The sequence below is a fragment of the Ovis canadensis genome, chromosome 14 (assembly GCF_042477335.2).
Source record: "Ovis canadensis isolate MfBH-ARS-UI-01 breed Bighorn chromosome 14, ARS-UI_OviCan_v2, whole genome shotgun sequence".
Lineage (NCBI taxonomy): Eukaryota > Metazoa > Chordata > Mammalia > Artiodactyla > Bovidae > Ovis > Ovis canadensis.
The window spans coordinates 31,833,456-31,975,355 of NC_091258.1; the positions used below are offsets into that span (position 1 = coordinate 31,833,456).

At 48.7% G+C, this 141,900-nt stretch overlaps 2 protein-coding genes and 1 non-coding gene across 16 annotated transcripts; 2 read left to right on the plus strand and 1 right to left on the minus strand.

Moving 5' to 3' along the window:
* Window positions 1–4,735: 4,735 nt before the first annotated feature.
* ADCY7 (adenylate cyclase 7) lies at window positions 4,736–66,922 on the plus strand. Of its 13 annotated transcripts, none has more exons than XM_069549821.1 (26): window positions 4,736–4,810; window positions 38,020–38,456; window positions 40,469–40,678; window positions 41,706–41,867; window positions 42,613–42,762; window positions 43,027–43,175; window positions 44,776–44,887; window positions 48,183–48,310; window positions 49,613–49,771; window positions 49,998–50,130; window positions 53,206–53,397; window positions 53,764–53,798; window positions 54,307–54,390; window positions 54,592–54,664; window positions 56,014–56,111; window positions 57,006–57,090; window positions 57,432–57,557; window positions 58,369–58,467; window positions 59,397–59,590; window positions 60,445–60,535; window positions 60,878–61,033; window positions 61,720–61,866; window positions 62,645–62,749; window positions 63,124–63,238; window positions 64,113–64,237; window positions 64,411–66,922. In XM_069549821.1, exons 2-26 carry the CDS (start codon window positions 38,286–38,288, stop codon window positions 64,555–64,557), a joined length of 3,246 nt encoding a protein of 1,081 aa, XP_069405922.1. In that variant the 5' UTR covers window positions 4,736–4,810; window positions 38,020–38,285; the 3' UTR covers window positions 64,558–66,922. The 13 variants fall into 13 exon arrangements, with proteins under 13 accessions (XP_069405922.1, XP_069405919.1, XP_069405909.1 ...); XM_069549818.1 differs by having other exon boundaries at window positions 60,448–60,535; XM_069549808.1 differs by lacking the exon at window positions 4,736–4,810 and adding an exon at window positions 5,292–5,313.
* Window positions 10,422–10,493, plus strand: TRNAC-ACA (transfer RNA cysteine (anticodon ACA)). Its single transcript has one exon. It is a non-coding gene; the product is annotated as a tRNA-Cys (tRNA).
* Window positions 66,923–68,180: 1,258 nt separating the features above from the next.
* BRD7 (bromodomain containing 7) lies at window positions 68,181–117,887 on the minus strand. Of its 2 annotated transcripts, none has more exons than XM_069549823.1 (17): window positions 117,380–117,887; window positions 116,738–116,946; window positions 95,970–96,099; window positions 95,584–95,641; window positions 92,809–92,953; window positions 89,235–89,345; window positions 80,390–80,574; window positions 78,990–79,113; window positions 77,998–78,073; window positions 75,251–75,358; window positions 74,733–74,868; window positions 73,025–73,136; window positions 71,682–71,738; window positions 69,661–69,772; window positions 69,224–69,367; window positions 68,724–68,867; window positions 68,181–68,413 (listed from the first exon to the last, which is right to left on the minus strand). In XM_069549823.1, exons 1-17 carry the CDS (start codon window positions 117,426–117,428, stop codon window positions 68,358–68,360), a joined length of 1,956 nt encoding a protein of 651 aa, XP_069405924.1. In that variant the 5' UTR covers window positions 117,429–117,887; the 3' UTR covers window positions 68,181–68,357. The 2 variants fall into 2 exon arrangements, with proteins under 2 accessions (XP_069405924.1, XP_069405923.1); XM_069549822.1 differs by having other exon boundaries at window positions 69,661–69,775; window positions 117,380–117,731.
* Window positions 117,888–141,900: the final 24,013 nt, after the last annotated feature.

The following is a 141,900-nucleotide window of genomic DNA, read 5'->3' on the forward strand; positions in this document are numbered from 1 at the left end:
CTCTGTGAACTTTTTCCTCCCTCCTGTTGTCGTGGACTCTGTTTCTCAGGGTTAGAGGCTTTCTTCGGATTCCTGGTATTTTCTTGTGGCCTACATGTGTGTAAAGAATGGGGCCTAACAAGTTCGTGGGACACTCTGGACCCAGTGTGGCAGCCAGCTGTGTGCTTCTCTCAGGGTGATCAGGCTTGATGGGGGTCAGGGGAGGGTCTCCAGGGGCTCCCCACAGAATCCCTTCAGCCTGGGAGGAAGAGTCTGGCTGCCAACATCCTGGGAGCTAGCTGAGTGAGTGGGGAAGAGGGCTGGCTTGGGGCAGGGTGGGGTGGGGGGCGGCGGTCAAGGCTGGCTGTGTCTCAGTTTTCCATATAAATTTGCCTTTAAAATTTCTCTTTTGTGACAGCTGGACTTGGTGTAGTCCATTCCAGAGACTTTTTTTCTTTTTTTAGCTTTTCCAGAGAAAATCCCTGCAGACTTCTGTGTGAATGAGGAGGGGTACTCAGCTGGGGGTGGGCGAGGGGCGGGGCAGTTGGTGGTCAGGGTCGGGGAGAGGCTGGCAGTCTTCACTGCTCCTGAGGTTTTCAAACTACCTTCTTTACTTGAGCTCTGTCATGCTTCCTGAGATACTTGGCACTTCCACTTTTCAAGACTTTGGAGCTTATCCCAGTATAACTGGGACTGAGTCTTCGTTTCCCCAACTGCCAGGGGAAGATTCCATTTCTCATGTCTGCAGAGTCAGCACCACTGGTCTGCCTGCTTTTCACCTTCCAAATCCGTACTCTCCACCTCCCCTCTCATTTTCTTCATTCTTACGGGACTTAAAAAATGCTTTCATTGCTGTTTTAGTAGGTTTAAGGGGGCAGCAGTAAACAATGGGTTCAGTCTACCATCTTTTCTGACCAGTCTTTTGCCTTCAATGTTATTGAGATACAACTGACATACAGCACTGTGAAAGTCTAAAGAAAGGGTACAGCGTAATGATTCGACCTGGCGAGGTTTCTAATGTAAAATTGGGTTGCCAAGAAGGGTGTAGGAGACTATATCCCAAACCTTGAGAATGAGTTATCTCAGGGAATGGCATTTCAATCCTTCTTATCCTTGGATTGTTTCATTTTTCTACTGTGAAGTACATTTCCCCTTTGTAATTAAAAATTGATATCCACCAGCCCATACACAGGTACTCACAGGGCGTCTGTCCTTGGCAAGACTGCTAAAGGGAGTGAGGAAAGGAAGAAAGCTCCTTCTTCCTTAGGGGTAAGTAACAAGGACCATCTGGCTGGGAAGGTGGATGCTGCTCCACACAGTAATGAGTGAGTAAGTTGGACCAGGTCTGGAATGACAAGCACCAACCTCAGGAAACTTGTGTGCTGTCCTGCCCAGCCTGATAAGGACAAGGGTTGAGTTTGCTGAGATAAGGCAAATCATAACTTCTCCTGTCATGATTTATTTTAGGTTTTTGAATCTTCTTCTCCTTACACAAGTGAAACAAGGCCCCTGAACTATCGTCTACCATAGAAATTCATTCAGGCAACAAACGTTGATGGTTTTCTAGCAGCAGACGCTGGCCCTGTGGAGGGGGGTGGGGTACACTGCCCCTGGGGCAGTTAGAGGGACTCTTCAGACAGATGTGTTTTCAACACTGTGGATAATTAAAATCACAAACTTACTTGATGTGGGCATTTGGAGACCCACTCACCTGGACAGAGACGTGCACCTTTTAACCGCAGCCCTTCAGTGTGGATTTGACTTCCTATGCAGGCTTCTCCAATCCAAAATTACTAATGTACCTTCTTTTGTAAGTTTTGTTTTCATGCACAAAGATCTTGAGTCTATTGGTGACTATTGTTGTTACTACTCTTTTAGTATGGTGTGAGTCCCATTTATCCTTACAATTTAGAATATACTATATTGCCTTTTGGGCTTCCCAGGTGGCTCAGTGGTAAAGAATCCACTTTACCTACCACGTAGGAAGTATAGGTTCGACCCCTGGGTTGGAAAGATCCCCTGGAGAAGGAAATGGCAACCCATTCCAGTATTCTTGCCTGGAGAATCCCCATGGACAGAGGAGCCTGGTGAGCTACACTCCATGGGGTCTCAGAGTTGGATACAACTTAGCAACTAGACAACAATAATAAGAGGTGCTATTTATCAATAATAATTCTGCCTCAGTAGTAGCCAATTCATCCAATACTATATTGATGAAGCCGTTCCTTCCCTTTCTGATTTCAAGTGCCATCCTTGACACGAACTAAACTCATGCGGAGGTTTTTACTAATGCATGTTCACAGACCCACCCCAAGACCAGAATCTCTGGGAATAGGATCCACCCATATTTGGGTACCAGTGCCTTAGAGCCTTACTACACAGGCTGGCCGGAGGACCAGCAGCGTCGTCATCACCCAGGAGCTGTGCTCAGTCAAGTCTGGCTCTGGGGCCCCGGGAAACACAGCCCACCAGGCTCCTCTGTCCATGGGATTTTTCTGGCAAGAATACTGGAGTGGGTTGCCATTACCTTCTCCAGGAGACTTTCCCGAGCCAGGGATGGAGCCCTCATCTCCTTCTTTCTGAGAGGATTCTTCACTGCTGAGCTTCCAGAGAAGCCCCAGGGTAAAGGGTGGAAGGTAAAACTCTTGGTGGCCACACCAGAACCGCTGCATCCGAAACTCAAAGCTGGGCCCTGCAGTGTGTGTTTTCACCAGGCCTCTGGGTGATTCTCATGCTGGCCAGTTAGAGAATCACTGACTGAGGACTTAGGATGCAAGAAGGCAGCCACTGAGGGGACCACAGCACTGATGGGGTGATGGAACTATCCTGGCAGTTCTTGGTGAGCACTGAGGCAGGCGTCATGGTTAACTCACTTTCTCCAGCTCTGCTTTCGTGTTTGCTGTCAAGAGAATTGGTCATAGAGTTGCATAAAGATGATACACACACGAAAAGGTGGGAGGTCGTAGAATCGCTCCCTGCCCTTCCCCCACCCCATCACCCACCCCCCCCCCCCACACACACCGCGGGGGGCTGAAGGCTTCCAGCTGAAGGCCTGCAGAGAGATTGCGGAACACAAGCCCCAGCTGGGTCATCCGATGCCCAGGGCCCCGCCTCTCTCTCTAGGGAACACACTGCCCCAGGGCAGAGGCACTCACTGTTCTTGAGGCCTTGGAGCAAACAGGTGGGTCCTCTCTCTTCCTGAGTGGTGGCGGGGGAGGGGCTGCAGGAGGTGGCAGCATGGATTCTGAGCTGGCTCTGCTCAGTTCTGCTGAGGATTAGGTCTGCCTGCCCCAGCTTCCCATTTCCTGTGGAGGGAAGTCCCAGCCGCTAGGAAGACCTTCCCCTGTGAGCCCTGGGGAAGCAGCAGTGACCTGTCAGGGCTCCAGCCCAGAAGACCAGGGGCCACCTTCTGGACACCCAGAGGCTGTGGGAGCCCAAGGCAGTGCCCGGCCTGTCTCTGGGGAACAAGGCAGGGCTTGCTGCTGACGGACAGAGGGCTCAGCTGGGATCTTCCCACCCGCCACCTGAAATGGACATCACCTTCCAGCGTCCCATCATCTGATTCCTCATAATAGTTCCAAAGTAGGTGGCCTCTGGGCTGGGTTTTAAGTCCACTGTGGGGTCAAGGCTGTGACACACGCTCAGGGTTTCTTCCCCATGGGGTTACCTCTGGGTACCTGACTCCAGGATTCCATCACACGGTCCCAAGTAGACCACAGTTCATCAACCAGCTTTTCACAGGATCACCTGGGGTTCGTTCAGTTGCAGACTCCTAGGCATCTTTCCTGTGGGGCTCTGGCCTCTGAGGTTGGACCTGAGATATGGGTATAACAGGGGCTCACTTGATTCCTCTCAGCAAAACGGGAGCCCCCAGGTTCCACGGTGAGCATAAGGGCGCTTTGGACAAGTGGGAAGAGAGAAACTCACGCAGGTCTGTGAGCTTAAATGCCCTCCTCATCTTGATTACCCCCTTCAGTCAGTCTCCTCTGTCCCTCCCAGCGGTGACTCAAGAGGAGGGTTTTCTTGCTCTTCCAGCCTTGGTGCTTCGGAAACAGGACACAGTGGTGGCTTTTGTATTTGTTTTTTTGCTGCCAGTTCTTGGGCCCCACCCTGGGTTGTCGACAGCGGTGAGTGGGGTCATGACGAGGTTACGACACCTACTTTCTGAGGACAGCTACTTTCTGAGGCAGGCTTGGTCTTCCTGGTGCCAGAGAAGAAAGTCAGTAAGGGCCAGACTCGCGCGGGCGTTGGGGCGGCTCGGACCTCCAGACCTCCTAGGAGCTGAGGCCCGAATGAAACAGTAGATTACGACTCGTTTCCCGCATCTTGGCAGGAGGGTACCAGACCAGTCTATGGATCCTTTAGAAACGGGCGTTGCTAGTGGGGGTGGGGTGGGAAATCGGAGCAGAAACAGCTGAAAGAGTTTGCTAGAAAGTGTTTCCCTCTGGTGGGGTGGGGCTGCACCTGGCGCGTCCAGACACGTGCGTGACTTTGAGGAAGAAATGAGTCTGGAGAAGGTTTTATTTCCTGCCCACGTTCCCAGGGCGCCTGGCCGCTGGCTCCCACACCCGTGTGGGCAGGCGGGCGCCGGCCGTGGGGTGTCTGCGCGATTTCAGCCTTTCTGGGGGCAACCGAGCAGGGCGGCGGCACGCGGCGCTCCCTCCCGGCCGCGACGTCGCGGGCTCGGGGCTGGGCCGGGCGGCCAGCGGGGGGCGCCTGCGGCCGCTCCGCCGCCCCCGCCCGCCCCGCGCGATCCGGCCCGCGGCGGCGCGGCCACTCGGGCGGCGGAGCGGCCGGAGCGGGAGCCGCGCGGATCGGAGCGGGCCGGCAGGTGAGCGCGCGCCGGCGCCGGCGGGGAGAGGCGCGGCCGGCCGGGCCGAGGGGGCGCGCGGCCGCCAGTCGGGTCCTCGGACCCCCGCGCGGCGGGGCGTGGGCGTGGGGGGCGCGTCTGCGGCTTCCTCGCCTCCCGCCCGCCCGGGCCGCACCCAGACGGAGGGGTGGGTGTGGGCCGGGGCGGCTGCAGCCGGGCCCCGCGCTCGGCCCGCCTTTTCCCCCGTCTCAGGAGCCGGGAGAGGCGCGACTCCCACCCCCCTGCCAGCAGCTTGCCCGCGGAGCCGCTGTCTCCAGCCCGAGCTTGGGGTGGGTCTTCTCAGATGTCCCCCTCCGTCAGGTACTGCGGGGAAGACCCTGGCCCAGACAGGACCCCAGCGCAGGAACTGGGGCCCAATCCACTCTCCGGATGGCCGACTGCGACCTCACTGAGGGGCATGGCTCTGTGCCCCCGGCTCCGGCACCCTCCAATCACTCTGTTGGAATGCCCATTGGCTTATGATGGTAAAGAGGGGCTGGTTTGTCGGGTTTCTTAGGCTCTGACAAGGCAGGGGCCCTGGAAGATCAATGTACTCTGCTTAAAGTAAGAAATAACTCAGAGAGAAAACTCAGGTAAGGACAAGACTAAGGGCTGGCTTGGAAGCCATCCAGCTACAGCCAGCAGTGAGCAGGAACCCCATGCCTGTCCGGGGCCAGGGCGGTGTATAGAGGGAGAGCTGGCAAGACAGAAACCTAACCTTTCACATGAAAGGGAAGCGAACCATCCCTGGCTGGGGTGAAATGCTGGAGGCTTTCTCAGTGTGGGCTCTAGTTGTTCTCTCTCCTGGTTTATATCTTGGATCCCCTTTCCCAAAGGCCAAGAACACTTTTTCTTTCTGTGGCCAAGAGCCAAAGCTGGAAAATGAGAGTTGGGGCCGTTTCATTACAAGTAGAGCCTTTAAGGTGAGAGCCACAGGTGCCCTTAGGGGCTGGGCTGTGTCTGGAATGGCCAGATCTGGACTGGCCTTAGGTGCAGGGCCCTCATGGCTTGCTGAAGCCTCAGACCTGGTCCAACAGAAACATGAATGAATGAATGAGCAGCAGGACTGCAGTGGTCTCAGGATGTGAAGCTGAGGGGACTTGACAAGCTGGGGCTCTGGGCCCTGAGAGGAGGGCCTCTGGCATTCAGTCACTGCTTTTCCACATGGGCAGGTACCCTCCTAGGAGAGGGGAGAGTGTCCCCCTGTGGACCTGGAGCTGTGGGGGCAGATCCCTGGTGGAGTGAGGAGGCCTCATGGGAGTGGCGAGCTGGGTCTACAGGGGGCCTTTTGGATCTGCCTCCCCCTGTACTGAATGTTTAGGGTTCTCAGTGGCTGGATCTTCCTCAGCCCTTGATGCCCTCCGGCTTATAAGCGTGGTTGTTCTTGGGCCTTTTATGGAGGAAGGCGAGAAGAGGTGAGAGAATTCTAATTTCTGAGGCCGGATGGCTTACAGAGCTGTGGGGTGTTTCTTGTACCGTTTGATCCTGTGAGTTAGGACAGAAATGATCAACACCATTTACGAGTGGGAAAGCTGAAGTCTTCAAAGGGCTTGTAGCAAGTTAGGCCTGGAGTGGGGACTAGGGCCTGGCCTTCTGGTCTTCCTGTCCAGTTTTGGCCCGGTTCTGGTGGAGTCTCAGTACCCAGTAGGAGCCTGATCACATCCCCTAGGCAGTCTCAAGTGGGCCTGTTAAATCCCCTTCAAGAGTGAAACATATTGCCTGTCCACCTACCTGCCCAACTCATCCTTCTTCCTGTTCCTACTACCCCCCACTGAGGGATGCTCTGGGGTTTTGCTACTGATCCTACCTTTTGGAACCCCTGCTTTTGTAACTGGGCTCAGAGGGACTGCTAATATGGGGATAAAGACTTACATAGCCTCCATGGCAACTCCAGCAAGGGAGCCTTGAATGGCCTGCCTGGGCAGGAGGCAGAAAAGCGAGTTAGACGTGGTCCCTGCAGTCGGAAGCCTGCTGGCTAATAGGGGTGACAGAGTGGTTACAGTTTAGTCCCAAACACCTCTGTAGAGAGAGGCTCACAGAGTAGCAGGCCATCTGTCTAGAAGGATAGATGGAGGAGTCTTCACTGCGATATCTTTTTTGAGGGGGGCTCTGTTAATAGGTCCTTTTCTTGTTTATTCATGCTTTCTGTATTTTCAACATTGTCTACAGTGAAGAAGAAAAGCAAAACTTGCTTGTTTGTTCTGGAAGTGTTTCAAGAGCTATTCTAGCTTCTGAAACTTTAAATTGGGCTTGCAGGTGAGGTCTGTAAACTTCCACATTTAATAGCGTGTGCAAAAGGAAGGTGCCAGGATTTTGAGATATTTCAGCACAAATTAGCCTCTAGAGTGGCCTGGAACTCAGGCAGTAGACGACACTTGGATCTGTTGCAAAGCTGCTTATTGGCGGCGTCACCTCTCCTGCTGCGAGTCTGCTGGTATTTGTGGCTAACGACTGACCGTTGAAGAGCTGTCTGATGGGGCCTGGCTGGCGGGTGGACAGGAGCCAGAGGTGATGGAGGCAAGGTTGGTGGCAGTTTCCAGCCCTGAGCCACACCCATCCAGAAGTCAAAGAGAGTGGTTTCCTAAGCTGATGCCGCCTGGTCTGGGTTGGAATTGGGGGCAGGCGCTTTGGCCAGAGAAGAGTGGATGAGTCCACATCTCTGGGGGTCCTCACTGAGGAAGCTGAGTTTTACTTCCTGAGCGTGATCAGCCCACAGCCTCCTGCTCCTCTCTGCATGTAACACAGGCTGGGTGATGCCCTGGAGTCCTGAGTCCTCTCTGCTTCTTGCGGTGAGAACTCCACTCCCACCCCCAGCCCTTGCTCCTCCTCCTTCCTATAAACCCTTTTCTCCAGTCAACTCTGTTATGTATGTTAGGACATGCTCAATCCCCTCTTGGACAAGGGACCCCAGGGATGGTGTGGGCCAGGGGCATGGCTTGGGGGCCCTTTTGATTTCAGGCTCTGCCCCCTTGGGTGTTTGTTTTCCTGAGATTTTTGGACATGGGCATTTGAACCTTGACTGTCACTTTAAGAGGGGAACTAGAAAGGCAGGAGCCGTGGTCCTCCCAGCTCTCCACTGCTCAGCTTGTATAGAGGGAGCTAAATGGGGCCTCTCTGGTTAGGGTGGGCATTGGGCCAGGGCCATTGCCAAGTGTGGGGAGCTGGCAGTGGGAGGTCCAGCCAGTGTGTGCACAGGAGGCCACCCCTTCAGTTAATGACCACCTGCTGAGTGAGGTGGCTGTGAGCAGCTATCCACCTGTTTGCAGAGAGAGGCACTGTTTTCAGTTGTTAACAACAAAGGCTAGTATTTGCAAGCTTTTATTCCTGGAGGACAAGAACACATGCTCTGGAGGGCATCTCTTAGGCTTGAGTCCAGCCTTAACGTTTCCTAGCTGTGTGACTTTGGGCAGGTGCTTCAACCTCTCTGAACTTCAGTTTCTTATCAATGAAAAGGAGATGGAATAAGAATACTTATCTCAAAAGCCAGGAACAGCTTCTGATTAAAAGAGGCCAAAGTGACATGACAACCAAATGCAAATATGGGTCTGTGCTGAAACACATTGCATGAAGAGCATCATTAGGACAGCTGACGGAATTAGGTATGGACTGTAGATTAGACCCGGACTGTAAAGAAGCCGCCTGCAGTGCAGGAGACCTGAGTTCGATCCCTGGGTCAGAAAGATCCCCTGGAGAAGGAAATGGCAACTCACTCCAGTATTCTTGCCTAGAGAATTCCATGGACAGAGGAGCCTGGTGGGCTACAGTCCATGGGGTTGCAAAGACACGTGACTGAGTGACTCACACTTTAGATTAGAGTGTATTAATATTAAATGACCAAATTAATATTAAAGACCAAATATAGGGCCTTGATCTTAGGAAATATGCACTGAAGTATTTAGAAGCTCACTGTATAAGCAGCCCACTCTCAATATTAAAGAGAAACATATGTATAAGCATAATAAAAGTGAGGCAAAAATGATACAAATAGGCAAATCTGAATTAAGGTATAGGAGAATTCTTTGTAGTTTTCATGTAACTTTTCTAAAAGTTTGAACTATTTCAAAACACAAAGTTAAAAGAATGCCTATCTAATAGCTTGAATGAAACCACATTAACTCATGTTACTTAGTGCCTGGCACTCATTGAATTTAACTGCTGTTGTTACTGTTGCCTTTTATTATCATTAATATGGACAAAGTGTATCTTGTCTCCTTGTTACAATACCATGGGCTATTTTTCCACTTTACAGATGACAGTTGAATCCCAGAGATGTTAAGTGGTTTGCTCAGGGCCACACAGCATTAAGTCCAGAGAACCTATAGGAGAACTGCTTGAAATTTATTTTGGATTAATCGCCAGCATCTGAAACCATGAGATTTTATGTAAAAACCCAGATTTCTTTTTTTTTTTTTTAGTTATATATATTAACATATTTGTAGTTATATATATATAAATTATTTATTTTTTAGATTCTTTTCCATTATAGATTATTACTAGGTATTGAATATAGTTCCCCATGCTATGCAGAAAATCCTTGTTTATCTATTTTACATATAGCAGTGTGTATCTGTTAATCCTAAAACAAACCAAAAAAATGAAGCTGCTAATTCATGTCCAACTCTTTGCAATCCCAAGGACTGCAGCCCGCCAGGCTCCTCAGTCCAAGGGATTCTCCAGGCGAGACTACTGGAGTGGGTTGTCATTTCCTTCTCCAGAGGATCTTCCTGACCCAGGGATTGAACCCAAGCCTCCTAAATTGCAGGTGGTCTCCTGCATTGCAGGCAGATTCTTTTACTGACTGAGCCAGCAGGGAAGCCCCCTGTTAATCTGATACCCCTAATTTACCCCCTGCCTCTTCTCTTTGGGAATTGTAAGTTTGTTTTCCAGGCCTGTGAGTCTGTTCCTGTAAAAACCCAGACTTCTGATTTCCTTTGATAACTCAGAAGGCTTGCAGCATTGGCCACACTCCTTTGTGACAGCTGCTAGGTGAAGCTTGGCAGCAGAGCGTCCTCACACAGAGCTTCCAGTTTGCCGTGGTGCCCAGACAGCCAGCCCGCCTGACTGTCCCCTCTGGCCTCTGGGGGCTCTGAGCTTGCTGTCTGAGGGGAGTGTCAGTGCACACCCGATCCCAGGGTGCCAGGCCCGGAGGCCGGGGCTCTCCCCTGCCCCACCCACTCCCGCTTGCAGTGGGTGCACCTGCTTGGCCCAGCCTGCACGTGAGCACCTGCCAGGTGTGTGGGGAGAGGCCGGGGGCTGCAGGCCCGCGGAGCAGGAGCCCGAAGGTGTATAGCTCCCGCCCGCTCTGTCCTGCCAAGTTCCTGTCTCCCCTCATCCTGCCTGCAGCCTCAGCAGTGCTCCTGGCTCTGCAGAAGGGGTAAAGGGTGGTTTGCTGATACCCCATGAGGAACTGCCCGAACGGCCCCCAGCGTGCACTCTTCGTCTTGGGTTGGTGTATGTAGGTGGGTGATTATTTCTCTTCTCTGAGTCTCTGGTCTTCCTCTGTAAAATGAGGCTGTACTGCCTCCATGAAGGGTGGTCAGAAGGTTGGAGGCTGGCACATCAGGTGGGGGTCTCGAGATATGGTCGTAGGACTTCCCTGGTGGCTCAGATGGTAAAGCATCTGCCTACAATGCAGGAGACCCGGGTTCGATCCCTGGGTTGGGAAGATCCTCTAGAGAAGGAAATGGCAACCCACTCCAGTACTCTTGCTTAAGAGAATCCCATGGACAGAGGAGCCTTGTGGGCTACAGTCCATGGGGTCGCAAGGAGTTGGACAGGACTGAGTGACTTCACTTTCTTCTTCTGTCACTGTTTCACTCTACGCTTGGCCTCTGATGCCCCTGGTTCCCAAGAGGCAGCAGAATGAGCAAAGGCTGGGAGAGAGGGCACTGGTCCAGAGGAGTGGGGCAGGGAGGCTGGGAAGGTGGTGTTCCTGTGGCCTTGTGGGTGTGCTTCATTGCCCTCAGTCTCACAGAGGAGGGCACAGGCCCCATGGCCAGGTGGGAGGGGCTCGCCTGGTGGGTTTGGTGTCTGACAGATGGGGAAACTGAGGCTCAGAGAGGCAGGGTGACCTTGAAGGGGAGTCCCACACAGCCAGGCAGCTTCTGCCTCCTGGGCCAAGACCCTGAGCTGCGTTCCTGGGGAGGAGGAGAGGATCAGCTCATTTCTTATTTTCAGATGGCTTGGATTTTGTGTTAATTACAGAAATAATTCTCATTTATTATTAAAAAGCAGAAAACCTAAGCAGTTAAGTGGGGGAGATAAAACAGAATCTGTGCTCATTAATGTAACCCAATAGTGCCTTGATGTAGTCTTTCCAGATGATTTCTTGTGTGTTGTTTTTTTTTTCAACATGTGACAAGAAGAAAAAAATGAATATCACATTTCTTATTCTGTCCCGCTTACTCCCAGACTTTGGGAGTAGAGGTGCTGGGTTTCCAAGACATGTATTGGGCTCACCCCAGCATTTCGTACGCTAGGAACCCGGACTGATTTTCTCAGCCCTGCTCTTGCTGGACACTTAGGTTTTCTCCAGTAGTTCTGCAGTTAGATCTCTGTGCTAAGGAGCCCATAGCTAAGTCTTCGTACACACTTGGGATTCTTTTCTGTAGGGTGAATTAAGACAGGTCCACTTTGCACCTTGAAGGCTGGATGCAGGTTTGTGGTAGGGCTGTGTCTGGGGGCGTGGAGGTCTTGGGCGCCGAGAGCAACCCCCTCCTCCATAAACTGCTTTGCGGTCAGAGGATGAGACAGGGAGGGGTGCCCACTGGAGGGCTTTGCCAGGAGAGGGGTTAAGGTGCCGCCATCCAGGCTGGTACTGGAAGCCTTTAAGCTCCTGTGGGGGAGGTGGGTGGAGGCGAAGGAGAAGGTGGCCTGCACTCCAGGCTGGCCCATGGTGGTGGCGCCTGCAACCCCGCAGCCTGTTCTGCTTCCGCAGAGGGGCCTGGGGTCGTCCGTGCCCATGCTCGGGGGTCAGGCCAGGAGCGCATCCTTGTGATTTGGGGGACAGGGTAGTGAACTCTCCCCCACCCCTTCCAGGGAGCCGGGCTGAGACCGATTCTGTGCTTCCAGCTCTGAGACTCCCTGGGGGTGGGGGACATCTTTCATCTCTAGGAAGGGGGCTGGGAATGATACCGGCATCGAGTGACACCCAGATGAGAGAGCAGATGCCAGAGCCCTGACAGTGACTGTTTCAGCGTTTCGTTATGGAGAAACTACACACCCACGAAGGAAGACAGAATGGCATGCCTGCCCACACATACTCAGCCCCTAGGTGCCGCGGCTTCCAGCCCTGGGCCACCCTGGAGTCATCTCTGCTCCCACACACTTCCCCCTTCCGGGCCTCATGGCACTTCATCTGTGGAGATGGTAGTACAGCCATGCCTCCTTTTATTGTGCTTTGCAGGTAAATTCTGTGTGTGTGTTTTTCTTTCTTTTTTTTTTAAACAAATTGAGGGCTTGTGGCCACCTTGTCTTGTCAGATGATGGCTTGCATTTTTTAGCAGTAACGTATTTTAAAATTAAGGTACGTACGTTTCTTAGATATAATGCTGTTTCACTCGTAACAGGCTACCGTCTAGTGTAAACATAACATTTATATGCACTGGGAAACCAAAAAATGTGTGTGACTCACCTTGTTGACATATTTGTTTATTGTGGTGATCTGGAACTGAGCCTGCAATTCTGGGGAAGTATTCTTGTTTATATTCCTGAGAGAGAAGGCGTGAAAAAAAGAAAAAAAAAAGAATTATCTCCACATCTAAAACTTAGCAGTATTCTTTAAAATTATAGCTATCCAGTCAGTGTGTTGTGTTCAGGTTTCAATTGTTTCATACAGGTCAAAAATAAAATTTAAAAAAATTTTTAGTTTTTAAAATCAGAATTCAAATGAGGTCTACGTAATGGGATGTCTTTAATGGGTTGATGTCTTTCTCAAGTCTTCTTTAGTCGGTAGTATTGATGTTCATTCATTGTCTCTCGGGCCAGATGTTGTGCTTCTTTGAGCTCTCTATAATGATCAACACATTTTTTAAATTGGTAGTTGTGTCTCTAGCCTTGATCTACTTTAGCTTCAACTACCCCCACCCCTGGAGTAGGAAATGGCAACCCACTCCAATGTTCTTGCCTGGAGAATCCCATGGATGGAGGAACCTGGAGGGCTACAGTCCACGGGGGTCGTGAAGAGTCCGAAAGGACTGAGCGACTTCGCACAGCACACGCCCACCCCGCCCTGCTGCCACCGCAAAAGCACTTTGGAGAGGAGGTTGGAAACTTCTGCTGGGAAGCTTGCATTGTCTGGGACAATCTCTTTCTGCTATCTTCAGTGGCTTTGAGATAGCAGGACTTCTCATCATAAAAACCTTTCATTTTCACCTGGTTACAAGTGGTGCTGAGTGAGTGAAGAACTTCCAGTCTCAGGCCGTTGTTTTTCCTTATTCCTGGTTTTTGTCCATAGTAGTTGCTTTTCCCTATTAATCTTTTAATTACATGGGTAGTATACTTTTATTAGAGAAAATTAGAAAACAGGCATAAACAAGAAAAGTATGAAATTAAGACTGCTGAATTTTATCACCTAATGATAACTCCTAAGATTTGGAGTATATCCTTTCAGACTTTCTTGTGTGTGGGGGGGAAAAAAATATATATATATATCTATACACACACACACACACACACGTACACGTGTATGTACATCTGTGCTACTGTTAAATGAAAGGTGGAACTTTACACATGGGTCTGTTTTCGCCTTGTGGAATCTCCATAACTTCCTTCCCAGGATCTGTAGGGAGGGACGTGGTCTTTCTCTCTGTCCCTCAGGGGTTCATACCAGGCAGGGTGTGGGGAAGGACAGGCGGCCGCGGGTATAGCCCAGCTGCCGAGTTTTTCAAAGGAAATAAGGACTTTTGGTTGGCAGGGCAGTTGCTTTCACATCTGTTCTTTTAGGAGTCTCTGCAGTTGCTCAACACCCTGTGACCGGGCCTACCCCTTTCCTTGTCCAAAGTCCTGTCCCAGAGGCCTGGCAGAGGCTGGGGCCGGAGGTGGTCATGGGAGCCAGCCCCCTGCCTTCTGGTAGGCTGTGCCACCCACAGGATGCACGGTTGTTCATCTTTCCTTGTCTGGTATTGGACCTGGGACAAGCAGCAGCTGTTTAGATCTCTACACAGGCGGGACAGTGGCTAAGGGAGCTGACTTTGGGAACAAAGATGCTGTTTACTTCTTAGCACATGTGTTTTTTTTGGAGTGGTTTGGTAGTTCACCCCAAGTCGCCCCTTAGGACCACCACTGATTAGGAGTGAAGGCCCTTGTTCCATCTTGTAACTTGGAGGATATAAGTGAAGGAGTGAGCCAGAGCATCTCCATGTTTCCCGCCTGAGCAGGGAAGGGATCTTAGCACATCTCTGAGCCTGCAGTCAACCCAGAAGAGATGAAGGCAGAGGCGCCGGAGGTGAGTCGCTGCACTGGAATGCAACCCCCTCGGGCCCCAACTCATCAGTGTGAAGAGTCCATCTCGGAGGAGGGTGAGTGACACAAGCTTGTGCCTGCCTCAGCGAGGCTGTCTCCTTGGGGATCTCACTTTGGTCCCCCTGGCCCAGAGCGTGGAAGAGCTGAGGGCCTGAAGGAGGGGCAGCCCGGAGGCCTGATGCCAGTACTGGGCCAGACTGCTCTGTCCTCCAGGCCGGGTGAGTGCTGCTGTCTGCACGGAGAGTGGGCTCTGTTTCTCTGCTCTGCATTCTTGTTAGAAGACTCTGGGGGCAGATCAGATTGGCAGAAATGTACAAAGGGCTCTTGAGTGCCTGGTGCTTGGAGGGGGATGGTCTGCTGGAAGAGAAGAGGTGACCCCTCCCCCTGTCACTCCCGATCAGTAGGGACGCTGCAGTGACAGCGCGTCAGTGCAGTCTTGACGGGGGCTGGAGGGTGCGCTTCCGAGGTGGCTCAGACGTGTGGGTGGCAGGTCGATGGTGGCTGTGGGCAGGAGGCCTCAGTTCTCACCGCAGGACTGCTCGAGTGTCCTCATGACATGCTGGCTGGTTTCCCCTAGAGTGAGTAATCCAAGGGGGAGCAAGGTGGAAGCCGCAGTATCTTTCATAACTTTGGAAGATAAGCATGTGATGTCTACGGCATTTTGTTGGTCACCCAGGTGATGTGGGAGGGCACCATACAAGGGCATGGACACCAGGAGGCAAGGGTCACTGGGGCTGCCTACCGCTGTGGCCCCAGCAGCTTCCAGCTCTTATTCTCCCAGCCTAGTGAAATGAGAGCATCATTTTTTTTTTCCATTGAGTTCCTACAAAAGTCCTAGAATTGAGCATTTAGAGTCACCTGCCCATTCCCCAGTGGACACTGACCAGGAGCCCCCCCACCCCCTCGCCAAAGGGCTGACTACCCGTAGGAACAGGGAGCTGTTACTGGAAGTGGAAGCTATGGAAGGAATATGGCAGTGTGTATCCTCTAAGGAGACCCCTGTGGTCCAGAGGAGGTGACGATGGGACATTGCTTCCGGAAAGGTGGCATTTGTCCTTGTCTTGGCAGGATGAGTAGCATTTTAACCATCCCAAGTGGCCGGAAGGCCTGAGCCAGGGCACGGCGGGGTGAGGCAGCTGGATCGTGGGGTCGCGGGAGATCAGGCCGCAGAGATGACTTGGGCCAGGCGTGGGGGTGGGTCAAGTGGAGGAGCCAGGATTTGACTCAGGAGACACCGAGAAGCCGTGGAAGGTCTCTGACCAGGGCAGGCATGCAGTAGAGCCAGGATCGGGAGAACACCCTCTGTCTGGCCTTCCTTATCTTCGGCTATCATTGAGCACTTGCTGTGTGCCCTACACACCTTTCTCACTTAACCCTCACAGCCTCCCAAGGCACTGGATGATGTCACCCTGCCTTTACGATGGGCCAAGGTAATGCAACGGGGCCAAGGTCACTCGATGGGGACTCTGATTGCAGAGCTCTCGGCCTCTTGATCCCATATTCATGGGACAAAGGACTGTATTGAGAGTGAATCACCAGCCTGATTGCTTGGACCCTTCTCAGGGCTCCTCTGGGGTGTGGTAGCTCTCGTACGGATGGTTTCCTTGTCCACACTCCCTCCCAGACATCTGCCTGGGGTGCTGTGGGGTTTCTTCCCTAGGGGGAAGGGCTTGACATCTGGGTTTGTCAACTGGGGCCAAACTATTTGCTCAGCGCTCGGCGTTATTTGTCTCTTGGCCGACTGCCAACCGTGTCTGCCTTGTTTTTGCTGCAGTTCTATTCTGTCTTGCCCACCGTTTCACGGCTTGGCCACTCTCTTGTGTGTGGACTGGTGGCTCCCACGCAGCAGCCAGGCACTGAGTGGGCCATCTCCCTGGCCTGAGACACCCTTTTGTGGGCCTCTTCCTCCTCTAGGTGGGTGAGGTCTCTGTCCCCTGAGCTCTGGACCGTGTATCTCACCTTCAAGGATGCCCCTCCCAGATCTTAGTGCCTTGTCACAAAGTGGGCCTGGCAGGGGGTGTGTCCAAGTCACGCTTGTGTCCCCAGCACCCTAGAGGGGTCCTGCCCACAGGGAGGAGGGGGGATGTTGCGGAGTGAGAGGGGAGGGGTGGGTTGTGCTGAGCGCCTGGCACCTTGAGTGAAGGAAAGCCAGCCTTCCCTGCCTGAGGCTGAGGAAGCCCACAGCTGCTGCTCCCTGGGGGGAGTTTCTCCAGCAGGAGCAGCCTGTCTCCAGGGAAGCCGTTTGTTCATTGCCCCTGGGGAGGGTCACGATGTCAGTGATTGAAAGCACCAGCTATAGAGTCAGACAGACCTGAGGTTCAGTTCTGGCTCTTCCCGTTCTTTTTTTTTTCCAGCTGTGTGTGCTTGAGCAAGTGAGTAGCCTCTCTGAGTCTCAGTTTTCTCTCTACAGAATGGGCATGATAGCAGGACCTCCTCCTGAGGCTGGGCGTGGTGCCCAGCACACTGTTTAAATGCTGACCCCAGGTCCTGCCTGCTGGGACCTCGCAGTTGGTGTGAGGGTGGGGTGCCAAGTGCCCAGTGACTGGGGCTCAGGGTGCCGCAGGCTGGCAGGGAAGAGTGCCTCCTCTGAGGAAGGAGCTGGAGGGGAGACCTGGGGAGGGCAAAGGCTGGGAAAACTGGGCTCCATTCTCTTGTCTGGAGGAGCCCACTCCAGTATTCTTGCCCAGAGAATCCCCTGGACAGGGGAACCTGGCGGGCTACAGTCCATGAGGTTGCAAAGAGTCAGACACGACTGACGGATTTAGCACACCCTTCTTTGTTATTGAACAATACGGCTTACTGTCAGGATACAAGGTAGAAAATGACCCCAGGTCCCCATATCACATGTTCAGGGGACTCCCTGCGGACCAGGAGGTGCTTCCCCCTCCATCTGGGGCCGTCTGTGCACCCTGCTCCCTTCCTATCTCCCACCTCACCGCTGAGCATCCCACCATTCCAGAAGGGAAGCTGAGGCCTGAAGTGGAAGGGGAAACTGGAGCCTGATGCATGGCTTCCAGGGATGCAGGGGTGCTGGGGTTGTCTGGGGGCTCTTTGGAATAGGGATTCCAACCCGGGGCCTTAACCTTGGCCCCTGGCCTGGCCCCAGCACAGGGCGGGGTGCAGCTGTGAGATGGAGAGGTGGCAAGCCAGACTGGAGACCTTTGACCTCTCAGAGAGGGATGAGGCCCCCTCACTGTGTGGGTGAGGAAACTGAGGCTCAGGGCCCTGTCTGAGAGGCGGAGCCAGGAAGAGGCTCCCTGGCAGGCTTCTGTCGCCTCTTAATTGCTCATTAAGGTGTTGCTCGCCCCCTGCCTCCAGCCAGCATCACCAGGCTTCTAATGCAGGCTTTGGGTGCTTGTTTTATTTTTACTTTATGAAAATTGTTCCAGTTTAAAGCTTCCAATTTCCATGAGGTCATTGGAGCTGAGAGCCTGGCCTGACGGCTCCCCCCGACTTCTGTCGAGGGCTCTTGCTGTGGCTGGGAGAGGGGCTGAGCTGAGGGCTCAACGTTAGCCTTTCTGCTGCTCCCACCACCAGAGCAGGAAGTTGTGGGTCCAGATGTGAGTCACTCTCATTAGGTAGCCGGTGGAAGGAGCCTTCACGTGTGTGAGTCTGGATGCTGGCCAAGGAGAGGCAGGCGACGGTCAACTCTGAGCGGGCTCTGACCCTGGCCCAGCTGCTGGGGGGCCCTGGAAGAAAGCCAGGTAAAGAGGGCAGAGGGGATGGGGCGCCATCTGTCCTAGAAGCCTGGGGCCCCTGGGCAGCACCCCTCCCCACGATGCAGGCCTGGCCGGGGCATGGGTGGACACGATCTGGACTGGCGGTAGGGGAGGCCTTGGATGGCCAGGTGTGGGGGCTCCTGGACAAGGTCACTGACGTGTCTCAGCCTGACAAGAAGCTGCTGTTACGGCTGTGGTGGGGGTCATTTGGCTCGGCCCACCTAGACTGCCGTGACCCACAGACTCTCAGGTGTCCACCTTTCTTTTCAAGGTTGTAGCTGTACATTTACAAGTACACTTTACTTTTCTCAGTGAAAGTAAAAGTGAATGAGGGAAGAGCAATTGAATTTATTTTGTTAGATTGAAAAAAAGAACAGAAAAAAACCAAAGCCACACTCTGAAAGTGACGCATGCCCGAGAGACAACCAAGACGCCTCAAGAAAGTGGACGGAGCAGCCTCTCCTTCCCTCCAAGTCCTCTCAGCCCAAAGCTCTGGGGCGAGCAATAGGGACCATGGGGAGTGGGTCCTCCTGGATCTTTCTGCCCATTCATCCAGACACAGACACAGGGCAAAGCAAGCCCTCTTGTCCATGTCATCACATGGGGGTCAGGACAGCGGGCCCAGCGGGCTTCCGCCGCCTGGCCAGCCCCTGAGGGAGAGGATAGGGAGGGGGAGAGAAAGCGGAGGGCTGGGCTTGACCTCCAGGAGACAGACCCCCTGGCCCCAAGGCCTGGATGGACGGCCGCAGCCCAGACTGGCTTTGCCTGCAATAGCTGTGTGACCGTGGGCTGTCACCGGCTCTCTCCACCACGGACATGTGAGGGGTGACTAGACCACCGTTCCTAAGGTTAGGGAGGGAACTGCTCCTCAGCTGCTTTTAGCCATGTGGATGAACGTGCTTAAAATGTAGGTATTCGTTTTAATGTGTTTCAGGAAAAAAAAAAATCTGTAAATAGGACCTGTTACTTCATGCATGTATTTTTGGCTTGGACAGGGCTAAAGAAGACACAGAAATGAAACGGGGAGACTTAAGAGGAAGTGCAGCGGGGTCGGCTGCACAGGAAGTGTGGGCGTCCAGGGGTGCGGGGTCTGGAAGGCTCATCTGAGAGCCCTGGTTTCTGACCCGGCCGCGGGCCTCCCCCTCCAGACGGGCCCTGGGCTTCCTGGAGTTTTCCTGTGGCTCCGGGTGTGGGGGAGGAGGACTCTCAGGTTGTGCCGTGTCTGCCCTCAGCGGGGAAGGTGTGAACTTCGTGGGGGAGTCTCCAGGGGTAATTCGCTGAAAACAAGTGACTGTTTGCTGGCGACCATTTTCCCAGGGGTGAGGTAGGGGGTGAAGGAAGGGCAGTTGTGGGGCCTCGTTGCCAGAAGTGGGTATGGGGACAGGCAGGCTTCCTGTGGGCCCTTTGGGGATGGGGGCTGGTGCAGTGGGGGTGGGGGTTGGGGGCAAAAATGGGGCTTCCAAAAAGCCAAAGGTGCTTTTCCAGAGGAGACAGAGGCCCGACTTGATGTTGCTTTGAGGACGGGCACCCCTTTTACAGTTTGTAATTATTGGTTTAACCCATTCCCTGACTACCCACCCCCTCCAACCCCCACCGCCCGGTGTGGTAGTGTCATCTGCCCCCTGTTTGTGGAGGGCAAGCCCGAGGTCTTGTCCTGAGTCACACAGGGAGTCAGTCCTCGGGGCTTCCATTGGCGTGCGCTGCCTTCAGGGCGAGCCGCCACGTTTGAGGCCTGGTGTGGGGGTCGGGACGCTGTGCCTCGTCTTTGGAGGGGCTGGTGGGGGAGCGCGGCCAAACAGGCTCTGGGTGGCTTTGGAGGGCCGGTGGGGCGAGCCTTTCCTGGCAGAGGGTCTTGTCTGCCCCCAGCTCGGGGTGCCCGGGGCTGAGTCAGGGCTCTCGCCTCGGCGGGGCCTGCGTTCCTGGACGCGCGCCGGCGTCCTGCCTCCGTGGGGAGGTGCGTGACCCAGCCCTTGGCATTTTCCGTGACTTGCCATCCCGGCATTGCTGGGTCACCAAGGGGGGGCCGGGCCTGTCCCTCACCTCTCTCCTCCTGCCGTGGGCACGTTCATAGTGAGCTAAAGGCAGGCATCCACATCTCATTGCCTAGGCTGAGGTCAGTGCTTAACTCGGCCGGGAAAGTTCAGGGTCTCTGAGGAAGCCGGCAGAGGGGGTCCCCCCTTCTGAGTCAGTGTGGCCACGTCCAGCCTTTGGTGGGGTCAGGTCTTGGGGATGAGTAGGAAGTGCCAACGGCGTTTCCTTTCCTTTGAAAGGCCTCAGTCGCCGAGAGCTGGGAGGTAGTCTGGCTCGGTGAGTGAGGCCTCGGTATCGGGTCCAGACCCCTGCCTCCAGGCAGAGCTGGATGAAGGCTTGGCTTCAGTACCCCTCCGCCTTCTCCTGGCAGTGTACAAGATGAGCAGGGGATTGAGCTAGTTTCCTGCATCTGTGAAATGGGTCACGCGTGGTACCCAACGTGCTGGGTAGCTGTAGAAGTAAAGGAAGGGGCGTGCATGGCGTGGCCGGCATGGAGAGGCCGCTGCCCGTGCAGAAGTGTTTGCCGTTGTTACTGGCGTGCAGCTGTGTTTGGGGCTCTCTCCCCCGTCCTGCCTTGGGTGGGAGGGTGGGCATCCTTGGAGCAGGGAACCCGGGAGGGGAGGGGGCTCTGGGCAGGGCCGGCTGAAGGGTATTGCTGAGGGGCCTCCCTGTAGCCCTCGGGGTAGTCACAGTCTCTGGGTTCTCGGTTTTCTCCTCTGTAAAGTGGCAGCCCCCAGGCAGGTTGCTGGTAATCTTAAAGGCCTGAAAAATGCTTCCCAGGCATCCGAGACCAGCAGACTCAGGCCTCGATGTTCCCGGCAGTGGCGAGCCCCCCTTCCTCTGCCCGAGGGGCCCAGCAGCTCTGCCCCCGCCCTCCCAGCCCAGGCTCACTTGTGGAGTCTTCACTCGCCCGCCTGTGGTTCCTCCTGCCATCACCTTCCAAAGAGGGTGGCCCGGTGCCCACCTGACAGCCATCGGCATCCAGCGCAGCCTGCCATAGCCCACGGATTTCGCAAGGGGCTCCGTCACGGCCGGGGCCTTGCCCAGTGCCCGCGCAGGCCTGCGGGGCCGCGGCACCTCTGCTCCCCACACACCCCTTTCCCCACGTCCCCACCCACTGCGCCTCTAGAAGAACAGGGCCTCGGGGTTGGGGGGGCGGGCTGAATGAGCCCCCTTTGTGAAAAGTCACCTTTTCACCGAAAGATGGCTGAAAGTCGCCTCTCTGGCGACCTTCTCCCCGTGACGCCCAGGGTCGCCCTTTCTCCGTCCGTCTGCTGATCTCTTTGATGGTCTTGCTCCATCGGTGTTTTCTGAGCAGAGTGCTGTGCTGGGGGCTAGACTGAGCCCACCCTGGGTGAAGGGGGGCCGGGACAGCTGACCTTGGGCCTGGAGACGAGGCCCGTGGGGTTCCTGCATTCCCCTAACACACAGATGGATCAATTCCTCCTGTCCCGTTTGCGTTCAAACCCCTTCTCCTGGCTTTCGCCCTTCCCCGCCCCCCAATCCTTGCCCCCACCTCTGGTTCTGTCTGCTAAACTCTGGGCCTGCCCCTGACCTGAGCAGCAGCTGCAGCCTCCTCTGCGCAGAGTGCTTCCCCACTTCAGCCCCCTTCTCATGCCTTGAGTCACCTCTTCCCGCTTCAGGAGTCCTTGAGGTCAGGAGAAGACGCGGGCACCGGGAGCCCCCACCCCCTTGCTCCCTGCTCCTCTTTGTGCCTCTGTCCGCCCACCCCCCTGGACCACGAAGGAAGTTACCTGCAGCCGTGACTGATGGAAAAAAACAAACTGAGGCCTTTGTTGCGGGTACCCTGGTCCTCAGACGGGATCCTGGCCCCCAGGCCCGCCTCCTCTCGCTTTCTGCTGAGCTGGGCTGGGGGAGTGATGGAGGCAGGGTGCCTGTGACCCAGGGGGAACTCGTGCCACTTGTGGGTGGGGAGCAGCGAAGCGGGCCTGGCTTTCAGGCATCAGGAGGCCCCCAGGGGAGATGCAGGCAGTGGTGCCACCCCCCATCTTTGGGACCCAGAGTACTGGGTGAAGGGCTCTGTCTTCAGGATCCGAGCCTCCTTGCCCTTGAAAGTGGCTTAGCTCACCACCTCAGGTGCAGCCGACTTGGGTCCGGGGCTCCTGCCATCACTGGCTGGCCAAGTGGGGGGAGGGCCAGGATCCTGGGGTGTGGCCCCCTCCCTACACCGGTGGGGAAACAGGCCCAGACGCTGGTGTGCTTCCCCGGTCAGAGCTGTGCTGGAGGCGTTTCCCCTGGCCGCACTCAGCGGGGAGCTGTGGCTTTGGGCTGGCCAGCCCATCTTCCTGCCTCAGTCTCCCCATCTCTGCAGTAGGCAGATTGACTCTGCCTCCCACCCACCTCCCTGCCGTGCGGGTCAGGGAACCCACGGGTCTGCCCATTCCTGCTCCCCGAGCCCTACTCCTTGGCATCTCCTTCAAGCCCCCATCTGGCTCTGGGAGGAGGAGCTCTTTGAAGTTGGCTGGAGGCATTACTTTAATGGGGCCCTGGCCTAATGGGGAAGCATCTTGTTTTGAAACACCCAGACTCCCTGGAGCCGCTGCCCAGGTTCCCTGGGGAAGGGGTGCCTCTGCGCCTCCCAGGCAGGCCTGGGTCAGGGGCTGGCACCCTGGGATCTCTCTGCCAGTCTGCTTTCTGGCAGGGGAGTGAGAGAAGACAGGAGCTGCCTTTCGGGGGCTGACAGCAAGTGAGGTTTTGTTGTGGGGTCTTTGTTGCAGGCACCCTGGTCCTCAGCTGTGTTCCTGCCCCCCAAGGCCCACCTCTCTCTCTCTCTCTCTCTCTCTCTTCTGGGCTGGATGATGGAGTGGGAGTGACATCAGTCTCTCCAGCCCACCCCTTGTGTGTGGAGCTGTCTGGGGTGGCCCCAAGCAATGGCACTCCCTGGGTGCCAGCCTCTTGGGTCAGGCCCCTGGGCCTTAGGTACCATCACATGTCCATCCTGCAGATGAGGAAACAGAGGCCCAGAGAGGTTAATGAATGTGCCTCAGGTCACCCAGCCCCTCTGATGTGGAGCTGGGGTTCTAGCTTGTTGGGTCTCAGAGCTTGTGCTCTCGACCACTAGGCTTTCCTGGGCTCACAATTGCCCTCGCCCACCCTGGCATTTCTCCGCCTCGAGGGGCTTATGTGGCCCGCGTCTAGTCTCTCCCCTCCCCCAGCAGGGGCTCACAGGGACCTGGCACCCATCGTGTTTGTTGTAGCTCCAGCAAGCACCTCACGTGGTACCTGGTGTGAGCAGGAGCCCAGTGAGCACCCGTTGGGTGGCAGCACACGGGCCTTGGGCTGAGGTAGAAACAGCACCGCAAGGTCAGCCCCCTTCCCCGTGAGAAGTTTCTAGATATTATAAGGAGTTTTCATAGCCATTAGGTCATTTCACTGCCAGAACAGGCCGGGGAGCCAGGGAATGTATTTGTTCCATTGCTCAGGTGAGAATCGGGAGACCTGAGAGGCAGGTGACCTGCCAAAGCTCATGCAGACAGGACTAGTGACACCAGGCTTGGGGCCCAGGCTCTGCAGTTCAGGGCAGGCTGTTTTTGACTCAGTTCGTGAGTTTGGGGTATGAGTGTCCTCTGTGTGCCAGGCAGTGTTGGGTCCTGAGAGCGGGGCAGTGTGTGGCCAGACACCGGCCGACAGGCCAGGATTTCTGTGCTGTGGTGGGACACACAGGCTCTGAGTCCAGATTGGGCAGCCCTCCTGGAGGAGGTGGCCGCTCAGCCTGGCTCTGTGGGGCATGCAGGAGTTTGCCAGGCAGAGGGAGCTAGGGGGTGGAGAGGTAGGCAGCTCTCTTAGGCTGCCTGAGCCTGGAGACAGAAGGGTGGGGCTTGTATGGGGAACCGAAAAAAGTCAAATCTCACAGCCACAAAGAGGGCCTCAGGAAGCACTGGAGGACCGTGTTGGGCAGGGGTGAGTAGGACGGAGCTCATTGTCCGTGGGGCGAGGTGAGGGGAGGACTTGGGGAAGATCCCAGGGGAGGCTTGGGTTTGGCGGGGCATGTGGCTGCCGTGGACTTAGGCTCCATCACGGCAACTGCCAGTGCCCAGGGGAGCCTGGCTCTGGAAGACCAGTCTGTGAAGGGAAGGGGTGGGCTAGGAATGGGGGCGCTTGGACTCGGGGGAGAGCCGTGGGGAGGGGCTCCTGAGCCCCTGTGTTTGCGGCTCCGGAAGCCGGGCTGTGGTTTCAGGGGGTGTGGAGGAGGTCGGCTATAGCTGCTTCCCTTGCAAAAGGGCTCTTCCGGGCTCCGGGCTGGGCTTTCACCAGGCAGCCCTCCCCCTTCTCCCCCCTGATGTGCCCCCTTGACCTTACACCGTTCTCAGGAAGCTTCGAGGAAGGGGGGTCTCGGCACCTTGGGTGAGGGCTGGGCTCTCTGGTGGGGGTCTCTGGGCAGTGGCTTCGGGAGCCGGACTCAGCAATGATGCCTCGCTGGGCTCCGTGGGTGCAAGGGGAGGCTGCAAGCCCCGCAGGGCCTGCTGATTCTGTGTGGGGGTGCCTATCCCTCTGCCTGTCCCGCTCACCTCTCTGCAGCTAACTTTTCTGGTCACCTGAGCGAGGAGGGACCTCGCAGGCCCTGGGGGCCTTTCCTGCCCTGGGAGGAATCAGGCCCAGAGAGGGCTTAGAGGCAGAGCTCCTTAGGTCTGTGTCCCTTGCACTGCTTTGCTTGCAGCAGGTGGGGAGACTGAGGCAGGGGCACTTTGAAGCAAGACATGGGAGAGGCAGGGAGTAGGACAGGAGGGTCTCTCCTGGTTGGTTAGTGTTCTCTTCCACTTTCTCTTCCCCAGGGCGGATTGTTTCCCCAGCTGGAGACTGCCTGAGCGCAGGGTCTCCTCCCGTCTTCCCTGTACCCTACCCTGAAGGTCAGACTCAGGGCTGGTCCCCGTGTGCCCATCCAACCCAGCCCAGGGTCAGGTGGTGGTGGGGGAGCTGGGCCCCAGCCTCAGGGAGCTCCCAGGCTGTCAGGAAAGGGGCAGACAGTGACCTCTGTTCATGATGCTTCTTGGGGGAAGGTCCCTGAGTTGAGATGTTGGAGTCAGCATTTCCCAAAGAGGATTCATTAGAGATTTAATGAGAAAAGAGCCTCATGAACCAAGAAGACTGGCAAGTGTTTAGCCGTGTTTATTAATTCAGCAGCTTTGCTTTCTTACAGGGCTTCTCAGAATCTGTAATCCACTAATGTGTACAGTGTATCTTTGAAAGTGAAAGTGGTGGTTGCTCAGTCATGTCCGACTCTTTGCGACCCCATGGACTGTAGCCCACCAAGCTCTTCTGTTCATGGAATTTTCCAGGCAAGCATGCTGAAGTGGGTAGCCATGCCCTTCTCCAGGGCATCTTCCTGACCCAGGGATCGAAACTGGGTCTCCCACATTGCAGGCAGATTCTGGGTTTTCCCTGGTGGCTCAGTTGGCAAAGAGTCTGCCGGCAATGTGGGAGACCCAGGTTTGATCCCTGGGTCGGGAAGATACCCTGGAGAAGGAAGGGCATGGCAACCCACTCCAGTATTCCTGCCTGGGAAATCCTGTGGGCAGAGGAGCCTGGTGGGCTACAGTCCATAGGATCGCAAGAGTCAGACATGACTGAGCAACTAAGTCTTGGGTATCTTTAGAGAAAGAAGAAGAGAATGGTAAGGCCAGTGCTGCCTGTGACTAGGGACTGGGCTGTATGAGGCCCTGCGTGCACGGCTCCGTGTGCATGGCTCTGTGTGTGTGTCTTTCACGGCCTTGTGGTTGGACAGAGCACACATCAGGAGATGCCCATGTGGGGCTTGGAAGGAGCCTGGGCCTTGGAGCGGGCAGCTCAGAGTTCGCATCCCAGCTAGGAGGCTTTGGACAAGTAGCTTGCGATCGCAGAGTTGGTTCCCCTGGCTGAAAGTAGAGTGAGAGCACCCCTAACCCGCCCCGGGGGCCAGGAGGCAGGGACTTTGCCTGTTTGCAGCAGGTGCTCAGAGGCTGACGGGTCAGGGACGCCCATGGGCTGGTTTCCTGCCCTCTGTCTCCCCGTCGGGTTCGGGGTGTGCAGAGCATGCCTTGAGGGAGGGGTATTGTGCTTTCACTCCTCTCCGCAGCCCTAGAGGCCTTGGGGGTGAGGACCCGGTGCTGCCTGGAGGCTCTCTCCAGCTCGGGCCTACCTTCCTTGATCCAGTGGACAGGTGCTCTCTCGAGCCCAGCAAGGCACCAGTTAGAGAGTCAGGTTATTCCCCCATTTTTTTTCAAATGAGGAAACTGCAGCTCAAAAAGGATAGGTGACTTTTCAGGGTCGTGACGAACCTGGGGTTTGTTTTTATGTTTTTCTTATTTTGTTTGTGTGTGTGTATACTGAGTCACTCGCTCGTTGTATCCATTTCTTTGAAACTTCATGAAATGTACCAGCCAGGCTCCTCTGTCCATGGGATTTCCCAGGCAAGAATACTGGTGGGGGTTGCCATTTCCTATTCCAGGGGATCTTCCTGACCCAAGGATTGAACCTGCATCTCTCCGTCTTCTGCATTGGCAGGTGGATTCTTTACCACTGAGCCACCTGGGAAGCTCTTTGATTTATACACTCTATTGAATGTTTGGAAAATCACATGGACAGAGGAGCCTGGCAGGCAACACCCCATGGGGTCGCAAAGAGTCGGACATGACTGAGCGACTAACACATACATTTATGTTTGGGGTATTCACATACGTGTTTATATATCTGTGCACACACACATATACACCCACTCTGACAAACCTGCCAGGAACACATCTATGTTAATATATTTAGAGTATCACTTCAGTTATCAATCGCTTTATAGTGCCCTTTGAGTTTCTCCTTGATTTTTTACTTTATGTATTTATGGAAAACCTCTTTTTTGAGGTATGAGTGACATACAAAAAGCTGTGCATTTTAATTGTGTACTACTCGATAAGTTTGGAGATATGTATACACCCACGAAACCATCACTACAATCTTTGTTGTGTGCCTGTCCCTCACAGCCCAAAGTTTCCTCCCCACTTTTAATTTATCATTATTATTTTTATGCTGCTGCTGCTACTGCTAAGTCGCTTCAGTTGTGTCCGACTCTGTGTGACCCCACAGACAGCAGCCCATCAGGCTCCCCCGTCCCTGGGATTCTCCAGGCAAGAACACTGGAGTGGGTTGCCATTTCCTTCTCCAATGCATGAAAGTGAAAAGTGAAAGTGAAGTCGCTCAGTCATGTCCGACTCTTAGCGACCCCACGGACTGCAGCCCACCAGGCTTCTCCGCCCATTGGAGTTTCCAGGCAAGAGCACTGGAGTGGGCTGCCATTTCCTTCTCCAATGCATGAAAGTGGAAAGTGAAAGTGAAGTCGCTCAGTCGTGTCCGACTCCCAGCAACCCCATGGACTGCAGCCCACCAGGCTCCTCCGCCTGTTGGAGTTTCCAGGCAAGAGTGCTGGAGTGGGGTGGACACAAAATCTACATGTTGAAAACTAAGTATCCAGTGCAGTATTGTTAACGATAGGTACTGTGTATACGATAGATCTTGTTTTTTTCTATTGAAAACTTTAAAAATTGCACAAGCTGTATTATAACCATAGAAATAGAAGCTGAAAATGAGAAAGTTTGTTCACTCTGTTAAAGCAGCAGTTTTGGTGTTTCTGTGTCCTGGTTCAGTCCTAATCCATTCCAGGCGTGACCTTCCCCGTGTGGATTTTTCACAGGATGCCCTGCCATGGTACAGTTCAAGCTGCTGTATCTTTTTGACAGCTGCATAGTATTCTACCATAAGAACGTATTGTGATTTATCTTCTCCAGACTGATACATTGTTTTCAGTCTCTCCTACTAAAAAATAATGCTGCAATGAATAATCTTGTGTATAAGTCAAATTTTACACATGTGAAAGTGTTTGTAGGATAAATTACTTGAAATAGGTTTGCCAGGTCAACAGCTGTGTGTGTACATTAGTCACTTGGTGAGGTATGAGTAAAATGCCCACCCCAGAGGTGGTGCTGAATCTGATGCCTGCCAGGGTGAAGTCTGCTTCCCCCCAGGCTGGCCAACACGGATTTGTGAAATGCTTTGATCTTTGCCAAATAGATATATAAAAATGGTTTTCCATAGTATTTTAAATTTTCATTTCTCTTATTATGGGTGAAGTCAGTTTCTTTCCAAATGTTTGAAAGATTTAGATTGTCCTTCTGTGAATTTTCTGTTCATACCCTCCTCCCATTTTTCTGTTAGGTTACTGTTCTTTTTGATTTGTAGGAACTCTTTACATATGAGGGAAATTAGCTCCTTGGGATAAAAATTGCAAATGTCTCCATAATCTTTTGCTCATCTTTTGATTTTGCTTTTGATAGCTTTTACTATATAGAAAAAAAATTTTAATTGTAATGAATTTATCAGTCTTTTCATTATGACTTTTAGGTTTCATGTCGGGTTAGAAAGGACTTAGTCACTGCAGCCTTATTTGAGAATTCTCTCATTGCTTCTTGCTCTTTGGAAATCATCCTAGTATAAATTATGACTCAAGCTTTCTCTCCCTCCTCTGGGTTTTGCTAACTTTTTCAACAGGCAACTAGCAGTGCTGGAGTTAAGACTTAAACCTAAATCTTTCTTGCCGTCTCCAGGACAGTGGCTACTCTGGGTTAAATCCACCATTACCAGTGGACCCACTGGGTGGGTCATGGGAAGCACACTGTTCTGACTCCTTGGGCAGGACTAGCACCACATGAGGTCTCTGAAGGCCAGCTAGACTTCCCCTTTCTGTTCTTCCTTATCAAGGGGAAAGGGAACAGGAATGAAACATGGGCATGAAAGTGTTTTAGTCTAAAGGGGGAGCCTAGTAAAGGTAGGGCTTAAAGGAATGAATCACTAACGGTGGAATTTCAGGCAAGAGTGCGGAGAAAATATAGCTGTTCTTTCCGATATGAGAGCCTGGTTGAGTAGTCAGTCAATCAACACTGCTGCCTGAACACCCACTATGTGCAGAGCCCTTTGCACACCTGGGGGGAGGGGGCACTGAAGTCTCTGCCTTCTGAAAACTTGGGCCTGGAGCCCAGTCTGCTCTTGGCCTCTGGCCTGGGTGCTGGCACGCAGAAGGTGTTGGTGCACATCTGCTGAAGCCCTGAGTGCGTGAATCTCTGTCAAGATGAGTGAATGAATAGATGGACTCTTTCCAGGCAGTCCCTACCCCTCATTAGAATTGGTGCAGGAGATGGCAGGCCAGATTTATTATCCCTGGCGGCTGGAACCTTGGGGCTGTTTGTGTTTTAGAGATTGGCTAGGTCATGCCTAATCCATGGAGAAGCAGAAGGGCAGATTTCAGGAACAAAGAACAATTCCCAACCCCACCCCTAGGATTAGCCCTCTGGGGCCAAGTGACAACACTTCTTTTTGTTGGGCCTCTGAGATCTGACTTAAGTACTTCCTTTGCAAGAGGGAGAACCATGGCCCAGATCGGGTAAGGGTCACAGAGCATGTTGGCAGAGCCGGGGGGCTGGGACTCAGGTGTCTGGACCCCAGGACTGAGTGGCCGCCTGCGCTCCCTGGAGGCTGGGTTGGAGTCCGCCTGCGGGTCTTGGGGGGCAGGGCTGGCTGGGGACTTGCGTTGTTGGGGCTTTTGGCTTCTGCTGCTGCCTGGTGGCACTCTGGCGGTCACCGGGAGGTGGGGAGGTCAGGTAGAGGGTTGTTAGGGACTCTGCCCCTTTGCACCTCGGTCTCTCTTGTGGGGACTAATGGCTGGGCTTTCTCAGCTCTAGGACCTGAGCTTGCTTCTGGGCACATGTGCTGTTCTGTCCTCGCTAACTTGGCCTGTTGGCCATGAGGACCCGTGCCTCACTCTCCCCTACCTTGGCCATCAGCTTGCTGGTGAGAACACAGTGTGGAGCCTGAGAGCCTCTGCCGCTCACATGGGCAAAGGCACAGAGCTGGGACTCGAACCCAGGCCCCCTCCCTCCCGGGCGCAGATCACCTGGCGAAGGGGTGCCGCGGCAGGTGCTGCCTGTCCTGCGGGAGGCCTTCTTGCCTGCTTTCACCGTCTTATGCCTTAGTGCCAACCCCCACCGAAGCCGCCCTGCCTGCTTTCTGCCAGCTTTCTGCCAGCTTTCTGCCAGCTTTCTGCCAGGCTCAGTTTGGCTCATCCGTTTGTTTGCCGCACAAGCACCCGCCAGGGTCCAGCTGCAGGACATGGACTCAAATCCCACATCAGTTTGGTGAGGCAGTGCGGGGATGTTTGAGAGGCGTCTTGGAAGAACTCTACAGGGACAAGCGCCGGGAGAGAATGGTAGGCAGAGGGAGGTTGGGCTCCTGCACGAGCTATGGCTTGGAGAGGGTGCCTCTTTGTGCTGGGCCTGGCAGAGTGGCTACTGGCTTCCCCTCACAGAGCTCAGGGTCTCCTGAGGGAGGTGACATTAACATGATCAGAAAGCCTGCCAATCACCTGGCGCTGGGCTGGGGGGCACTGGGCTGGGGGGCTCCTGCCTGCCACAGTATGGTCACGTGGGCAGAGCGTGGGCGCAGGGACGGGTCCAAGAGGCCCAAGTGGGGCCTCTCCTCTCCTTAGGCCTGCCTGCCTGCCCCGCTTCACACCCCGAGGCCCCACTTCCCCTTTCTGGGGCCACCAGGCCCTGCGCAGCAATGGGGCCTACCAGGGCAGGGCCAGAGGAAGCCGGGCTGGGTTCCTGCCAGTGCTGCTTGGGTGAGGAAGTGGGTATCCTGTCTGTGTCTGTGAAAGCTGGGGTGGGCTAGCACTCCCCCAGGGGTGTGGTAGGGCTGGGAGGGGGCTGCAAGATCAGCCCGTTCTGCTGGGGAAGGGTTTCCTGAGCACCCGGAGGGCCAGTTCCTGCAGTCATAATTTGAGGTCCTAGCGCCCTCCTTCCAGCTCCTCTAGCTGAGGAATGTGGACCCCTGCCCATCAGTATTTGACAGGAAGACCCCAGTCCTGTTTTGGTTGCAGGGAAGGGAGAAGACAGTGTGTGAGGGTAGCTCAGAGGGCTTCCTGGAGGATGAGGCCCTCCTGATCTTGCTGGCTATGAGGACGCTCCCTGGCATGGTTGCCTGATCTTGCCCCTGGAAGGCAGAGGGAGGGACTTTGACAGAGTCCACTTTGCCCCCCACCCTCTCTCTGGAGCCTTGAAAACGGGGAGGGCTGGAAGGGGTTGGCATTTGGAGATGTTCTGGGTTCTGCGGATATCAGTACTGCGAGGGAGATGGGCAGGACCCTGGATGGCCTGTATTCAAATCCTGGCTCTCTTTTACTAGCTGTGTGACCTCAGGCAAGTAACTGAATCTCTCTGTGCTCAGTTCCCACATCCATAAAAGAGACACAGGAGTCTCACCTACAGGGCAGGCATGCGGATTCAGACAGCGCTGGGCACACAGTGAGCACCCAGTAGATTCCCTGATGGTCTGTTCCGCTCAGTCACAGGCCCTGGGGATGCAGGGAGTGCGGAGCCCACCAGGGCCGCTTGGGGGAGCAAGTTTGATTCCCCGGCTGCCACTTTCTGCCTAAGCATATCCCTTGGCTCCCTAACTCCTCTTGCACAGGAGTCTCTGGAGGGCACTGGAGAAGAAGCAGGGAGCACCCGGCCTCTTGCAGCCTGGGGCGCCCTGCTGCTCCGGCCAGTCAGGGACCTGGTGGCCAAGGTATAAGACCCAGGGTGGGGTGGGGAGGGTTCCCCGGAGGAGGTCTCAGCCGGGACTGGTTGTGTCTCAGGGGCTTCCTCCCACCTCTGAACCAACTTTTCTTGGCTTGGATCCTCAAGGGGCCATGAGGGCTTTCCAGACACAGCACACTGGGGCAGGAGGCCTAGCATGGACCTTGGGACTCTTGGTTGCAAGTGCCTGAAGCTCACTCTGGCTTCAGCTGTAGCGGGGCGTTGATTGTCCCTTGTGAGTCAGCCTCTTGGGGTTGCTTGCGCCTCTGACAGAGCTGGATCCGGGGGCCCCGGAGCTATGCGCAGGGCTCCGTCTCTCTCCAGCTCTCCATGTGGGCTTCCTTGCCACATCTGTCACTGTCTGGCTCCCTTGGCTGCCAGCTCAGGCCACTGGCAAAGCGAGCATCTTTCCCTCGTGGGCCAGCAGAAGTCCCGACGAGGACTCGCACTGGGTTTGGTCCCACGTCCGTCCCAGGTGGCGCTAGTGGTAAAGAACCCACCTGTCAATGCAGGAGACGTAAGAGACGCAGGTTTGAGCCCTGGCTCGGGAAGATCCCCTGGAGGGGGCATGGCAACCCACTCCAGTATTCATGCCTGGAGACTCCCACGGACAGAGGAGCCTAGAGCAGTCCATGGGGTCACACAGAGTCAGACATGACTGAAATGACTTAGCACGCATGCACACACCATCCTTAAACCAGTTGCTGGGGCTTGGGAGAGACTGTGCTGATGAGCCAGACCTGGGTCACGTGCCCCCTGGACTGAGGGCTGGGGGAGGGGGAGAGGAGCGCACCTAGCAGGAGCAGGAAACACCTTCCCACTGGACCCTTGGGGCCTCCCCCTCCTTTGTGAGAAGTGGCCATTCCCCCACCAGCGTTGCTGTGAGGTGGGAGTGACAGCGAGGGGAGCCTGGGACTCCAGCGCCTCCAGGTAACGGGGCCTCAAGGTCTCTGCTCCGGGTGTCCATGGAGTTCACACAGGCTCCGGGGGACGGGGGTGAGGGAGTGCGGAGGCGAGTGGGCTGGGCCTGGCTTGACCTAAGGTCAGACTTACAGCCCAAGTAGCGCCGGTGCTGGAGAAACTGCCCCGAGAGGGGATGAGCTTCCTGTCACAAGGCCTGCGAGCTGAGGCTGCAGAAATGCTTGTTGGAGACGCGGCAGGAGTTCATCCAGGGGCTCAGAGGGGCCTCCGAATTGCCAACTGAGCTGGCACTGGCAGAAGAGCCTTGAAACCTGCCCCGACAGAGAGGCCTCTGGGTCTCATTTTGGGGAGGAGCTGGCCTGTGGAGCCCCTGGAAGAGGGCATGCCAACCCACTCCAGTGTTCTTGCCTGGAGAATCCCATGGACAGAGGAGCCTGGCGGGCTACAGTCCATGGGGTCTCAAAGAGTCAGACACAGCTTAAGTGACTTAGCATGCACGCATGGCCTATAGAGATACCCATCGGTGCTGGCTTGTCTGTGGGAGGTAGTACCATAGCCCTTCCTCCCAGCCTGGCCTTGCACTGCTCCGTTTGTGCCAGAAGCTGGATGGCATCCCTGGGTGGGTCCAGTCCCCATGCCGTCCATTGTCCACCTTCTCGCCCGCCTGCTGTTGCCAAGGAGGTGGCCTAATTAGATCCCCAAAAGAAGTGTTTACCGGGCCTGAGTTTCTGAGGATTCTTTCAGCTAATCCCTCCCTCTCCCTGCCTGGCTCAGCCAGGCTTTGTGTGCCTGGAAGGGCAGGTTGGCGTTGAGGGTGAAAGGCCCTGTGGGGTGTGTGTGTGTGTGTGTGTGTGTGCGTGTGTGCGTGCGCGTGTGCGCATGTCTGTATGTATGAGTACACACACATGTGGGTAGGGGTGCACTTGTGCACATCCTGGCCACCCGCAGTCTGTTCTGGGGCTGCACCAGGGGGATGGAGCAGTGGTGGAGAGCTGCCTTGGCCCCTTGGAGTTTGGGTTTCTTAGGCTGGCAGTCCTGGTGCCCTGGGGTTGGCACCCATCCACAGAGACAGTCCGTGTTGTGAATAGTTTTGGCAGCTGGTTCAGTCCCTGGGAGCTGCTGCTTCTGGAAGGAGCTCTGTAGGGAAGCCTTTCCCTGTTGACTGAAACCATGAGGCCGGGCCAAGGGGTCCTGGTTTGGGAGCTGGCAGCCCCGGGCTTGAGTCCCAGCCCTTCTGCCCACCAGCTCCAGCTGTGTGATTTTAGGCACCGCTCAGCCTCTCTGGGCTCGGTTTTGCCTGACAGGTTAAGAGGGTGAGAGTGGAGATGTGCCTGCGGGCGCCTGGTGTGGCGCTGTTGCAGCTGTTTCACGTGCCCTGGAGAGGGGGCTTCTCGGGGCAAGCACCCCATCTTGCTTAGTGACTCCTTCGGCGCAGGGCTGGTTAGTACTCAAACATGCCTGTGCTGGAACAAAGACTAGTGAGTGTCGATTTAGAGGTGGCAAACGCATAGGCTGTGCTGCGTGAATTTTAGAATTATTTTTTTTTACTGAACTGCAGTTGATTTACAGTGTTGTGCCAACCTCTGCTGTATACCAGAGTGACTCGGTTATACACATATAGACATTCTTTTTAAAATATTATTTTTTGTTATGGTTTATCCCAGGAGATATAGCTCCCTGTGCTGTCCAGCAGGACCTTGTTGTTTGTTCATTCTAAATATGATAGCTTGCATCTAGTAACCCCAGACTCCCAGTGCCCCCTCTCCCTCCCCCTGCCTCCTGGGCAGCCACAGCTGTGTTCTCCATGTCTCTGAGTCTGTTGTGTAGATAAGTTTGTTTGCGTCATATTTTAGATTCCACGTGTAAGTGACATCATATGGCATTTGTCTTCCTCTTTCTGACTTCACTCAGTGGAATCATCTCTAGTTGCATCTGCATCTGCAAATGATATTATTTCATTCCTTTTTTTTTTTTTGGCTGAGTAGTGTCCATTATGTATCTGTACAGCATCTTCTTTATTCATCTGGTGATGCATATTTAGGTTGTTTCCAAGTTTGGGTTGTTTTGTCACTTTTGGCTGTTGATACCACACAAATTTTAAAAATTAGCTATCAACATTTGAAGACAGGTATTTCATGTAGAACTCAGATTTGTAGCTTGTCCAGGCACTTTGAACACTTTGGCAGCCCTGGCTCAACCCCCTCAGGGTTGCCTGGGTTAAAGAGGTGGTTGCCAAGGCTTGTGGACACCTGTCTGGGCCCAGGAGGAGCGCAGGGGCCTGGACCTCTGGCAAAGAGCCCCTTCCTCTGCCTCCAAGTATGTGGTTTTTCTGTTTTGTACCTAGGATTTGAGGAACAGGAGCTCCCAGATGGAATGATGCCTCAAGTGGGTCCTGATTCAAGGTGGCCCCGGGTTACTCAAGGCAGCTGGTGCTCACTGGGGGTCTTCACTTAGCCGCTGAGATTCTGGGTGCCCTGCTGTTCTATCTTTGGAGTCCCTGGACTGACGTTCCTTTGCAGCTTGCCCCAGTGGCCATCTGCAGCTCTTGTGACTGCCCTGAGCCTTCCCGCGTCTGACTGCCTCCCTGCCCCCTGCCCCCTGCCACCCGCCTTGCCCTGGCTCCTGTCCCTGAGGCAGGCCAGGATGATATTGGGGGCCTGGACTCCCGGTCCGCTCCCTTGACCCAAGATTCCTATTGAGAGCGTGGCAGCCACCCCAGGCTCCAGTGGCTGCATCTAGGGATTGCAGATTTTTGGGTAACTTTCTCTCCCTGGAGACTGGGAGCCCTAGGTGAGAGAAGTGGGCCTGGTGTGCCATAGGCATGATTAGCAAGCCTTTTGGGAATGAACTAATGAGTAAATATATGAATGGTGCTGGAGAGAGAGGGAGACCCTCTGGGCTGAGCATTGCAAGCCTGGGGTCTGCTCTCAACTTTGTCACTAAGGGGCCGCTGTGTTCTTCTCTGAGGTTCAGTTTTCTTTTCTATGAAGTGGAACTTGCTAGCTTGTCAGTGGGTCCTTTTAGAAAAGTTCAGTCTTAGGTGGAAACTTAACGTAATATTAATGCGAGGGCGGTGCTCTGAGGGAAGCTGGTGTTCGGGGCTAAGACTCACTGAAAAGCTCCAGTAATCGAGTGAGTGAGGTCTTCACACAAGAACCACTGGGGCAGAAGAAATCCTGCAGACAGACTTCACGCGTGTGGCCACCTGACTTAGGACAAACGTGGCTCCATGACACTTTTGAGGGAAGAATGTGGTTTCGCTTAAGGCCAGTAGGGTAATCAGATGCCCATTCAGAAAAAGGAGCTTGACCCCCCCATCATACTGTACCCCAAAATTCCGTGAGATGGAACAGAGGCCTACATGTAGTAGAGCAGTGCTTTCCAGGAGAAGTTTCCAGATGATAGCGGGGCTCCATACCTGCACTGGCCTATGTGATAACCACTAGCTGTGTGTGGCTGTTGAGCACTTGAAGTGTGACTGGTATGACTGAGGGACTGGCTTTGTTTACCTTTAAAGATGTTTGTGTAATCATCATGCTGTTGTGTTGCTGTTCTTAGTCGTTCAGTTGCGTTTGACTCTGCGACCCCAGGGACTGTAGCCCACCAAGCTCCTCTGTCCATGGGGATTCTCCAGGCAAGAACCTTGGAGTGGGTTGCCATGCCCTCCTCTCACGCTATTATTATGCTCAAAAAGTCAAGTGTAATTTACTAACCTAGTCCCACCTTCGGTTCACACGTATTTATCTGGGCGCTGCGTCTTCCCTGCTGCACGGGCTGTCTCCAGTTGCGGCGAGCAGAAGCTTCTCCCTAGTTGCGGTGCTCAGGCTTCTCATTGCGGTGGCTCCTCTTGCTGTGGAGCAGGGCCTCTAGGGCTCTCAGGCTCAGTAGTTGTGGTGCTTGGGCTTAGTTGCTCTGTGGCATGTGGGATATTCCCAGACTAAGCATCGAATCCGTGTCCCCTACCTTGGCGGGTGGATTCTTAACCACTGGACCACCAGGGAAGTCTCAGTTCCCGTTTAGATTTTACCACTTGTTTCAAAACAACTTTTTGTAGTTGTGCATTTTTAAAAACTTTTATTTATTTGGCTGTGTCAGGTCTTAGTTGCAGCATGTGGGATCTTGTTCCCTGACCCGGGAACAAACCTGGACCCCCCGCATTGGGAGTGTGCAGTCTTGGCCACTGGACCACCAGGGAAGTCCCTGTAGCTGCAGGTTTTTAAAAATCAAGGTCTAGAGAATGTCCACTATATTGGGTTTGTAAGACTTTTGGGCTTCTCTGGTGGCTTAGTTGGTAAAGAATCTGCCTGCAGGGTAGGCAGGTTCGATCCCTGGGTCGGGAAGATCCCCTGGAAAAGGGAATGGCAACCCACTCCAGTATTCTTGCCTGGAGAATTCCGTGGACAGAGGAGCCTGGCAGGTCCATGGGGTCGCAAAGGGTCAGACATGACTGGGCAAGTAACACCTTTTTTTGTTTTTTTGGAAGATTTTAAAATTTGTTTTCTCATGTAACATCCCCACTGTCTCTCATGTCACTGACTGGTTAATAGTGGGTTATTTGTTCTGTAGGTCAGTAGTTTTCAAAGTGTGGACCAGCAGCTTCAGCATCTCCTGGGAACATGTGAGAAATGCCCATTTCTTCTCAGGCCCCATGTAGTCCCGCTGAAGCAGCACTGGGACTGCAGCCCAGCGATGCGTGTTTTCGCCCGTCCCCGGGGTCTCACCTGGGTGCCACTGCTGCTGTGACTAGCCCGCTTCATAGATTTGGCTGATGGCGACCTCCTGTTGCCATTCACCTTCTCCAGTTGGCCTCTATATGGGACTGAATTTTTCATTTCATTAAAAATTTTAGAAATCTATTTATTTTTGGCTGCATTGGGCCTTCGTTGCTGCACGTGGGCTTTCTCTAGCTGGGGAAGGGATCACTCCTCATCGCAGAGCGCGGGCTCTAAATGCACCACCTCAGTGGCCGCGGCACTGGGCTCAGCAGTTGTCCCCACAGGCTCAGTGGCCGCGGCGCCTGGGCTCAGCGGTTGTGTCTCCCGGGCTCCAGAGCACTGGCTCAGTGGCTGTGGTTCATGGGCTTGGCTGCTCTGTGGCACATGGAAGCTTCCCAGACCAAGAGTTGAACCCGAGTCCCCTGCACTGGCAGGTGGATTCTTTACCAGTGGACCACCAGGGAAGTCCTAATTTCACTTTTAATCAATTTAAATTTAACTTTTGACAGTGATGTGTGGCGAGTGGCTACTGTGTCAGACGGTGCGGTCCTAAGAAATATAGGAAACTAGCTTTATGACCTTGGGGTGGGCCAGACTTTAAACAAGACCTGAAAGTTAGGTTTGGGCCAAGGTCGCTAATCACACCTGGGCGTGAGTCCTGACCTTGCTCTCCCCCGATGCCCAGCCTTTCCAGTCCAGGTCAGATCTCGGTCTTCTTTGTGTCTCTGCAGAGCTGAGGACCCCGAGTGGCCATTCACTTGGACCTGAATGCAGAGGCGGATGCTGGCAGTGCAGTGAGCCAGGCCTGGCAGCGGGAACAGTGCAGGCCCCGTGTGCCCATGGAGCTGCCAGCCGAGGGGGTACCTTCCCAGCCCCACCTGCCAAGCTGGAAGAGGCCAGAGGCCTAGGCTCGCAGCCGTGGGTGTCAGCAGACAAATGCTCCCCAGGCCGTGGGGTTTCCTGCGTGGACTGCTGGGTGGGTGTGCCAAGGTGGAGGATGCCAGCCAAGGGGCGCTACTTCCTCAACGAGGGCGAGGAGGGCCCCGACCAGGATGCGCTCTACGAGAAGTACCGCCTCACCAGCCAGCATGGGCCGCTCCTGCTGATGCTCCTGTTGGTGGCCATCGCTGCCTGCATCACGCTGATCGTCATCACCTTCAGCTATGGGGTGAGTCGGGGCAGCCCGTGGGTGCTGGGGCTTCCCTGGGGTCCAGGTCTCAGCTCTGACGCTCTGTACTTGTGAGGCCTTGGGCACGTCATTATTTTCTTTAAGCCTGAGTTTCTACATCTGTAAAGTGTTGTGGAGCATATTTAGGCTGGTTCAGTTCAGTCGCTCAGTCGTGTCCAACTCTTTGGGACCCCATGAACTGCAGCCTGCCAGGCCTCCCTGTCCATCACCAACTGCCGGAGTTTACCCAAACCCATGTCCATCGAGTCGGTGATGCCATCCAACCATCTCATCCTCTGTCGTCCCCTTCTCCTCCTGCCCTCAATCTTTCCCAGTATCAAGGTCTTTTCAAATGAGTCAGCTTTTCGCATCAGGTGGCCAAAGTATTGGAGTTTCAGCTTCAACATCAGTCCTTCCAATGAACACCCAGGACTGATCTCCTTTAGAATGGACTGGCTGAGTCTCCTTGCAGTCCAAGGGGCTCTCAAGAGTCTTCTTCAACACCACAGTTCAAAAGCATCAATTCTTTGGCACTCAGGTTTCTTTATAGTCCAACTCTCAGATCCATTCATGACTACTGGAAAAACCACAGCCTTGACTAGATGGACCTTTGTTGACAAAGTAGTATCTCTGCTTTTTAATATGCTATCTAGGTTGGTCATAACTTTCCTTCCAAGGAGTAAGTATCCTTTAATTTCATGGCTGCAGTCACCATCTGCAGTGATTTAGGCTGGAGGAAGACACTTTTTTTTTAATTTATTTTTAGGTCTGGGGTGGTTTTAGATGGTACGTTAATTTGGGCAAATAAATGACCATCACTTTTCTCTACAATGGACTTTGATTCTGTTGAAGGTCTAAGTCAGGGAGGGCCGCTGTGTCCCTGCTCCCACTTCTGGTACCAAGGCAGACACCATGAATCAATCCCAGCACTTGTGCTCAGGGAGCCTGGGCATGGTCTCAGAGTCCTTCTCAGCACAATTGTCCAGGCAGACACCACAGCCATGACCTGTTTGTGGCTGCTGAGCACTTGAAATCGGGCTAATATGTCTGAAGAACTGAATTTTCTGTTTCATTTCATTTTTATTTATTTCCATGCTTTGGTTGCGGCGTGTGGGATCTTAGTGCCCAACCAGGGATCGAATCCCCACTCCCTGCAGTGGCAGTGCGTAATCTTAGCCACTGGACAACCAGGGAAGCCCTTAAGTTTACTTTTAAATTAGTGGGAATTTAACTTTGAATAGCCACACATGGCTAGTGGTTGCTGTACAGGACAGTAAGGTTCTAGGAGAAAACAGCAGAGACTAAAGGGTATTAACGGAGCGGTATGAATAAGGTAGGGTGGCCAGTGCCTGGTAGGTGCTCCATCGGTGCTGTCTGTGTCTCTGTGGGTGTACATTCAGGGACGTTTGGTCACTTGGCAGCTGGTGTACCGCTGTGGGCCTGCCCCAGATCAGTCTCTGTGCTCGTCTTGCTTAGGGGCTCCTGGGGGAACCAGGTGCCGGCCCACTGTGCATGGTCTGCCCTGTTACCCTCCTCCCTGCAGGGCGCACGTCTGCGCCTCTCCTTCACGCCTCCCCCGTCTCGGATGCCCTTGGTCATCATTTCCCCTTAAAGGTCCTTTCGTTCCTGTAAGTTAGGAGCAGTGGCCCCTCCCCCTTCTGTGTGCTTATACCTGTGCCCTGCAGTTGTGCACAGAGCCCCTGGGCCCCCTAGGGGGCATTGCTGGGGGAGAGGGAGTGGGCAGTGAGACCATCCCAGGGCCGGGCCGGGGAGGGTGCTGAGGGCAACTGGGGAGAGGTGGCGGTACAGGCACCCCCAGCCGAGGCAACGGCGCCAAGCCTGAGGGGACACAGACCCTGATGTCTAGAGGGAGGAAGGGCACCGCCCACGAGGAGGGAGCCGCTGGTGACCTCGCTTAGGCAAGCTGGCCAGGCTAACCTGGCAGGCTTCCTGGAGGAAGTGACACCCTGCTGGATAGCGATGGCATTTCTGTCTGTGTCTGCCCCACCCAGGACCCCTCCAGACACCGGGCCGTCCTGGGGACGGCGTTCTTCACGCTTGCTGTGTTTGTGGTCCTCTACGCGCTGGTGTACGCTGAGTGCCTCCACCTGCGGGGGCTCAGGGTTTCAGCGCTGCTCATCTGGGCCTGCCTCGTGACACTGGGCTACGTGCTGGTGTTTGATTTCGACTCGCCGAGGAAGGACACCTGTGCCCGGGAGCAGGTAAGAGGGCGGGGGACCCTGGCGCCCCTCGGGGTTGGGTGCGCTTGGCAGCTCCTGCACTCCCTGGGCCTCAGGTCCGTCTTGGAGGCTGATCAGCATTGGGTGTCCCGGCCACAGGCCCTCCCCTCTGTCCGGGCTGTGGTTCTATGACTGAGAATGGGCCCTGGGCTGGTCTTGTTCGCCCCACTCTGCACTGATAAGATGGGGGCAAGGTGGGAGGAGGGTCCACCTGAATGTCTGGCCGTGGCGTTTCTGGAAATGACACATCCCCAATCAAAGAGGCAAAGAGGCCCGAGCTGGCTCAGGTGGCAGGAAAGGCCCGGGGTCAGTCTGGGGCTTCAGCAGGCTGGCCAGATCCTGTTTCCTTCCAGCTCTGCTTTCCTGTCCGGCCATCCCCAGCTCAGCACACAGATGGCTGCAGCGCCTCCATGCTGCCGTCTACCAGCCTGCCCCGGCCGGCTAAGAGCGGGAGCCCTTTCTCAGCCAGCTTGAGTCACACTGGCTGGCCCGGGTCATGCACCTAGCCCTGGATGGTCATTGTCATCAGGGGCTGGCCCCAATCTGACCATCGGGGCTGGGGTCATGGAAGCCATGCATGCAAGCGTGGGGATGGGCACTGCTCCCCAAAGGGCGCGAGCAGGCAGGCCAGCTCTGAGAGTGGACGGGGCAGGTGAACGGGCCCTGCCCAGCCTGCCAGTAGTTACCATTTTTGCAGAGGAAGAGCTGGGGGAAGCCAGCACCAGGCAAGGGCTCCCTGGGCCCCGAGCGCAGTGGAGGCTCAGGCTGGGTAGGCTCAGCCTTGGCCCCAGACCCTGAATCAGCTCATAGGACATGATGCTGGCTGGGTAGGTTTTTGACTTTTTCCCGTTCTCCCATGTGTCTGCTGCCGCTTCTCACCACACAAGGTGGGGGAAGGGGCCAGCCTGAGGGCAGAGGGCACCAGGGTCCTGGACGGGCTGCTGACGATTCAGTGGGCGACACTGGGTGGGGGTGGTGGGGCGGCCGTGTCATGACGTGCTCTGTGCAGGTGCCCTTCTTCCTGTTCGTGGTCTTCGTGGTGTACACGCTGCTGCCCTTCAGCATGTGGGAGGCCGTCACGGCCGGACTCGTCTCCAGCGCCTCCCACCTCCTGGTGCTTGCCATTCTGGCGGAAGCCTTCACCAACCCCAATGTCCACCTGGGGCTGCAGGTGAGGGGCACGGGGCCGGCTAAGCCTCGGGTGGGGCTGTGGTTCGGGCTGAGGGCAGCTGAGGCTGGTGTGGGAGAGTTGGAGGCCTTGGGGACAGAGGTTTGCTGACAGGCAGCCTTCAGGCCAGTCTTTATCCCAGTCGGCAGGTGCCCCGCCCTGCAGCCTTTGCTTTGCCAGCCTGGGGTATCCCAGGGTTCAGCCTCTCCCTCCAGCCCTGACCTTCGGGGTCCTTCCTGGGTCCAGTGAGCTGTGCTAGGTGAGACCCTGTTCAGAGGTTTCCCCTGCTCACGTCAGAGCCCCGCTGGACAGGGTTGGACACCCTGTCTTCTCTTCGTGTTGAGGGATTATGAATGGTCAGTGGGGATGGTCGGTTGTGTGTTCAGTCGGGGAGGTGAAGGCCAGAGCTCCGGGCAGCCAACCAGGCACTGTGCCTTCCGTGACTGTCCTTGGCGGCCCCCTGGGCTCTGTGAGGAGACATGCTCCTGCCACTGTTCTAGTGGCTCTGGGTCCTGAGCCCTTCGCGCTAGGGGATGCCTGGAGGATGCAGACACAGGCCTGAGTCCCGTCCTGCGGTCACAGCGACTTACTTGGGGACCAACCCCTGTCTGGGCCTCAGTTTCCCTACCTGCACCCCCTGGGAGGCCAGGGATCGGGGAGAGGGTCCCAGCATCAGCCCGCCAAGGGGGCCAGTGTCCTGGGGGCATGGGCCAGGCCTGATGCCAAGCCCGCTGTGGCCTACCCACAGCTGCTGGCCACTGCGGTGGTCTTCCTGTGCGGGAACCTCATGGGCGCCTTCCACAAGCACCACATGCAGGACGCCTCCCACGACCTTTTTACCTACACCGTGAAGTGCATCCAGATTCGGCGGAAGCTGCGCATTGAGAAGCGCCAGCAGGTGAGGATCTGCCGCCCCCTGGAGCTGCCGCCCCTCATCCCCCTGCCGTCCCCCAGGCCCCAGGCCCTGTGTCCTTTCTCTGACAATAAGTGTGTACACGGGGCACCTGACCAGACACCTGTGCCGGCGTCCCCTGGGGGGCTGCCGGGCCACGGGAGGTGTGTGCCTGTGGGTTGGTGCAGGACATGCACCAGCTGCTGGGAGGTGCACAGGGCGCAGAGAGGACGGGGGCCTGATGCCATCCCACCTGTGCCTGCGTGCCAGGAGAACCTGCTGCTGTCCGTGCTGCCCGCCCACATTTCCATGGGCATGAAGCTGGCCATCATTGAGCGGCTCAAGGAGCGCGGGGACCGCCGTTACCTGCCCGACAACAACTTCCACAACCTCTATGTCAAGAGGCACCAGAATGTCAGGTGGGTGGCTGGCAGGCCCGCGTGCCCCAGTATCTCCCAGGGAGCCCCCTACCCTCCTACCTGGAGGCCCAGGAGACTCCCCCAGGCTGGGGAGAGGTAAATCCAGGCCCCTCCCTGGGCCTCAGTCTCCCCCCTTGCTCCCCCAGAGAGTGAGGTTGGATTACATGGGTACTGGAGGAAATCCTCTCCCCACTAAAATGGTCAGACTCTGTGCACGGACGTGACTGCAGGGAAGGAAGGGGTCATTTGCAGGTGATTCTCCATGGGGCACAGGATCCCCTCCAAGGAGGCGAAGCCCCCCTCAGGTGACCGCTCGTGGCCCCCCAGTCCTGACACCTGATCTTGACTTGAAGACTTGAAGGGCCTGCAGAATCTTACTCGATGGCGCTGCCCTGAGTGAAGTGTAGATGCGGGTGCCATGAGCTCCACTCCGGCCCTCTGCCTGTAGCTCAGCCTCACCCCTGAGGCTGCCCGTGGCCTCTGTCTGGGCTGCAGATGGTCCAGAACCACAGGCTCAGGAGCCGGGAGATCTGGTGCAAAATGCAGCTCTGGCTTCCCAGCGTGTCTTCACCTCCCTGGGCCTCAGTTTGCTCATCTGCGGAATGGGGGTTCTACAAGGGCAGTGTGAGGATGAGAGGTGTGAAGGCACTGGGTGTGGAGCTCGCCTGGAGGGAGCGTCCAGTCACTTCTTTGTTGTTGTTCAGTCACTCAGTCATGTCCAACTCTTTGAGACTCCATGGGCTGCAGCACACCAGGCTTCCCTGTCCTTCACTATCTTCCGGAGCTTGCTCAAACTCATGTCCATTGAGTCAGCAATGCCGACCAACCATCTCATCCTCTGTAGCCCCTTTCTCCTCCTGCCCTCAGTCTTTCCCAGCATCAGGGTCTTTTCCAATAAGTCGGGTCTTTTCCAATAAGTCTGCTCTTTGCATCAGGTGGCCAAAGTATTGGAGCTTCAGCTTCAGCATAATTCCTTCCAATGACTAGTCAGGGTTCATTTCCTATAGGATTGACTGGTTTGATCTCCTTGCTCTCCAAGGGACTCTTAAGAGTAGCTGAGATTCCCTGGTGGCTCAGACGGTAAAGCGTCTGCCTACATGTAGTGTGGGAGACCTGGGTTCGATCCCTGGGTCAGGAATATCCTCTGGAGAAGGAAATGGCAACCCACTCCCAGTACTGTTGCCTGGAAAATCCCATGGATGGAGGAGCGTAGTAGGCTACAGTCCATGGGGTCTCAAAGAGTCAGACACGACTGAGCGACTTCACTTCACTTCACCAAGGTTTTAGTTCCGAAGTCTGGTGAAATCAGGTGTGGGGAGGGTGAGAAGTTCCCAGGGGCCCAAGAATCCACCCGTGATGGCACAGTTGAGTCATCTATGGTGAGGGCTCTAAAGGGGCCAGGGGTTCCAGAGGGCCTTGCAGACCAGGGCTTGCTCCGTTTGGCTCTGATGTGAAGCCTCTGGAACTTTAATTTGTCTTTATGACAGGGAGCTTCTCTGCCATCCCTGTGGAGGTGGAGGGCTTGCAGGTGTGACTGAGTGCAGGGCTGGCAGATATTTGGGCGCTTTTGGCCCTGATCCTTCTCCCACCCCACCCCCAGCATCCTCTACGCTGACATCGTGGGCTTCACGCGACTGGCCAGTGACTGCTCCCCCAAAGAGCTGGTGGTGGTGCTGAACGAGCTCTTCGGCAAGTTTGACCAGATCGCCAAGGTGAGCGTGTTGCCGCCGTTCTTCCAGTAGTGAAGTCAGGAACGCCTCCCGCTGCACCCACAGGGTGTCCTGTGTCCAGTGCTGTTTGGAGACGGGCACAGGGAGGCCTGGGTTGAATTTCAGCATCCAGTCAGCAAATGCTTCCAAGTGCCCCGTGTCGGAGTGGAGGCTGAGCCAGGACCCTGTCCCCCAGAGTGTGTCAGTGCACGCTGGGGAAGGCAATGGGCTTCCTGAGCTCAGAGGAGGCTGCCTGGAGGAGCAGGTGGCTCCGTTCTCACTACACGAGGGCGACAGCCTCTGCCTCACTTGGGAGCCTCACTTGGGAGCCTTACCCAGAATCTGCCTTTTGACAGTATCCTGGGTGAAGAGCCTGCACATTAAAGTCTAAGAAACCTGAAGAGGAAAGGGAACAGTGTTATGGGCAGAGGGAACCAAATGTGCAAAAGCCTAGAGTAGAAAGAGAGCTCTGTGTGCCCACATGTGGAAAGTGGCTCCGTGTCAATGGGACAATGTGTGTTCATGGGGGCGCATGGTCACAGGGTCAGACATGCAGAGACTTGACAACTGAGGTGAGGAGTGGGCCTTGACTGGAGGACCCCTGAGGACCCTTAGCAGGTGCCACACCTGGAGAGTGTTGGACAAGGGGAGTCTCCAGGATATAGACAAGGCAGGAGGGGTCTGGAGACTGAACAGGGCTGAGCCGGGACCTCACTGTCTTCACACACACAGCTCCCAGTGTGTGTGTCCGGGGGAGAGGGGTTGTGAGGGAGTCTCAGTTCTTCATTAATTTAGCACATGGTCTAAGATCAGCCGAGGGTCAGCCCTGGCCTCACATGGGGCCTCAGGCTGCCCTCAAGTAGCTCCCAGTCTGCATGTTGCCTGGTTGGAAGAGGGGCACAGAGGGTGGGACTGGGGAGTGCCTAGCCCAGCCTCAGGTGGTCAGGAAGGCTTCCTGGAAGTGGTGGCCACTGAGTAGAGACTCAAGTGTAAGATTTAGGGCAGTAGCTCTCCATTCTGGCCACCTGTTTGAATCACCTGAAAAGTTTAAATGAAGCACCAATACCCATGGCCCACACCCTTGGGAGTTTTTAAGAGCCTCCTGGGTGACTCCATGGGCAGAGAATCAGTGGTTTAGAGTTTGATGGGAGGCAAGTTCTGGACCCACACTAGGAAGAACTGCTCATTCTTGGGAGAGATTGCCTTACCAGGAGTGGGCAGTAGGTGCCATCTTGGGGGATCAGCTTCCCATCACAGGAGGTAATCAAGTTACAGTTGGATACCACTGGCCAGGGGTGCTCTGGAGAACTGTTTACCTGGGTCCTGTTGAATGAATGAATGACTCTGAGGGCCTGTCTAGCTGGGAGCCTTTCTTCAGGAGCTTCCTTCCTTCATGATTTTCCCTGAACCAGCAGGTGGGGTTTCTCAGAGGCTGGAGGCCATAGCTGGCTCTTTACCTGCCAGAAAGCCAAGGCCTTGCCCTTGCCTTCTTGGGCACAGCCTGCCCTCTGTGGCAGGCTCATGAGGGAGCCCCACTGTACAGATGAGAAGAGGGAGGCTGTGGCAGGGGCCAGTCTTCAGGCCAGAGCGTCCAGTCCCTGGGCAGATGCAGCAGGCAGGGCTGGCTCTAGCCTCTTGTCCCCTCAGCCACCAGATCCCAGAACAGTAACCTCCTGGCGAGAGGCAAGGCCTGCTCTCAGGGGTTTCTGCGTTGCCTCTGGGCTCAGCCACTTCCGCCCCCAGCGCACTGACCCAGCTCCTCCAGTGCTAAGTGTCAGAGGCTGTGGGAGGAGCAGCCGGGGGAGTGTGGCCTCTTGACAGTGGAGTTGGATCCAGACTGGGATCCTGCACCTGGCCTTGGAGGAGATAAGAGCGGCGGCTCCCTGAGCCAGTGCCTGGGTGTCCCGGCCCTAGACAAGCTTCTGCTTTCTAGGAAAGTGGTGTCCTCACCCAGCTGCTTAGGCCATGCAGAGCTCAGTGTGTGCCGGACGGGGCAGCCCAGCGGGAAGCAAGGGGGAAACACATGTAGAGGGGTCCTTGGAGGGCGGGCTTAGGAAGGGGACTGCTCACAAAGGCCTGGCAGGTAGGGTACCCCAAGGGAGGGTACCTCCAGGGTACCCCTTGGGGGCATGCCAGGGAGTGGACACTGGGTCTGCAGGCAAAGTGTGTTCTGGTTCCAGGAACCAGCTCTTTGGGACCCTGCAGGAGGGAGCCAGGGCAGGGCTTCCTGGTGGGGTCTCTGCAAATAAAGCATGCAGTTGGGGTGCAGCGTGGAGCGTGCAGCCCAGGAGGCAGCTCCTCCTTCCTGTTCTCCCAACCCCCACCCCCAGGCCTTGGTGTGTGTGGCCCCCTTTGCTCAGGGCTTATGAGGGTCAAGTGGCTGTAGCACCACCTCGGATGGGACCTCAGACAGCCTGCCTGGCCTGCCCTTCCCCTCCAAGAGCATTCTCCTCCATGATTCCACTTTCTCTCCCCACGCCCATCTTTCCTCTCTGCTCTCTGCCCACTCCCCAAACCCTGTGTCCCTGGCAGCTTAGCTGTCTCCTTGGTTACCTTTGACACCTACTGACCCTGGAGCTTGTGGCTCCTGTTGCCTCTCTGTTCTCACCCCCTCCACTTCATCCGCACAGACTGCTGTGCTGTGTCTCCAACAGCTTCATGGCCTCAGGGCCTTTGCACAGTCTGCTTCCCTCTGCCCGGGATGCTCCTCCTCCAGCTCTCTACAGGGCTTGCTCCCTCCTTTAGGACTTTAGGACTTGCTCCTTTAGGACTTTTCTCGAAATTACTTTCACTGGGAGGCCTTCTCTGGCCTCGTGGAAGCCTCCTCTTCCTTCTCATTCCTCATTTTTTTCTCCATAGCACTTATCATCAGGGGTGTCTATCGATTTTATTCATCTAGTTTAGTGTCCAGCCCTGCCCCTGGCTGCAGGGTTGTTTTCTGTTTTGCTCACTGCTATGTCCCAGTGTCTGGGGCAGGGCAGGGGACTCAGTAGAAGCTCAAACAGTGCATGGGTGAATGAAACCACAGGTAGTGGCTCCCTAGAGGCATTCAGGTGGCCGCCCTTCCTAACACTTGATTTTATCCTTGACACCTGCTTAGGGTTCCTCCTACAGAGCTCCTGTGTCCCCAGTCCTTTTGCCAGGCCCAGAAGCAGCTGCTGGTGTTTGGTGCCCCGGGGGTAAAAGCCTTTGGCCGGAAAAGAGCCTGGCTGACTCTGGAGAGTGTGGGGAGGTGGCTGACAGGCCTGCTCCCTGGCCCGTGGGCCATCGGTGGACAAGGCCTCTCCCTTGCTTGCAGGCCAACGAGTGCATGCGGATTAAGATCCTGGGTGACTGCTACTACTGCGTGTCCGGCTTGCCTGTGTCCCTGCCCAACCATGCCCGCAACTGTGTGAAGATGGGGCTGGACATGTGTGAGGCCATCAAGTAGGTAACACGGGCAGGTCCAGGGCCCGGGGGCTTGTCCCCACAACAGGCCCTTCCTGCTCCCCAAGGCGTGGTGAGGAACACACTATCCCTACTTTCCAGATGAGAAACTCAGGCTGCAAGGGTGCAGAAGGCTTACCTGGACCACTCAGCAGTGTGTTTCATCCCTCCCTCTGGGCCCCACTGGGACTCCGAGTAGCAGAGAGCCTCCGGAACTCAGAGCTCAGGGTCGTCATGAGGATGGGTGGGGGACTCTGTTTCTTTGGACACTGAGCCTTTGCAGTGGCAGGGGAGCTGGCCAACACAGGGTCTGATTCCAGGCCTCCATCTGCTTCCTGCTCCCCCTGTGAAGACCCTGGGAGTTGGGGAACTAGCCCTCAGCTGCAGGGAGACCCCCAGCGTCCCACACCAGGCAGGCCTGGCCACCCCAGCCAGTGTTCAAGGACAGAGCAGGGCGCGGCTGGGCTGCCTGGCAAGTGCACAGCTTCTGTGCCAACCCAGCTCCAGCTTGTCTTCCTCCTGAAATCTCACCAAACAAATCACTGCCCGGGAATCAGGGGTCCAGGTCACAGTCTGGCTCTGCGTCACCGCCTGAGTGATCACAGGTTGGCGCTGCACTCTCGGGAGTCACTTCCCTCCCTGGAGAATGTGGATGTTGTGCGGGGCCCTCTGCTCCCTCTGGCTCCGACCCCAGCAGGCTTGGTCCGTCTCTAGCCCATTGGTGGGCACACGGCACTGGCTGCTTCCTGGACCCTCTCCCACTTGTCAGAGGGACCCCAGAGAGCCCTGTTCATGTTGAGGGTGCCTTGTGCCCCAGGGAAGCCTAAGTGGGGGCTCCTTGTACTGAGTGCTGCTGCAATCCTCAGTGCTCCCGTTTCCCAGAGGTGGGGATGTGTAAGGCCCCCCAAGGCTGTCCCCATGTTCTTTGTTTCTGCTGGGTTTGGGTGGTGCCTGGATCCTTCTGCAGACCCCAGCTGGGGCTGCCGGGCAGGGGAACACCCAGTGATAGACTCTTAAGGCCTTCCCCACGAGCCATGGTGACCGCTGACAATTGGAATTCTTCCTCTTTTTGTAGCCTTTGAACTTGGGGGTGACCACATCCATTTGCACACTCCTGGGGATGGGGGTCTCATCCCCTTTCAAGGAGGCAGCCCTTCAGGCTGAGAAACTTCTCTCCTGGGAGCTGGGCCTGCCCTGTCCCCACACGCTCCTCACACCCTGTACAGGGACCTTGAGCCTGTCCTAGGGTTTAGGGCCTCTCAGGAGCCCTGGCTGAGGTGGGGTGGCTGGCCTCTGCCCCAGGCAGGTGCGTGAGGCCACAGGCGTGGACATCAACATGCGCGTGGGCATCCACTCGGGGAACGTGCTGTGCGGTGTCATCGGGCTGCGCAAGTGGCAGTATGACGTGTGGTCCCACGACGTGTCCCTGGCCAACAGGATGGAGGCGGCCGGAGTCCCTGGGTAAGGCTCAGCTGGTCGGCGGGTGGGTCAGAGGTCACGGGGCTGACTGTGGGCTGCCATGGCGGGGGGTCAGCATGGGCTCAGAGAGGGAGTCAGTGACCCCGAAGTTGGGGGGCGGGGGGGCGCTCACCTGGGCTCCGGTCTGCTCGGCCCTGCTGTGCACCCCTGGGCGGGTCCCCCACCCTCTCTGGGGGCCCTGCTGCTGTGTGACTCTGGTCTCCCCCAGCCGGGTGCATATCACAGAGGCGACGCTGAAGCACCTGGACAAGGCGTATGAGGTGGAGGACGGGCACGGGCAGCAGCGGGACCCTTACCTCAAAGAGATGAACATCCACACCTACCTGGTCATCGACCCCCGGGTACGAGGCTCGGCTGCGGCAGGATGGGGTGGGTACCGTGCAGGAGCTGGGGTCTGCACCTGGGGAATGGTGCCCGCAGAGAGAGAGGTGGGAAGAGTGAGCATCCCGTCACCAGGTATGTTTTAGGCCCCAGGTGACATCTTCTCTGGGCCTCAATGTTCTTTTCTGTGAAATGGGAATGGCAGCAGTGCCTACCTCAGGAGGAGAAAAAGCCAGTCTGATCGAAGCCTTCACCGTGAGCTGGGTGCGTCGTCAACGTTCTCGAACGAACTCTAGTGACATTTTAGTCATTATTAGTTTGTTTTCCACGAGGTTGTCACTAGTCTTCCAGATTTTCAAGGCACATTTTAAAAACACGCCTTGGATGGGAGTCAGGGGAAGCAGGGGTCGGCCAAGGGGCCGCTAGGCAGGAGCCTCCGTGTGTCTGCCCTGCCGTGCCCGCCTGCCCCGCCGGCGCCTCTGTGTTCTCTGTGGGCCCCTCTTCCTCTCTGGGCCCCGTGGCGGGGCAGGGTGTGTGGCTGTGGGGCTCCTTCCAGGCGCCCGGCCCGGGTCCTGCCCCAGCCCACCCGTGCCTGCAAGGGCCATTCTTTCCCGCCCGCGGGAGGCCCGCTCGTCTGGCCGCCCTCGGTGAGTCATCCTTGGGGCTTGCTCAAGAATGTCGGCCGGGCCGGCTCTCTCGGCTCCCTCTCACTCTGGCCTTGGCTGTCCTCAGGGCTGACCCGGCTGCCAGTCTCCAGGGGGGCTGAGGGCCAGTCTCTGAACTTCTCCTCACCCCCCTCGGCTTCATCCTGCCGACGTTCCCAGGGCACCCTCGGTGGGCCAGCAACTCTGAGTTAGCATCTGGGGGAACCCTGCCTGGGTACCCTGGGGCTGCTCCCGGGCCCTCACCCTGACGCTCTGGGCCCCGCCCACCTCATGACCCCGCCTACTCCCACGGCGCCGCCCACCCACTGGGCCCCGCCCGCTCGGAGCGCCCGCACTTCCTCCCCCGCCCTGTGCCAGCCTCCAGTCCCTCCACGCCAGGCTCTTTCCATGGCAGGAGCCAGGTCACTGATGCTCTCTCCGCCCAGAGCCCTCTTCCCTTTGTCCCAAGTGCTCCTGTTTATCCTTTTTACTGTTTATTGTCAGTGTGAGCTCCACATGGGCAGGCTTGGGCTGGGGTCCCTCCTCCCTGGGCTGCAGCCCGGGGTCCTCGAACAGCGCTTGACATGGCGCTGGGGCCCAGATAGCTGGTGAATGAATGAAGCAGAGCCCTTGAGCCCAAGGCGGTGGTAGGCATGGCCCCAAAACCCACCCCTCAGGGCTGCCGGGTCAGCAGGTACAACAACGGACGACTAGTCTGAGTCGCATTCCAGATGAACGAAGGAGGTTTTAGTATGAGTGTCTCATACAGGGTTAACTGGGCTTCCTGTAATTTACCTGGCAACCCTACCTTCCCCCATTTTTGTTTAATTTTATTCATTCATGTAGTCAAAAATTCAGAAAGCGTGAGGGGCGTGTTGTAGACAGTTTTCCACGCATCCCTGTCTAGAGCTGGCATGTCCCCTCTAGAGGGGGCCAGTGTGGTGAGTGTGTTCCTTCCAGAGGTGTCTATGTGGTTAAGTAGATGGAAGAACTCTGCCCTCGAATAGCGCCCCCTCCTCCCACCTCCAGTGCGAACCTTGCAGTGTAGCTCGGAGACCTTCCCTTCTGTGCGCAGAGACCACCCTCATCTCTTCTGGTGACTGCAGCGCACACCACTCGGATGCTCGGGCTCATCACCGGTCATGGACGGGAGGCTGGTTCCCAGCTCTGGCTTCTGTGGGCTTATGTGTGTGAGGTCCCCCCAATGGATGAGTGTCCAGAGGTTCCTGGAAGGGGGGCCTGTGAGCTCTCCCTGGGCCCTTGTGAACAGGTGCATTTTTACTCAGAACTGATGGATCTTCGGTATACATTGAACTTTTAGGGACAGTGTCTGGCTTCCCTGCCCTAAGAGAGAAAGTGCTAGTGACCTTGAACTTGAAGAGCTGAGTGCCGAGTAGGCAGGGCTACTGACAGTGAAGGGGGAGGCAGAGAAATATGACCGCTCCCCACCCACCTGACTTCCAGGGCAGGTCACTCACTGCAGGGCAATGCTCGCTTTCCGGACCCTGGGACTTTCCTCACAAGGACAGAACCCCGTGCTATTTCCTCTGACTGGGCAGACAGATGTGGCTCAGGGGTTAAGAATGTTTCTATCCCAGAAGGAGGCAAGAAGCTTCCAGGAAAGTTGCTGCTTGTGGCTTGACAAGCGTTTGTGGCTGTAGGTGCCAGTCCATGTGGGTGTTTGTGGGAACTCCTGCAGACTGGGACTCCTGGAGGGCAGGAGTGTTGGTGGGGGGAGGACTCAAGATGGCTCAGGCTTGTCCCTGGTGACCTTTTGGATGGTCCCAGACAGGTTGTTGTTCCAGGTGGGGGAAGGTGGGTCCCTTGCTTGGGGCCTGGATGAGCCACCACATCCCTGGCATGGGTACAGAGGGCGTGTGGCGGATGGTGGACCCATGCCGTAGTCTGAGGGCTGTACGAATGGAACTCCCTGGAGTGCTGCCCCATGGGGGTGTGGGTTCAGCTCTGGGTTGGCCGACGCTCTGGGCTGCTGGCCAGCACTCCCCTTCCTCCCGCTGCTGCCAGGGGACATGTGCCAGCCACATGAGGGTGGGCCAGGCAGGATGCCTGTGGCTTCCCTGGGTGCCATCTGCCTGAGGTACCTCCATTGGGAGGGGCTGGTGGACTTTCATGGGCCAAGCGGGGCCTTTGGGCTTTGGACTTTAGCGCACTTGTTGCCCTGGGGAGGCGGAGGTGGGTCTGAGGGGCTGTGCACAGTTGTGAATGGGGCGGGGAGAGGTCCCTGGGGGCTGGGGCCTCCTTGGAGCCTAGCTGGTGAGTGCACTGGGCTTCCACCAATCCCCGAGGGGCTGCAGCCCCAGCAGTTTGTTCATTTTCCCTTTTCTCCTGATGGACCAGCGCTCTGGGCAACATCCGCTTTCTTGGGGAGCAGGCCCCTTCCTGGGCTGAGAAGGGAGGGGTGGGACAGGCTGTGTCTGTGTCTGCCCTCAGAGCCAGCAGCCGCCTCAGCCCAGCCAGCACAACTCCAAGAACAAGGGGGATGCGACCCTGAAGATGCGGGCGTCCGTGCGCATGACGCGCTACTTGGAGTCCTGGGGGGCGGCTCGCCCCTTCGCGCACCTCAACCAACGTGAGAGTGTGAGCAGCAGCGAGACCCTTGTGTCCCACGGGCGGAGGCCCAAGGTAGGACCCTCCTCCCAGGGAGCTGGGAGCCCGGGCCCTGGGAAAGGGCGGGGGGGGGGTGGGCAGATGCTAAGGGGTCCTTCCGTCTTGAGCCTCACTCTCTGCACGTGCAGGATGGTTCTGGGCTCTGCTCTGCCTCCCTGCCTCCTGGGGCCTTTGGGGAAATGAGAGCATTTGGAGAATGCTCCAGGGGGCTGGGGATGTCTCTGGACTCCTGGTTCCCCAGACCAAGTTCAGATTCAGTCCCAGGTGCCTGCAGCCTGGACGGTCCATGCATCCGAGGGTACCCAAGATGATAGACCCAGTCCCAAGACCTGCACCAGGCTCATGTCCTCGAGAATAAGCTTCTCCTCCTTTCCCTTCCAGGCCGTTCCCCTGCGGCGCCACCGGACCCCTGACAGGTTTGTGCCCTGTCCCCTGCTTTCCTGGCCAAGTCCTGCCCCAGTCACCTCCTCCAGGCAGTCTACCCTGACTGGCCTCTGTCCTGAATGGCAGCTCCACAAGGCTCAGCCTTGACTGTGGATTTTGCCTTGGTTTGGGTCAAAGTGTTTCTAGGAACCAGAACTTCACAGTGATTGAGTGCCTGCTGTATACTCACCCTGTGGTAGGGTTGTTGGGGTGGGTGTGAGGGATACCTGGGGTTTAGTGGAACAGACTTTGGGCCCGGATCGGCCCTCTGCTTCTTGCTGGGCTGCTGCTGGGTGATGCTGTGTGATGCTGGGCCTTCACTTGCCCTCTCTGGGCCTTAGTGGGTCCGGCCTGACCCTCCTCCATCCTGCATGAGGCTCTGGGACCTCCTGTGGGCACCTGGGAACCCCACTTTGAGTGAGTCATCTCATCTACACCCCTGCCTCTGGGTGAGTGGTTGTAGGTCCCCAGGCTGATGCTGCTGTGGGTGTCTGATTCCAGAAGCGCGTCCCCCAAGGGGCGGTCAGAGGACGACTCATACGACGATGAGATGTTGTCAGCCATCGAGGGGCTCAGCTCTACCAGGTGAGGCTCTTGAGACCCCTGCCTCCCTCAGGCAGGGGCCATCTTCCTTGTGCCTTGTGCCCAGGGTCTGTGTCCCCGGGGCGGCCACCTGAGGGCGGGCCCTGTGCTCCGCCCCACCCCCTCTCCTCTGAGGGTGGCCCCAGTCACCCCGCCCCGACTCCTCCAGGCTTCACCTCTTCCTGCTGCATCTCTGCCCCACAGACCCTGCTGCTCCAAGTCTGATGACTTCTCCACCTTTGGGTCCATCTTCCTGGAGAAGGGCTTCGAGCGAGAGGTGAGGACCTCTGAGCAGCCCTAGGAAGGTGGGCTCCGAGGTCTGGGGGCAGGGGACAGGGGCAGCCAACACCCTCGGAAGGTCTGCTCAGGGAGGGTGCTGGGGAATCATTCCAGCTGCCACCAGGGTGGGGTCGGGAGTCCATCCAGCCTGTTGGGGTCTCTCTTGGCTCACCGCTCTGCCTGCCATGCCCGGGAGTGGTTCGCCTACTGGGGTTTGGGAGGCTTTGCTCCCTATATGCCAGACCTCAGCTGATGGCTCCAGGGCACACAGTGGTTGACAGTGTTGACCTTTTTAGGGAAAAGCCCCAAACTTAGTATTGGTCTAATGGGGCCCAACTGGTCCCCCTATATGGCTGCTGTAAAACCATTCTGTGTCCCGCTAGTGACCATTTTTGTTTTTAATTTGGCTGTGCCGTTCTTAGCTGTGGAATGAAGCATCTTCATTTTTTTGTTGAGGCATGCATGATCTTTAGTTGTGGCAAGTAGGATCTAGTTCCCTGACCAAGGATTGAAGCCCGGACCCCTGCATTGGGAGAACAGAGTCTTAGCCACTGGACCACCAGGGAAGTCCCCATTCACTTATTTATTGAGGGCCTATGGGTTCTGGCAGTGTCCAAGGCCCACACGTGGTCCTTTCACTCTCACCTGCTGGCCGAGATGGGTGCTAGTACCCTTTTCACAGACTGACGTTTGGAGCGTCTTGGCATCGGGTGTGGCCTGAGAGGGTGGCCCAGCCCATAGCGCCCGTTTCAGCCTCCAGGGGTCTCCCTGCGTGAGGAGCTTGGGGCCCGAAGGCAGGTGCGGTCATCAGAAGAGCCGTCTGGTGGCCTCCTGCTGCTGGGAGACCCAGACGGGCTGCCCGCTCCCTGAGCCTCGGTTTGCTCACCGGTGGTGGGAGCCCCGCGGGCAGAGATCTGCCTGGTGTGGAGGGGCAGACAGCACAGGGCCCCCCACCCCCGGGCTCAGGGCTCAGGCCTGGTTGTACTGCTCAGTTTGGGATGACAACAGACCCACTGGTAGCCCCCATCACAGTAACCCCGAAGCTCACTTGGGCTACGGGATTTTCAGGGACCTGGGAAATAAAGATGGAGACCCGAGCTGGGCTGGGGAGGGGAAGGGGTTGCCTCTGAATATAAAAGAGAGTTTGCAAAACCGAAACGAATGAGAATGGCTTGTTCATGATGACGTAACAGCGTCATGGTGAAGTCAAGGAGGTGGGGTAAGGGTGTTTTTTTAAAAAGATGATCAATCAGAGCCAGGGTGGAGCTGGGAAGGGGTCAGGGCAAGTGGCTCTGTGGGTGGGGCCTCGGCTGCCCGACTGCCCCTCACAGTCTCTGTTGCCCCCAGTACCGCCTGGCGCCCATCCCCCGGGTCCGCTACTACTTCGCTTGTGCCAGCTTCGTCTTCGTCTGCGTCCTGCTCATCCACGTCTTGCTGTTGTCCAGGTCAGTCATCCGGCCCACCAGGGTCAGGCGAGGAGGGCTGGGGACCCGCAGATCCCAGCCTGGGAGAAGGGGCTGGCTGTGGGTAACTCTAGTCACTTTAGACCTTCGAGCTGCAGAAACCAGCCTGGGTGCAGTGGTCCCCATACCTGGAGTTGCCAATGTTCAGTTTTTAATTAAAAAAAAAATTATTATTTATTTTAATTGGAGGCTAATTACTTTACAATATGGTGGTGGTTTTTGCCGTACATTGACATGAATCAGCCATGGCAGTTTTTCGTTTTAATTGAAGGTGCTTGCTCTCTCGTGCTGTAGGCCTCCCCACTCCCACATGCCTCCCACCACCACAGTCACCGGTTATCTGTGTGGCCCTGGAGGCATTTCAGTTGCCCTAGGTGTTTGGAGTTATAGAAGGGCCAACTCCTAAAATCGTAACTGCCACCATCTCCCTCTTAGGTGTGGGAGAGTGAGGCTCTGGGGTAGAGGTGGGGTCTCTGTTGATGAGGGGGAGGCATAGGAGGGGGCGGACAGGGACAGGGGGCTGAGGTCCTGGGAGAGAGTAGGATCAGCTCCTTGGTGGCCTCTGGAAGCATGCTTAGGCCAGAGGTTCAGGATGTGCTTAAGAAAGATGAAATAAGGAACATGTTTAGATGTGCTTGTGTGCTTGCTGGACAGGAGTGTAAAGGCTGCGTAATCACTTATTTCTTGTGTACTGGGCCCAGAAATGGCGGGGGGCGGGGGGTGGAGTGTGCCGTGATGTTGATCCTGGGCTTGTGTGTTGTTCGTGGGGCAGCCGGACCACAGTGTGCAGAGGCCCCTTTGGCTGAGGTGCTGGGGGTGGGGAACATGCCCTGGGCAGAAGGTCCCCTCAGACTAAGGTTTTTCCTTCTTCTCCAGGGCGAAGACTCTGGGTGTGTCCTTTGGGCTGGTGGCCTGCGTGCTCGGGCTGGTACTAGCCTTGTGCTTCGCCTATGAGTTCTTGGTGAGCAGGAAGCCCCTGACAGTGCTGGCCGGGCCCCAGCCCCTCCCCACGAGCTCTGCCCCCCTTCCTGGAGGACAGTGCTGAGTGCCCTGGAGGCTCCTCCCAGGATCCTCTTTCCTAGGTGCTAGTGGTCCCCAAGCGGCCATGGCTGTCCCAGCCGCAAGGGTGGGCATGTCCCTTCTGTCTGCTCACCACATGTGTCCTGAGCTCTGGGCTGGACACAGGCACAGCACCCCTGATCCCTGCTCGGAGCTCTCGGAAACTCTCACTCTGCTGGGCCCTTGGGCTGTGGGCCCTCCCGGGTGCTGCGGGTGCTCTGTGATGACACTGTGATTCCACAGAGGTGCTGCCCGGCCCGGGGGAAGCTCCGAGCCATCACCGAGAGCGTGGAGACGCAGCCCCTGCTGCGGGTGTCCCTGGCCATCCTGACTATCGGCAGCCTGCTCGTCATCGCTGTCATCAACTTGGTGGGTGCCGGGGCTGGTGGGCCTGGCCAGGACCCCTCAGGCTGAGCACACTTTGGGGAGGAGGGAGCCAGTCTTCAACCCTGGGAACCTCTAGGTTCTAGAATCCCATAATCCTGTTGCCTAAAAGCAGCATGTGATGTGGCCATAATCCACAGCCTGGTGGGCCGGGCCTGTGGCAGCCCCCGTGGTGGCTCCGAGGTCCTCAGCCTGCATTGGTCACACAAGGACTCGAGGCCCCCAGAGCGCTCACCCGGCCACCACTGTGTCCTTGATGTGCCAGTCTTTCTCCAGCCCCCGGGGAGGTCCTGTCTCAGCCTCTCTGAGACCCATCTCCTCATTGGGGTCAAGCTGCCCTGGGCATGCGCTTGGGGGCACGTGGGTCCCACTTTGTGGGCTGGGCTCACATGCTTCGTGCTCAGACAGCACTTGTCCTGGCTGGTCCTGCCTGCTCCCACATCTAGAGTCGGCATCCCCTCCCAACCTCCGTGTCCGCTGCACTTGGGACTCTGTGACCGCCTCCCTCAGCATCACCCGGGGAGAAGGGCACTCACTGAAAACGCTGCTCCCAGCTTCTCCCCGAGTCAGCCCCGGGGGCCCTGGGGCAGGATCCACGTGCCATCCACTGCAGTGGAGCTGTGGCCGCGGTGGGAGGAGGTCGGGGTGCCGTGCCTCTGGGCTGGGCTTAGAGCCGCGCCTGGCAGGAGATGCTCACTGTGCCACGGAGCCCTGGGCCCTGCCCTCTGCCCCCAGCCCTGCTTGGCCTGAGCAGACCCTGGGTCGTCCTCTCACAGGGCCCTTGTCTTGTCCGTAGCCGCTGATGCCCTTCCGGGACTGGGGGCTGCCTGTTGGGAATGAGACAGGCCTGAGGGCTGGGAGCGGCTGTGAGATGAGCCCATGCTACCTCCTCCCGGTGAGTGTGTCCCTCCGCGTGCCCTGTGCCCTCACTCGGATTTTCCCTGCACGCTCAGAGGGGGCTAAGTTCCGGAGCCCATGGGCTCTCCCAGGAGAGGTGAGAGTGCAGGGTGGGTGCTGGCGCCTGCATCCAGGGCGAGAAGGTTGTCCCCCACCACGTCCGTCATGCTCTCTCTTCGTGGATGGGGATGTGGCGTGGGGAGGGGGACAGGTTTGCCTCAGAGGAGGCAGCCCTGGAGCCAGGGCTGGGAGTGCCTGGAGTGCCCTCCTGGACAGAATGAGGGTGGTGGGACTTGAGGGGGCAGTGGGGGATTTGAGCTGGTCTCTGAAGGGCAGAAAGGTCATGGGTCAGCAGGGAGATAGGAGGTGGGACCGAGAGAAACAGCCGAGGCAGGTGGTGGGCACAGTAGGTTTCAGGTGGTTGTGTCACAGGGAGGAGGTGGGGGAGGGTTGGGAGATGGAGCCAGAGGTAGGTTAGATCCAGCTCTGGGCAGAGCACAAGGGCCAGGGTGAGGCGCTCGGTCTCTATGCTGCGGTCGCTGGGGAGCCACAGCAGGATCTTGAGCAGGAGACCGACATGGGCGGAGATGCACTTTGGGAGGGACCAGCTCACGGCAGAACTCAAGACCTTGTCACGGCCACATGGCACCGGCATTTTCATTTACTACATTTTTTTTTTTTCCTTTTAAATGAGTTCATTGGCTGTAAGTGGAAGTAAACTTATGCTAAAAACAACATATTACAGAAAGCTTTAGGTTCCATTGCCTGCTCCTTGTTAAGGGAGGCAGGAGGGTGATGCTGAAGACACGCTGGTTCTTCGTGGAGTCCCCTGTGGCTAAAGGAGCCCCTCCGTTCGGCGGCCTCTGGTCTGGGAGGTGCCGCCTGGAGACGGGAGGTAGGGGCTGACGGGCAGCCCTGTCTCCCCAGGACTACACCTGCAGCTGCGTCCTGGCCTTCATCGCTTGCTCTGTCTTCCTGCGGATGAGCCTGGAGCTGAAGGTCGTGCTGTTGACCATGGCCTTGGTGGCCTACCTGGCCCTCTTCAACGTCTCCCCGAGCTGGCAGTGGGACTGCTGTGGCCACAGCATGGGCAACCTCACCGGGACCAATGGCACCCTCAGGTGAGGCCCCGCCCACTGCCCGTCCTGACTGTGCCCGCTGCAGCGCCCTTGGCTTTGTCTCAGCGCCGTTTCAAACTCGGGTGCTCTTGCAGCCACAGTCCCCTGTGGAGCAGACAGCTTGTGGGCTGGACTGGCAGGTGGCGTGGTTCCCACTTTACAGAAGGGGAAGCCATGGCCCTGGGTCTGCAGCGCTCAGGACTGAATGTGACTCATCGGCAGGGGGTGTGTCCCCGGTCCCCAGAGGCCACCTGGTCTCCTGTCTCTAGGCCAGTCTGGAGTGGGAGGTGGAGGCTGCAGCCCTTAGCCCAGCACCCGGCTCTGAGCTGTGTCCTGGGTCTCAGAGTTCTACAGAGAGTGGTCGTCTCTGGTCTGTTCCCAGACACATGGAGGGGCTGGTGTGTGACTGCTTCTGGGGCTGGGGGCTCAGGTGGGCCAAGGAGAGAGACCTGGCTGCCTTGAGCTAAAAGGCAGAAACCGGGGGACCCAGAACAAGGCCTGTTCCCACGGGCCTGGCTTGCACCTGCGACTCCTGCAAGCCCTGCTCACCTGAGGAGCCCGGGCTGCCTTTGGCTGCCCCCCACCTGCCGACAGTGCTTTCCTTGACTTTGCCATGGCCCTTCCCTGTGACCAGGTGTCAGCTCCGATGTCACCTCCCTGTCAGCCTCCACTGTACCTCCCTCTTTACGTTACAACCTGAAGCATCTTGTTTGCCAGCCTTGCGCACACGAGCTCTGAGGGCAGCACCCTTCCATCTGGCTCACTTTCCCAGGGGCTAGCACTGGGTCTGGGCCTGCATTTGGGGGGGGCTTCCGGGGGAAGTGGTGGTGATGTCTGCCTTTCCTCCTCGTGTCCAGCAGCTCCTCATCCTGTTCATGGCATCTGAAGACGATGATCAATTTCTACTTGGTCTTGTTCTACACCACCCTCATCATGCTCTCCAGACAGGTGCAGCCTGGGAGGCCCCTCTGCTTGGAGAGAGGCTGGGGGTCGGGTGGGGGCGGCCTCGGACTTGGAGCTGTACACAAGATGCAGTCTTTTCAGGATGTTCTGCTCCCGGGGTCAGGGGTCCTGAGTGTCCTTACTTCTCGTCAGGACTTGAGTGACATTTAATCGTGTGGGTCACTTGAGGATTGTAAGTCTCAGCTGACAGGGGTTTCAAGGCCACTGCAGGGCGGCCCTTGAGTTAGCGATGTCAGCCAGAGGCACAGGGAGGCTCCGTGGCCCCTGGGGTTATGCCCTCTGCCCTCGCTCACTGCAGCCAGGACTCAGATACCCCCCTGTCCACAGATTGACTATTACTGCCGCCTGGACTGTCTGTGGAAGAAGAAGTTCAAGAAGGAACATGAGGAGTTTGAAACCATGGAGAATGTGAACCGCCTTCTTCTAGAGAATGTCCTGCCCGCACACGTGGCCGCCCACTTCATCGGTGACAAGTTAAACGAGGTGGGGACAAGAAGGGACTAGTCACTCTGGGCGGGGAGCCCCAAGGCACAGGTGTGGTTCCTGGAGGGAGGCTGCTTTCTGCACTTGGCCTCACCGATGGATGCTCCCAGGAGACTGTGTGTGCCATGAGCTGTAAGAAAACAGGCCTCGGAGTCAAGAGACCTGCATTCAGGTCTCACCGCCCTGGGCCTTGATTTTCACATCTGTAAAGTGGGGCTGATAGTACTTGGCTGGCAGAATTGTTGCAGGGAGCACATGTCCAGGTATTTGTAATCCAGACCATCTGCTGATGAAAACACGCATTTCTACCAGTTCTGTACAGCAGAGTTTCCTGTCTATGGGAACTCAGACCCAGTGAGCAGAGAACCCAGGCCTCCTGACTGTTACCATCTATACCCGGGGGTTCTCAAGCCCAGCTGTGCAGACACAGGGGACCTAAAGAAGCCCCAAACCAACCTGAGTCCCACCGTCCTCAACAAACTGATTTAGAACCTCCTGTTTTGTAATGATCCCCAGTTGAATCTCATGTAGTCAGGTGGAGAACCACTGCTCAGCCACTCCTGTCCCCCTCTCACCCCCGCCAACACCTGCTCCCGTGAGGAGGAATCGGCCCCAGTCTGCTCGCCGCCCTGCTCCCAGGAGGCCGGGTGGCCATGGGGTCCTGTGTCTCCCCCGCCCCAATCCAGGACTGGTACCATCAGTCCTACGACTGCGTGTGTGTCATGTTTGCGTCGGTGCCGGACTTTAAAGTCTTCTACACAGAGTGCGACGTCAACAAGGAAGGGCTGGAGTGCCTGCGCCTGCTCAACGAGATCATCGCCGACTTTGACGAGGTAGGGCCTCCACGCAGCCTGTAGAGTGCGGGGTGGGCCCGGGGCGCCCCAGCCCCAGCTTACGTGCACCGCGGCTCCCTCGGGGGGAGCACACATCACACAGATGAAAAGAACACACGCATTTGCCTTTCCTTTCCTTTCAGCATGTAATGTGTTATCTTCTCTGTGATTGGCAGCAGCTTGCTTAGATTTAGGTTGTAGAGTTGTTTGATTTCTTGCTTAGCCTGTGCTGGCAGTCTGTTGCAGAGTTAGTCACTCAGTTTGGGCTTAAGTCTTAGCTGCAAATAATCCTCATGCCTGTTGAGTAGTGGGGTGTTTGCATCTTAGTAGGAATTAGACTGGGCTTCCCTGGTGGCTCAGACAGTAAAGAATCTGCCTGCAATGCGGGAGACCTGGGTTCGATCCCTGGGTTGGGAAGATCCCCTGGAGGACAGGGCAACCCACTCCCATTGTTCTTGCCTGGAGAATCCCCAGGGACAGAGGAGCCTGGCGGGCTACAGTCTGTGGGGCCGCAGAGAGTCGGACACGACTGAGCAACTAAGCACACAGAAGTGAGAATGAAAAAAGACAAGGAATGTCAGGGAAGAAAGGAGCAGGGAGAGAACACAGAGGCTGTGCCCACCTGTACGGAGGTGTGAACTCAGAGGGCAAAGGCCCAGCGGGAGAAATGTTTGCATTCAGAAGTGGTGGTGGGAGAGGACCCTACCCCCTTCTCAGGACCGGGGACAGGCCCAGGCTGCAGCCCTCTTGTACGGCCCTGCTTCCCTTTGTCCTGCAGCTGCTGTTAAAGCCGAAGTTCAGTGGTGTGGAGAAGATCAAGACCATCGGCAGCACGTACATGGCCGCTGCGGGGCTCAGCATCCCCTCAGGGCCTGAGAATCAGGTACTCAGCCTACCTGCTGGCCTCGCGCCGCAGCCCCAGAGGAGGGGAGAGTGGGCACAGCCCCAGGCCAACACTGTCCTCTCCACAATCCCTCCTTTGAGGGTGCGGCAAAGGAGCTCATGCCTCAGCCTGAGGGACGATTTGCTGGAGGAGTTGGGACAGGGGGCCCCTCGCCAGGAGGGGAGTCTAAGGGGGTGCTCGGGTCCTGGACACCCTGTGGAGGAGGCTTGGTCGGTACAGCTCTGCCCAGCAGTGGCCCCCCGTGGCTTTCATGCCCTGGCTGGCACACAGTGCTCCCCGGGTCAGGGTGCTCTGGAGGCAGGGAGGTGGAGCAACACTGCCCGCGGCCCCACGTACAGCGCTCTATCCCGCAGGACCTGGAGCGGCAGCACGCCCATATTGGCATCATGGTGGAGTTCAGCACCGCCCTGATGAGCAAGCTGGATGGCATCAATCGGCACTCTTTCAACTCCTTTCGCCTCCGAGTTGGTGAGGCCCTGAGAAGGTGGGGTGGGCTGTGGCTCAGGGCAGGACTGTGCAGCCCTGGCAGCCCCACTCTCAGTGGGGTGTATGTTGCCATCCCTGCCTCCTGGCAGCCCCACTCTCAGTGGGGTGTATGTTGCCATCCCTGCCTCCTGGCAGCGCCACTCTCAGTTGGGTGTATGTTGCCATCTGTTTCGAAAAACTTTAGAAATCCCTCTCTGATCTTACAACCAAGTGATTGGGAAATTTTCATTCCTTGCATACTACTTTTCTTTGAAGGTTTTAAGTAACCAGGAATATATATTACCATGGGGAATCCCCAGTTGTAAACAGGTGCCCTTAAATATCCTGAAAACAAATCGAAATTATTAACCTAAGTCGTCACTGACAACTAATACGGTCAGTCCCCAAAACCCATTCACTGTTTAAGAGGTGATTAGCAGATACAGATAGAGTAAAGCATCTGCCTGCAATGCAGGAGACCCGGGTTTGATCCCTGGGTTGGGAAAATCCCTTAGAGAAGAAAATGGCAACCCACTCCAGTATTCTTGCCTGGAGAATCCCTTGGACAGAGGAGCTTGGCGGGTTACAGTCCATGGGGTCACAAAAGAGTCAGAAGCGATTGAGTGACACACACAGAGCAGATAAAGGAAGTGTTAACACTGGACTCAGGCTCCACATCCAGTCAAGTCTGAAAGGGAACTGCCCAGGGAGCCCTCCCCTCCCATCTCAAGTGCCATCTCCTGTCCCAGGTGCAGGAAGCGCGGTCCCTACCTTCATTTTCGCGGTTTTGCCATTCCTTTCCGTGGTAGCTGGGTGGATTCTGTAGCCCTATAGCTGGAGGCTCTGTCTCTATGATGCCAACTGCAAATATCTTTAGGCATAAACCATGGGCCTGTGATTGCTGGAGTGATTGGGGCACGAAAACCTCAGTACGACATCTGGGGAAACACGGTCAACGTTGCCAGTCGAATGGAGAGCACTGGAGAACTTGGAAAAATCCAGGTAAAAGCTCACCTGGGGAAACCTGTGCCCAGTGAGGGAGCCTGGGCTAAGTCTGCCAGGGGATTCTAGCCACCAAATTCTGGAGGGAAACCAGACCCTGTCGGCCAATTTCTCTTCGTCCCCGCCACAGCAGGTTTCTCTCTTCTGAGGACTTATGCTTCTTTCCTTTTCAGGTTACTGAAGAGACATGTACCATCCTCCAGGGACTAGGGTATTCCTGTGAGTGCCGCGGGCTGATTAATGTCAAAGGCAAAGGGGAACTGAGGACTTACTTTGTCTGTACAGATACCGCCAAGTTCCAAGGCCTGGGGCTGAACTGAGGGCTTTTGGTAGGTGCCAGACGTGCTGGAAACCCATTTCCTTCTCTGAAGCAAGCCAGGCGGAAGGCCCAGCCCCACACCAGGCACAAAGGCCATCCAAGGGATTGGTCATCACCACCTGAGCAGGTGGCTGTGTGTGCGTGGCCTCCTTGGACTTGCACTAGGGGACGTGTCAGCTTGGGGCAATCACCCGGCCTTACACACAGGCAGCCAGAACCTCTGTGCTGTCCGAGTCTGCAGGGCGGCCTCCAGCCCAGCAGGGAACAGCTCATTTGTGGGCCGTGCACTCATCCCCAAGGTGCTGTGGAGGAGACCTTGGAGCATGACCTGGAGACCTGCCTGCCCCACCCCCCACGGCCTGTGACCTGCACACGTGGAACGTGTCTTTTCTCGTCCAGGATGGGTGGGAGCTCCTTTCTCCCCAGCACACCAGCTACAAGAGCGCACACTTCTCATATAGGCATTCTGGTAAATGGAGTTGAAAGATTGTTTTACATCTACAAATGGGTTCAAACAATAGGGAGAAAGCCCCACAGTGGACACTTACTTCTTATCCTCTTTGGCATGTGTCTGTTTAAAAATGGATTCATTATTAATTGAGGTGTCACCCTCTAAATGACTTCTGAGATGCTGGATAAATTCTCTTCCCTCCAGTGTAGCCTCTTCCTTGGGAACCATGGACACGCAAGTGGGACCACTGTCCTGTGTGAGCTCACGGGGTCAGCTCAGCTGTGGGATGGAGCTCTGAGGAGCGTGGCCACAGGAAGGCAGCAAGTGGCAGAGCCTTGGCTTGAATCAGACAACTTTGAAGCCAGAATTGAGATTAGGTTTAATAAGTGAAAAGCCTTAGAAAAGAAGGTGTGCGCTCTCAGCCCTTCCTTGACTCCTCATGCATTTCCGAGCGCCCCTGGCAACCTTGCAGCCTGTCTTAGCTTTATACTGGAAAGGAGTGGCCTCTGTGTGAGAGAAGCTGACAGGCTGCAGTTCTCCCCTTCAGTCCTCACAGCTAGCTCTGAAGAGGACCTACTCAGCATCAGCATGTGCAGAGGTTCCCGGATCTTGGAAGCCAGGCCTCTCACAAACAAGTGCTTGGATGTTCTGAGCTGACTGAAGCCAGGCAAGTGAAAAAGCCAGGTTTTTGAGGTGTGGTGTCTTACAGCACTTCAGGTCCAAAAGAATCGAAAGAAGTCAATCTGTGTTTTAACATGAGGAAAGACCAAACTGCCCATTCCCTTTTCCAAACTGCCTTCACTGCGTCATAACCAGAGTATCACCAGGGTTTCTAATACAGCTGAACTTGACTATATAGCAGGAATTCTAGCCACAAGCCATCCATGAACTCCCCTGAAATTATAAAGTCTTGCAAACGTGAGGCTTTAAAAGATGACACGACCTTGCAGACAGGTGACTAAGCAGCCGAGTTTGCCTGGGACGGGGGCGGTGGAGTGAGCCACGGCAGGGAGGGGACTGGAGCCGAACCTGCTGTTGGCCAGTGCTGAGTCCTGGGGTTGGGTGGGCTAGTGGCAGCTCTGATGCATCACTAGAACAGGTGGGAATAAATCACAAGAACTTGCTGTCCTAAAGGAGTTTCACGGTGAAAACGCTGGTAAGGGAAATAAACCTTACTTAGATTGCCTTTTTCACATACCAGTTCTTCATCTAAGTACTACGCTGAAATCTATACCCTTAAAATCAGGAGTGACTGGGCTTTCCTGGGAAATCACGAAGGTTCTGTCACTGATCCAGTGTAGACACACATCAGTATGCTGGGCCTCTCTGAGGTGGACATGCTTCTACTCCTGCAACATACAAATTACTGTTTGCCTCCAGCAAAGAAATCCCAATTGGGAGTTTAAAAAATAATTGGTTACCATTTATGTATTTTTTTTTCACTGTGCTCAGATAATATTAAGTTCTGAATTTCTGACATTCAGATCATAGTGTATAACTGACCATAAAAATGACTTAGTTACTTGTTATAAATTCATTTTCCAATTACCAAGTCATTTGTTCACAGGTGTCATTTTGCTTTGACAAGACAAGTATTTTTCCTAACACTGACCTTCTCTGTGGGTCAGGGACATGCTTCATATCTCTACTACGGTGGCCTCACTGATGCTAGTGAAGTTTTCTGATTTCCTTAAGAAAATTTCCTAAACAGAAAAGATCATTAACCACTGTATACATTGTGTATATGTATAAAAATAGGCTTTGAGAAAGTACGTGAAACAACTAGGGGTTATTCGACACACTGAATATTTATAGATCTGTAACATTTGTTTCAAAATGTTATATTTCATTTTTATAAAGTACCAGTGTTTCTCTTTTGTTTAGCTTTTCATAGATAAAGCAGCAATCTGGAAAACCTGTTCTGGAGTGTTTTGAATTTAAATGTTTTCTTGGTCTTTGGGAACTACTTAGCTAAATAGATTGAAAGTTTTAAGAGCTGGTTGCTACCTGAATTATATTTGAGAGACAAACTCTAAAAAGACTTGATAAATATTGATAAATACATATTTGAATGGATTCTTTAATTCTTCTGGCATATGTTTTCAAGTATGTTTTTGAAAGATTAGGTCATCTTAACTCTCTTAAGAGATTCAGTTTTCCTTCACCCTACTTGTTAAGTGTTAGTTTTCAAAGTCAAGAAAATAATAAAATAGCTTCCAGCCTGGATGTTTTACAGAAGGACTCCATACAGTCTGAGTAGGGTCTGAAACCTGATTTGTTCCTGAATTAGGTCACAGTCTAGTGCCTGGTCACAGAAGGGGAAGGACCACGTATCATTTCCTACTTAAATAATTAAACTGCTCAGGAACTTAACCTTTGCCTTTCAGATAGAAGTAGATGAGTATCAGTTTCGGGGGCATGGCAGAATCATAGGTGACCCCTTGAAAAACAGTAAATAGAAACATCAACTTTCCTTTAAGCTCGGTGATTTCCTTTTCATATTCATGGACAATTTAGTTTGTATCCTATTTGGCTTGTCCTTTTATTATACTGGGAAAACCCCTCTACAAATGGCAAAAATAAACCAAAAAGGAACACCAGACAAGTTAGTGCTATGAAACTCCTAACATATTTTTATTTCGTTTTGCTTTCGTGGTGGGAAGCCCTGCTCCTTCCACATAAGGACATCGTCCTCAATACATATATGGGGGACATGCTAGTAAATTCTAAAGTTGAATTTGTTTTCATGGCATAACAATGGGAATCTCACTGGATGGTAATTTTAAAGAAGGGTTTCTCAGTCATGGTCCTGCCTGTGAAACATAAGGAAGCAGCACTATCACTCCTCTGCAAGAACTCTGCCTAGGTCCACTCCCATCCACTTTCTGCTCAGTATTCCAACAGGTCCAAATCATTCCTTCCTCACAAGGCCCCTTTTTGAATAAATCCTCGAAGTGAAATCTGCTAAGTCAGGAACCATTTGGTTATAATTTCCTTAATGAGAAGAAAGGCAAATATGGGAAAATGAGGGATTTCAATGATTTGGGCAACTTTTTAATGGATGGTCAGGAAAAAGGCTGTTCTATTCTCCAAGCTCTTCTCTAATACTCCATCCTCAGATTCGGCCCCAGGAAAAGGTGAAGGGGTAACTCAGGTGATATGTACAATACAGCTCATAGTCCAGGTTCAGCTTTATTACCTAATAGAAGTTCAACCTCTGGAACATTAAAATCAACTGTTCCAAAGTTTAATTAAAAACACAATTTACAAATATTTAATATCTTCTGAAAAGCATTTCCAAGTTAATGAAAAAAATATATACATAATATATAATCAAATACCAGATAGATTCAAATCCCATCAGGTTCACACTCAGTAACATCAGTCTTTTTAGGTTCTTCAAAATCTGAAAGAAAAAAAAACACACCCTTTATTTAGCACCTTTTTTCCTTTTAATTAAAAAGGGGATGTGACAGTAAAACAGAGTAACTGTTGACAGCCCTTCTTCACTATGTTCAAGGTTAAAGACTAGGCAGGTGTATCACTATAGTTTTTTTTTCCTGCAAGTGTGTGAGGTCTTTATTCCTTAGACAAGATGGAAAGAAAACTCGCCCAGTTCACACGTTAGCATCAGAGACAACACCTTGCAGATGCTGCTGGAGGGAGAAGACTGATGTTCCCTCGCCCTCCATTCTCCAGAGACACAGGGCACGCACCTGCTGTTAAATCCACAAGGTTGTTTCCAATGACCGGGGAGGGGACGGAAATCCCCATTGCTTTTCGGACTCCATATGTGCTTACAATATCACCCGGAGTTACTTGCTGTGCAAGTTCTTTAAGGTTATTGGTCACTTGTTCAGCTAGGGAAAAAAAACAGCAACAGAAAGAGTTCAAGGTACTGAAATGTGATTCCTTTAGATAACTGAAAAAAAAAAGCCCAATAAACATGAATACAGAAAATGAACTGTCCATGGTGTTTCCCTTCAGTGTTAAGACTATATAGTGGTATCACTACTCAAGCAATGCTCCCTTTAAGCGGCTTGCTTCTCTAACCAGGGGCTTCCCTGGTAGCTTAGATGGTAAAGAACCTGCCTGCAATGCAGGAGAGCCTGGTTCCATTCCTGGGTTGGGAAGATCCCCTGGAAAAGGGATAGACTACCCACTCCAGTATTCCTGGGCTGCCCTGGTGGCTCAGATTCTAAGAGGTACCACATACCGAGATGCATTTCTCTGTACGATGGACCCAAGAGACAGATCATGTTGGGAGGGGGTCTGGTGCTCAGACGCTCATTCTGGGCTTCCTGGAGCTCTCTGAGCAGTTTGGTGGTCTCATCAAGTTTCCTCTGGAACACTTCAGCTTCTGTGAGAAAAATAACTTATTAAAGACATCATGGACATCTTGTATCTGATCCTGTGCAACAAACTGAATACTATGCTCTGGGGTTTTGCCATTTATTGGTTAGTCGTCTCTCCTCAAAGGAGGAATCCCCCCTAAATGAAATCAACACCACAGACACGCTTCACTATTCACTGAGCTTGGCCAGTCACCATGTTCCCATAATGAATGGCTATGCTAACCTGTGCTCCTTTGACATTACATCTTGCCTGCCTGTGTCAGGAAGTGTTTCCTTCAAGTCCTCTGGAGACACTCACCTTCGGAGTCAAACACTTCAACTGGAGCTCCAAAGTTTGTGACTGCTTTCAGCGCTGTAAACTTGTCTTGATGATTGGAGTCCAAAGGCCCTGTTAGTTCAACTTCTGTAACCTGCTTAAAAAAAAGTTACCTGAGCTTGCTAAGCCCTGACAATGCTAGAATGAGTAGTAAGATGGCTTGTGTTTATAAGCCAAGTTATTTCACTTATTTAGAGTTATAATTCTGATGCCATAAAAACCTTTAAAATGCCATTCCTAAATCCTGGTGGACGCGTCCCTAAGTTCACACTTCTTGGTAATGGAATGGTGTGTTTTAAACACTGTGTTATCATCGCCGCTCCAAGGATAAAAGCCTTGTCACTGCCCTTTTGGTGACTGTGGTGGTGCTGCAGTTTCTGAGGCTCACAGGCAATGTTTTAGTCCAAACACTGGCACTCCCTTATGGTAGAACTTGAACGTGAGATACTTCCTGGGTTCTCCTGTGGGCCTCAAAGTCAGGCTGTTAGTATTGCATGGGAGAAACAAAATCCTAAAATGGGTAGTTTTATTTTTGGACTCTCAAGACTCAGAATTTCCATAACCCTAATACTGGTTTTTAGGAAATGATCAACTGTGACAATGAGTAACCCAAAGTTAATGGTTCCATTTATACTCTGGTATTGCACTCTGAGCTCAGACGCATGGGCTAAGTGTGGTGGAGAAAACCCTATCAGTACACACTTGGGTCTGTCACCTCAGCTGGGCCCTCACAACTCAACTCAAAACACTTCTCACCCAGCTTTCCTTCCCAGTCTCCAGCTTTCCTTCATTCTTACCTGTTCACCACGTACATGACTTTGCCTGGCTAATCTTTCTTGGAAAATGACATGACTTTTTAAGTACCATGTATGTTTGCATCTATCTTTACTTGATCTCCCATCTTCGAAGTTTTCTTTCCTGTCAAAAGGCTTACAACTCTCTAAGTCACGTAACTCACGGCATCTTTATCTTGTCCCCACCGTTTTACTGAAATTACTCTGATTTAGGTTACAAATGACATGAGCTAGAGGGCTCCGTGTGGCATCCGACACTGCTGAATTCTTTCCTGCACGACTCTGCCATGCTCTTCCTATCTTAACCATTGGTCTTTCCAAGGTTTTTTTGGCCCTTTCCTTATGTGTTCTGCCTGGACAGTCTCATTCATTTAATACCTACAATAATTCTGCCATGACACTAATGACCTCTAGATCAACACACCTCCAGTGATGTCCCAAACCACACTCACCAGCCCTGAAACCAGATATTTCTTTCCCTGATGAAGGTTGCTCCTTTTCCTGTACATCTGACGTAAGCTAACAATGCTAGTATCTACCCTGTGCATCAGGCCCTATCAATTTTAGTTCTACTGTATTTTTCTTTATTGCACATCTTCATTCTCTTCCATTACATTGTTATCTAAGCAAAAGACAACTAGCTTAAGTCCCATAGCTTTTCACTGGTCCGCTCCCTCCAGCACCCCCTTCTCCTCTGCATCGAATCACAGCAGTCTCTGAGGAGAAAAATCTCAGTTTCTTAGCACTGCACACACAACTTGTCATCTGATCCTCCACTCTCCTGGTAGCCTATGGTCACTCACTTGCTGGGTGCTCTTTCGCCCTGCCTGCTCAGATTATGTCATTACACATGGAGGTCTACCCACTTCATACACCTGGCCCTGCGCTGTGAGAACCTTGTTCATCTTTCTAGACCCAGTTCATCCGGAAGCCTCTCCGGGAGGGTCTCACCAACTGTCCAAAGCAGCTGGCTCCTCCAGCTGTGCCCCCACATGTACGCTTACACTGTACAGTAACGGGCTCTGGCTCCCTTGTTTGCACACCTGTTTTCCATACACACGGCTGCAACCTTCTCCACAGGCAAAAAAAGTTCTTTGATTTCAGGAGATAATAAATATTTTGTTTTTTAAAAATAAAAGCTTTATCATCTAGGCTTTTTAGCTTATTTGCCATTTAAATATTTCTTGTAAAGAAATGAAATATAATCACCTCCATTTCTTTTGCTGTGTCAAGTATCCTAGTCTGGCCTTCATCTTCAGGAGATGACTATAAAGATAAAGAAAAACACTTTATTAAAGAAAACATCAGGTGGCTAAAATCTCTGACAAACAGAAGACAGGAGAACTCCTAGTGTATTCTACATGAAGAGGCAATATTCTCAAACAGCAGCAGATGTGTATAAAATATTCAAATGCTATAGAGAAGGTGAAAACTTCCCATAACCTTAGTCTTCAGAGATAATGCGTATATATAAACAACACATGTATCATGTGCAAAAATCAATGATGATCTGTTATCTTCTCTTGAAAGATTATACTGTGATTTACTTAACTGATTTCTAGTTTTAAAAAATTATAAAAACTCTATTCCTTACATATAACTTCTGTCTTATTTTCTAGTATAAATTCTGAGAAGAGGAACTGCTGGATCAAAGGGCAGAGACATTTTAAATTTGAAATATACTGCTGTATCAACCAAATGAAAGATAAGCAATTTTAGTTCAAGACCTTTAATTAATTCAGATTGATTGATGGGAAGTATACAGTAAAAATATTTCTGAACTGATGTAAAGCTGAATGTTTTTTAGGTGATGTAAAGAAAGCAGTTTTGTGCTAAGATACAAGACCGTACGGCAGTTCTCACTAAACTTCAGGCACTGACTCAGCAGGCACAGGCACAGTGAAGGCAGAGCACACTGAGGCTGCAGGCACAGCCACCAGCAAGAGTCATAACCCCAGAAGATACAGGGCTCCTCTAACTACAATGACACGGACATTCTGGAGATCAGCTCTCCTCTCCACTGAACAAATGTTTTCTGGTTCTCATCTTTGAGTCAAGTCTCTGAATTACCCTGGATTATGAACTATGTCCAACTGAACCGGAGCTAATTTACAAGTGTTAACAAAAGACAGCAATGAGGAAGCTTTTTACTTTTTTACTTGAGGCTCCACCACTGGTATTATTACTACATAAGGAAAAGGACATTCCTTGTCATTTTAGTCAACTCTGTCAAGCCAATGAGCCAGACTTCCTTTTTTTTTTGTTCAGGTACGTAACACAAGCTGACTTCTGGGTTATAACCCCCATTTTTGATTTCTACATTTCCAAGATGAGGAGATAATGACAATCATCTGGCCCTCACAGATCCTGGTAGCCGAGTTACTTGTTTCCGTTCATTGTCCTCCACCCATGGGCTCCACCCGGGCTGGGCTGTCTTTTCAGTGGAATGGAGTTCAGCTGCCACACTGGTTAATCCCATGGTTTCATAACACTGATGACTAACACTGGAGAACCAACGATAAACCATCCTGTTTCTTTAGCAGCATTCTTACCGTCTCTGACTCCTGCAGGGTTCTAGAATGTCCTCCTTTTGTTAAAACATCCAGTAAACTATCTGCCATAACATATGGATAATCTTGGCATGTGGCCAAAAACTCATGGATGCTGAAAAAGAGTGTTGGGAGAGTCACTTTTATATAAATGATCTCCATTGGTGTTTTCTTCCTATTACAGCCAACTGTTTAATTAGATGCCTTTAACTTACGCCCATGATGTGAAACTTTCCATCAAGACAGAACACAATTATACTTACATATTTACCAGTGACAGATTTATCATCATGAGAGAATTAATATCAAGAACACCATGAAAAGGAAATGCTTCTGGGGGAAAGTTCAAAGAAAAATAAGATCTCAGTGATGGTGGGGATGAGGGCTCAGTCAGTGGAATTCTTCGCTCCTCTCTTTTCACTCCTTCCCTAAGCTAAGTCGCTTCAGTCGTGTCCGACTCTGTGTGACCCCATAGACGGCAGCCCACCAGGCTCCCCCGTCCTGATGGTATTTGCCTCAGGGCTCTCGTATGTACTAAAACACTCTCAAAGTTACACCTCCAGGTTGGACCACACTCTTTGGAAGCTCCATTTGGAGGTCAAATAGCCTCATAATGTCCAAAATTGAATTGCTGGATCTTCCTCCTGAAGCAGTCCTTCTAAAATCTTCCCTCTTTGTAACAGCAATGTCATCTTCTAGGCTGCATCTAAAACCCTGGAATTCTCCATGACTTTCTTCTCTCACACCCCACTTCAGTGAGTCAAGAAATCCTACTTAGGCTGATGCCTGGAAAATACAGCACCAGCAATACCTTCATGTGGAATGCATGGATGAATGAGTAATTGAGAAAGGATTTATTCAAGCTGGTGAGAAGAGGTTTAAAGGATACAAGTGGCTTGATCTGAAACCACAGTCACTAACTTGTAAAAACACTGCCACCACTACCACCATACATATATAAAAGTGAACAATTCCCTCTTTTTCAGAAAACCAGGAGACTGGTTAATCTACTGGGTTAAAGTCTTACACATAATGAAAGTTTACAAAATTCCACTGCCAAGAAGGAATAACCCAAGCCAGAATGCCAGTAAGTCAGGATGGTTATCTCATTATGCTGATGGCATGCAAAGTACCCAGCATCCTAAACAAGAACACAAAGTTACCTTCTCACAGAAACATGTGATAAGGGCTGGTGGAGTGGACTGCCAGAGTCTACTGGGACCTGATGGGTCAAACAGGCTTGGATGGGGGTCGGCTTTGGATCAAACCAGGTCCTAGCTCCTATCTTGGGGAAATGTGTGGTGGTTTTGACTTTGATTTGATCCCCCACAACTATCAAATCTGGAACAACTCACGGATGCACAAACATGTTACAATGAAGCAGGTGGCACACCAACATTCTGAAGCAACAAGTTCCTGAATTTTAGTAAGCAGAAGTACAAAACATCTTCAAAAACATATTTTTGTAAGAATTAAAATACTGCAGATGCCAACACCAGAAAACATTAGGGAGACAATGCTTTCTTTAAAATATTTACTTTCCACTAAAGAATGATGATAACTAAGGGTCTGTTTAATTGTCAATTAAAAAGATTACTGAACACATTTCCTACCATTTGAATAACTCTGTAGGTCTATCAATAGATCCCTTATGTGTATCAGTATTTTAGGACAATGCAGCTCTCAGAGTACCAATGAAGTGACGACTCACCTGAAATCACTGGGGAGATCAGGGTCCTCCCCATAGGTTGAATAGATTAAATCAGAATCGTCCTTGCTGATATTTGCAAACGTGGAGTCATAATGTGGTGCGTAAGAACTGTAAGGTCCATAACTCAAGTATAACACTGTTGATGAAAACACACACAGAACCACAATACCATTCTTTAACTTGTATGTCAATCTATTTTTCTAATTATTAAAGATTATTCCCTTCTAACTTTGCTACTTCACTGACTGGCAAACAAATCCAAGGTAAATTATTTTCTCCAAAATATATACTTATAAGTCACAACTCAAGTGAATCTTTTCTCACAATGGGGAGGGGAAAAACAAGAAAGAAAACTCATTCTGAATATTAATACTGATTTTTCAGTTTCTTCTTTAAAATATCTAATTAATGTTGCAAAAATACTACAAATAGAGTTAAAGTAATGGTAATTATGCTTCTTTTCCTCACTCCTTGAAAATGAGAAGAGAAAAAACTTTACCACCACAGGGGAGCCTTACCTGGAGTTACTTTGTTCCTTTTATCCTCTTTGAACCCCTGCAAAGTATTCACTCCAGACTGTAGTCTTCCAGTTGTCATCCCCAGTCTCACAGGACAATAGCCTGGTTCTAAAATGTAAGAGCAGCATGGTGGAAACGGCTCACGTGGCAGTGACCCCATGGCGCTTCACGACATCCACCTGACTCCGGGCAGCCCTTACCATATCCATCCTTTTTTTTTTTTTTTTTACCCATTTTTAACAAAAAAAGCTGAGCTGAGAAAGGCAGGAATGTAGCCAGGATCCAAATCTGGTCCTTTTCATCATACCCTGCAGCATCCTGGAATTCTCTATAATCATGTTGCACTTCACTTTAAAAAACATTTAAAAGTCAGACCTTTCAGTGTTAAGATGAGTAAAAGAAGGGGAAATCCCTGATTAAAGACAAGAATTCATAATACATTCAGGATAAATTAATCTCTACAAGAGGCAGACTTGTACTGCAGGGACGAACAACCTTTAAAGACGAAAAGCCTGTAAACCAGGCATGAACCCCTGTGATGATGTTGGAAATCTGCGATATAAGCCTAAGAACAGAGAGGGATGGCGTCAGGAGAGAATGTGGTCTCTAACAAAATCCAACAGAAGAGACTGTTTTCTTCTGAAGACGAGCTCTGGTTTCTGTAACAAGACCACCCTGGAATAGAGTCTACTTCCACATGTGATCAGTGTGACAAAGTGGAAGCACTTGTGAGAAGCTCCAAACCTCTGAACAAAATCTTCCTTCCTTGGTCAGCATGTGGTGTCTTAACTGGTACTAGTACCTCCAACCAGGAGGATGAAGCTGAGACGCGAGCAGGGGCATCTTCCACCTTAAACCAGTAAACTGGCCTCCTGGGGGAGCAGCTGTTGAGTGTGAGGATCAAGTCAGTGTTGGCCGCATGTGAAAATGTCTACAGGAGCTGGAAACCCAGAAAACCAGACCAAGAGCAGAGTCCAGAACCCCAGGTACAAAGAAAGGGGCAGACCTTTGTGCCTTTTAGAAAGCTTTCACCTAAATCAACTTAGCTGCATCTCTTATCACCAAATTTTAATCACTGATACATCAGAAAGAGCAATGTTCTCAATCCTGTGGCATTTTCTATGACCCAAGACTCTAAAAAACTCTACATGAAAAGTTCATATAAAAGTAAAAAATGGGGCCAGAGCGAAAAGAGCAAGTTGTGGGTAGTGGCGGCGGCAGCGGTGGGGTGTGGGCAGTGGTGCTGCATGGCCACAGCCACAGCGGGGGCAGCCGCTCCGGCCTGAGCAGCAAGGCCCGGTCCATGGCCTGTACCTCTGCATCAACCTGGAAGGGCTGCAGGGCCTCACAGGGTAAATAAATAAAAAAGTGAATGAGTTTTGTCTTGAAATCATAGCACCAGTTCCTTTTCTTCTAAGTCAAGGAGCCTATTAATGCTCTCCTACTTCAGCATTTCAAGAGTGTACTGCAATGCTAAAAGGAAACATTGACAGGCTGGCATCAAGCTCTTCTCTGCTTCAGATTTTTTTTTTACTTGTTATTCCCCAATCCCTTCCTCACCACTTTGGGATCAACCTAAACATCTCGTAAGGAAGCCGTCTTTGACCTCCAGACACTGTTACTACTCTGCTGCTCTGCTCCCCTGCTGCACTGATTCTTGATTCTTTCTGTGTTATTCTTTCCCCACCCCATAGAATGTAAGAGGAAAGGACTTGTCTGTTCCTCTTTCGTTCCCTTTTACACCTAGCTCCACCTCCAGCTCCTAAGACAGTGCCTTCCTCAATGCAAATAATAAATATTGGAAACTATTTCCTGGAATTTTGTCATTATTCATTTCTGTATCCCCAATTATCTCCCTCCTAATGGTAGTAGGAAAAGTTATTTATAGAATAAACATTCTCATGCTTATCACAACATGATTCCAAGATAAATGATACATATTTCCCATTCTTACATCAAATTTCAAAATATTCCCTATTCTATTTCCATTAAAATATCATTTGAAAAAATAAAAGTATGACTGATGTTCTAAAACAGTGATTTCCTAACCTTTATAATCTATCAACCACAGTGAAAGATATAATTCATTTACTATATATTATTCCACTACCATTAAGGTACTACTACACGGCATATATACTAATTTTATTCTCTAAAGTTAAAAAGTCTGTTAAATTTTATTATGCCATAGTCTGAAGGTTTTGAGACATTGCCTGAGTCTTTTTGAGGTATCTCAAAAAGTGCCAGTCTCTTGAACCAGGGCTAGAAATGACTGCCTAATATTTTGGGTTTGTTAACGGTGCATATGATAGTCCAGCTATTTAGAATTACTTAAGTCTTTTTTTAATGTGGTCCACATTTTAAAAAGTCTTTATTGAACTTGTACAACACTGCTTCTGTTTTACGTTTTGGTTTTCTGGCTGCAAGGCATGTGTGATCTTAGCTCCCCGACCAGGGACTGAACCCGCACCTGCATTAGAAAGCAAAGGCTTAACCACTGGACTGCCAGGGACGTCCTAGGCACTTTATATTTTAAAGAAAACTTGATTTTGTAGTACTTATTTTGGGATGAAATAAAGTTAGTCTGGCTGTTAGTATGAAGTACAGGATACCTAGCCAAATTCTTTCTAGATGATGATAGTTGGGTTTATCAGCATTCAGACTTGCTCCTCTGAAACGGTCACCAGGTGACTGCTCTTTGCCACATTAGCATCAAGTTCATGCGCAATCCAATTCTGTGAACCTACCTCCTACAACAGGATCCACAGGATGGAGAAGTCCCAATGTTGTTGTTCCATCTGGTTTTCTCCTTTCAAATTCACACTGCAAAGACCCAAAGTATTCAAATGGCATAAACAGTTTTATACATGATACATATGTATGTTGCTCACCAGAAAACCTCACGTTAGTTTAATCAAACTAATGTTACAGGTGGCTATCATCATACTCATATCAACTTTCACATATATATACAGGTGCTGATGGGTTAAAGAAATAAAGGTTAGAAAAATCTCAGAATTTTAAAAGAGCTGTGTGGGTGCTTAAGGCCACCAAATTCTGTTTAAACTATTTTTAAAAAGTATACTGAAAACCAGAGAAGGGAAGTGACTTACCTAAAGCCATGGATTAATTCATTTGGTTTTAGAACCGAGGTGCTAAACATGACTTCAAAAGACCGTGTATGTTTTCTTTTAATCTTAAAAGCATGTGGTTCATTTTCCAACGTTTGAACACACTGCTCTGCTAAGTCACTTCAGTCGTGTCCGACTCTGTGTGACCCCATAGATGGCAGCCCACCAGGCTCCCCCGTCCCTGGGATTCTCCAGGCAAGAACACTGGAGTGGGTTGCCATTTCCTTCTCCAATGCATGAAAGTGAAAAGTGAAAGGGAAGTCGCTCAGTCGTGTCCGACTCTTCGCGACCCCATGGACCGCAGCCTACCAGGCTCCTCTGTCCATGGGATTTTCCAGGCAAGAGTACTGGAGTGGGGTGCCATCGCCTTCTCCGTTTGAACACATTAATGTCCTTTGAAAAAAACCCAAACCCTTCTAGCCAGTAACAGAGGATAATATGAATTATGTACTTTAAAAACAAGTGTATTACTACTTTTTCTTCTGTGAGTGCAGTCCTGAAGAGCTCTATGGCAGATATGCATTCAAAGTACACAAGCAACTTAAAAACTAAAAGTTTCAGACAACCCAAATCAGTAGGTAATGAAAAGAAAGGAAAAGCTCCATCACCTGACTATTAACAAGCCTCCTGGTCAGCTTTCCTCCAGATTCCTTAACGATACGGTCAATCTGCTCCTGCTCTCTTTCTACATTACTGCTTTTAAATTTATCTTCAAGCACATCTTTGTCTTTCCTGAAAGCACACATTAATACTAAGTAAAAAGAAAAGAAGAGGAGAAGATGAAAACATTAAAATGTAATTCCAAATATGAATACAACCAAAGCGGAGAAATTTGTGCTACTGACACCAGTTAAAACTTTGTTCCCTAATGACCTGAGAAGGGGCCCCAATAACACACAGATACTAAGGCAAGCCAAGTAGTTGGTCAGTTCCCTCCCTGTGTCCAGTATTATTTGTTTTACACATTTTTCTTAGTTTATTCATAAAAATGAACCATACCTCAAATATATTTTAAAAGCAGCAGCTGCTGCTGCTGCTAAGTCGCTTCAGTCGTGTCCGACTCTGTGCGACCCCATAGATGGCAGCCCACCAGGCTCCCCCGTCCCTGGGATTCTCCAGGCAAGAACACTGGAGTGGGTTGCCATTTCTTTCTCCAGTGCATGAAAGTGAAAAGTGAAAGAGAAGTTGCTCAGTCGTGTCTGACTCTTCGAGACCCCATGGACTGCAGCCCACCAGGCTCCACGTCCATGGGATTTTCCAGGCAAGAGTGCTGGAGTGGGGTGCCATTGCAGAGGGGTGCACAATTTGTTCTACAATTTGGTACACTGAAGTCCAACTTTTAAAATTTAAAATAAACATATATTACAATGTATAAATCTTAGAAATATAAGAAAAACCTGTCACAAGTTCACTAACAGCAAAAGTCCCAATCTGCTAACTAAACCTCTCTCCCAGAGCTGACAGCGAGGTGCTGGGTGTCAGGGCAGGTAAGGCAGCAGCCGAGCGGGATGGACATGTACGCAACTGAGTCAGGCCACATCAGCTGAGGGCTGGCAGGACCGTGGTTCACACTGCTCCCACCAGCTGACACTCAGTGGAGAACATGCACACATCTCAGTGACAGCTCGTCTGTTTGGAAGGCAGCTTTAACTGTGCTTAAGCTTAAGCGCGGGCTCGACCCCTTCGTGCAATGAGGTAATGAACATACAACTTTTTCTTAAACAAAGAGCTCTATTAATATAAACTCAATGACACCATGAGTCCCTCGAGACTATTTACTGGTTTTAAAACGACTTCCCTATAGAATAGACATTCAGAACTATTTTCTGAATTGTGTTTAGACAATTACAAACTGTGCTTTGTATGAGAAAAGGGGTGTGAGATCATCAAAATGGACTTTGACAAAACCCAGCCAACCATGGACCCAAGGCAGGTCCCCGAATTGTATTTTCTCCCATTACTGGCGTGGAAAAGACAGCTTAACCATAATATTCCAAAGATTCTTTACTTTTTATTTTCCTTATTGGGGCTCTTGAAGCCCTGTGCCTCAGCGTCTCCAGCATCGTCCCTCTCTCTTGGCCAGGAGCCGCTGTCCTCCCCACTCTGTGAGGTGTCTGTCCCGTCTCTCTGCTTCCGACTTTTCTGTAAGTCTGCCATGAAGTCTATGCTCTGCTTCAGGCTCTGAATTCTCTCCTAAAAATATTCAGCAATATTCTTATTGTATATTTGCCATTCATTTGGAAAGTAACGCATTTTCCCCCATAAGAGTTTACACTTATCCTGTCGTTAATTAGAAAAGAAAAACAATTAAATGTAATCCTGCCAACAGAACAGAATAGTCAGGAACCAGGACAATAAAGTCTATTCCTTCAATGCAGGTAATTTCCAACATCAGAGAAGGCTCTGCAACTTTACTGCATCATCAAAAAGTTCACAGGAGAGAATGTGTGAATAAAGACTAAAATATTCTTAGCAGTAGTAAATTTGAAGTTTAATAGTGTGTTAAAACTTCATATTTAATAGAAACAGTTCATCTTTTGAAATTTAAGAATTATTAGATATTTAAAATGAGCATGGGAAGATCTCTTACATTTTGGTATCCTGGGATGATCACTGAGGACTGGCATTTTTCTGTGTGAAAACACGCCTCAAAGAGAAAAGGCTGCTAGCATAGTTTCTTTTTAAGAACTCATAATGTTCTAACCAAAGAAGTACTGTTTCTATTCTGTGAAACATGTGCTGAATTTTCCACTGCATCCCTTATGGCCTGTGGTTTCTGGACAAATGTTAAAGAGGCAGACTTGTTCCTAGCAACTACTCTGCCTTTTAATTCTGTGTTGTCAATGGACAAAATATGGAGCGTAGTCTCCTTAGGGCTACATAGTAACAGCAGGGAAGACTTCTACAGAATAACAGAAACTAGAACTGGAAAGGACAAGAGGTCATTCAGATAAGAACAATGTAGCCCAGAAATGCTAAATGACTCAACTAAGGTCTCAGAGCCACTGACTAGGAGCAGGCCTCTTGGATCTCATGATGGGGCCTTTTCTCATCATACTCTGCTGTGTTAGCAGTGCAGATTGTGACAGCCTCAGGAAATGGACCCTGCTAATTTTACTGCACTATAATTTTTAATTATATTAAAATATACATGATATATATATATAAATACACATATAACAAACAAATGCTGCTGCTACTGCTAAGTTGCTTCAGTTGTGTCTGACTCTGTGCGACCGCACAGATAGCAGCCCACCAGGCTCCCTCGTCCCTGGCATTATCCAGGCAAGAACACTGGAGTGGGTTGCCATTTCCTTCCCCAAGGCATGAAAGTGAAAAGTGAAAGTTGAAGTCGCTCAGTCTTGTCCGTCTCTTCGAGACCCCATGCACATATATATATATATATACATATATATACACACACATATATAGAGAGGGACAGCTTCCCTCATAGTTCAGTCAGTAAAGAAGCTACCTGCAATGCAGGAGACCTGGGTTTGATTCCTGGGTTGGGAAGATCCCCTGGAGAAGAAAATGGTAACCCACTCCAGTATTCTTGCCTGGAGAATCCCATAGACAGAGGAGCCTGTCAGGTTACAGTCCATGGGGTTGCAAGAGTTGGTCACAACTTAGCGACTAAATCATCATAATTTTTAAAATAATGTCAAAACTATTTAAGTAGACAAAGACATGGGTAAAGGAGAAAATAAGAACCTTGTTAATTTATTACTAGACAGGAAAAGTTTTAACAGATTTAAATTCTAGTATTTTTCTAAGCATTACACATATTAGCAAATCAGAATTATACTGAATAAGCAAATTTTCTTTCAGTTAATAAACTGTATCTCCCCTCTGTTTCATTAGTCTTTAAAATATTTTAAGTAACTGTACAGTATTTTATCCCATGTGTGTCCCATGGTTTAATTAATGACCCCCTACTGAACATTTAACTTATTTTCAAGTTTCTGTTATTATAAATAAAAATCTCTAGGAATCCCTATCTCTTTAGAATAAATCAGAGGAGTAAAACAGCTTCGCTGGTGGCTCAGCGGTAAACAATCTGCTACAAGCCAAGAGACCCGGGTTTGATCCCTGGGTTGGGAAAATCCCCGGAGAAGGGAATGGCAACCCACTCCAGTATTCTTGCCTGGAGAATCCCATGGAGACATAAGCCAGGTGGGCTACAGTCCATGGGGTAGCAAAGAGTTGGCCACACTGAGCGACTAACACATGAGTAAAAATACTAGGTCAAAGGGAATGAATATTTTTTAAGGCTTTTGATGTTTACTGTTAAACTGCTTCCCAGAAAAGTTTTAACAGTTTTTAGTGTTTGAGCATCCCACCAAGTGTTTGAAATTTTCTCTGACTCCTTGGCAAACTGATTCAGTTCAGTTCAGTTCAGTCGCTCAGTCGTGTCCTACTCTTTGCGACCCCATGAATCGCAGCACACCAGGCCTCCCTTTCAATCACCATCTCCCGGAGTTCACTCAGATTCACATCCATCAAGTCCGTGATACCATCCAGCCATCTCATCCTCTGTCATCCCCTTCTCCTCCTGCCCCCAATCCCTCCCAGCATCAGAGTCTTTTCCAGTGAGTCAACTCTTCACATGAGGTGGCCAAAGTACTGAAGCTTCAGCTTTAGCATCGTTCCTTCCAAAGAAATCCCAGGGTTGATCTCCTTCAAAATGGAATGGTTGGATCTCCTTGCAGTCCAAGGAACTCTCAAGAGTCTTCTCCAACACCACAGGTCAAAAGCATCAATTCTTCAGTGCTCAGCCTTCTTCACAGTCCAACTTTCACATCCATACATGACCACAGGAAAAACCATAGCCTTGACTAGACGGACCTTAGTTGGCAAAGTAATGTCTCTGCTTTTGAATATACTATCTAGGTTGCTCACAACTTTTCTTCCAAGGCGTAAGCCTCTTTTAATTTCATGGCTGCAGACACCATCTGCAGTGATTTTGGAGCCCCCAAAAATAAAGTCTGAAACTGTTTCTACTGTTTCCCATGAAGTGATGGGACCAGATGCCATGATCTTCGTTTTCTGAATGTTGAGCTTTAAGCCAACTTTTTCCCTCTTTCACTTTCATCAAGAGGCTTTTAAGCTCCTCTTCACTTTCTGCCATAAGGGTGGTGTCATCTGCATATTTGAGGTTATTGATATTTCTCCTGGCAATCTTGATTCCAGCTGGTGTTTCTTCCAGTCCAGCGTTTCTCATGATGTACTCTGCATGTAAGTTAAATAAGCAGGGTGACAATATACAGCCTTGATGTACTCCTTTTCCCTTTTGGAACCAGTCTGTTGTTCCATGTCCAGTTCTAACTGTTGCTTCCTCACCTGCATACAGATTTCTCAAGAGGCAGGTCAGGTGGTCTGGTATTCCCATCTCTTTCAGAATTTCCCACAGTTTACTGTGATCCACACAGTCAAAGGCTTTGGCATAGTCAATAAAGCAGAAGTAGATGTTTTTCTGGAATTCTTTTGCTTTTTCCATGATCTAGCGGATGTTGGCAATTTGATCTCTGGTTCCTTTGCCTTTTCTAAAATTAGCTTGAACATCAGGGAGTTCACAGTTCACGTATTGCTGAAACCTGGCTTGGAGAATTTTGAGCATTACTTTACTAGCATGTGAGATGAGCGCAATTGTGTGGTAGTTTGAGCATTCTTTGGCATTGCCTTTCTTTGGAATTGGAATGAAAACTGACCTTTTCCAGTCCTGTGGCCACTGCTGAGTTTTCCAAATTTGCTGGCATATTGAGTGCAGCACTTTCACAGCATCATCTTTCAGGATTTGAAATAGCTCAACTGGAATGCCATCACCTCCACTAGCTTTGGTCATAGTGATGCTTTCTAAGGCCCACTTGACTTCACATTCTAAGATGTCTGGCTCTAGATTAGTGATCACATCATCATGATTATCTAGGTCATGAAGATCTTTCTTGTACAGTTCTTCCGTGTATTCTTGCCACCTCTTCTTAATATCTTCTGCTTCTGTTAGGTCCATACCATTTCCGTCCTTTATCAAGCCCATCTTTGCATGAAATGTTCCCTTGGTATCTCTAATTTTCTTGAAGAGACCTCCAGTCTTTCCCATTCTGTTGTTTTCCTCTATTTCTATGCACTGATCACTGAAGAAGGCTTTCTTATCTCTTCTTGCTATTCTTTGGAACTCTGCATTCAGATTCTTATATCTTTCCTTTTCTCCTTTGCTTTTCTCTTCTCTTCTTTTCACAGCTATTTGTAAGGCCTCCCCAGACAGCCATTTCGCTTTTCTTCTTTTCCATGGGGATGGTCTTGATCCCTGTCTCCTGTACAATGTCACAAACCTCATTCCGTAGTTCATCAGGCACTCTATCTATCAGATCTAGGCCCTTAAATCTATTTCTCACTTCCACTGTATAATCATAACGGATTTGATTTAGGTCATACCTGAACGGTCTAGTGGTTTTCCCTACTTTCTTCAATTTAAGTCTGAATTTGGTAATAAGGAGTTCATGATCTGAGCCACAGTCAGCTCCTGCTCTTGTTTTTGTTGACTGTATAGAGCTTCTCCATCTTTGGCTGCAAAGAATATAATCAATCTGATTTCAGTGTTGACCATCTGGTGATGTCCATGTGTAGTCTTCTCGTGTTGTTGGAAGACGGTGTTTGCTATGACCAGTGCATTTTCTTGGCAAAACTCTATTAGTCTTTGCCCTGCTTCATTCCGTATTCCAAGGCCAAATTTGCCTGTTACTCCAGGTGTTTCTTGACTTCCTACTTTTGCATTCCAGTCCCCTATAATGAAAAGGACGTCTTTTTTGGGTGTTAGTTCTAAAGGGTCTTGTAGGGTCTTCATAAAACCGTTCAACTTCAGTTTCTTCAGCGTTACTGGTTGGGGCATAGACTTGGATAACTGTGATATTGAATGGTTTGCCTTGGAGACGAACAGAGATCATTCTGCCGTTTTTGAGATTGCATCCAAGTACTGCATTTCGGACTCTTTTGTTGACCATGATGGCTACTCCATTTCTTCTGAGGGATTCCTGCCCGCAGTAGTAGATATAATGGTCATCTGAGTTAAATTCACCCATTCCAGTCCATTTTAGTTCAGTGATTCCTAGAATGTTGCCATTCACCCTTGCCATCTCTTGTCTGACCACTTCCAATTTGCCTTGATTCGTGGACCTAACATCCAGGTTCCTATGCAATACTGCTCTTTACAGCATCGGATCTTGCTTCTATCACCAGTCACATCCACAACTGGGTATTGTTTTTGCTTTGGCTCCATCCCTTCATTCTTTCTGGAGTTATTTCTCCACTGATCTCCAGTAGCATATTGGGCACCTACTGACCTGGGGAGTTCCTCTTTTGGTATCCTATCATTTTGCCTTTTCATACTGTTCATGGGGTTCTCAAGGCAAGAATACTGAAGTGGCTTGCCATTCCCTTCTCCAGTGGACCACATTCTGTCAGACCTCTCCACCATGACCCGCCCGTCTTGGGTTGCCCCGCAGGCATGGCTTGGTTTCATTGAGTTAGACAAGGCTGTGGTCCTAGTGTGATTAGACTGACTAGTTTTCTGTGAGTATGGTTTCAGTGTGTCTGCCCTCTGATGGCAAACTGATTAGTACCATTAAAATAAAAAAATACTGGACTTTTCCTGGCAGTCTAGTGGCAGGTGGCTCAGGTTCAATCCCTGGAACTTAGGGGTGGGATAAAAAAAAAAACAACCTGATTTTTAAAAACAGGTCTTATTTTAATATGTACTTAAAAATGTTAGTTTGATTATTTCTATATGCATTTAGTGGCCATTTGTGTTTCCTCTTGTGTATGTCACTTAAGTCATTTTTTACCCATCTACTTCTAGTACCTGAAACAGAGGCTGGCATATAGAAGGTACTCAGTAAGTGTTGGTTAAATGAATGGGCTTGGATCACAAAGTTCTCGGTAACCTTTTAACTTCCATTCTAGAATTTTATAAAGCAGAACCTAGATTAGGAATATTTTCAAACTCAGAAAAAACAATGCATCAAATTAAAATAATTCAATTAAAAGAATTTTCTAAATTTCAACACGAGTCATGGAAAAAAGTTGAGTTTAATTAATTTTACTTTAAAAGCTGAATATTGAAGCTGGAAGTCCAATACTTTGGCCACCTGATGGGAAGAGCTGACTCATTTGAAAAGACCCTGATGCTGGGAGGGATTGGGGGCAGGAGGAGAAGGGAACGACAGAGGATGAGATGGTTGGATGGCATCACTGACTCAATGGACATGGGTTTGGGTGAACTCTGGGAGTTGGTGATGGACAGGGAGGCCTGGCGTGCTGTGGTTCATGGGGTCGCAAAGAGCTGGACATGACTGAGCAACAGAATTGAACTTTAAAAGCAGTGTCTTCCTTTTTTAGTAACCAAAATGTCTCCAAATCAGCATACTGTTTATCAATTCTCCATTTTACAAATGATTAAAGGGTTGATTCTTTGCCATTTATTATTAATGGCTAACACCTATTTTGTTATACCTATACATTTGATTCCTGGGTTGGGAAAATCCCCTGGAGAAGGGGATAACAGTATACCTGTAACCTATAGGTATAGGTATCGAACCTATACCTATTGAGCTCTCACTCATGAGGTATAATTCCGTGAGGCAAGTGCTACTGTTATGCCATTCTACACAATGGTAAAACAGTTGAGAAAAGTTACATGGCCTGCCTAAGGTCACACAGTGTCTCAACAGCACAGCCAGCACTTGGAATTTGATTAGTCTGACCCAAGGTCACTATAAATATAATGTAGCATTTAGTATTTATTTAGGAGATCAAACAGTTATTCTTCATATGTCCACTCTTTATAAAAATAACACATCTACTAATAGTCACTATTTGTGTGTAACTGAAAAAAAATGATGAATGACTGCTCTACAACTGTTACACTGAATTAAAAACCAGCTATTTTTGAAAAGACACCATTCATGGAAGGGTGTGCTGGGCTCTCTTGGGAGATGTGCTATTAAAAGAGTAACTCAGAAGGTCTAAATTTAAACATTTAAAAATCACTGTTGTAAGAATCTCTCCCATCTAGGGTGGAGAGAATAGTCAACAGGAAGCAGTAACACAGGATGGGTAGGGCTCCTCAACAGGAAGAGATCTGAAGGAAAGGAAGACAACAGAGAGAGAAAGGAGAAAGTGGAAAGAAGATTTTTTTGTGTGTTTGCAGCCACCCCACCCCCAATAAAATGCAAGAGCTTCTGGAATCATTTGCATTTTGTATTAACTACATTATTTAAAGATGAGAAAACAGTGGTAAATCAAAGTTGAAAAATTTACTTGGATATATTGTTTGAAAATCAAACTTTATTCTAAAAATTAAACATGCATATTCTGGAGAAAATACTGCATTTGTTGGGTGCACCTTTACTTCAAATACAAAAATAAATATTTGCAGGTGAAAAAAATTTGGTCTTGGATTCTGAGTATTTCTGCAAAGGATGGGATAAACACTTTATATTCCCCTTTCCTCTGCATATTTTGCCAAAGATGGGTAACTGGCTTGCATTACAGCTTCCCAAGTCTTTAGGAAAGAGTGGAAATTGATGTTGTCTAAATATTAGGAGTGCAAGAATGATCATCAATCTAAATGTTTTTCTTTCCTCAGTTAAGTGGATCCAACAATCTTTCAGAGCCAAGCACACAGACACCAAGACATCTGCACCCCAAGGCAATTCTTTAAATGTAAAACTGTGATTCAGATGATCACCACAAAAACTGGAAAACCACGAGCACCTGCGGACGACTTGTCTTTGCTATCCTCCAACTCCCCTCAATTTCAGCCTGAGCTCTTGATTCCAATTTCTTTCTCTTCCTCATACCTGTTTCTTTTTTTTTTTTTTGCAAAAACATTCTATCTTGTTCTTCTTGGTATACTCCCTACTCTAGCTCTTATCTAAAATCAGCATAGTAATGCTAGCACTTATCTTAGAGGCCTTCTTCTCTACAGATAAGAACACAGAGGCCCAAGGTCCACAAGTCAGTGGAAAAGAGATAAAACTAGAACCCAGTCTTCTGACTTCCTGCCAAGATAAGGTTTGTCTCAGTTAATTTTCCATCTATTCAGGGCTGTGAGTAAAACCTCACAAGACGTGATTCATCTGGTGAGTTCTCCTCCTCTTCCAGTAGATGCAAGTGATCACTTCAATTTCCTCAGCCACTGCTCTGCAATGAGACTCCTGTCAGTCTCTGCCACTATCTATGGCATCTTTGTTTTGAATAAGTTATTGTGTAAGCTTCCTCATGAAGCTTGATGATAATGATGTGTCCTCTACATACATTTCTCCCACTTCACACACCTTACTGTCAATCGGTTCTTGTTCTTCAAGGGAGAATCTGCTCCTATGGGGAGGTGGCTTTCAGACAATTACCAGTGATTGCTCATTTGTCTATTTCCTTTCTTTCTACCTGAAGGAGATCCTGTGCTTCACCAGAACATTAGCTTCCACCCCTGCAAAGGGAAACAGGGTGCTCTCCTTCCAAAAGATTTCATAACTCATATAATCTATCCTGTCTTGGAATTCAAGATGATGTCTGTTTCACAGTCAATATAAGTCTATCTAATGAATACCAACTCAACAGCTTCCAAATAAATAATTACAAGTGATGCCAATATTTATTTGTATAATTCCAAATGAGAGTCTTCCTGCTGTAATCTTCTTTATGTTAAAATTTTTTAAAATTTAATATTTCCTACTTTAATATAACCTGTCTATAAAATAAGACCTGAACTGTATTGGATCTGTATCACTATGACCAAAATCAAAGGAATATAAATTTTATAATAATTATTATTTATGACAAAGAATTTCCTTTACCTGGCTAAGAATTTTCATCCCTGAGTGCAACAGCTTTTTCGCAGCTTTATAATAAATCGTCTCTGGTTTGTTGTAAATCATAGCGTTAGTACACATTAGTTTGAAGTTATCCTGCAGAGAAAATATTAGGAAGGAATGCATTAAGACAAAACAAAGTACCCTCCTGTCCTGGTCTAAAATTATGCAGGTCCTCAAAAAGCTCAAAACAACCACCATCAAACAAATAAAAACAAACCAGTAAAAAACCACCATCTTTCCTTTTGTTTACTAAACAACATTAATAGCAATTTATTAAGTTTTAAAACTAACAAAGCAAATACTGCAAAATTAATTTAAACATCCGACTACATTCCTTTACAAATTCTAAACATTCTATAGTAACTACATAAACTTTATAGATTCTGAGATAAAATTTTAAAATGGGTTTCTTCAGTATAATCTTACTGCACACAAAGAGCATTAGAAAATACTTCTATCTTACATTTAATAATTACTGAGTATTTCATTTAATTAAAAAAATCCTTAGTTTAAAAACAAACATCTTAATTATCCATTGATGAATTAAATATTTTATTTTGGATCTTGACTGAAAACTGGGACAATTGTAAATTATCCTAACAATATTTCCTACCAGAGTCAAATTAACTGAGCAAAAATGGCAAAACATTTACACTAATTTAAGTGTTTGGATACGATTATAAGCTAAATATAATCTGCAGAATGTTGCAAAATCATGCCAACCTGAAATAAACCATACAACTTCAAAGACATACAACATTTAACCAGAGTAGGCAAGCTATCAAAACTGTACTTTTGGTTTAAATTTCAAAGTATGCACATGTGCTAGGGAACTCAATTCCACTGCGTATTTTCATGGTTAAGTAATTTTTGCATTGTATAAATATGAGAGTGATTATGCCAAGGCCTTACTAAATAAAAATTATAAAAACTCAACAAAAAAGAATCTGACCCTCAGCCTCCTCTGAATTTAAAACATTTAAGCCCCACTATTTAATAACTAGTGATGACAGCCTAAAACATTTAATGTAATGAAAATGGGTGGGCTGAATATTATTTAAAAGTACATGAGAAGACTGAGTCAAGTGTCACAATAAATTTGGCGTTAAATTTAAAGCAGACGAAGTATATGTGGATCCTCAGTTCTTGGCCAAGTCTCTAATCAGTTAGGATTTTGTTAGGTCATCATCTCTAGGAATCTGAGGAAAGCTATGGATCTACTCCTCAAGCGCACACATGTAATACAAAGGTGAACACAAAATTCCTCTGTAATTTTATAAAATTCCTGATCCCTCTAAAGGCTCATCCATGGCTACCCAAAAGACCCCAGGTTCGGAACCTTTGCTATAGATATTCTGAAAAGCTATCATTCCATTAAAATTATTAAATATGTATTTGGGGAAGGAGAGGCAAATGAGGGGAGACAAACTAGGTGACTACCATACTAAATGACCACTGGTCCTATAACTGGAAAACGTACTGGATCATTCTACAGACTACAGGTCTGATCCATTACTTCATGAATCTTTTACAAATTACTTATTCATCTAGTAACATCTTTTGGTTGTGCTGGGTCTTTGTTGCTGCGTGGGCTTTCCTCTAGGTGCAGAGAACAGGGGCTACCCTCTGGTTGTGATACATGGACTTCTTAGAGTCGTGGCTTCTAATAGGGCACAGGTTCAACAGTTGTGGTACACAGGCCTAGCTGCTCTACGCCATGTGGGATCTTCCCGGATCAGGGATTGAACCTGCATCTCCTATCCGATCCCTGAGTTGGGAAGATCCTCTGGAGAAGGGAAAGGCTACCCACTCCAGTAGTCTGGCCTGGAGAACTGCATGGACTGTATAGTCCATGGAGTTGCAAAGAGTCAGACACAACTGAGTGACTTTCACTCTCATTCGTCCACTGGCAGGCAGGTTCTTTACCACTGAGGCTCCAGGGAAGCCCTATTATTCCATGAATCTTAACTGTCATGTGCTAGACTTTACTGGATTTTTGTGTAATGGCAATTGTTCTTTCATAAAGTTGAATGACCTTTCTGCATGCTTCCAAGTATTAAAAAAAAAAAACCCTCAAACAGTTTAATGAGCTGGATAAGCTAATTAAACATTACATGGGGCTATTGAATTTTCTTGAGAAAAAAATACAGCTGTATAGAAAACTCCAAAGTTAAAAATACTTGTTCATTTTAATTATGATAAATCTTGACCATCTGCTCAAAAACACTTAGTGGGCATACTTCTACTCTCTCTTGTCATTGTAAGGGAAAGATCAAAGGGAAGTTATTCACAGAAAGGAAAAAAAGCTGAAAAATTTTCCATTAAGCAATAATAAGATCAGAAACATGCTGAAATAAACAGTTTTAGCTTAACTTTCACCAGATGAAAAGTTGAGAAAATTTTCTGTTTCTCTGAATACAAGAGAATATAATTCAGGTTTTTCAGAGTGAAATATACATTCAAACTGACAGTAAAGACAGAACTAAATGCTAGTATTATTCATAAAATTCAGCTAGTCAACGTGTATTAAAAAAAAAAAGAGACCAAGTAAAGATAACATTTACTGTCTCATTTTCCTTCTATAAATGATTAGGGTCTAGCCCTTGGGTCAGATGAGAACACTACAATATTCATTCAGAAAAAAGACAAAGGTAGAGTAGACACACTATTTAAACACTTGAGTTTGTGATGGTTTGGTACAGAGCAAATTAAAACAGCAAACACACAGCCCTTTTCCTTAGGATGATTAAAATGAAAAGCTTAACTCTGAAACCAGCATCTACATCAAGGCTATTCAAAGATAGAAAAATGTCAACTATAACACCAGGCATGTGTATCATCTTCGTGGCTTGTAGGTTCTTTACTTGTAATTTTAAAATTTCTTATTGCTGAATGTTGAAGAAAATATGCTAAAAAAAATACAGCCAAAGTGAATTCAGGGAGCAACTCACTTTCATCAAACTAGATAACGTAATTAAACTTCTGCTTGGTATTTCTTGACAAGCCGATTTATTCTCTATTTTACATGTCCAGAAACAGAAACTACTCTAAATCAACTTCCATTAAGATACTAACTTTAATATTTTGTAAAAATCTATAATGGAAAATAATCAAGAAAAAAATACACAGCCCAATCACTTTGTGGTACACCTGAAACCAATACAACATTGTAAATCAACTATACTTTAATTAAAAAACGATCAATTTTACCTGTATTCATCTGAAATTTAAAATCAAACATTTTCATTTTAAAGGTTGAGAAAATATTTCATAGAACACATGAATTTCAAAATTTTACCAAAACTCACAAAATAATAAAGACAGCAGATGACTTATTTTGTCTGGTTTTCTATCACCAAGCTCAAACATGTTTTCTAAGACAAAAAAATACACATTTTGGGGTATTAACATAAACTTGAGAATGATTCTGAATACCAGACATGCAGATTTCTACAAAGACTTCCCATACACAGGGTCCAAAAGTTTGACTCTTAATTGAATAGATACTATAGCATAGCTCAGTCTATTCTCCAATACAACACAAATAACAAGTTACCTTCAGTTCTTCTATGGACTGGTAATCATTGTTCTTGATCTTTTCTTTCATGGTACTAAAATCCATTGGGTGTTTAATGATCATGGAGTAGCCGGGGGCAATAAAATCAGTCACAGGAAATGAAAAGAAAGCACTTGGGTCTTTTCTGTGAAGACAGGAAAAAAGCAAATTTTATTTCTACTACAAACAAAATTACTGGTCAAGGAGTATTAAGTCAGAGGAAATCCTTCAGATGTAGAATTTGTAGCAGGCTAATATGTTTTTCACTAAAAACTGAAGTAATGATTTTGAAGACTAATAACTATTTAATAAGTTTCAGATGCTTTACACATAAATTGTACCCTTAAGACAGAATCTTTTAAAATATGCAGCTTAATTAATTCGCAACATCTCCAACACAGGGAAAGATGAAACAAAATAAGAAATCTCGACTAACTAAAAAATGTTTTGCACTCTGGGAAATTAATATTATGTATTTTTTATTAACCAGAGAAAAGGCAGAAGCAGTGACTAAAACGCACGTCTGCAGCCTTCCACACTGGCTTCTAGCTGGGCTTGGACTCTAGGCGGGCCACAGAGCTGTTGCGTCCTCATGAGCGCAGCTGGCCCTCTGTATCTGCGGGCTTCCCAAACGTGGGTATGAGAGATGACTGTTCACTGGACTGCTGCCATTTTCTGTAAGGGACTTGAGCATCCTTGGATTCTGGTACCCATGGGGGCTCCTGGAATCAATCCCATGTGGATACCGAAGGACAACCATATATATTTTCTTAAATGAATGGGTATAACTTCCTATCATGTGTGTAGGGGACTGCTCAAAAAATGGACATTAAAAAGGTTATAGTACCTCCAAACTTGAGACCCAGTGCTTTCTATCATAGGTTCTTAACCCTGCCTGTACATGAGAATCATGAGAGGCGCTTTAAAAAGAATTCCAGTGTGGTGGGAGGCTAACCCTAGACCCACTACATGCGAATCTCTTGCGGGAGGAAGAGTGGTCCAGGCACTGGTTTTTCTAGGGTTGAATTTTGGTACTTACAGGATAGACAGAGTTGAAAACCACTGCTCTATATGATTAGTTCATTAGACTGTTATTTTCCTCTGGAAATTTGGCATATCAAAGCTTTCTTACTCCAAATAACCACAGCATTAATAATGATTAAAAAGTCATAATAATGGAAGCAATTTAAAAAATAAATTTACCACATGCCAGGCACAGTGGTAGGGAATTGATGTATTTTTATATCTAATGCTCACAAAAGCCATCAAGGAGCTGGTATTCTCACTTAGAGATGAGGATACTGAGGCTCAGAGGTCAAATTATTTGTTTTAGGTCATAAATCTGACAAAATACAGAGTTAGAATCTGAACTCAGGTGTGTGTGTATCTGCCTTGGTTCTTCCCAGCAGGACACCTACCTGTAACAGTAAAAAATATTGAGAATAAGCAAAAATGTCCAGTTTGGAACTTACAGATCCAAATGCATACTATCCATAGAAGTTACTTGAATAACACCACGAAGCATCTCTGGTGGACCTCTTCAGAGCAAATTATCTAGACGCCCTAAAATTAGTCATTTTAATATAGAGTCCGACTTGGTTTGACCAAAGATGCTATTACTAAACCTGGTCAATTACATTCTTTTCCAGTATCTGCACTGAGCCTCAAGGACCAAGAATCACTAAGGCTATTAAAAAAAATATGGCTCTGAGTTCTAATTCCCATAATGTTCTGAGCAATGTGAACATTCTCAGACTGAGAGAGACTGACAAGTAGATTTCTCTTACGGAAACATCATTAACTTATATTCTGGTCTTGTACTGCAAGAAACAAAATTAAAAGGTAGCCAAACACTTTATAGTCAAAAATTCTAATTGAGTTGGAATGCTCAGTACTTACCTGTTTACTCCTTTGGGACAAGCAATGAATGATTATTCAAGTGTTAAGACTTGAGATGTAAATTTCTCAACTGTTCTTTAACACCAAAAAAGGAAGAGAGGTCACTGATTTCTGATTTTCACTGCAAAACTGAATAGGTGTTGAATACAGATAGCTTTATTTTAAAAAGTATTTATGATAAGTGCTGGGGTTGACATATAAGTCCAACACAGTCAGAAGAAATCTCACTGTATGAATGCATGCATGCCCTATATCCATGAATCCTCTGCTAATAATGTAGATGTCTTTAGGCTAAAACTTTAAATTCTGAGTGAACTGAGGTATCAAAATAAATATTTTAACAAGGATTAAGTTATTCTTTTCTCTTTTAAGAACTTCACATTGGTTTTTCCAAGTTACTATACTTTTTAGAACAAATTTCTGCATTTAAGAGAGGGTACAAATCTTATTTACGATATTTTGTTTCTTCTCCCAGACTTGGTAATTACTGAACACTCACAGCAGTGATAAGCAGCACAGACCTATAGAAGGTGTTTTGATCTATTAGCAAAATGGAAATACCTGTATTATTTAATCCTGGTTTAAAGCTTTAACATCAGAAGTTACTTTAGATTAAGGAAAAATCTGCCATTAAGAGGATTATGTAACACTCTTCAAGCTGCCAGTTAAAACAAACCAAATGAGAACATCTAAAAGTCAGCCTCTTGGAGTATTACTATTGCCAGGCAAAATATTTATCATCCACTTTAAAATCAAGTACATTTGGATATAGGCCACAATATGTGATTTGAAATAATAATAATAAAAAGAAGTGGTTTGGATCCTCTATTTCCCATTTCAATTTCCATGTTATAAAAATGCTAGAAAAAAATTCACCTCTGCAGTTGTCTCATCAGTTGATTCAAAGCTTCTTGAAGAGGTGTCTGTTCTACTTCTAAAGCAAAGAAAGAAGACCATTTTAAAAGAGAAGATCTAGAGAGTATTGTTTAGCTTATTTTCTACAGATGACTTATCTCATACCCATCATTAAATTATCTCATACAGAAACTCCATTTATTTTTCAAATATGCTGAAGTAAGAGAACAAGAAGTTTGAAAAAGAAATTAAAGTTCTTAAGCAGTAATATAAGAAAATGTAAACAAATTTTTTTTAAAAACAAATTTTAATTTAACAGCTTTTAAACTTTTAACTTTCCCTGGCTAACATCCTTAAAATAATTTCAGCTTCCTCATTCAGGACAGTTAATTCAGAGTTAGTCCAACCTTCTTGTTTGGCTAAAGAGCTTGCAAGAGGCTTCTCAGGAGGCAAGTCTAATCGTACAGGGGCCTGACACTGTAGGTCTTTTTCTGCCTCAATATCCACATGGTCACGATCTCGCTTTCTTTTATCCTCCTACAGGGAACAAAAAGAGATAATTTAGAAATATTTCAGAGCTGATTCCTTTAAATCATTTGATTTCAGTGGAAAAAAATAAGATGCCACTGAAGATGATTAATAATGAAATCTTAATGTTATTTCACTGCCATCTACTGGGAAATAAGAGAATATCATGTTCATAAATGGGAGGGGAAAGTGCTTCTATATGCTAGAATTAAGTAATCAGAAAAATAATACTATTCATAGAAGCAAAATAACACACCAGGAGTAAATCTAATAAAAGATGACCAATTACCTTTTAGGAAAAATTGTGAAACATTATTGAAAGGCCATTGTGAAAGACCTGAATAAAGGAGATATACCATGTTCATGAACTGAAAGATAGTTCGCTCCAAAGTAATCTATAAATAAAATGCAAAGCCTATCAAAATTGTAAGCCAGGATTTTCCATTAAATTTGACAAGCCAGTCATATAATTTATCTTGAAGAGTGAATCATCAATACAGTCAGAACAGTTTGAAAAAGGTCACAATAAAATGTGTGCTATCAGTTTGTATAAAGTGACAAGACAATGTGGGTCTGACACAGGGACAAACAAACCTATGAAACAGAGACCAGAGAGCCAGAGCCAGACTTGTGCACACAGAGAAGTCCTAACAGATCAGAAAGTGCAAGCGAAGCCGCTCGGTCGAGCCCCATCCCGTGGCACGACAGATCAGCTACGAAAGGGCAGTGCTGGGCCAACTGGTTGTCCACGTGAGGTTAGAGCTCGGTCGAGCCCCATCCTGCGGCACGACAGATCAGCTACGAAAGGGCAGTGCTGGGCCAACTGGTCATCCACGTGAGATTAGAGCTCTACCTCACACCACATGCAAACATAAGTTTTAGATACGTAAAAGAGTTGATTTTAAAACTCAACATAGAGTAAGAGAATCTTTATGACTTAAGAACGGAAAGATTTTCTTATCTATAAAAGACCAGATACTGACTGAGAAACACAAATAAATCAAAATATTAGCAAAGATTACATAAAGAGCATTTATAAATTCATGTAAAAAGGCAAATAACCCAACAGAAAATGGGTAAAGGAAATCACAGCTAAGCCCCAGAAAAGACATGTAGAAATGTTAAGAAACATGAAAACTAGCTTCAAGATCCCTGGAACTCTGGGATTTATGAATTTAAAAACCGGAAGGTACTTCACATCTCTATGAGTGGTAAAAATTAAAATGTCTGAAAATGTCAAGTTTTGAAAAGAATGGGCTCTTATACCTTGCAGTGCATGTGTGTGCTAAATCGCTTTAGTTGTATCCGACTCTGTGTAACCCCATGGACTGCAGCCCACCAGGCTCCTCTATCCATGGGGATTTCCCAGGCAAGAATACTGGAGTGGGTTGTCATTTCCTTCTCCAGGGGATCTTCCCAAGCCGGGAACTGAACCCGTGTCTCCTGCATTGGCAAGTGGATTTTTTACCAATGACCCACCAGGGAAACCCACAACAACCTTTTACCCTACTTCTCAGTGATTCTACTCCTGGGCATATACCCTAGAGAAACTTCCTTTCACAACTGTACATGAAGAGATGCACAAGAATATTTACTTCAGCACTCTATGAAATAGTAAAAAATCAGGAACTTATTAAAAGGAAAATCCTACTAAAAGGAAACAGAATAATAAATTACGGCATATTTACATAGCAGGTAAAATTAATAGGCTAAAGTTACACTGTATCAGCATGTATTATGTTTAGAAATAATTTCCAGAGGAAAAAGTTGAGAACTGTTACAAGATCAGCTATGTAAGTTTTGAAAATATATAAAGTGTACTTTACAAATATACACAGAAGCAGTAAAATTATAAAATAAGTTTACATGTTATACACACCAAATTCATGGTTCTCTCTAGGGAATGAGGAAGAGGAATGGATTCTGGGAGGATACACAGAAAGCTTCATTGGTGTCTGTACTCTGATATCTTTAAAAAATATAAAACCAACCAAACGGCAAAATGTTATGTTTTGCTAAAGCTGAATGGTTGGCATCCAGGAAATAGGTTAAAAAAAAATCCTGTTTTTTGCATCTTAAAAATTAAATTTTAGAGTAAAATTGCCCCAAACTATCTATTTTACACTCCTGAGACTCAAGATTCTCAATAGGATCTTATTTGCTTGGTCTACGTCCTAATTTCTTATTCTAGTATCCAAAGCGGTGGTTCTCAAAGTGTGGTTCCCAGACTAGCAACATCAGCCTTATCTGGGAAATTACTAGAAATGCAAATTCTGAGGTCTCATGAAGGTTTGCAAGTGTCAGCGTGCATCAGAATCATTTGAAAGTCTTGTTAGAACACTAGTGATTAGGTCCTGTCCCCAGAGTTACCGATCCAGTAGGTCTAGTGTACAGTCTGTGAATCTGCATTACTAACAAGTTTCTAGGCTAAACATCAGTGATACAGAGCTTCACATTCTATAGTCCAAAGCATCTAATACAGAAAATATGACTGGTTGAAGCTCCAGAGAACAATGTTATAAATTGTACTTACTGTGCACTTGAGGTCAGTTTCCATTAAGTTGACTGGTGTCTTTTTTTATGGCCCTATGACATATTCTGGAGCAGTAATTTTTGACTCATGGAAGTTTTTTATCTTTTCCCCAGAAAAACTGGCATTAATCTTTTGTAGGTTGGCAGGTTTTGAACATCTGTTCAATGGAAAAAGACCTCAGAGAGAAGATCTCTTCCTGTTAAATGTAAACAGTGGGTAAAGGACAGCTTGAAAGGCAATTAAGCACTCTCCTAGGTGGAAAGAACTAAGGCCTTAGTGCAAAAAGTCTAGAGTAGGGATTGGCAAACTTTTTTGGTGAACAACCAGGTAACATATAATTTAGGCTTTGTGGTCCATAATGTCAGTGACAACTATTAATATTAACCTTTGCCAGTATAGCAAGAAAGCAGCCACAGACAACATAATGGGTGTGGCTGTGCTCTAATAAAACTTTATTTACAAAATCAAGTGGTGTTGGCTCTAGTTTGCTGACACATGGTCTAGAGGCTCAAGTTCTTGCTCTAGCTTCATCTTTAACACACTCTGACCTTCTTAGGCACTCATTGACTTTCACTAGGCCTCTTTAGCAGCTACAAGATAAGAGATTCAACTGCTGATATTTATTTAACTTAACAGTTTATGAGATGGTGAAATGACCATGAAATAGAAAAGCTGAAAAAGTACCAAAGGAAGGTATTATGTTTCTGAACTACCCCTATCTGGTAACTTCATCTAGTTAGCCTGGTCTACAGTAAGCACTTTACTATTTGGTATGGCAAGAGAATATAGCCTTCCAGGCTACAGTCCAAAAGAGAAATAGAATATAAATAACATATACTTGGAAACTACCCTAAAGTGAAAGGAGATACTGTAACATGTTATTGCCAGACTAGAAACTAGGAGATCTAGCTTCTAATTTACTAGAATGCAAACTCGAACAAGTTCTCCTACTGTTTCAGTCTCAGTCTCACCTATAAAACCAGAGGCTTTGATCCCCACAGTACTTTCTCCACCTAACGCTCTGATGACTCCTACCTTCCAATTTTCTTTTTCATGATTCCAAAATACGACAGAATCCAATTGTTAACGTCACTTACTGAAAGTAAGATATGTAAAACCAGAAGTTAATACAGGTCTGGTTAATACAGCGTATTTTGCTAATTACACAGAGAAAACTAAACAGAAGTACTAGAGCCATTTAACTTCAGGTAGGAGGGTTTATAATTACAGTTTATAAAATGGGTTCAAATCCTGGCTTTGACACTTATTAGCTATGAGGTCATGGAATAACTACATAAGGTGGAGCAGGGGCCTAATTTCCTCATTCTTAAAATATAGACACAATAATATATACAATATGTACCTTAGACGCTTGTTTTGAGGATTAATAAGTGTATGTGAATTTTTAGCACAGTGCCTACCACATGGGCACATGGTAAATATTCATTCATGCATTCAGTAAGTAAATGGCATTCTACTGTGTGGACACACACTGGTGGATAAACAAACACAGCCCTGCCCTTAGGAAGCCGACAGTGTAAAATGAGGCAGACATTAAACAACTTGGTAAAAAAAAATGCAAACAGATTTCAAGGAGAGAATAACTGCTGGATGAGTCTAATTTAGAACTGGAGAAGTGTGGGAAGACTTCTATGAGGAAGTAGCATTTGAGCTGAGATCTGAAGGAGAGAATTTAGCCAGTGTGGGGGTGGAAGTCAGGGTGGAGGTGGAAACAGAATTCTAGGGAGAGTAAATATTCTGAGTGTATGTAGGCCCGAGGCAGAAGAGAGAAACAGCAGCTATTTTTGTAACTACAAGCACACTGCACTAATATCAAACTGGATTCCTATTTATCCATGACTCAATGGTAAGTTATTTTATTGATTTGTAAAACTTTTTTTTTTACTGAATGAAGTAAATCTTCGCTCATATTATTACTACTAGCTCACTGCACTATGTTATAGATAGACACGCTTGCCTGTTTCACTGGAGTTCCTGGTGGGGAGGGAGGGGTTCAAATGTTATTCAGCTCTCTACCCCCAACCTCAATAATGCCTAATACATAATATTTATAGATTAATCAATCATTAAGAGATAGCATGAGGAAGGAACAAGAAAGCATGACAATTATCAGCTGAAGTTCTAGGTATTATCCTCCAGATTGGTCACTTTTCAGAAGATGTACAGATAGATATCTGGGCTTTCTTGGTGGTTCAGATGATAAACAGTCTGCCTGCAATGCAGGAGGCTCAGGTTCAATCCCTGGGTCAGGAAGATCCCCTGGAGAAGAGAATGGCAACCCACTCCGGTATTCCTGCCTGGAGAAGTCCATGGACAGAGGAGCCTGGCGAGTTAACAGTTCATGGGGTCACAAAGAGTCATACATGACTGAGTGACTTTCACAACAACAACATTCATAGGTATTGATGTTAGTCGCTCAGTCATGTCCGATTCTTTTCGACCCTGTGGACTATAGCCCACCAGGCTCCTCTGTCCATGGAACTCTCCAGACAAGACTGGAGTAGGCAGTCATTCCCTTCTCCAGGGGATCTTCCTGACCCAGGGAGTGAACCTGGGTCTCCCGCACTGAAGACAGATTCCTCACCGTCTGATCCACCAGGGAAGCCTATATCCAAATATTGCTTCCAGTGCAAACTGCAAAACAATTTCAGAACTTTGCTTTAACAGTTGACTTTATAATTCAACGGAAAAAAATCACTTTTATTACTTTGAAGCTATACTTCATCTTTGGCCCTACGCTGAAAACAGCACCTGTCCCACAATTTAGCCCTTAGATACTTCCCCTAGTCCCCAAGGCTAGAATGAGGAACACCATCCTCTATACTCCCAGAACACTTCAGTCATACCTCTGTTAGAATTTACCAGGTCATGAAGTTTACCTTTTTGTGTCTGATTCCCCAGCCTAACTCTGAGGTCCTATAGAGTAGGAACTGTACTTTATCTTTATTATTTAAGTCTAATATTATATGTAACAGGTTTTTGGCAGATAGTTGCTGAATAAACAAACAAAAAATCCTTCTGTCACAGGGCCAATACTGCTCTTATGTCCTTAGTCAAGAGTCCTCCTTTTCTCTTGGAAGATTCTGTGTGACTAAGAGGATCACCTCAGGAAAGAACAGCCAAGCGGGGTAAAGTGGGGAAGATTTTCTGCTGACTGGAATAAGCCATAGCAGCCCTGAGATCCTGGGTGTGGCAGATTCACACAAAAGAAGTCAAGGAATTGTGTTTTGACAGAATTCCCACTTTTTTCAACAATCACCGTCATTCATTTCTCCTCTTGAGTAATAACCTATTTTACAGTTAACTAGGCAACAAAATAAGATACTAATAGTACCTACCCCATAAAACTGTGAAGTATTTAAATAGTAAAGAACTCAGAATGCTGAGCATAAACACTCAAAAGTCAGTTTTTACGAATATGTATGCCTCCTGGGACCCAGTACAAGACTTTAATAAAACGGGAATCTACTGTATAGGAATAAGTTTAAATTTTCATTGAAAGTTTTATTTACATTAATTCAAAAAGATGTAAGACTATGTTCATTGCAGCAGTATTTATAATATCCAAAATATGGAAACAAACTGAGTGCTTATCAATGGATGAACAGAAAGAAAATGCCATGCTGAAATGAAATATTACTCAGGCATAAAAAAAAAGATGAAATCTTGCTATTTGCATCAACATCAATAGATCTTGAGGGCATTATGCTAAAGTGAAATAAGTCTGACAGAGAAAGCCAAATACTGTTACAATTTCACCCATATGTAGAACATAAAAAACAAAAAAGAAAACAAAATAAATGAAAAAACCAAACCAAACCAAAACCCCCAAACACACAGACACAAAGCATATAGCAGTGGTTACCAGAGGGGATGTGGAGGAGGGTGAAAGGGATAAAATGAATCAACTGTATTGTGATGGACGGGAAGTAAATCTTGGTGGTGAGCATGCTATAATGTACACAAAAGACAAAATATAATGCTGGACCAATGAAACTGATGTTATAAACTGGTACATTAATAAAAAATAAGTTTTACTTAACTCTAGCATTGTGAATAATGTCCTATGAATGCTTGTTGTTTTTGTCACTCACTCTGACTCTTCATGACCCCATGGACTACAGCACACCAGGCTTCCCTGTCCTTCACCATCTCCTGAAGCTTGCTCAAGCTCATGTCCATTGAGTCAGGGATGCCATCCAACCATCTTGTCCCCTGTTTCCTCTTCTCCTCCTGCCCTCAAGTCTTTCCCAGGATCAGCATCTTTTCTAATGAGTTAGTTCTACGCATCAGGTGGCCAAAATACTGGAGCTTCAGCTTTAGCATCAGTCCTTCCAATAAATATTCAGGATTTATTTCCTTTAGGACTGATTGGTTTGATCTTTTTTGATCTCCCTGCAGTCCAAGGGACTCTCAAGTCTTCTCCAACACCACAGTTCAAACGCATCAATTCTTTAGCACTCAGCTTTCCTTATGGTCCAACTCACATCCATACATGACTACTGGAAAACCATAGCTTTTGACTAGATGGACCTTTGTCGGCAAACTAATGTCTCTGCTTTTTAATATGATGTCATAGCTTTTCTTCCAAGGAGTAAGGGTCTTTTAATTTCATGGCTGCAGTCACCATCTGCAGTGATTTTGGAGCCCAAGAAAATAAAGTCTCTCACTGTTTCCATTATTTCCCCATCTATTTGCCAAGAAGTGATGGGACCAGACGCCATGATCTTAGTTTTTTGAATGTTGAGTTTTAAGCCAACTTTTTCACTCTCCTGTTTCACCTTCATCAAGAGGCTCTCTAGTTCCTCTTCGCTTTCTGTCGTAAGGGTGGTATCAACTTCACATATGAGGTTATTGATATTTCTCCTAGCAGTCTCGATTCCAGCTTGTGCTTCATCCAGTCTGGCATTTCGCATGATGTATGCTGTATATAAATTAAATAAGCAGGGTGACAATATACAGCCTCGATGTACTCCTTTCCCAATTCAGAACCAGTCCATTGTTTCATGTGTGGTTCTAATTGTTGCTTCTTGACATGTATACAGGTTTCACAAGAGGCAGGTAAGGTAATCTGGTATTCCCATCTCTTGAAGAATTTTCCAGAGTTTGTTGTGATCCACACAGTCAAAGACTTTAGCCTAGTCAATGAAGCAGATGTTCTTCTGGAATATCTTGCTTTTTCTATGATCCAACAGATGTTGGCAATTTGATCTCTGGTCCCTCTGCCTTTTCTAAATCCAGCCTGAACATCTGGAAGTTCTTGGTCATGTACTGTTGAAGCCTGGCTTGGAGAATTTTGAGCACTACTTTGCTAGCATGTGAAATGAGTGCAACTGTGTGGTAGTTTGAACATTCTTTGGCACTGCCCTTCTTTGGGATTGGAATGAAAACTGACCTTTCCCAGTCCTGTGGCCACTGCAGTTTTCCAAATTTGTTGGCATATTAAGTGTAGCACTTTAACAGCATCATCTTTTAGGATTTGAAAACAGTTCAGCTGGAATTCCATCACCTCCACTAGCTCTGTTCATAGTGATGCTTCCTAAGGCCCACTTGACCTCGCACTCCAAGATTTCTGGTTCTAGGTGAGTGATCACATCATCGTGGTTATCTGAGTCATTAACATCTTTTTTGTATAGTTCTTCTGTGTATTGTTGCCACCTTTTCTTAGTTATCTTCTGCTTCTGTTAGGTCCATACTGTTCATACCCTTTATTGTGCCCATCTTGGCATGAATTGTTCCCTTAGTATCTAGTTTCCTTGAAGAGATCTCTAGTCTTTTTCAGTCTAGCATCTTCCTCTATTTCTTTGCATTGTTTACAGAGGAAGGCTTTCTTACCTCTCCTTGCTAATGCTCATAACTTTAAAAAAATTAAAGAAAAACACTTGTCATTTTATTCTGATAACATCCTTAGTAACAGGACTAGCCTAAATTCTTTCAATGTCTACACCTGAAGCTGACTTGCAAAGCAGTCAAAATAGAATTTGGGTTAGATTATGCTTTTCTGAAGAACAGGTTTGAGTTCCAATAAAAGAATACAGACTTCTCGTCTGAGCTATTTCAATGAAAAAATCTCCCTACACTCACTAGTCTCTTTAATATCTGCTGATACTGTTAACAGATTATCATTACTAAGGGTCAATTTTTTATCTTTCTTTCACTCAGTAAGTTTTTGACTCTCCACTACTTACATATTCAAGTTCAAATTCCATACTCTGACATCTCAACCACCTTTTGGATCTTATCCTATACTGCTCTTCATGGATTCTGTGCTTTAAAAAAGAACTACTTATGTCCCCTATAGATACCCTCACATTTGCTCACTGTCATGCTACTGTTCTTAATTCTCTCCTGGGTGTGTAAGCTTCCTTAGCTTCACAGTAATGCAACATTCTGTTCAGGGGTCAGCTTCTCAAGTCAGCATATAAATGAAAACTGGGTTGTTCGATTATCTTTGAAAATACCTTAAGTAGCCCATGAAATATAATACTCATGGCCTTTTATACATATGATCCCTTATATTTAATTGTATGATATGAAAAGAATATTTCTACTGTACTACATAATAGCTCAGAATATACTGCTGCTACTGCTGCTAAGTCACGTCAGTCGTGTCTGACTCTGTGCGACCCCACAGACGGCAGACCACCAGGCTCCCTCGTCCCTGGGATTCTAGGTTCAACAGGGGCTCTGTATCAACCTAGAGGGGTGGGATGGGGAGGGAGATGGGAGGGAGGTTCAAAAGGGAGAGGATATATGTATATTCATGGCTGATTCATGTTTAGGTTTGACAGAAAAACAACAAAATTCTGTAAAGCAATTATCCTTCAATAAAAAATTTTTTTTTAATGCAAAAATCTACAGGTATACTGTTACTGCTAAGTAGCTTCAGTCATGTCCAACTCTGTGCAACCCCATAGACGGCAGCCCACCAGGCTCCTCTGTCCCTGGGATTCTCCAGGCAACAACACTGGAGTGGGTTGCCATTTCCTTCTTCAATGCATGAAAGTGAAAAGTAAAGTGAAGTCGCTCAGTAGTGTCCGACTCTTAGCGACCCCATGGACTGTAGCCTACCAGGCTCCTCCATCCGTGGGATTTTCCAGGCAAGAGTACTGGAGTGGGGTGCCACTGCCTTCTTCTCAGAATATACAGTTGACCCTAAATCGACTGTAGTGTAACATCACTATACTCTGATTTCTGCATACCAGCTCCAATGCTCCTTTCTGAGCCATCTTCTGTGATTCCCCTCAGTGCCAAGGAATCTAGGACTCTCAGAACTAAAATTCTGCCTCTGTTAGGGCACTGATTTTATGTTTCCATATACTGTAAAGGGATTGAGGGTTGGGGTCCATTTCAACAACCTTTCAGACTAAGGAGCTCTTTTAAGAGCAGCATTTGAGCTCTTGTGCTAGCTCTCTGTCCTTGAGCAAGTTACTTCTCTGAGCCTCAGTTTTCTCATCTATTTACAAGAGACAATAATTTGATCCAGCAATTCTCCTTCTGGATATACATCCAAAAGAACTGAGTGCAGGATCTCAAAGAGATACATGTAAACCCATGTTCATAGCAACATTATTTATAATAGCCAAAAGGTAGAAGCAAACCAAATATCCATTGATGGATGAATGGATAAACAAAATGTGATATATCCACACAATGCAATACTATTCAGCCTTAAAAAGGACAGAAACTCTAACACATGCCACAACATGAGTACACCTTAAGTGAAAGAAGTCAGTCACAAGAAGACAAATATTGTGTTACTGTATTCCACGTATACGAGGTATGTACAACAGTGAAATTCAGAGAGGTATAAAGCAGAATGGTGGTTACCAGGGGTGAGGGGGAGGCGTAGGAGGAAATGGGGAGCCGTTTCATGGGTGTGAAAAAGCTCCAGAAATTGGTGGTACGACAATGTGTGTATTCTTAACACTACCAGACACTTAAAAATGAGGAAGATGGTAAATTTTATACTGTATGTATTTTACCACAATTTTAAAAAAGAGACGATAATACCAGACTTATAGGATTACGGTAAAGAGTAAAGTGAGAAAACATATATAAAGCACTAAGCACACCATCTAGAATGTAATAGTTGCTTTTTTAACTACCAGTTATTATTTGTGAAGTGTATATGTAGTTCTTAGTAATTAAACGCAGTGGATGGTATTAAAGACTATTGCTTTATAGGAAAAAACATTATTGATCCATCTGTTGGGCATTTTATCAGTGCCTTCCTACTCAAAAGGACATTACTAAATTTTAAGACATCTTTGAAAAGTTACAGGGTTTTGTGTTGTAAAATCTGTGCTTCCCTAAAACTTTATCTTCGTATTTTTCTAAGTAAAAGAGTCTTGATTTTTATTAGGATATAATGCCCCTAACTAAAACACATTTCCCAACCTTCCTAGCAGGTAGAGTGGCTAAATGATGAATTACAAGAAGTTATGAATGCCTTTTAGAAAAACACTTTAAAAGGGGAAAGGCACATCCCTTGCATTCCTATACACTAAAAATGAAAAATCAGAAAGAGAAGTTAAGGAAACAAGCCCATTCACCACTGCAACAAAAAGAATAAAATATCTAGGGATAAATTTACCTAAAGAGACAAAAGAGACCTGTTTGCAGAAAAGTATAAGACACTGATGAAAGAAATAAAAGAAGACACAAGCATATGGAGAGATATACCATGTTATTGCATTAGAAGAATCAATATGGTGAAAATGACTATAACCCAAAGTAAACTACAGATTCAATGCAATCTCTATAAAACTACCAATGGTATTTTTCACAGAACTGGAACAAAAAAATTCACTATCTGTATGGGAATGAAAAAGACCCTGAACAGCCAAAGGAATCTTGAAAAAGAAGAATGGTGCTGGAGGAATCAACTTTCCTGACTTCAGATTATACTACAAAGATACACTAAAACAGTATGGTACTGGCACAAAAATAGAAATATAGACCAATGGAACAAGATGGAAAGCCCAGAGATAAACCACACACCTATGGGCACTTATCTTGGAAGGAGGCAAGGAGATACAACATAGAAAAGACAGCTTTTTTAATAAGTGGTGCTGGGAAAACGTGACAGCTACATGTAAAAGAATGAAACTAGAACACTTTAACCACACACACAAAAAACTCAAAATGGATTAAAGATTTAAATGTACGGCCAGAAACTATAAAGCTCTTAGAGGAAAACAGAGGCAGTACATTCTTTACATACATCACAGCAAGATCCTCTTTGACATACCTCCTTAGAGTAATGGAAATTGAAACAAAAGTAAACAAATGGGACTTAATTAAAGTTAAAAGCTTTTGCATAGCAAAGGAAACAATAAACAAGATTAAAAGACAACCCTCAAAATGGAAGAAAAATAACAGCAAATGACACTGACAAAGGATTAACCTCCAAAATATATAAGTAGCTCATGTAGCTCAATATCAGAAAAACAGACAATCCAATCAAAAAATGGGAAGACAATCTAAACAGACATTTCTCCAAAGAAGACATACAAATGGCCAACAAACAGATGAAAAGATGCTCAACATTGCTCATTTGCCTATTTAGAGAAATGCAAATAAAAACTACAATGAGGTATCACCACACACTGGTCAGAATGGCCATCATTAAAAAAACTACAATCAAGAAATGGTAGAGAAGATATGGAGAAAAGGGAACTTTCTTGCACTGTTGGTGAGAATGTAAGTTGATACAGCCACTATGGAGAACAGTATAGAAACTCCTTAGAAAACCAGAACAGAACTACCATGTGACCCAGCAATCCCACTACTGGGCATACACCCTGAGAAAATCATAATTAAGAGACCCATGTATCTCAATGTTCATTGAAGCACTTTTTACAAAAGCTAGGATATAGAAGCAGCCTAGATGTCCATCAACAGATGAATAAATACAGAAATCATGGTATATTTATACAACAAAATATTATTCAACCATAAAAAAGAACACATTTGAGTCAGTCCTAATGAGGTGGATGAGCCTAGAGACTATTATACAGAGTGAAAGAAGTCAGAAAAAGACAAATATCATATATTAATGAATGTAAATGGAATCTAGAAAGATGGTACTGATGAACCTATTTGCAGGACAGCAATGGAGAGGCAGATTTACAGAACAGATTTGAGGACAGTGAGGGAAGGAGAGGGTGGGACCAACTGAGAGAATAGAAAGGAAACATCTACATTACCGTATGTAAAATAGATAGCAAGTAGAAATTTGCTGCGTGACACAGGAAGCTCAATTCAGTGCTCTGTGACAACCTAGAGGGGTGGAATGGAGAGGGAGATGGAAGAGGGTTCAGAAGAGAGGGCACATATGTATACCTGTGGTCGGGAAGATCCCCGGAGAAGGAAATGGCAACCCACTCCAGTATCCAAGCCTGGGAAATCCCATGGACAGAAGAGTCTGGCAGGCTACAGTCCATGGGGTCACAAAGAGTCAGACATGACTGAGCACGCACGCACCTAGGTGGCTGATTCTTGTTGATGTATGGCAGAAACGAACACAATATTATAAAACAATTATCCTCAAAAAAAAAAGAAAAGGGCAAGGGCATGTTTTATTCTTTTCTTGTGCCCTTCCTCCTTTCTGCTATTGGAACTGACAGAAGAGCCACCAGTTCCTCAGAACCACATATACTCTAGCCCCTTTCAGACCCACAGGTGTCACGAAGCTAACCTTCCCCAAGAAAAAACCAGGGGTAGCTGCTGTTACTAAAACTCCCTGGAGATCCAGAGCACAGCTTGGAGAGAGGTGTTCTTCTGTAGTGTCCCGTCCCCCTCCCCAGTCCAGTTTGAAAAAAAGGGATAACCCAAAAAGCCTCTACAGAACCAATGACACCCCAGAAATGTCTCATGGTTCTCCCTGAAACCTGGGAAAGTGGGACCTGGGCAAATTCACTTCACTTCTTTGAGTTTCCACTTTACCCTTTATATAGTGCTTCCCTCACAGCTCAGTTGGTAAAGAATCCGCCAGCAATGCAAGAGACCCTGGTTCGATTCCTGGGTCAGGAAGATCCCCTGGAGAAGGGGTAGGCTACCCATTCTAGTATTCTTGGGCTTCCCTGGTGGCTCGGCTGGTAAAGAATCCGCCTGCAGTGCGGGAGATGTGGATTCAATCCCTGGGTTGGAAAGATCCCCTGGAGAAGGGAAAGGCTGCCCACTTCAGTATTGTGGCCTAGAGAATTCCATGGACTGTATAGTCCACGGGGTTGCAAAGAGTCAGATGGGACTGAGCAACTTTCACTTTTCACTTTCACAGGGGAAATCATTAACCTACCTGCCCTACTCTGCGGGGTATTATGTCCACATGAAATGGTGGATGCAAAAGCATCTTAAATTGCAATGAAATAAAAATATATAGGTGGCTGCTGCTCCTGCTAAGCCGCTTCAGTCGTGTCCGACTCTGTCCAACCCCATAGACGGCAGCCCACCAGGCTCCCTCGGCCCTGGGATTCTCCAGGCAACAACACTGGAGTGGGTTGCCATTTCCTTCTCCACTGCATGAAAGTGAAAAGTGAAAGTGAAGTCGCTCAGTCGTGTCCGACTCTGTGTGACCCCACAGACGGCAGCCTACCAGGCTCCTCAATCCATGGGATTTTCCAGGCAAGAGTACTGGAGTGGGGTGCCATTGCCTTCTCTGATATAGGTGGCTAATGACACTCAAAGCCACAGTCAAGAAAGGGCAGAGGGAGAGACTTGCCCGAACCTATCTTGAAGATAGCCATATAAAAGGATACAAAGAGATGTGAACAGAGAGGTTCACTGCAGCATTACCTGTAACATTTAAAAGTTATATAAGATAATTAAGAAGATCATACACCATGACCAAGTGGGCTTTATCCCAGGGATGCAAGGATTCTTCAATATCTGCAAATCAATGTAATATACCACATTAACAAATTAAAAAATAAAAGCCATGTGATCATCACAATAGATGCAGAGAAAGCCTTTGACAAAATTCAACATCCATGTATGACAAAAACTCTCCAGAAAGTAGGAATAGAAGGAACATACCTCAACATAATAAAAGCTATATATGACAAACCCACAGCAAACATTATCCTCAATGGTGAAAAATTGAAAGTGCTTCCCCTAAAGTCAGGAACAAGACAAGGGTGCCCATTTTCACCACTACTATTCAACATAGTTTTGGAAGTTTTGGCCACAGCAATCAGAGCAGAAAAAGAAATAAAAGGAATCCAAATTGGAAAAGAAGAAGTAAAACTTTCACTGTTTGCAGATGACATGATCCTCTACATAGAAAACCCTAAAGATTCCACCAGAAAATTACTAGAGCTAATCAATGAATATAGCAAAGCTGTAGGATATAAAATCAACACACAGAAATCCCTTGCATTCCTATACACTAATAATGAGAAAAGAAAAGTTAAGGAAACAATTCCATTCACCACTGCAACGAAAAGAATAAAATACTTAGGAATATATCTACCTAAAGAAACTAAAGACCTATATATAGAAAACCATAAAACACTGATGAAAGAAATCAAAGAGGACACTAATAGATGGAGAAATATACCATGTTCATGGATTAGAAGAATCAATATAGTGAAAAAGAGTATACTACCCAAAGCAATATACAGATTCAAAGCAATCCCTATCAAGCTACCAATGGTATTTTTCACAGAGCTAGAACAAATAATTTCACAATTTGTATGGAAATACAAAAAACCTCAAACAGCCAAAGCAATCATGAGAAAGAAGAATGGAACTGGAGGAATCAACCTGCCTGACTTCAGGCTCTACTACAAAGCCAGAGTCATCAAGACAGTATGGTACTGGCACAAAGACAGAAGTATAGATCAATGGAACAAAATAGAAAGCCCAGAGATAAATCCATGCACCTATGGAGACCTTCTCTTTGACAAAGGAGGCAAGAATATACAATGGAGAAAAGACAATCTCTTTGAAAAGTGGTGCTGGGAAAACTGGTCAACCACTTGTAAAAGAATTAAACTAGAACACTTTCTAACACCATACACAAAAATAAAACTCAAAATGGATTAAAGGTCTAAACATAAGACCAGAAACTATAAAACTTCTAGAGGAGAACATAGGCAAAACACTCTCCGACGTAAACCACAGCAGGATCCTCCATGACCCACCTCCCAGAATACTGGAAATAAAAGCAAAAATAAACAAATGGGACCTAATTAAAATTTAAAGCTTCTGCACAACAAAGGAAACTCTAAGAAAGGTGAAAAGACAGCTTTCAGAATGGGAGAAAATAATAGCAAATGAAGCAACTGACAAAGAACTAATCTCAAAAATATACAAGCAACTCCTGAAGCTCAATTCCAGAAAATTAAATGACCCAATCAAAAAATGGGCCAAAGAACTAAACAGACATTTCTCCAAAGAAGACATACAGATGGCTAACAAACACATGAAAAGATGTTCAACATCACTCATTATCAGAGAAATGCAAATCAAGACCACAATGAGGTACCATTTCACGCCAGTCAGAATGGCTGCTATCCAAAAGTCTACAAGCAAGAAATGCTGGAGAAGGTGTGGAGAAAAGGGAACCCTCTTACACTGTTGGTGGGAATGCAAACTAGTACACTATGGAGAACAGTGTGGAGAGTCCTTAAAAAACTGGAAATAGAACTGCCTTATGACCCAGCAATCCCACTGCTGGGCATATACACCGAGGAAACCAGAACTGAAAGAGACACGTGTACCCCAATGTTCATCGCCACAGTTTATAATAGCCAGGACACGGAAGCAACCTAGATGCCCATCAGCAGATGAATGGATAAGAAAGCTGTGGTACATATACACAATGGAGTATTACTCAGCCATTAAAAAGAATACATTTGAATCAGTTTTAATGAGGTGGATGAAACTGGAGCCTATTATACAGAGTGAAGTAAGCCAGAAAGAAAAACACCAATACAGTATACTAACGCATATATATGGAATTTAGAAAGATGGTAATGATAACCCTGTATGTGAGACAGCAAAAGAGACATAGATGTACAGAACAGTCTTTGGGACTCTGTGGGAGAGGGAGAGGGTGGGATGATTTGGGAGAATGGCATTGAAACATGTATACTATCATATATGAAACGAATAGCCAGTCCATGCTTTGATGCAGGATACAGAATGCTCAGGGCTGGTGCACTTGGATGACCCAGAGGGATGGTACGGGGAGGGAGGTGGGAGGGAGGTTCAGGATGGGAAACACGTGTACACTAGTGGGGGATTCATGTTGATGTATGGCAAAACCAATACAATATTGTAAAGCAATTAGCCTCAAATTAAAATAAATAAATTTATATTAAAAAAAACTCACTGTAGGTTTCAGTGGGTAAGAACAATATTGGTAAATAGTATATATAAAGAACTCAATTATGTTTTTGTTCAGCAATAAAGCACTAAATTTCAATTTCTATCTGTCTTAAAAAATAATAAATAAAAGTTATATAAAATATGGTACAACAATATAATCAAATTCAGTGTATTTAATAAAAAGATGATAATTGATAAAACAAGAAATGAAAAGTATATTAGCTGGCATAACAGTAGTAACTGCCAGAACTAAAACCAGAAGTGGTTAAAAGGAGTTACTTCAATTTCCAGTTAAATGAGATGGTGGGAAGAAAGAGTAGAGGAGACCACAGAGGATAAAAGATGTCACCACATTTGGGAGATGAAAGGCAAGTGGAGGAGTCTCCAGATCAGAGAAAACAAGATACCTCCTGCCTGCAAGGAAGGAGACACCTGTGAGAAAAGTTCTAACCCCAGAAACCTGGGAAAGGGTAAAACTTTGGTGGTTCCTGATTGAAGTGATCAGGTCCCTGTTAGTGATGCCCACAGTGAAGTCTATCAGCTGACAAACTTGGTCTAGGCACAAAGCACATAATCTGCCCTTCTGTGCTTCACATTTAAATAAAAAATAGATTACAAAGGCCTAACAGATAACTAAATGATGGTTCTGACGCTAAAGGAAGAGATGGAATAAATAAACTGAAGAAACTTGAAGGGAAAATAGAGACAATGCAAGGAGAAAAAGAAAACTTAAAAGAAAAAAAACCCATCAATTTATATATCAGAGAAAAAAAGATACCACATGTAAAAAGAACAGGATGCTATTAAAACAAGGATGGTTAGAGAATATGAAAAAGTTCTTGGAAACTCAAAATACAAGATCTGAAATAAAATCGAAGACCAGGGCCAGAGGACAAAGTTCAGGAACTCTCTTTGAAAGAAGAACACAAAAAAGCAGAGGAGAAAAACACACACACACACACACACAAGAAAATTAGAGAACCAGTTGAGGAGTCCAACATCTAATAGCAGGGGCCCTGGAAAGAGCGGAGAGAGAATGGAGGAAAGGAAATTATCATAGAAATACTTCAAGCAAACATCTCGGAACCGAAAGTAACAGAGCACTGAAGACAATGGAAAGATTCTAAACGTTTTCAGAGACCACATAATGGCCATGTTCAAAGAACTAAGAATCTGAAGGAAACAGACTTCTCAGCAGCAAATCTGGAAGCGAAAAACAAGCAATGCTTTCAAAATTCAGGCATAAAATAACTTCCAATTTGGAGTTCCATGCTGAATCAAACCATTAATCTCTATGAGGAGAGTAAATGAGAGTACAATAAAATTTTTCAAACACGTTAAGAACTTATCTACCTTCTATGAATGCTTTCTTAGGGGGTTTGTAGAGTTAAGACTCCACCACAACGAAGGAGTAAATCAAGAGAAAGATATGGGATCCAAAAGCAGGCAAAGGAGTCCCAGGAGGTCTAATCAACTAATCCAGATTAGAGCAGGTAGTAACAGAGATGGATGGATGGATGCAAGACGGATGTTTCAAAAAAAAAAAAAAGGGACGTGTTTGCCCACGTGAAATACAGAAGCTAGGTGGCTTTTACAAATCTGTTAAGAGTTTGAAGAATTAGTACTTAACAACCAAACAAATGAAAGCAATTAGCCAACTGGCCAATAGCAGACCTGTATTTGTATATTACATTTGTCTCCAATAAAAATAATTAGAAATGAACACTGAATACTGAATTTACTAAGAACTGAGATGTATCCACAGTGGAAGAATGCAGGAAGGGAAACTGGGGGCATGGAGCTATATAAGGACATTAATTTAAATTCTCATCTTCTGTAACATAATGTCAATAAAAAATGTACAAATAAAATTAGTAAACAGCAACATAAACCAACACTTAGAAATGGAGATAAATATCCAAAGAAAAAACTAAAAAGTTTGGGAAGGATGGAACAGGAGTCTGGTTTTATGTTTAAATGTACTTTTTTAAAACTATGCTCATAAATTACTTTATCCTGTAATAATGAATAATTAAAAAACAATCCCCCCACAACAAAACTGGTTACTTCTGGAGAGAAAGACTAAATGAGATACCTGAGTGAGGAAAACTTTTTCTCTCGTCCTTCTTGTTCACTTCTGTATTACGTGAATTTAAAAAAATCATATGCATACATGGCTTTTACAATTTAGGGAAAAAACATTTGAAAGTTCTATGTATTGTCACAGTCTCCTTCTCCAATGCAGGTAGACAAAGGCAATAAACACTGGAGCAGAAAGACATAAATAGGAAATTCCAAAAAGAGACTAAGATTTAGGGACTTTGGAGAAGGCAATGGCACCCCACTCCGGTACTCTTGCCTGGAGAATCCCATGAATGGAGGAGCCTGGTAGGCTACAGTCCATGGGGTCACTAAGAGTCAGACATGACTGAGCGACTTCACTCACTTCACTTAATGTGTTTAATCACACGGTCTAGAACATTTCTGTTGTATATATAAACATTAGAAAAATATAAAAATAAGTCTACAGAAATTTAGCTTCAAGTTCCAGTAAATGATTCAATAAGTCACTTGGTGACAGGTTAAATTTGGGAAGTGCAGAAGTAGTCGAGGAGAATTCAAGGTACATATGTGATCATCCCTGGAAGGAAAGTTTATTATTACTATTTTATCCAGATGACAAACAGAGATGGCAGCCAGTTTCTTTTTTCCTTTCTAGTAACTGCATATGGTTAAGAAAATGCTTATTTTTGCTACTGCTGTCATATCCCTTGAAGGTTTCTGATCAAATTATCTCTTCAACAGACTCAGACTTTGTCTTGAAAGATAAGAGTTGTTCATTATGTATTTGTCATTACAGTATTTCAGAACAAAATTTGAATCCCATTTTGGAGAAGGCAATGGCACCCCACTCCAGTACTCTTGCCTGGGAAATCCCGTGGGCAGAGGAGCCTGGTAGGCTGCAGTCCATGGGATTGAGGAGTTGGAGACGACTGAGCAACTTCACTTTCACTTTTCACTTTCATGCATTGGAGAAGGAAACGGCAACCCACTCCAGTGTTCTTGCCTAGAGAATCCCAGGGACGGGGGAGCCTGGTGGGAAGCCGTCTATGTGGCTGCATAGAGTCGGACACGACCGACGTGACTTAGCAGCAGCAGACCCCATATACTTTTTTAATTGGAGGTTAATTGCTTTACAATATTCTGTTGGTTTCTGCCCCGCATCAACATCAATCAGCCACAGGTATACATATATCCCTTCCCTCTTGAACCTCCCTCCCAGCTCTGAGAAAGGGAAGGAGAGGGTAGTGTAAATTAAGAGAGCACACTGAAACATTTACACTACCACACGTAAACCTGGACAGTCAGTGGCAATTTGGTGTATGGCGCAGGGGGCTCAAATCTGGTGCTCTGTGACAACACATTTAGTTTTGAAATGATTGTTTCCCCCAAACCTCGAACACTAAGCTTTGCTAGAGCATGACTTTTACCTTTCCTAGATGGAAAAACCACTCTTTGAAGCAGCTCCTGAAAATGAGGACTTAGCTGTTCACTCACCTGATGTGTGAGTACAACTAAGGACCTAATTAAAGAGTTGTTGAAACTCATAGATGACTCATGTTTCTATTCTGCCCTCAAAGTCAGCCCGATTTTATAGACGTTTCAGCATCTCATTTGACACAAAGGAAAAATAAAGTGCGGCAACGCTCAGAAAAGTACCACCTTCAAAGCTGAAGCAACGCAACGACCTTTTACCTTTACACGTCTCCGTTTTCTCCCCTTTTCTTCCCCTGGAATCTGCTTCTCTCCTTTCTTTCTCTTTTTCCGCTTTCTCTCTTTGTGTTTGTCATGATCGTTTTTGTCTTCAAAGAGGCTGGAGTCGTGCCCAGAGCTGCCCGTGGAGAGCTCGGTAACTTCGTTTCCTCCCACTTTGAGGACTAGCTTCAGGGGCTTCTCTACATACTCTAAAACGAAACGAAAGAGTCTCGATTAAAGGAGAGCCTCTCCGGGCAGTATCCACAACGCAGAGTAAAACTGGGTAGGGAGAGTCAGTCTGAGGCGCACAGGCAGAGGCGGCCAATGGCACGCAGTGGGCGCCCCTCGACGCACCTGTTGAATGACGGACACTCGCCAAGTGGACGCCCCGAACGCTCCCCGGCCCGCCTCACACCTCCCAACCGGAGACCCGCCCCGGCCGGAGGTCCCGGGTTCGAACGCCGCCCCCGCCTGAGGGGTCTGGCGCGGCTCAGGCGGGCCGCGCCCCCTTCGCGGGCCCAGGCCTGCCCGCGGGAGGTGCGACCCCCGGCCCGCCTCGGAAGCTGGAGAGTTGTCTCGAAGGCATGAAAACTCCACCGAAGGGCAGTGGGCTCGCCGCCCCCCACGTGGCCCACTCCTCACCCTCGTAGAGGTGTTTGTCCGACTTGTGCTTCTTGTGCTTCTTGCCCATGTCCGATCGGGCCCCGGTGCCCGCCCCCCGCGCCAGGCCCAGGCCGTGCGGCGCCGCTTCCGGTCCGGGCCAGGCGAGCGGAGGGCGGGAGCGGGGCCCGCGAGACCCCGCGCCGCGAGGCAGGGGGACGGCGTGCGCCCAGCGGCGCGAGGCCCCCTCACGAATAGACCCAGCCGCGCCCGAGCGCGCGAGACCCAGCCGGAGCTGGAGAGCGGCGGCAGGTTGGCGAGCGGCCGGCGCGGAAGCGGGAGAGAGGGCCTGCCGCGTGCGCAGAGAGTGGTCGGCTGGGCGTGGCGGCCCCTCGCGGCTGGAGGTGGCATTGCACCCTGAGGCCTGGGGGCGGAGTCCGGCTCGTGGGTGGGGCCAGGGCGGGGTCCACCGCTCTGAGATCCCCGTTTTTCTGTCTGCCTCCTTTCCTCTCTATCTCTTCCTTTCCTGTCTTGATTCCTTCCCTCTCTCCCTCCTCTTTGCCCCTGCTTCCTTTCCTCCTTTTTCTTATCTTTTTATCGCCTTACTTCCTTTCTGACTCCTCCCTTCTCTCCCGCTTTCCCTAGCGTCTATCTTCATTTTAACGTTTGTTGAATCCTGTACTGGACGCCAGACCCAGGAAACCCAGAACATTGGTAGCGGAAGGATTCTAATCTCTAAAACAGAACAAAACAAATTTATATAATGATATGTAAAGACCTTCAAGACCTTAATTAAAACAATACCAACAAAGTATGGAGCAGAGTGTATTCAGTAAGATATGCATTTATGGAAATAAACGTTGGTATCTGGATAAAAATGCTGTGACGGATACACAAGAACTGTTAATAGTGGTTATCTCAGGAGACTAGGACTGAGAGTGGAGTGATTGGTTTAGTTTTACGCTTCTCTATATTTTTGGAAAATTTTCTCTTGCATATTTATTATTTTTTGAAATGAAAGAAAATTTAGAAATTAGATTAAAAAAATGATGAGAATAATCTGGATCCCCACGAAGCAGAGGTCCAGACTAACACTACTGCTCTGTTAATGTAGGTCCACTCCTCTTTCCTGCTTTAAGCCCTGCTTCTCCTTGACCTTATCCTTAGATGCTGAACCCTACTGATGAGATGAGTTATTCACAGTTTTGCTCATTGGCACTTACCTGAATATTAAGATGTGTTTAAGAGACTGCGCCCAGGGATGATGGCTGAAGAGAGACAAAATAATGTTGATATTTTTTGACATGACAACCTTGTAAGGTAGAAAAGGAGAAATATATTCCCATTTTACACATGACGAAATGGATGCCCAGAGAAATGAAGTAAGTTGCCACTTACTGGTAGGGCCAGGATTCAAATGCAGGTTTTCTGAATCTGAATCATAAGCTCTTTTTATCTGTGAATATGATGAAAGGGGTCTTGACTGTTTCTATGTTTAGGCTTACAGTGCACTGTGTGTTTCCAGATAAACCTATACTCACAAGAAAGGAACTGACATCAGTCATTTATACTTAAGAGTTTGGACCTCTGGATCACTTCTCCCAGAAAGATGTGTAGCTTTCACTTGAACTGCAACGGTTAAGTGGTAGACCTGTAATTTAGGGTCCTGTGGTCAGAGACACTTACTCCTTGGAAGAAAAGTTATGACCAACCTATATAGTATATTCAAAAGCAGAGACATTACTTTACTGACTAAGGTCCATCTAGTCAAGGCTATGGTTTTTCCTGTGGTCATGTATGGATGTGAGAGTTGGACTGTGAAGAAGGCTGAGTGCCGAAGAATTGATGCTTTTGAACTGTGGTGTTGGAGAAGACTCTTGAGAGTCCCTTGGACTGCAAGGAGATCCAACCAGTCCATTCTGAAGGAGATCAACCCTGGGATTTCTTTGGAAGGAATGATGCTAAAGCTGAAGCTCCAGTACTTTGGCCACCTCATGCGAAGAGTTGACTCATTGGAAAAGACTCTGATGCTGGGAGGGATTGGGGGCAGGAGGAGAAGGGGACGACAGAGGATGAGATGGCTGGATGGCATCACGGATTCGATGAACTTGAGTCTGAGTGAACTCCGGGAGATGGTGATGGACAGGGCGGCCTGGTGTGCTGCAATTCATGGGGTCGTAAGGAGTCGGAGACGACTGAGAGACTGAACTGAACTGTGGTCAAAGAATTATAGAAACCCAGTTTGAATTATTTCAGATGAATAAAAAGATTAGTGGGTCACATGTCCAGGAAGGGAGGAGTAAAGCTTCCCTGAAGAAAAATAGGAGCCAGGGGTTTGATACTCTCTTTGTCTCATCCTTCTGTGTTGGGCTCCATTTTCTTTTCTTACATGACTGAAAACATAGTTTCCAGCAGCTGTATCCTGACTGATTGGGAAAAGGGTCTCTTCCCTGTCAGCATCATCCAGGAAAAAATTCCAGGGAAGGTCCCTGATTGGCTTAGTTTGGGTCACATGTTTTATAGGCAAAGGATTGGGAGATGGATCCAGCTTGGATACCAAGTCCATCCCTATGGCCAAGAGGAATTAGAGTCTGTGACTGGCCGTCCCCATCAGAGTCCAGTGGTTAGCCAGGGAAGCTGAGGTTGCTTTAGAGGAGGGGAACTGATTTTTTTTTTTTTTTACAAAGGATAAAAGTTTGTATCTGTTACCTCCTTGTAACAATCTGCTCTGGCATCTCTGAGGCAGAGGTCAGAATGGAGGAAAGGGGTTGTGTTGGAGAAGGGAACCTCTGTTGCTCTAAAATCAAGCCACCAATGCCCCCTAGTGTAGAGCAAAGCTTCAGTTCAGTTCAGTTCAGTCACTTAGGCATATTCAACTCTTTGCAACCCTATGGACTGCAGCACGCTTCCCTGACCATCACCAACTCCTGCAGCCTGCTCAAACTCATGTCCATTGAGTTGGTGATGCCATCCAACCATCTCATTCTCTGTTGTCCCCTTCTCTTCCTGCCTTCAATCTCTCCCAGCATCAGGGTCTTTTCAAATGAGTCAGTTCTTTACATCAGGTGGCTAAAGTATTGGAGCTTCAGCTTCGGCATCAGTACTTCCAATGAATATTCAGGACTGATTTCCTCTAGGATTGCCTGGTTTGATCTCTGTGCAGTCCAAGGGACTCTCAAGAGTCTTCTCCAGCACAGTTCAAAAGCATCAATTCTTATGATCACATCCATACACGACTACTGGAAAAACTATAGCTTTGACTAGACAGACCTTTGTCGGCGAAGTAATGTCTCTGCTTTTTAATATGTTGTCTAGATTTGTTATAGCTTTTCTTCCAAGGAACTAGCATCTTTAATTTCATGACTGCAGTCACCATCGGCAGTGATTTTGGAGCCCAAGAAAATAAGTGTGTCACTGTTTCCACTGTTTCCTCACTTATTTGCCATGAAGTGATGGGACTGGATGCAAAGCTTTGGTGCAGCTTTTCAACCTTTTCAAAGCTATAACTCTTTTTTGTTTTAAGGAGGACTGCTATGCCAACTCCGCCTATGGATCTGGCCTCCCTCCAGGCTGAACCTGTGAGTTTACCTGCCTTCTCCCCACCCCCCAGTGTGCTCCACCAGGCAGGGTTAGGACCAGGGGAGCATGGCACCTTTGTGTCCACAGTACCTGACACAGTGACCACTACACTGCAAACGCCCCTCAGAACCAGCTCACCCTTGGTTCATGTGTCTTCCCTCTGAGCACCCTCTGATGGAGGGAAAAGGTCTGGTTACCTCAACTTCATTAAAGAGTTTGTAATTTCCTTCCTTCCCTCAACAGAGATCTTACCTAGGTCCCAAAGTCTTCACAGCAGGGAAAAATGGGTAAGAACTCAAAGCAGAAAATGCCTCAAAGAGAAAGATTCCTGGGAGACAGAAACCCCAGGTCATCTACTTTTTAATTCCCAGCTCAAGGACAGTACCTGGCACAGAAAAGTCACCAGAAAATTCTAGTCGAACTAAGTCATTTTACAGTCTGTCTGAGCTAAAGACTCCTGCCTCCTGGTCGTCGCATCCTCCAGCTGAGTGTGGACTGGCCCAGAGACTGACTTCTGACTGTAGAATGTGGCCAAAGTGAAAAGACGTCACTTCTGTGATTCAGTCCCAGAAGATCGGGTGTTTCATCTTATTAGCCAACTCTGTTGACTTCTTGGCTTGCATGCTTTGGTGAAGCAAGCTGCACAGTTGAAGAGGCTCACATGCAGGAATGAAGAGAAACCTCCAACCAATACCCAGCAAGCACTGAGGCCATCAGTCCTGCAGCCCATGAGACGTCGGTTCTGCCAACAACTCGCTGAGCTTCAAAGTGAAACCTTCCTCAGCAGAACATTCAGATGAGAACTCAGCCCCAGCTCACTCCCTGACTCAGCCTTGGAGAGACTCCAAAGCAGAAGACCCGGGGAAGCTATGCTCAGACTCCTGACCCACAGAAACTGTGAGGTAATTAATGTATGTTCAAGTGAACCGCGAAGTTTTAGAGCAGCTTGTTGTATAGCAATAAAAAGCTCATACAAATATCATCCCAAACAGGGAAACTTTCTGAGCCTACTACATATCTCAATCAGAAGGACCAAAATGACAGAAATTGAGCAGTTGCCTGGGAACAGGACTTGGCTGGAGTGTTCCCTATGCTGCCTATCCCTGTTTATCCTCTTCTGGCCAGCTGAGAGGAGCACTCTATTTAGTTTTATTGAGACATGTCTTTATCTTTGATATTGATTTTTTTTTTTGGCAGTGCCATGGGACGTGTGGAATCTTAGTTCCCTGACCAGGGATTGAACCTGCACCCCCAGCATTAGAAGCATGGAGTCTTAGCCACTGGACTGTCAGGGAAGTCCCAAGAGGAACACTCTTATCCCTATCGCACAGGTGAGGAAACTGAGGCACGGAGAAGTCAAGTGGTTTATCTATGATTACACAGCTTGCCTGTCTGGGATCTGAATCCTTGTCTGCCTACCTCCAAACCCCACATTCTAACCATTAGGTCACAGCGCTCTTCAAAAAGGGGGTTGGATAATTTCCGAAGTCCCTTCCTTCCTGTTTGGAAGAGCGTTAGATAAAAGCCAATTCCAGAAGAGGATGTATGTGCTCACATAAACATGTAGAAGTGGATGTTTGTGCCTTGAAGAGGATCAGAAAGTAAGTCATCAATGTATTTATTGTTGGGCCATGCTGGGTCTTCATTGCTGGGTGTGGGCTTTCTCTAGCTGCCGTGAGTGGGGGCTCCACTCTAGCTGTGGTCCTCACTGGGGGGCTTCTCATTGCACTGGCTTCTCTTGTTACAGAGTACAGGCTCTAGGCTCACGGGCGTCAGTAGCTGCAGCTTGCAGGCTCTCGGCTTCCAGCTCTAGTTGCAGTGTACAGGATTGGCAGCATGTGAGATCCTCCCAGACCAGGGATCGAACCTGTGTTCCCTGTACTGACAGGTGGATTCCTAACCATTGGACCACCAGGGAAGCCCTGAAGGTCAGTTAAAGAAAGGAAGTAACTTTACTGTTTATGGAGCCAGGGGAACTGGATCGGTAAAAAATGACTGCTGAACTTGGTGGCCCAACTCTCTCTTGGCTGAATGTCGGGATTTGTGTAGCATCATGGTTCTGACCTAAGGGGAGGCTTCTTGGCACTAGCCAGTTGTCCCTCATGAGGACAGGGAGCTTCTCTCTCGTGCATCCTTCTTGGTGGCAGAGGAGGTGGGCGATCTTGGGAGAGGACAAGGCTGTCTCTGTACCTTGCTTAGTCCCACCCAGTACCTTACAAGGTCTGTGGGCCTCTGTCACCTCCCTTGCAGCCTGGTTTGCTGCAGCTCCATCACGGAGGCAGGATGGGTGGCTTCTCTTTCCGCAGTGGATCTGCCTGACACACTTCAGCAGATCCTGAGAACACACAGCCTTGATGCTTTGGGCATGAATAATGGCTGTGACACTTGTTGAGCACGGGCTGTGCACCCATAACCCACCCAGATCCTTCCTCGGTGTCTTCCCTGCAACACCCAGAGGAGGATATAGTGTGTGTGTCTTACAGGAGCAGCATCAGAACCAGACAGGAGTCACCTATGTCCCATAGCTATTGAGTGGGAGTCGGGGTGAAAAAAACACCAAGAGTAAGACCTGGAATAGAGTTGCTCAATAAATGTCAGCTGCTAATATTAACTTTAAAATGTCCCATGATCCTTTATTTATTTATTAATTTTTGTTGGAGTCTGGCTGCTTTACAATATTGTGTTAGTTTCTGCTGTACAGCAAAGTGAATCAGCTATATGTTTATTTATAGCCCGTCTTTTTTTTGGCTTTCCTTCCCATTTAGTTCACCGTAGAGCATTGAGTAGAGTTCCCTGATCTATACAGTAGCTCAGTTCAGTTCAGCTCAGTCGTGTTCGACTCTTTGCGACCCCATGAATCACAGCACGCCAGGCCTCCCTGTCCATCACCAGCTCCTGGAGTTCACTTAAACTCATGTCCATCGAGTCAGTGATGCCATCCAGCCAACTCATCCTCTGTCGTCCCCTTCTCCTCCTGCCCCCAATCCCTCCCAGCAGCAGGGTCTTTTCCAATGAGTCAACTCTTCGCATGAGGTGGCCAAAGTACTGGAGCTTCAGCTTTAGCATCAGTCCTTCCAAAGAAATCCCAGGGCTGATCTTCTTCAGAATGGACTGGTTGGATCTCCTTGCAGTCCAAGGGACTCTCAAGAGTCTTCTCCAACACCACATTTCAAAAGCATCAATTCTTTGGTGCTCAGCTTTCTTCACAGTCCAACTCTCTCATCCATACATGACCACTGGAAAAACCATAGCCTTGACTAGATGGCTATAGCTATCTATTTTATACATAGTACCAATAGTGTATATATGTCAATCCCAATCTCCCAATTCATCCCATCTTCCCTTTCCCACCTTGGTGTCCATATGTTTTTTCTATACATCTGTGTCTCTATTTCTTAGTTGCAAATAAGATCATCTAAACCATTTTATACCATTTTCATATATATGTATATATCTATGGAGAAAGCGATGGCACCCCACTCCAGTGGTCTTGCCTGGAAAATCCCATGGATGGAGGAGCCTGGTGGGCTACAGTCCATGGAGTCGATAAGAGTTGGACACGACTGAGCAATTTCACTTTCACTTTTCACTTTCATGCACTGGAGAAGGAAATGGCAACCCACTCCAGTGTTCTTGCCTGGAGAATCCCAGGGATGGGGGAGCCCAGTGGGTTGCTGTCTACGGGGTCGTACAGAGTCGGACACGACTAAAATGACTTAGCAGCATATATATATATATATATATATATATGTTAATATGTGATATTTGTTTTTCTGACTCACTTCACTCTGTATGACAACCTCTTGGTTTCTATAAATGTCACAATTTTGTTCCTTTTTATGACTGAGTATAAAATATCCCAGAAAACTAAGATCATGGCATCCGGTCCCATCATTTCATGGCAAATAGATGGGGAAACAATGGAAACAGTGACAGACTTTATTTTGGGGGGGCTCCAAAATCACTGCAGATGGTGACTGTAGCCATAAAATGAAAAGACGTTTTCTCCTTGGAAGAAAAGTTATGACTGACTTAGCATATTAAAAAGCAGAGACATTACTTTGCCAACAAAGGTTCATCTAGTCAAAGCTATGGTTTTTCCAGTAGTCATGTATGGATGTGAGAATTGGACCATAAAGAAAGCTGAGTGCCGAAGAATTGATGCTTTTGAACTGGGTGTTGGAGAAGACTTTTGAGAGTCCCTTGGACAGCAAGGAGATCAAACCAGTCCATCCTAAAGGAAATCAATCCTGAATGTTCATTGGAAGGACTGATGCTGAAGCTGAAACATCAATACTTCGGCCACCTGATGCAAAGAACTGACTCATTGGAAAAGACCCTGATGCTGGGAAAGATTGAAGGTGGAAGGAGAAGGGGACGACAGAGGATGAGATGGCTGGATGGCATCACAGACTCGATGGACGTTAAGTTTGAATAAGCTCCAGGAGCTGGTGATGGAACAGGGAAGCCTAGTGCGCTGCAGTCCACGGGGTTGCAAGAGTCGGACGCGACTGAGTGATTGAACTGAACTGAAGTGAACTGAAGATGATCCTTTAGAAATGAGATTCAGATAATGTCACTCCCCTGCTCAGAACTGTCTCATGCTTCTCCACCTCCCTCAGAGTCAGAGCCACACGCTCACCTCGGCTTTCAGGGTCTGACCTGGCCTCGCTCTCTTTCCAGCTCTCTAGCTCCCGCTGCCCGCCCGACATTGCCGTGGTCCGGCCACACCAGCCCCCTCCCTGGTTCTGACGTGCCAGGCTTGCTTCTGCCTAAAACCATAGCCTCTGCCCGTCCCTGTTCCTAGCACACTCTCCCCTCAGCTCCTGGCCTGGCCCCTGCCCTTATGTCGGCCTGGTTTCCAGCGTGCCTGCCTCAGAAAAGCTTCTGGAAGGAGACCCACAGTGGCACCTCTGACTTCTCAGCTCCGCCCGGCCAGGCTTCTCTCTGTGGAGCCACGTATCTGTTACCCATCTGTGTGCCCGTTCCCTCACTCTCCGCACTGGACTCCCAGCTCCTTGAGGACAGGGCCTGGGCCTGTCTCCCTCTCACTCAGTGTGGGGTGGGCAGGCGCGGGCCCTGAAGCAATAGTTTTTGGGATGAAGGAATGTTTTTGATGATGATTCTCTTCCCCCCTCCTCCCCTGAGGGTCTCCTTTGGTTTAGTACTGGAGGTAACGGGTGGCTCCCTCTGGGAGAGTCTCGGAGGAGGAGGAGAGAGCACCGGGGAAGGCTGGCCACTGGGGGTGTGGCCTTCCCAGGAAATGGCCTCTGCCCGCTCTCTCAGGCCCGGGCCTCTCTGCAGTGGCCTGGTGGGTCTGAGGCCGGGGCAGGCCAGGCCCTGAGCAGACTCATCACCCTGAGGTGCACCAGGCTCCCACCACAGTGGGGCCTTCCAGTCTTGGCACTCCTGTGGAGAGGGACACAGCTGACGTCCTGGATACCTGAGGTAGGACACCTGACATCCTGGGGTAGAGTGTAGCCTCCCCCGGTTGGGGCAGTTCTGGGAGAGCCAATGCTGACCCTTTACAGGAATTCCCTTACAGCTGACAGATGAAAAGGGCTTCCTGGGAGCCGACCCCCTGATCCAGGTTCCGCTGAAAGCCCTGAATATCGGGGGCTCCCATGACCCCCACCTCTGCCCTGCTGTGGTTCCCAAAGACCTCCTCATGCAGCAGTGAGGCAGGGCGAGGAACTCCCATGACCAATAGTCCTCAGGCTACACTTCTCTTCTCTTCATTTGTCTCAACCTCAGTTTTCTCCTCTGAGGAATGGGTAGAAACAGGCCTGCACTGTCTGTGTGGTGGGCGGGAGGGTCAGGGTAAGTTAGGCGTGAAAAGGCTTCTTGCACGGTGTCACGGGTGGGAAAGGGCCCACTCTCCTGGATGCTCTGAGTGTGCCCTGTACTCTGTCCCTGTAGGAAGGGAAGGGAGGTGGCATTTCCCAAGCCCAGAGCCCCAGGGGCTGCAGCAGGTGCTCCCATTTGGCAGCAGGGATGGGCTTACCTGGCATCAGCTTGTTCATGCTGCTGGGAGAGGCCCAGAGGGGGCTGAGGTGGGGTCGGTGGGCAGATCTTTGGGGATGCAGTGGCCTGAAGTGATTCACTGTGGCAGGCTGTTGACAGTGCAACTCTCAGAGTTGTTCACGGTCACAGGGAGTTGCCCCAGGCGCCTGCCTCTGAGTGAACAAAGGAGAGGTGGCAGGTGGCATCTGTCCCTGCAGAGAGTCTGGGCTGCCTCTGTCCTCGTGGCTCCAGAGCTGCTCGGGTGCCATGAGTCCAAGCCATGGTGCCCATTGCTGATAACCCAAAAGTCCTCTGGGCTCAGATTCTGCCATGACAGGGCTTCCCTCATGGCTCAGATGGTAAAGAATCTGCCTGCAATGTGGGAGACCTGGTTTTGAGCCCTGGGTTGGGAAGATCCCCTGGAGAAGGCAACAGCATCCCTTTCCAGTATTCTTGCCTGGAGAATTCCATGGACAGAGGAGCCTGGTGGGCTACAGTCCATGGGGTTTCAAACAGTGAGACTGAATGGCCCACGACTCAGTGACTAACACTTCTGCCACGACAAACCCAGAACCCTTGATCAAACAGAAAACACAAAGTCAGTTTTTGCGAAGGATGTAAAGTCTGTGTCCTGATTCATTTTTTTCACCGAACAAACATGTGACTGTTCAATTGTTCTAGGGAATTTTTTTTGGGGGGAGGGGACATGCTGTGTGGCATGTGGGATCTTAGTTCCCTGACCAGGGATTGGTTCTGCCTGCATTGGAAGCACAGCATCTTAACCACTGGACCTCCAGGGAAGTCCTAGGACCATTTTCTCCACTTTTTCCTCCTGTCAGTGGTTATATTTATGTGGATCTATTTCTGTGTTATCAGTTCCATTGATCTATTTGTCTGTACTTTCATCAAGATCACACTGACTTGACTGCATGCATGCGTGTTCAGTGGCTTCAGTCCTGCCTATTTGTGACCCTATGGACTGTAGCCTGCCAGTCTTCTCTGTCCATGGGACTTTCCTGGCCAGAATGCTGCAGGGAGTTGTCATGCCATCCTCCAGGGGATCTTCTCGTGTTTCCTGCATTGCAGGTGGATTCTTTACTGCTGAGCCACTGGGAAGCCCACCCTCTTGATTACTGTAGCTTAATGGTAAGTCTTGAAGTTGAGTTGTTCAGTCTTCCAATTTTGTTCTTCTTTAGTATTGTGTTGACTACTTTGGTTTTTTTGCCTCTTCATATAAGCTCTAGAATCAGTTTGTCAATATCCATAAAATAATTTGTTGCAATTTTGATTGGAATTACATTGAATGTATACATCAATTTGGGAACAACTGACATCTTGACAATAGTGAATCTTCCTATTTGTGAATATGAATATATCTCCATTTATTTAGTTCTTTTTTGATTCCTTTCATAAGAGTTTTTTAGTTTTCCTTGTATAAATCTTGTACATATATTTTTAGATTTATATGTAAGTAGTTCATTTGGGGGGAAATGCTAATATAAATGGTCTCGTGTTTTTAATTTCAGATACTACTTGTTTATTACTAGTGTATAGGAAAAGAATTGACTTTTGTATATCAACCTTGCTTCCTGCAGCCTTGCTATGATCATTTATTAGTTCCAGCTTTTTTTTTCAGTCCTTTCAGATTTTCTACCCAGATGATCATGTAATCTGTAAATAAAGACAGTTTCTTTCTTCCAAATCTGTATTTTCTTGTCTTGTCTTATTGCATTGGTTATAAAGTGTTGAGACATCCTTGCTTTGTACCTGTTCTTAGAGGGAAAGCTCCGAGTATCTCACCATTAGGTATGCTGTTAGCTGTCGATTTTTTGGTAGATAGTTTTTATCAAGATGAAGAAGTTCCCCTTTGTTCCTAGTTTACTGAGAGTTTAAAATTTTACATGTTTATTTTGGAATTTACTAATTTATTATTATTTTTTGGCTGCACTGAGTCTCCATTGCTGTGCAGGGGCTTTCTCTAGTTGTGGCAAGTGGGGGGCTGCTCTCTAGTTGTGGTGTGCAGGCCCCTCATTATGGTGGCTCCTCTTGCTGTAGAGAACGGGCTCCAGGCGAGCAGGCTTCAGTAGTTGCGGCCCGTGAGCTCAGTAGTAGTGGTGCACAGGCTTAGTTGCTCTGTGGCATGTGGGATCTTCTCCAACCAGGGATCAAACCCATGTCCCCTGCATTGGCAGGTAGATTCTTAACCACTGGAAAGTGAAAGTGAAAGTCGCTCATTCATGTCCGACTCTGCGACCCCATGGACAATACAGTCCTTGCAATTCTCCAGGCCAGAATACTGGAGTGGGTAGCCGTTTCCTTCTCCAGGGGATCTTCCCAACCCAGGTTGCCAGCACTGCAGGTAGATTCTTTACCAACTGAGCCACAGGGGAGCCGCCAGGGAAATCCCCACTGAGATTTTAAAAATCATGAATGGGTGTTGGATTTTGTCAAATGCTTTTTTTTTCTGTCTGTTGATGTGATCATGTTATTTTTCTTCTTTAGCCTGTCCATTTGATGGATTATGTTCAGTTCAGTTCGGTTCAGTTCAGTTCGGTAGCTCAGTCGTGTCTCACTCTTTGCGACCCCATGAATCGCAGCACGCCAGGCCTCCCTGTTCATCACCATCTCCCGGAGTTCACTCAGACTCACATCCATCGAGTCAGTGATGCCATCCAGCCAACTCATCCTCTGTCGTCCCCTTCTCCTCCTGCCCCCAATCCCTCCCAGCATCAGAGTCTTTTCCAATGAGTCAACTCTTCACATGAGGTGGCCAAAGTACTAGAGTTTCAGCTTTAGCATCAGTCCTTCCAAAGAAATCCCAGGGTTGATCTCCTTCAGAATGGACTGGTTGGATCTCCTTGCAGTCTAAGGAACTCTCAAGAGTCTTCTCCAACACCACAGTTCAAAAGCATCAATTCAGTGATTTGAAAAAAATTTTTTTATGTGGATCATTTTTGAAGTCTTCATTGACTTTGTTACAGTATTGCTTCTGTTTTATGTTTTGTTTTGTTTTTTTTTTTTGGCTGAGAGGCATGTGGGATCTTAGCTCACTGACCAGAGATCAAACCCACACCCCTTGCATTGGAAGGCAAAGTCTTAACCATTGGGCCACCAGAAAGTCCCCTATGTTAAGTGGTTTTTGAAGATTGAATCAGTCTTGTGTTCCTGGGATAAATCCCGCTTGGTTGTAGAGTATAATTTTTTTATTATTGGATTCTATTTACTAATATTTTATTGGGATTTTTATATCTATGTTCATGAGAGATATTGGTGTGTAGTTTTCTTTTCTTGTAATGTCTTTGACTGGTGTTAGTTATTAGAATAATGCTGGCCTTATAGAATGAGTTAGGGGGTCATCCCTCTGTTCTGTCCTGTAAAAGAGGTTGCAGAGAATTTGTATAACTTCTTCCTTTAAATGTCTGGTAGATTTGGCCAGTGAACCTATTTGGGCCTGAGGCTTTCTCTTCTGGAAGATTTTAATGATTGATTCAATGTCTTTAATAGATATGGACCTATTCAGATGGTCTATTTCTTCTTTTGTGAGTTTGGCAAAATTGTGTCTTTTAAGGAATTGGTGCATTTTATCTAGACTCTCAAGTTTGTGGGCATAGAGTTGTTCATAGTATCCCTTTATTATCCTTTTAATGTCTGTAGGAGCTGTAATGATGCCCCGCTTTCATTTCTGATATGAGTAAATTTGTTTTTCCTCTTTTTACTAGCCTGACTAGAGGTGTATTGGTTTTATTGATCTTTTCAAAGAATGAGCTTTTTGTTTCATTGATTTTCTCTATTGATTTCCTATTTAACCAATTTTCATACCTTAGAAACAAACACATTGAAATTTAGGTCACTGATTATTAAAAAGTAAACGTTAAATGTTAACACTTTTAACTCAAAAGATAAAATACACTTGCAGTAACATGACACTGCTTTATTTCCTGTACACAGGAGGGAGCCCTGCTTAATATTTCATTTGAAATAAGAAGTTGCTAAAAAATCTTTGAAAACTACTCAATGATATGATCTCCAGGGGCCCTTCCATGGCTCTGTGATCCAGTTAGATTAAACAATGCTGTGATCAGATGTTTTTGTTTTAAAAATATCCATCTTCAGTAAATTGTAAAGCCATACAGATTAGTCAGGTTTGGGTATGTGGTTGGATAAAGTTACTTGGAAAATGATACAGGGTGAGAGCCCCTCGAATAGAAATCAGAGGGTCTAGTCCTTATCCTTGTATTCCTTAACCTTCACCTGGGAATCAGAATGCTCTTTGTTGGTGTCAGAAACCCACCCCTAATGAGGTTAAGCTTTAGGCATGGCTCCATTCAGAAGTTCAAATGATGTCACAAGGTAAGAGGCTTTCTCTGTCTTTGGGCTGTTTCCTCTGTTCTGGTCCTGTTCTCAGACAGGCTCTAATGACCTCCATCCAGCAGCTCCAGGCTGACATCTTCATAGACCCCAATTCAGAGAAAAGAGAGTGCTCCTTCCCCCAGGGGTCCAGCAAAAAGTCATGGGGTTTTCTGACTGAATGGATTTAGATCACGTGCCTACTCTGAACCAATCACTATGAAGGGGCAGGAGGTGGCCCTGATGGTGGTGGATTTCAATAACAGGTAAAATCTAGATCATAAATCCACCCCTGGGATTTAGATGGGAGGCCTGTACCTCCTAATCCACGTGGCTTAAGTTGAGGTCCCCAAGAAAAATTAGGATGCTGTTATCACAGGATTGGAGAGTGGGTGCTGGATAGGCAAAGCAGTTCATTAGAAGCAAAAACAAAATAGTCTCTAAACTCAGTTTTTGTACTTGCTTTGAGGGGACTGCTGTTGTGAGGGCCCAGTGAGGGGAGGACACAGACATCAGGGAGGGCTAGTGCCTGTCCTGAGAGGGATGCGGGCTGGAGGCACATTGCTGTGCAGACTTGGCTGGCAGGCAATACCTAGTTGAACCAAAACATTAGATGTTTAGTGAACCCAACAGGTTTCACAAAATGTGAACTCTTGGCCCTCATGAGACTGGTCACCAGTGAAGAGCTGACAGATTCTTTCTGGCTAATCATGTTCTGATTGGTTTAGTCGATACTGCCCTGCTCACCCCAGAGGCAAACGTGCCCGTTTGCTCAGGGAAATGCAACCAGGGAGGCTTTTTCTGCCTCTTTCTCTCCTGTGATCTTGTCTTTCAGAGGCAGCTGGGGATCAGACTTGGAATTGCTGACACTGTCAGCCCCAGGATAAAATTTGTGAGGCTCAGCCAGATCTGTTTGTGCCAAATTTGACATCGTCATTTGACATGTTATTCTCACTTGGAACCGCTGACGGTTTGTTATAATTGTTTAAACCTCCATGTAGGTGATTTGGAAAGTACAGATTGATGAACGCCCATCTCTTTTTCATTTCTGAGGCAGAAAAAGGAAAAACAAGTTTTCCCTTTACTCAGGAGGAAAAAACTGGGAATGCAGCCTTTTCGTTTATTCTTGCCTCTTCAGCTTTCACTCGGGGTAAAATCCCCTCCTCAAAGCCTTCCCCCAGATTCCCTATTAGGGGGAAACAACCCACTCATCTATATGTCCTTGACATTAACTTATGAGAGCTGCCGTGTTTCCCAGCTTCAACTCTGCCTCGCTCTCCATCCATTCTCCCCCTGACAGCCAGAGTGACCTGATAAACACGGATTAGCTTGGGCTGCACCATCCCTCTGTTCACAACCCTTTGGTGGCCTTCCTTTACACTCAGATAAAACCTCGGCTTTGGGGGGAACTCCCTGGTGGTCCAAGGTTAAGACTCTGCGCTTCTATTGCAGAAGGCATGAGTTTGATCCCTGGTCAGGGAACTAAGATTTCATATGCCATTCAGCGCATCCCAAAAATAGTAGAAAAAAATAAAATAAAACCTAAGTATTTCCCCTGGGCCCTCCTCTCTGACCCAGTCTTCTGCCACAATCCATTTTGGCTCATTACACTCCAGACATGATATCCCTAATGTTTTTTTCTTTTTAAAACAATTTATTTATTTTTAATTGAAGGATAATTGCTTTACAATACTGTGCTGCTTTCTGCCATACATCAGCATGAATCAGCCACAGGTGTATATATATATATGTCCCCTCCGTCTTGAACCTCCCGCCTACCTCCCACCCAATATCCCTAAGTTTAGTCTTGAACATGCCACATTCTTCTATATACATGACCTTCATACTTGCTTTTCCCTTATTCTGGAAAGCTGTTTCCACATTTTTCATACAGTAAGTTCTTTTTTATCTTTCTCAGAAAGATAACCCCCTAAACCCTGCTGACACGAGTCCCTTTTAGTTTCTTTCATAGCACTCTGTGCATTTCCTGTTTCCTTTAAATACATCACGTTTGCAACGACATATTTATGCATTATGTCTCCCCATTAGACTGAGAGCTTCATGAGGCCAAGAGGTGTTTTGTTTACTGTTAGGTCCCCTGCAGCTGGCACTTAGCATGTGCATAATACATTTTTGTTGCCCAAGTGATTGGAGGGTTGGGGTTCTTTCTTCAGGTAGGCAGGACTTCCTTCTGTGTTCCTTCTTCTGGCTGTCATTGATTTCTTCTTCCAAGAGGGGATTGGGGTGAGGAGGTTGTGTCACCCTTCCTCTATCTCCCTCAAGGTAGTTACCTGGTATTTGTTCACAGTGCACACCCAGTGATGGCTGCTGAATGAATTGTCATTACATGTGCTCTCCCACCCTGCCCCCTCAACTGCATAGCCAGCCACTCGTTCAAGTGACAGAGATTGCAACCTATGGGATGAGAGTTCAGAGCTGCCAAGCCACTGACAAATCTGAAGCTCTCTCTTCTGCTGGTGAGTTGCGGTCCCTGAGATTCTGGCACCACAGGGCCTGGACAAGCGCTAAGAATCGCCATCGAATGAGCAGCACACCTGGATGAGGTATTGCCTGAACTGAGCCTAGAGATCTCCTCCGGGGCAGGGACTAGTGGGGCGGGAGGGTGGGGGGTGCAGTGACAGCCCCTGAGCCCCAAGACTCTCACGTCAACAGATTTTCATCCAGCAAATAGTGATTGTGTTAGAGTCTGTGGGGGCCTCAGACAAGAATAAGACACAGCCCCTGACATCAGAAGGCTCGGGGTTTCATAGAACAGATACATGGCTTACCCCTTTCTAATTGTATGACCTTGTCCCCATTACCTAACTTCTGCAAAGCCTCAGGTTTCTCATCTGTAGGATGGGGTAATAAATATAGCGACCTCATAGGTGATAATTCAGTGTGTTGATGCATGGAAAGTACTTAGTACAAAACTGGCTTAGTAAGGGTTGGCAGTAAGTGTTATTTGCTGTTCTCAGATGGGGTCCAGAGACATGTGCAGCCCTCTACGGTTAACCTCCTGTTTACCACTGTCGCCAGGCAGAGCTGCCCTCTGGTGGCAGTCCTGTAGAATGACCATCTATCCTGGGACCGCTTGCTCATGAAGCCAACCGTGGTTTTTAACCTGAGATCATTTAGGCAAATATGTGAGGAAATTATCAAATAAACCATTACCAAGCACTTCTAATTGAAGATATTCTAAGGGGTAAGGGTTCTGGAAATGGAAATATCTCAAGTGTAGGTATGTGGGTGGGTGGTGTGCTGCTGGTTGGGCTTCCTGTCAGTTTTGACCGGGAAGGAATCAGAGGTGGGAGGAGTCCACTTTGGTAAAAGAGAAGAGTCGGGACTCAAAGAAGTTTGCCAAGCATGCTTGATGATATCTTGGCTCTGCCACTAGACAGAATCTTATTTTCACCATTTAGTAGCTTATTAAGGACGTTGGGCTAGTCACTTGATCTTTCTGATGGTTTCCTGGGATGGAAATAGTGATGATATTACCCCTAATAGGTTTGTATTAATAGCATGCATCTGACAGCATAATGTCTGTGAAAAACCCTTTATGAACTATAAAAGTGTTACTGAAATCCATCAGTGCTAAGATGGACTTTTTTTTTTCTTAACATTTCCTATTCCTGAAATTGGAAGAAATCACAACCCATGGTATAACATAATTTAACTGGTGGTTTTAAGTTTTGCTTGATGGGTCATAAAAACTGTGTGTATTGCAGTCAGGGCCATATCATGAACAAATGTGAAGAGATGGTAGTTGAAACAGTAGTCGTTGTCATTCTCACCCCCACCCTCCCCCGCCACTGCTACCCTTGCCCAGAAGCTCTCAGAGACCACAAGTGACACCTTTTCATGTGTGCACGCTCAGAGCCTGGCAGAGTGAAAAAGTCAGTATTCAATTAATGCTTTTTAAATATTTATTTTTATTTATTTGGTTGTGTCTGGTCTTAGTTGCCACACGTGGGGTCTTTTGTTGTAGCACACAGACCCTCTAGTTGTGGCATAGACTTAGTAGTTGTAGCACTGGGCTTAGTTGCTCTGTGGCACGTAGAATCTTAGTTCCCTGACCAGGGATCGAACCTGTGTCCCCTGCAAAGTGGAGTCTTAACCTCTGGACCACCAGGGAAGTCCTCCCAATTAATGTTTTATCCTTTGATAAGGGCAAGTGACCAGCTCAGAGGCTCAGTCAGAATCACTTCTGAGAAGCCAAACACAACCTTCTTACCTTCCAATTTAGTCTTGAGGAGTGGTCCCGTGCGTCTTTTGTTTCTCTGGCCACCTAGCATCCATTCACCTTATTTTCGGAGAGCTGCTGGTGTCCACCCTCACCCATTTCAATGAAATACAGAAAGAACACCTTCTCACCAACTTCTCACACTCCTACCCTCTCATCTCCCTGTTCCCGTGCCTAAGGTAATTTGCATAGCACAGCCGTCTGGCCTCAGCGATTGGTTCAGAGGTTAACATATGACCCAGTCAGAACCTTTAAGATAACAGTGAGAATTTTGCTGGGGTAGCTACTATCTGTGCCCCTACCAGAGCCCCTTGGCATCTGTCATTTCCATAAACACTGGCTGAACTTCCAACTGCCAGTTCATGGAACTCTGCCTGAGTCCATTGTGCTGTAGGCCTGAGTAACAGAATCAGTGTAACCAGGGAGCGGCTGGGGCTGGGATGAGAAGAGCAGCATGCCTCGTGTGCAAAATGTAAGGAGTCCTAGGCCCAGCCCTGGAGCAGCCCTCAACCAAAGGCTGATGGGGGCTGGTCGATAAACGCTGCAATTTCCCTCTGGGTGCACACTCTACCCTGTTTCTCACAGCTCCCCAGTGAGATTAGGCTCTGGACGTCTGCGCAGATAACTGGCTCAGTAACACACCCTTTATTGGCTTCTTTTCCTTCCCTGGCTCACTTCCCCATTCTCCGACCACTGTTTCCTGTGATCACTTCCCAATAAACCACTCATATTCAAATCCCTGTCTCAGGGTCTGTTTCTGGGAGAGCCCAAACCAAGACACCTGTTGGCTGTGATTAAGGGCTGCTGTGGCTCTAGGAGCTGTTGCAGCCGCTGTCTTGCCAGCCATGGAGGGCAGACCCCTATAAGAACGGAGCTGACATGGAAGCGAGCAGAACTGAGATGGTAAATGAGGTGATTTTAATGAAGTTTTGCTCTTAAGATCTCACACCGCAGTGCAGACACTTTATGAAATTCCCCATGAGATCTGTGCACCAGTATTTTCTCTCTGAAAGCCAGCCACCTCTTCTCTCTGCCCTCTCCAAAAATTCTGTTGTCCAGAACGACTCATCTCTATTTCTCAGCTTTTGCACCCACTCAACAAATTTAGTCTCCTTTGGGATTGACCATTTTGGAAGTTGTTCAGATGTGGGAGGGGAACTGCAAAGAAACAGTAGGAAGGAGTGCACATGTGCGTATGTACGTTTGTGCTTCTTTGCAGGATTCATCTCAGAGGCTCCAAAGTCAGGAGATTCCCAACAGCTTTGTCTACTCGGAAATCACGTGGGAAGCCCAAACCAGGGGCTCTCACTCCAAATATCTTTCTGAGGAAACTGTAGTTTCTCTCACCTCTGCTTTTCTTCTTCAGAGAATCATTGACTTACACTACCTAACAGGCTGACCCCTCCCTGTTCAGATTCTCCGGGAAGAATCTGACAGGCTCTGCTCAACTGCCAATAGATGGCTTCCCCTGGGCCAGGTCCCACCTCTTGTCCAATCAGCTGTGGCTGTGGTGATGGAGGCGGGGCCTTGGGGGAGGTGGTCAATGAACTATCCCCCAAAGCTCCGCCCCTTTTAGGTGTCTGCTCACCAAGCCTCAGGACAGTATCTGGGAGAAAAGACAACGATAAAAGCGAATAGAGACTGAGTACCTCTTTAAATCAGGTACTGAATCTTCTTCTATCAATTACATCGATTTACTTGATTACTTCTATCTATTAATTGACTACTTCTATCAATTCTTATAGCAACCCCACGATGATGGGTGTGATGATTTGTATCTTTAACGTACAGGCATGAAAACAGGCTCAGCAAAGTCCATTCAGTCTCCTAGAGAGTGGATCTTTGACTTGAACCCAGGCTGTACAACTCCAAAATCTGATTGTAGGACCACTACCGCACACTGCTCATGTCACCAGCTCACCTTCGGGGATAAGCACAACCTGTGGTCTTGGGCAGTGACAGGGAGACAGGGAGACAAACAGGTGACGTTCACTTGCAAAGTGTGTTCGGTGCTGGGTGGAAGAACTCCAGCCCAACCCTCACCTCTTGGCCATCCTTCCCCTGCCCCCCTCCCCCTTCCTGGCCACTTGGTACCTTCCTCTGCTTTTCCGGGCAGCACAGCTGCAGCTGGAGGCAGCCTCTGGGAACCACCAAGAGGCTTTATGATGTGCAGATGGTGTTTCCGCCGAGCCCCTAGCTTTTCATGTCTGTGGCCTCTGGGAGCTGGGCCAGCCCAGATGTCCCTGATCGTGAGAAAGGCTCCCCTGGCAAGACTGGCATACGATGCCAGCGACGGTGGCCTCAGGCCAGCTCTGGCTGGGAGCCTCCGGTGAGGGGGCTTGGCTGGATGCTCGAGAGGCGGATGAGTCTGTGTCATTTGTGTCCAGCCCTGTGGATTAGGATGATGTATCTGCGGAGCCAGGAATATCACTTCTGAGGCTACAGACAGAGACTCTGCACAGCTAGCCTTTCAAAGGGACTCTAGATTAATCTCTTTTTTCCATGCCTGTTGTTTTATCTGACTCTCAAGCTATCTGTGAGCACAGACTGCCTCTCCCACCAGAGGAGGTACCCTCCTGTGACAGGAACAATCTCATCCCCATCAGTGATAGACTTGGCTGAGATCAGGAGCCATGTGTCCCCTCTATCAGACTTGGGAGCTCTACAATCAGGGAGAAACGTACCTGTGCCATCGGGAAAATGAGAACCTGCAATCTGCTTTCAGACAAGGAGTTCCCCATATCAGGAGAATGTGACTCTTTCATCAGACTGAGAGATTTAAAAGTTGAGTACTCGTATTTGTCTCTTCCATCAGGCTGAAAAGTCCCCAGGAAGAAGTGAGTGTCTCTCCCAGTGGAACAGGAGCTCCCTGAGAGTGGGGGTGATGGTATTTCTTCCTTTCTCTCTTCCCAGAGTGTTCAGACAAGGCTCTGTCTTGCAAAGGTAGACACCTAGTGTAGGAGAGACGTCTACGGACGATCCTGGGGGACAGGAAACTTCCATCCTGGACTCTGCAGGCCTGGCCTTAGCCAACCATCTTGGAAGGGTGGAACAGTGACAGCCGGAGTGGGTGCTGGAGAAACATGGGTCAGGAAGGTCAACCGTGAGACTGATGACACCTGGCCAGTGTCTGTCCCATGACCTGCTGGAGAACCTAGCTTTTGGCTCAGGGCTTGTTCTTTAACAAACAAGAGCTCAGTGATGATGAATGAATGCGTGAATGAATGAAGACCTGGCTTCTGCCTTTGAGATGCTCACCCTCTCCTAGGGGTGAAATGAAGCTCACTTTTCTTGAGTGCCTCTATGCACTGGACACTATCTCAGGCTCTCTAATGTATATTACCTTTTTTAATACTCAAAACCACCATAGAGGATGTTTTACCTTCTCCACTTTACAGATGAAGAAATTGAGAGGCTCAGAGGCCTGTCTGAAGTCTCACAGCTGGGTTGAGATTTGAACTGAGATCCTTTGATTTTGAGACATGGACCCTTTTCTTGGAGAAATTACTGTCATTTAATTTCAGAACTACCTAAGATACATATGTATGATGTGGCATGTGAACTGAGGGAGAAAAAACCTTCAAAGAAGGAGTGATGTTGGATATGGGTTTTGAAGGATGAGTAGGAGCTCATCAGCAAAGAAGATAGGGAGGCATGTTTAGCAAAGGAGAGACATTTTGTCTACTTAAAAGGCTCTCGTCTGGGGTTTTTGAGCAGCCACCCCCTCCCACCTGTGCTCTTCTGTTGCCCTCCCTTTCCAGGAGCTGGACTTCCTTCCTCTCTTTAAGAGGACAGACAACCTAATCTCATGCTGGCGCATCACGGCTGAGATGCCAGGAAGTCTCTGCTGTGAGCCTCCCACCCTGGTGCCAGGGCCCGCTGGCTTCTAGGAGGAAGGAAGGGTGATTGGGGGCCAGTTTTGATGAGAAAGTCCCTCTTGGGCCCTCTGAAAGGGGCAGGGCAGTGGAGGAGAAGCTGGGACCCAAGACCTCCAACTGGGCAGAGGGAGGAGGCAAAGAAAGGTGGGGATGGTGGTCAGACCTGTGACCAGTGCCTCTCTCTCCATGGTTTAGAAAACAGGCAGCAGTTTATCACGTCTTCTGAAGGTGGACATCCCTTAGATACATCTTCTGGGGACAGGCAAGTGTTACATTTTCCTGGGTAAGAGTGCGGAGTAGGTCTTCAGTAGATTCTTTGGCTGTTGATCTGTGGTCACACTGTGTGAATTCGTCATTTTGCTAAAACTGGGTAGAATGAAGTTCAGCTCTTAGTTGAGCTCATTAGGATCCAGTTAGAATCACAGTTTCAGGGAGATCAGAAGGAAGGAGCCAGGACCCTCTAGATCTGCAGTTTTTAACTTATATGTGTGTTTTTATCTGCAAAGACTTAGAACAAGCCTGGAGATTTTACCTGAAACCTGATGTATTTATCAGATAAAAGCAGAGAAGCAGGGATTTAGAGGACTGCCTGCTCAGCTTTCTCTTGACCCCACCTTGGCCCCATAAGGAGTGTTCCTAGGACCCAGCTCTTCCCAGCACCTGAACATCTCTGGTGAACTCCGACTCTCAGGTTTCATCACGAGGACCACTGAGGCACTGAGAAGGGAATGATTTATCTGAGGTTGCATTGGTAATGGGTGGGTATGAGGGGTGATATCTTCCAAATTCCTGGCCTGGAACTCAGGGGGTGTCTGTTAAGTTTGTATTGCGGGCTCTGGTGCCCGTTTCTCCAGGCTCCCCATTTGGGCCAGTGGAGAGCCCAGGGCTTTGGGCTCTGGGTACTGCTACCCAAGAGGATAAGAGAAACTCTGCCCATGAGGGTCGGGACAGCCTTTTTGTGAGAGGGCCAGCTGAGGTTCAGAGAGGGCCGGGCTCAGTTTCCCCGGGTGTCAGCCAGGGCGTTCGTGCAGGACCAGGTCAGCGTAGCCTGTGGTTCTGTTCCCCTAGGATCTTCGCTTGTCCCAGGTGCAGTCGGCTAACGGAGACCCTCCCCAGGGCCCTGGCAGCCAGCCATCTGCCCAGGCTTCATCCAGCCGGGAGCCGTGAGAAGCAGGTTCTGATATGGAAGCTGCCAGGGCGTTACTAACGGGCTGTCGGTTGCAATTATGGCAGCGGTCTTTCATCTCCGTGCCACTCCCCTCCCACTCAGGACAGCCTCGCATCAGCCTCCCATCCCATCCTGACTCTGTCTGGCTGGTGTCAGGCGCCCCTCCTGAGGTGGGACACTGGGTTGGGGGGGTGGGGGGGTCGGACTGAGCCAGCCTCACTGGAGACCGTTGCCAGGGCAGCTCTGGATTCGATAGCAGAGTTTCCCGGGGCCCACCTCCAGTGGCCCCCTCCATCCATCCCTCGGCTCCGCCTGGCGTGGCCGGGCCCCTCTCTGAGCCTTGGCCTGGAAGGCTCCATCCACTGCAGTCAGGCCTGCCCGAGATTACCTAGGTGTTCTGGTGACTTCTGAGGGCCTCGCATGAAAGATAACACCCAAATCAACAAATCTGCCATTGTGGCTTTGAAGAGACTGTTTCAATCACTTTATTTTGTCTTTATGTCAGGTTTGCCAGATGGCTTGGGTCTTTCTGAGGTCCTGTACCGAGGGGGCACAGAGAGAACTGGTGCAGCTTCAAAGCTCCTTTTTAATCTTTAGCAACATCACAGCGGCTGGGAAACTGCCTCGGCTCCCTCCAGTCTCTCCCACAAAAGAGGCGCGGCCGAGGCTCTAATGAAAGCCAGATAAAGGGATGGCTGGAATCAGAAACAGAGGGAAAAGAGCAGTCGTCAGTCTTTCTTGTAGCTGTTTCAAAAGAAATTCTAAGACAAATTATGGCTTTGGGTGTTTTTCTAAAAGGACTGAAGCAGGGAGAGGAGCCGGGGGAGGATGCCTCGACCCCTCAGCACCCTTCCCCTTGCATAAAAGGCAGAGGAGACTGGAAAAAGGCCGAAATACAACAATAAACTTTCTGCGTGTGCGTGGGGATGAAAGCCTGGCTGGCATAATTATGGGCGAGGGTGCACCGAAAGGGTGGGTGCCCTTACCTTGCCGCCAGCGCTATTAATGATGAAGCTCCCTCTTCTTTCTTCTCTGGAAGGGATGCCTCTGGTTTTGGGGAGTGGGGCTTGGGGGCTGCACCGCGCGGCTGACATCTGGCACCAGGCCGTGGTTGTGTGATGCGTGGCTCCACTGCACACGGGTCCATTCGCGCACCCTCGCTGGCTGCCAATGCCTGTCGTCCGCGAGAGGCCCGCCAAGGTGCCCATGGGTCCGCCTCTCTTCCCATTCTCCCTCCTTGACGGTTTCGAGGTCTGTCTCTCAGGGAACCGGGGAGGGGTTTTCTGACCTGTGATTCCGCCCACACACGCTCTCTCCTTCAGGTACCGGCCCGTTCTAGAGGGCT

Bases quoted from the DNA above. Each gene is read 5' to 3' on its own strand.
- ADCY7 (XM_069549810.1), top strand. From the start codon at position 14,253: ATGAAGGCAGAGGCGCCGGAGGTGAGTCGCTGCACTGGAATGCAACCC. The intron at 40,679-41,705 runs GTAAGAGGGCGG...TGCTCTGTGCAG, and splicing joins ACACCTGTGCCCGGGAGCAG to GTGCCCTTCTTCCTGTTCGT. The intron at 61,034-61,719 runs GTGGGGACAAGA...GCCCCAATCCAG, and splicing joins TCGGTGACAAGTTAAACGAG to GACTGGTACCATCAGTCCTA.
- BRD7 (XM_069549822.1), bottom strand. From the start codon at position 117,428: ATGGGCAAGAAGCACAAGAAGCACAAGTCGGACAAACACCTCTACGAG. The intron at 73,137-74,732 runs GTGAGTCGTCAC...ACTCTTTTTCAG, and splicing joins GATCTCCCCAGTGATTTCAG to CATCCATGAGTTTTTGGCCA. The intron at 68,414-68,723 runs GTGCGTGCCCTG...TTTTTCTTTCAG, and splicing joins CCTTGTGGATTTAACAGCAG to ATTTTGAAGAACCTAAAAAG.